The 144,179-nt window shown below is 35.4% G+C and overlaps 2 protein-coding genes across 2 annotated transcripts; both read right to left on the bottom strand.

Annotated features, from left to right (window-relative positions):
• Nucleotides 1–55,750: 55,750 nt before the first annotated feature.
• LOC123562664 (phospholipid scramblase 3-like) lies at nt 55,751–62,792 on the bottom strand. The gene is made up of 5 exons (XM_053525201.1): nt 62,647–62,792; nt 62,038–62,158; nt 59,852–59,954; nt 57,366–57,424; nt 55,751–56,525 (listed from the first exon to the last, which is right to left on the bottom strand). Exons 1-5 carry the CDS (start codon nt 62,790–62,792, stop codon nt 56,499–56,501), a joined length of 456 nt encoding a protein of 151 aa, XP_053381176.1. The 3' UTR covers nt 55,751–56,498.
• A 4,685-nt stretch (nt 62,793–67,477) lies between these two features.
• LOC128549072 (lysine-specific histone demethylase 1A-like) lies at nt 67,478–113,739 on the bottom strand. The gene is made up of 17 exons (XM_053525199.1): nt 113,721–113,739; nt 103,616–103,749; nt 102,713–102,791; nt 101,727–101,819; nt 90,719–90,825; nt 89,977–90,058; nt 89,615–89,709; nt 82,660–82,802; nt 79,200–79,290; nt 77,418–77,552; nt 76,196–76,269; nt 75,668–75,816; nt 75,014–75,109; nt 74,561–74,763; nt 68,819–69,061; nt 68,368–68,449; nt 67,478–68,048 (listed from the first exon to the last, which is right to left on the bottom strand). The coding sequence occupies exons 1-17, from the start codon at nt 113,737–113,739 to the stop codon at nt 67,837–67,839; spliced, it is 2,037 nt and encodes a 678-aa protein (XP_053381174.1). The 3' UTR covers nt 67,478–67,836.
• Nucleotides 113,740–144,179: the final 30,440 nt, after the last annotated feature.

Here is a 144,179-nt window from a genome sequence, read left to right as displayed (position 1 = left end):
GGCGGGTCTTGTTATTTCGCATGCCACTTCATCTGAATATTGGAAACTTTTGTGCCAAGTAATATTAAAATATCTTGGTGGACAGAGTTATGGCACGGTCAAGAAATAAACAACTATTGATCTTTGATTTTCAAGTGTGACATTGACCTTTAAGCTATCGTTACATAATACTCTTTTTACGATATCAAGGAAGAGCACAATTCCCATCGACGTTTAAATATTTGAAAACACTACAGAGGAAGAGTGCCAGATATATTTAAAAAAATTAAAGCTGCATTGTGTAATTTTGACTATAATATGACGTTATATTAATGATTGATATCAAAGAACGTACTTAGAGTTTTTCGCGTACTTTGAGTTTGGTAATGGACTGCTAATTATTCGAGCATTGGTAAAGAGTAAATGTAAACAATGCACTTATATTAAGGACAGTAGATCTAATTATGATAATAATTGACACCGGATGCTAGTGACTGTGTGATGCAGGGAGGTATTTAATTTGTAATTGCTTAACGATTGAAATGCCATCAAAACTTGTACAATAATTGTTTAAATTTGGACAAAGCTCGCTGTCTAATGTAAAAAAGGCGAATACAAAGTAGTTGGTATTTCACTGGTACTACCAGTTACTAACTTCATACTAGAGACATTTTCGACAGTTTTGACCGATTAGAAGTGTTGGAAAAACTAAAGTATATTTTCTGTCTAAAAGAAAATTGCCGTTGGTTAACAAAGTCATATCACCAGTAGTCCGGAGTACCTTGAACATGTTATTGTAAAAATGTTCCAGCTCTCGTTATAACGTCGGGTAGAGTATAAAGATGCATTTACACTGCCTAGCTACAGAAACTGCCGTTAAAAATCTGTGTTAGAGGAAAGGTCCTCGTTAGACATTAAATAATTTATCGGACATTTTCACTGTTCTATAATATTTGACCATTGTTTAGCAATCCAGATTACCGCTGAATGCAAAATAAGATAGACCAATATAGGAAATACGAAGTACATTATGTCCGTTTTGATGGTTTTATTCTACATGCCAAAATAAAGTTATATTTCTTTGATCACAAAATTTTCTTTTATATAAAAAATTAAATGCTCATAACTATGCATTTTTGTTTACAATATTATAAATTTATTTATTAAGAGAAATATATGAATATTTGCATGCACGTATAAGCTTTTTAACTTCACATTTAATAAATACGGTCTGTAAACTATAACTAAATAGTAAGCGGTGTATGACATTGTACACATTCAGGTTGATCTTCTTTGTTCGGAAGATAAGATTGAGTAAAACGTGTATGACCTATTCGGCAAAGAGAAAGAACAACTTCTCCTTACGAACAGATCTTTTTACCTTTCGAAATTCTGCGGGTTTTAACGGTTTTGAAACTATCGCCTGTTCGTTGACAAATTACACTACTTTCCCAGAGTATCTCGTGATTTGATCTTTACATATTTTTATTTCAAATTACTGACCACTGTAGTAATTATGCACGCTTTCATGCTTAGAGGTGAAAAGTACATGCTTTGTAGGAGATAATACAGGTACATAGATACCTAAGCCTACAATAAAGTTTCATCGGAATTGTCTCCAATTTATCCAAATACGGTACCTAAGATATTCATTTTCGGCTCACATTACTTTTTTATTTTTCCAGAAAATGATACTTCAATTGTTTTTTTTCAGACTGTACACTTTGATGCATTTAACTCCGCATACATCTGAAATAGGTAGTGCTACTTGACGTTTGTATTTTTGGTTCTATTGCCTAAATTATTTAGGTAAAGGATATAAGGCGTAAACCATCCAATATGTAAAATACTGGACTATCCGAAGCTCTTCATATTGGTAAGATTATACAGATAATTGTCTGTATAAAACTCACTATAATTCATGATGTGGCTTTTGAAATATTCAGAATTATCTATGGTAACACAACCTACGAGGGTCTTAAACCCTAACACAAGTTATATAAAAATATCTTTGTCCCAAGGCTAATTCGTCGTAATATAACTTCAAAGCAATGAAGAATATCAAATTTTGTGACAACCAAAGTAAATTATTATTTATTTCAGGCAATAAAAGATAAGATCTATAATAAGAAATCTCACATAAGTTTCGTTTTCACTATCCAAATCAACGTGATCCTAATATAAACCAATATAAGCCTAAATTGCATTCATTAGACATCAACGTCTTAAAATTCGTCATTAAATCTTACTGACATGTTGCAAAGACCGACACCCACCCTTTAAAGTTTCCTGAAGGATACAATAACATCATGATATAGCTCCCTTTGCCTAATTTCAGGGATACAACTTTCAATAACTTTTGCCTTGGTCCACACCACAGCGGGGCGGGAAAGACGCATCCACCCGAAACCACAACTCACATCAAGTACACGCACGCACGCACGAAAGAGGAATAACGAACAAATAAAAGGACACAGTTGTGCACTTTCAGTAACAGACTACCACATTTTCAGTGTTAAAAATCCTCTTGCATTCAAAACTTTAAAAATTAAAATGAACAATTTATTGAAAACTATTCTCAAACACAAAAATGTAACAACGATATTTACACCTTTAAACCAATAAAGCAATTCAGTTAGAATATGTAAAAGTACACTTGTAAAACTTCAGTTTATCACAGATTTCTCTCTTCCACTTACCATGAATGCAAGATTCACCGTTTCAAATATCATTTTTTCCTAAAAACGACCAGCTTACATTTTTGAGAAAGAAACATCAGACATTAGATCACATTAAATAAAATATTCTGCTCGCTACACTCGCAAAACATCGTGCCAATAACATTATAGTAAGCTGATGGCCAGGAGAGTGATAACAAACACATATTTGTTATAGAAGAGCCCTTTCTCTATGATTTTTTATACCTTGCAATGGGTCTAGATAGTACTAAAGCACTTATTTATAATAAGTACAGAACATTTTACAAAATCAGACGTACATTTGCGTATATGGTAGCTATTATAATTATAGTTACTTATTATAATAGTTACTTTTTGTGTACAAAGGCCCGGGCCTGCACATGGTTTTCAGAAGTTTAATTTATTAATGTATTACAATGCTAATTTCAATCGTAAAATATTTCCGAAAATCCTCTAGTGGCTTATTTATTACTTAGTTATTAATCATATTTCCTTTCCGCAACTGTAACGTAATTAAACGGATTAGCGTCTCACGGCCCTTTCACGCTTCTGTAGAATTAACATGTATAACACAATAGTAATTTTTGAAAATATCTAAAATGTTCAGGTCAGCAGCTTTGAAGTACGGAAATATCTGACACCTGAGGCATATACTGAAACTTTCAGACAACAACAAAACAGACCTTAAGAAAGATTTGAAAAGGTTCGAAAAACCTTCATAAACTCCAGTTCCACTACGGAACCATGTGGGATTTGTATTTTGAGTCCACGCACATGCTTTTAGACAGGGTGATTTATCTTAACGTTTTGTTTTTAATGATGAAAAATACATAAACATATGAAAATAAACCTTCCTGTTAAACATTGAGCAACACTGAAGTATTAAAGCAGCAAGCAGTGGTGTGTATAATGTCATCTTCATTTTTCACATGTTTCTTGCCTGTCATTGACCTGTAGCGGATGCTAACTAGCGGGCATTAGTAGAAATAAAATGATCGATTTTCCGATAAGTAAGACTTGCTACTCTTACAAATAAATCCGATTTTATTTAACCAGATTATAGAAACAGTATGGTAGTTCATAAAAGCTCATCTCCTGTCACATCTTTCGGTATTCTTGATATGTTATACTCGTATTGAATCATCATATAGACTTTGCTAGTAGCGTGTAACAAAACTAAACTTAGACGAAGGACAAAGTTGACTTTTAAACATTTTGTAGTAAAAGTAAAAGCTTTTGTTAGAAAAAAAACCCCAACGTTTTATTAATCTTTTTTGTTATTATATATTGTTCTATAAACAATACTTATAACAACAATAAAATATGTAACAACAGACAGAGACGTTTATGGAACTTATTGGCATAGCAAATAACCAAACTATTTTTTCATTTGTTCAAGGATATATATATATATATATGAAAACATCCTATCCTTTATGACTTAATTTTTGCCGACGTTGGTGGAAAGTGTTGGCCGTTTCTTCCTTTATACGGTTACAACCGTCTCCAAAGGTGGAACCATCAATCTGGCATAAGCCGGAGAAAATAGTTCTGGATGTTGATGTACCCTATAGCATCATAGGGAGGTGGCGCATCACCTTTCAAGAGGTGGGGCAAATACACCTCTTTGGCCTCTAATTCGGTGTAAAAGATTTCAGCATAGTTCACATGACAGTTTATGTTGACAATAATGTATCCTTTTTTAAACAAATAGGAATCTGTCATAAAATTTAAACATGAATATGAACTATTCTTATACATATCCTTTGCGATATTATTGTGTTTACAGCTGACTTTTAACATTATATATAGGTTTTTACATAGATGTTGTGAGATGTTGTTCAATTAGCGTTTCCAGTATAACTTCTTGTTGGCAATATACAACCTTTTGGTATCAATTTGCCGTAATAAAATCCAACTCCCTCCCTCACTCACTCAATTGCGTTTCCAAATCAAAACCATTTATTTGTCGATTTGCAGTAAAATTAAACTCGCTCATTCACTTTTTTGTCATGATGCAATTTTTTTTTCAATAATATCTGTGCCATTAAATCAAAGAACATTTCTTTGATGGGGCGTTCCTAGTAGTTTTTAAATATTAAGAAATAAATGGACCAATAATAAAATGATTGGTATATCTTTATTTAACAAACAGCGTGTCTAAATTTAATTCTAATATGACTAACAATGCTTTACTCATCACAACGATGTTATGTTGACGTCACGTCAACGTGATATTTAGCGCCATGTACGCATCAAGAAATAGCGCTTTCCAATTTCATGAAATATTTTACTTATTAACATGTTTTAAACGAAATGTCACATTGCACAAATGTTTTAACTAATTTATACACATACTGAATTAGTTATTCGCTTTGCTGAATAATTCGCAATAATTTTCGCTCGAACTGAATTCTGCCGCAAGACGTATTACCGTTTCCGGTTCTGGCGTGTTTTAACAATACCTACAATTGGCGCCATGCCTGTGCGAAGAAACAGTTCCATCACATTTGATATAAATTTTACAATAAAGAACATATTAGAATCAAAATAATTTATAGCAAAATAGTGCTTTATTCTTATTTATACACTCGGGCGATTATACGTCATCCGAATTAATTTTACTCGGGCTGCGACCTCGTGAAATTATTACGCCCGACGTTTAACCGCCCATCGTGTATAAATAGTGATAAAGCACTGTTTTGCTATAAATTATTTCTTAATTCTAATATGGCTAACAATGCTTTAATCAACACAACGATGTTATGTTGACGTCACGTCAACGTGATATTTAGCGCCATGTACGCATCAAGATTTAGCTCTTTCAAATTTCATGAAATATTTTACTTAAAAACATGTTTTAAACGAAATGTCACATTGCACAAATATTTTGATAAATTTATACACATACTAAATTAGTTATTTGCATTGCTGAATAATTCGCAATAATTTCCGCTCGAACTGAATTCTGCCGCAAGACGTATTACCGTTTCCGGTCCTGGCGTGTTTTAACAAATACCTACTATTGGCACCATGTTTGCGCGAAGAAACAGTTCCATCATATTTGATATGAATTTTACAATAAAGAACATATTAGAATCGAAATAATTTATAGCAAAACAGTGCTTTATCACTATTTATACACTCGGGCTGCGCCCTCGTGAAATTATTACGCCCGACGAATAACCGCCCATCGGGTATAAATAGTGATAAAGCACTGTTTTGCTATAAATAATTCGGCGCCGCCAGAAGGCGGTGTCGAGTATATGGGATATACTTTTATTTTGGACCCTGTAAAGATGGTAATGAATAGTTTCGGGATGATAAACTGAACACAGTGGTTAGTTTGTAAAAGGACCCACGATATTGCACAATAGATTTTAGTGAATAAACAAATGAAATGGCAAAACCTATAAGAAATGTATGTAATGCAACTTATTGTGTGATATAAAACAATGTTATCTGTCTTTTCTCTCTTTATTTGTGTGGCAGAATTTTTTTTTTATTATTTATCATTTCGTCAAAATGTTGATCCGATTTATTGATAAGGGAGGTTACTCTGTAAGTCAAATTTTCTATTTCTGACATTAGCATGACCTACTTACCTATCTAATTTTCTATAAATAGAACACAACGCAGATATACCATACTGCAACGCGTGAGGTCTATTGCGGACAAGGGAGCGTGTCGCTGTTAACTTATTTTTATTCTTTTGTCTTATTTTCTTTGTTGATAGGTACAGTGATGTAATTTCAGAATGCGCACATTTTTACAGATTCCTTTTGCAGTTGTATATTTATATAATTGTTATGGTTACCTTAACTTTGGAGCATAGAGTTTCCCATTTGTGACTACTTGTACAACTGGTCAGAATATTTCTAAATATTTTATAAACTCATCTTGATTCTAACCTTTGACATTTTTTTTGCTTATATGTCAAATACTTATTGTTTACAGATATTCACTGTCAACTAAGGTGTGCAATAAAGGGTCATCATTTGGCTGAATTTGTCAGTGACAGGTTAATACTTCTTTAAAATATTCTTAGATCGAAATATCAAAAGCGGGACCATAACTAATCAAAGCATCAGTGACTTTAAAATAGATTTCCTTGTTGAATTTCTAATTTTTCTTAATTCTACCACGACCAGCGAATAACCTACATACATGCAGAGCAAAATCTATCTCGGGTTATTCTGCAATAAACCACTCGCATGCAATGACATTATCCGATTCAGGTGCGTAGCACGGTCGTAACAAGAGCGCCGCCAAGCGGGGCAATATACACCCGAAGGTTTACATCATAGGATGGGAGCAAAATTTTAAGAACTTGACTGTTGTAGCCCAAAGGACTGGAACAACAAAAGGAAAACTTCAAAAAACAAATCTCAGTCGACAAAAAAATATTCAAAGTCTACAAAAAATCCTTATCAGGTACAGGTATATAGACCTAAAAATTGAAAGTACCATCCATATTGTACCACAGAAAAGTGGTCTCCGTTTTTCCCTACGGCCAATAATAAAACAAGTTTCAAAATAAGCTATTTATAGTAACATAAAAGGGAAGTAATTAAAAAAAAATATTGTAAGTACAAAAAAGAGATCTGCCAAATAACAACAAGAGCACTGCAATGCAGAGCAATATACACAAAGCAAAGTCATATATGACCTTTGACCCTTAAGTGTGACCTTGTCCTTGAAGGGAGTCATCCTGAACATGTGCTCTGCACATCGTCTCAGTGTGGTGAACATTTCTGCCAAGTTTCTTTGAAATCCTTCCAGCAGAACAAGAGTTACAGAGCGGACACAAAACAAACTGACATGACCTTTGACCCCTAAGTGTGACCTTGACCTTGAAGCGAGTCGTCCGGAACATGCGCTCTGCGCGTCGTCTTGGTGTGGTGAACATTTGTGTAAAGTTTCTTTGAAATCCTTCAAGGGGTTCAAGAGTTACAGAGGAGACACGAAACAAACTGATATGACCTTTGACTCCCAAGTGTGACCTTGACCTTAAATCGAGACATCCAAAACATGCACTCTGCACATCCTCTCGGTGTGGTGAACATTTGTGTCAAGTTTCCTTGAAATCCTTCAAGGAGTTCAAGAGTTACAGAGCGGACACGAAATTGCTAACGGATAGACGGACGGACAGACGGACGGACAGACGGACACCAGCGTCTTGACATAAAACGTCCCTTCGGGCGTACGAAAAGTAGTTACCATTTTTCTTACACTATTGATACTACTATGTCGCGTTAGAATCGAAATAACAAGTTCCCAAGTATGATTTATCGTAGAATAACCCTAGTTTTTCGATCTTATGCGAAACTATATATCACTCAGGCATTCGGCCTTCGTGATATATTCTTACGCATAAGAACTCAAAACACGGGTCATTCTACGATAAACCACACTTGGGAACTTATTATTTCTTAAGTCACAAAATATAATAAATGTCTCTAAACAGTTCGTTAAACATTGCAAAAGAAGAAAATGTAATATGTTTTCCATTAGGACATACAATTGGAACAACGTGTGAATTATATCTGAAAATAAATCTTCCCTTTTTATTACAATGACGTCTATTTTAATGAAAGGATAAAATAACATAGACAATACAAGCTTGTCACATTTAATTTTCCCGTTAAATCACTAAATTGATTAAAAAAAGATTTAAGATTTCTGCCTTGTATTTCGAACAGGAAATAAAACGGTTGACGAAATGCATTTATATAGTTTAAACTATTGAATCCAAGTAAAACAAGAATTTGAGTTACCAACGTCCCCAGCCTGGGGACATTTTTCACAAAACATTCTGCATGCTATTACAATATCTTCTAAGTAATAGGGCAACATACTAACAACGTATATAAATCATAACAATATACCATATATTTCATGAAGACATTATAAAGTTTGAAAATGTATGGAATTCTGTAACTGGTGAATGCGTTCAAATGCTAATATCTGTATTTTAAAAATTTAATGTCATTTTATTTTTAAACTGGTAAGGAAAACATATAATAATATGTAAAATAGAAATGTAATGGAATATTTTATCATATTAAAGGGAGGTAATTGATAAACGAATGAAATGCATAAAAAACTACTTTTTAAATTACACTGTTGGTCAATGCAAAGCTGCACTATATACACCTGCACACTTTAAAAATGCGCCACTTAATAAATACACAAATTACATTTTCTGAGTGGACCAATTTATTCATTCTTGTATTATATAGTAAATTCAATATCTCTTCCATAAGATGTGCAAAAATGAAAAAAGATCTATAAATAAAAACTACTTATTTAAGACGTTTATATCTGGTACCCCTCAGTTTCAAAATTCACAAAATAGATTTTTTCGGCGATGCCGTCTAAATTCGTTTTCGTTACCTATGCCACGTGACTTTAGTTTGCAAATCAAACTACTTGATAACGCATTATAGGCTGAACACCACTAAATCCAGCTGTTCTTTATTTCATATAAAATCCACTCACTTCATAACGGTGTTTCGACATTTTCTAGCATATCAGATTTTCAGACACTTATATTCCCATAAAGAACTAGATCGCTACTTTAGAAAAACAAAAAGAAAAGGGGGTGTTAACTTTTATATAAGAAAACTACAGTTCGTTAAATACAACCCGCTGAATTTACTACTTTTCGCTTCTTTCAATTTCTCTTTTCGTGACATTAAATTCTTACGCCGCCATTTTTATCTAGCATGCGATAGGAACATGCCGATTTCATTAGAATGCAAAGTGATACATACTGAAACGCGGTAGGATAAAAGTAAGCACGTTGCTGCCGAGAAAATGCACTAGGAAAGGAAAAAAGATTAGTACTATTTATATTTGGACTACTTGTGACTAGACCTGCGGAGGCTTACATTCTATTTGGTAGTGATCAGCCTATTATAGGCTGAACACCACTAAATCCAGCTGTTCTTTATTTCATATAAAATCCACTCACTTCATAACGGTGTTTCGACATTTTCTAGCATATCAGATTTTCAGAGACTTATATTCCCATAAAGAACTAGATCGCTACTTTAGAAAAACAAAAAGAAAAGGGGGTGTTAACTTTTATATAAGAAAACTACAGTTCGTTAAATACAACCCGCTGAATTTACTACTTTTCGCTTCTTTCAATTTCTCTTTTCGTGACATTAAATTCTTACGCCGCCATTTTTATCTAGCATGCGATAGGAACATGCCGATTTCATTAGAATGCAAAGTGATACATACTGAAACGCGGTAGGGTAAAAGTAAGCACGTTGCTGCCGAGAAAATGCACTAGGAAAGGAAAAAAGATTAGTACTATTTATATTTGGACTACTTGTGACTAGACCTGCGGAGGCTTACATTCTATTTGGTAGTGATCAGCCTTATAGATAATTTATCAAAATGGAAGATTTATGCAACACTCTGCCTGATTGGACTTGAGTGTCAATTTCTTTCACTCTGTTGATTGTGCTACGCTGAGTGAAATGTAGACAAAGCGTTTATCCTAAACGACGCTGTTCACAGTTTTAAAGCTAACTTTGGCTCAGTATATTTAGCAAGAATATTGATATATCTCAAAATGATAAGTAAGTTTAATAAATATGATAAAAACCTGTTCAAATACCAACATATATCAAATTAAAGAAAGAGCTGAATACGGTCTGCGTATCACATGAATAAGGGTGTGATAAGAGTCTTTTATGTAGAGAAGTGCTTTTTAAAAGATTTTCCTTGTTACAATTGTTGTCTGTATATGAAAAGGTTTCTTGCTTTTGTGACTTATTCAGATTGCATATTAAAATGAGTACTTGTTTGCTTTGATATAATTGTTATAAATTATTTTATTTTTTTCTCATGTATTCTAATCAAACTTGATTTGTAGCATCTTTATTAGGCCCGCAGCCAACTTTGTTCAGCTGGGACATTTAACCCCTTTTAGGGGCTGCTAGAGCTAAAACTAGAAATGCCTTTATACAGCGTCTCATGAACAGCTTGGTGGATCTTTGTCATACTTGGTCTGGAGCATCATTATAAGGTCCTCTTCCAAATTTATTTATATAGGAACTTGGGCCTTTTAGTGGCCTATTAGGGACCACTATAGCTAAAAGTAGACATGCCTTTCTTCGCATTAACCACTAAAATGTAATGGATTTTTATCAAACTCGATGTGTAACAATATCGTACGTTCTCCTGCTATTTTGTTACAAATGGGGATAGGGGCCAATTTAGCTAAAAATATAAACACGTTTAATGACCTCTTCTCATGAACCGCTTCATGAATCTTCATCAAACTACTGCTGTAATTATTCGTCTAAGGATGAACGAAACAAAATTGCAACCCTACGAAACCTTTACGAAAAATTAAAAGAGAACCATTTAAATTGTTAAAGTGCGGTGTTTAGTTTTGCAATTTGAAAAATGTTACATGAAAGATGAATGTTAGATGAAAAATTCATAAACTTCTTTCCTTATTACAATTCGCCGACCATCATTTTTAAAGATATTTCTTGTTATTACTTATTTCACGCATAAAGTCTTCCGGTATTAATTTAAATGATAACAAATGTCTTTTTCCAATACACTAGTCACTTGTCGCTTAATTAAAATTATATTTATTCAAATCACTCATCCGTGACTTATTATGCACAGGTAAGACGTTTAGCATGTGCACTGTACATGTGAGTTGTCAAATAATATAAAATTGATAAATTCGTGATCTCTAATAAAACTTGTTATTTATACAAAATGAAACAAATGTTGATCTTATAGTTACGTCTGTGAATTTTGACTTGGAGAGTGGTGTTGTTTAATAGGACGAAATGAACAGTTTTTGTTAACCGATTTTTGTTAAATTTTCCTTGTTTGTGTACCAGATAATAATTATGTAATCACATAAAAATAATGGAATTGTCATATAAAATAAAATTTTATGACCCATTTTCTGAGTGGTGCGTTTTTAAAGTGCGGAGGTGTATCAACCTAATGTGTTGCAACCATAGTAATGCTGCATTTACCATTATAAACTATTAAGTCATAACTTGTGCCTCGGTATGCATTCTACAAGTCTACAATTGTTAATAAGTGGAAAAACTAAAACACATGTATGGTACTTCATCATATAAAAGGGAGGTAATTTCATGTACAAACAAAACAAACGAAAGTTAACTTAGGTGCCTGTGATCTTGACCTTTGCACATGACACAATGTCTTGAAATGGTGAATATTTATGCCAAATAATTTGAATATACACCAATGCACAGAAAAGGTCACATTCACCTTGGAGCTAGGGGTCTGGATTTTGCACATGATACATCAACTCAATATGGGGAATATTTGTGCCAAGTAATTTTAATATCCCTTGATGAATGACAGAACAGTTATGCACCTGATAAGAAACGGACTATGCTAACCTTTAACTTTTAAGTGTGACATTGTCCTTGGAGCTAGGGGTCTTTGTCTTGCGCCTGACACGTCGTCTCATTATGGAAAACATTTGTGCCAAGTAATTACAAAATCCCTTTATAAATGGCAGTTATGGATCTGACAGGAAAAAGACCCATGTTAACGTTTAACCTCTAAGTGTAACATTGACCTTGGAGCTAGTGGTTTTGCGCATGACACGTCGTCTCATTATGGGAAACATTTGTGCCAAGTAATTTCAAAGTCCCCTGATGAATGGCAGAGTTATGGTCCGGACAAGAAACAAACCATGTTAACCTTTAACCTCTCAGTGTGACATTGACCTTGGAGCTAGGTGTCTTGGTCTTGCGCATGACACGTCGACTCATTATGAGAAACATTTGTATCAAGTAATTACAAAACCCTTGATGAATGGCAGAGTTATGCACCGGACAAAAAACAGAACATGTTAACCTTTAACCTCTAAATGTGACCTTGACCTTGGAGCTAGGGGTCTGGGTCTTGCGCATGACACATTGTCGTCTCATTATAGGGAACATTTAGGCCGAGTTATTTAAAAATCCCTTCATGGAAGGCAGATTTATGGACCGGGTGGAAGGACGGAAGGAAGAACGCAGTCTATTTGTATGTCCCCATTTGTTTCTTCGAAAAAGATGGGGGACAATAAATAGATAACCTAGAACATATCAACAACGAATAACAAATTATGGACAACGGTAAGATCTTACGGTTTTACGCCGTGTTTAATGCTCTAACATTGTAAGACGATCAATGTCTTTCTTGCAGCGTTAAATCTATTCATATGATATATCGAAGGTTTGCGTGTAAACTCCAGGAAAACGTTTTTGTTCAACGGACCATTAATCCGCGTTTATTGACCTCTTGATCAGCAGTACAAAAGATTTTCATTGACCTTTACTGCGTGGCAGAACTCTATGACTGCATGTCTATACATACACGCACGTACGCACGCACATCACACGGGTTTCACGTACTGTATTGTTGTAAGTCTTTAAAGAGTTGTGCTGTTAGATTCTTTGTTCTTAATACTGTTTGTTTACTCCCCATCAGTTTCCGTTCCAAGGCGGTGTTCCACAGTGTCGTCTTTAATTTTATAAAATATGTTGGCTCTTTTCTAAACTCTAAGTTAATAAATAAAGTGTTGCGATCGTGACGTTTTCTTCCTTATCAACAAAGAAAAAAATCTATAGAACAAGTCGTACCTTTAAAACTGACTTGTTTGCAAAGTTACCATTTTGAACTATATCTTTTGACATTTCAAAAAAGAAACGGAAGTACAATGTAATTCATTTTAAAGACAAAGCCTTAATTTAGAGTAATAGATACAAGACAGATATGTCATACGAAATATGTTGCAGGATATTAATGTTGCGTTTCTGTATGTACCGAGCATACATAAAATACAAAATCTCTGTTCCGAAAAAAAGGTTGTTAATTTCAGAAAATTCAGATATTTAGATTTGAGGTGTTCAGTAATTCTGCTATCGGCGGAGTAATAACAATTTTCTTGGATATGTTTGAAGGTTTTAAAAGTGCATAAATGGACATACTTTAGTCTGACGATTGCATACATTTTATTCAGTCCGCCATACTTTTTCAATATTTATCAAAGAATAACGAAAATTTGGTTCATTTTCTTTTTCTGAATCGAGGCTAAAGCAATTAACATACTAGTGTCCATCCCAAAAAAAAGTTGTATAGGATAGCCAATATAATTTTATGAAAATATGTGATAACTGCCTACTGAAATATCTCCTATCCTTAAGCTGACTGACTATCCTTAGTAAATTGTAACTGTGACTCGCGTACTGCAGCATTATTGTTTCTGGATTAAATCAATAACACTCACCACGACATGTCAAAAAAATATATATATTTCTTTCAATTCCATTAATCGTAAATGTTAAGTGTCTTTCTTTGAAATAATTGTACATAAGCGTCTTGCGAGAGAAAATGGAATATTTTGTTTTGGTATGTTTAAAATGTATCCTCTAAAACTAATTGAAAATGCAATACAGAGAGCATTATCAATTAATCAAGAAGAATTGAGAAACCAAACAAAAACAAGATGAAAATATAATACCTAATGTATCAACACATAATCCGAAAACTTTGGAATTTTTAAGCATTATAAGAGAAAATCTACTAATATTATATAACGATACTACAATGAAAGAAATTAGTTCACAAAATAAAATCATTTAAAGCAAGAGACAACCAGCCAACTGGAAGAAACTACTAACAAGAGCATCATTTACAGAATCAGCAAGGAAACCAGAAATAAAGCAATGTGGAAAGAAATAATGCGGACTGTGTAGATTTCTGATAGAAGGGAATAAGTACCACTTCAGAAATGGCCGACAATTCAATATTAAATTATCCGGTACGTGTGAAATACAAAATGTCATATATGCAATGAAATGTTCCGGATGTTCAAAAGACTATATTGGCGAAACGTCTAATTTACGAAATCGAGTAACTCTTCATAATCAACATATAAGGAATCCGGAAAACGCTCTTCTACCAGTCAGTCGCCACATTGCAGAATGCTCAAAGATTTACTTCCAAAATTTAAAATAATGCCAATTTTTAAATTACAAGGAACAGACAGATTTAAAAGAAGGAGAAAAGAAACTTTATTAATTAATACTTTTTGTCCAGAACTAAATGCAAAATAACACATTAATTCAAGATTTCAAGACTTATTCAAGAACTAGGCCCATATGGGCATCAGCCTTGTAAAGGCAACATTTACGTGCAAATACATATACATAAAACAAAATGTATACATGTAAAAAATACATACCAGATACTGTATCTTACTTTTGGTATTTAACGGAAGATATATGCATATCTGACGTAAATCAATAATTTCTGACTAGCACCAGATTAACAGAATGTATCTTTCACTGAGTAACATACATAACTTTTTGTGTAAATAATGCCAGCTTCAGGAGAAGGGTTTTATCACAATTTTGAAAATAACATTGAAAATTATTATCATTTGAAATCTGGTGATGAATTGGAATGTATTTCTGTCTATCCAGATTAAAAAAAGGACAATCAAAAATATAATGACACTCAATACCCAGTGCAGCATTATTACACAAGTGACATGTCCTCTCATCATGGACAATATTAAGAAATATACCCTATTCAATAGCCAACTTATTATCACGGCACCTAAAATGGCATAAAGATAATGCAAGATTTGATGGTAATAATTTCAAATAGTCTTCAAATTTAAAGACTGTTTTGAATATTTTATAACGCTCACATTTTCTTGAATTTTGAACCAGCCTAGTCCAAGTTTGTATATATTGATCCTTTAATCTAAGCCTAATAATATTACGAAAATAAAGTGGCGAAGGAACTGACTGGTTAATCCAGTATTCTGCAAATCAAAGCTGTTCTATTGTATCCTTAACATATGAAATCCAAGGGCACAATATACATCATGAATATGAAGTTTAAACATTAACTTATACAGAATATGGCTGATCTTATCAGTTTTACTTTCAATAACCTTGCACCAGTAATTAAGTACTCTGCTTTTGACAATAACATTAATGGGCAAAGCCCCAAGTTCACCAAATACCATAACATTTGGCGTGGATTTTTTAACTTTTAGTAACATCTTTAAAAATTTAAGTTGGAAAGTTTCAATTAAACTAATATCATCGCTACCCCACACCTCAGATCCATACAAAAATATAGGCAATTTCATTGTTTCAAATAGATGTAGCTGTAAATCAATACTGAGTTGAAGTTTTCTTGCTTTTCTCAACAGAGAATACATAGCTTCTGTAGCCTGATCTACTAAATGTTTTTTTTTTGTCTCGTGGAAATTACCATTATAATTAAACTTTTGCCTAGATAAGTAGTATTATAAACAATATCAAGTACTTCACCATTATAACGGAAAACTGGCTTTATTCTCACTTTACCTCGGAAAAAACAACAACTTTAGTTTTACTAGAGTTAACAGTCAGTTTCCAAATGATGTTTGTAACTCATTTGGTGTCTCAGCAAAATGTACAGTGTCATCTGCATAGAGTAATAAAAATAATTTGAAAAACACTTCAGTAGTATCATTACTTAAAAACTCATTAACATCCTTTGATAGAGTTGTTAGTCCTTTGTAAAATGTGTCATAAATGACACTAAATCATTCAGAAAAGTAGAAAAAAGTTTTGGTGATAAATTTTCACCCTGTCGAACTCCAGATGCACTAATGAAAAAATTGAGAGACCTTGACTGCTTTTAACACAAGATTTTGCTTGATCATAAATTGAGTAAATAACTTTAAAATGTTTCCATCAACATAATGTTGAAGTAACTTCCTCCATAAACAAACTCGACTAACAGAATCAAAAGCTTTCTTATAGTCTATAAAAGCACAATTAAGACGACAGTTTTTACTTAAATAGAAATCAATTAATAATTTTAGTGAAAACATATGGTCAACAGTGCCATATTTTTTTCGAACACCTGCTTGCTCTTCACAAAGTAGTCCTGCTGATTCCAAGAAATTGCTTAACCTATTATTTAGTACACTAGTAAATAACTTGCCCAGACAACTTAAGGTGGTAATTCCACGATAATTATCTGGGTCATTGATATCACCTTTCTTTTTATAAATTGGAAATATTACTCCCTTACACCATGAATCTGGGATAATTGATGTATCAAAAATAAGGTTAAACAATTTACAAAGTACTGGCAACATTACCTCTTTGGAATTTTCAAGTACTCGTTTAGAATATTATCATAAACAGAACAGGCTTTGTTATTACTTAGTTTGTTCATACATGTCAGTATCCCTGCCTCAGTAATATTGGTGTTGAGTTCCACAATATAGTTAGTTACATTATCAAGATTAAAGTTCATGTCTACATCGTCACAGCCTTCATTTAACTTGCTAAAATGTTCATAAAATGTTTCTTTAGATATGTTAGAAATTGTCTCATTCTTATCATTAGAATATTTGTTAAAAAGTGACTAATATGCCTTTGGGTCAGAGGATTTAAGATTTCTGAACTTCTTATTCAATTTTTTTGTGAAATTTATGAAATTTCATATTCAATTCTTTAATAAAAAGTCCTCTTATTACGACAGTCTGCATCAAACCATGGTTGTTGATTTTTCCTCCTGTCATTATCATTTATACGACTTTTATTATTAATATTGACATTTTTTATCATATCACACTTTCTTGCTGCTGAAGAAAAAATATCAGAAATATCAGAGACAACATTATCAATAGAGGAAGCAAACTCATTGTGATTCTCTGAAAGGTAATCAAGCTTCTGTGAGATCTGATAAATGCACTGCATATCAAAAGAATTTATATATTCTTGTTTTTTATCTGCTAACGAAATAGGTTTAGTTATATATTCTGATGAATCATTCTCTCCATGAGTATCGGAATTGACTGTATTGTCTTGAACTAGTGAGTCCTTACAGATTTTCATGGAAAAAGAAATTGCTTTGTGAACATCAGACAGTAGTGGGTCAAAGGTGCACACTTGAAATGGTTGTATTAGAGGAAATAACCCAGCTGACAACAAGACATAATCAATAACACTATTGTGAATTGTTGTATAATCACCAATATATTTATCCTGACTGCAACTTCCATTAGCGATGTGAATATCAAAAAATTTGCAAAAATTAATTAGCCTATATCCATAGTTATTACAAGATTTATAACAAGAATATCTTTGAGTTGCAATTCCCAGCAAATTCAAGTTCTGCTTGTTAATATTACACTTTGTATTAAAATCAAAATTTTCATAAAAAATTTGATCATCATACATAACAAAATCTGTTAATAATCCACATTTGGCATTAAAATCTCCAAGAAGACAAAATAGAGGATCATTTACTGAGAAATCTAACACATCATCCTCAAAAATATCAAATAATTCCATTGAACTATATACAGAACCCTCAGTAGTGACGGGCCTTGAAAATTCCAAAGAGTAACGTCCCTTATTACAATAAAACGACGTCGTTACCAAGCGACGTTACTAACGTCAACAATACAGTATTGCTCCTGATGATCCCGTAAACGGGTGAAACCGGTTGAGTTCCATTATTTTATACAAGTTACTTGGATTAGAATCATTAAATATGTAAAATATTAAAGGCATCTTGATTCATATTGAATATCCGTATTGCCAGTCAATACATTTTGGATATATATATATAGCGTTGTTATATTTTCTGGTACTTTGATGTTATATCTTGTAAGTGGATACACAGTTCATAACATGTCATATTATATTGCTTGATCATCATAGATACTTATTTTAATATTAAAATAAGAAAGTACACCAACGCTCATCTGAAACAGAGTTCCTCGAGAAGCAAAAGAAGAAACTGTTAAGCAAAAGAGAGCCATTGGCATTGAGCGTGAAGTACTGTTAGGTAGCAGGCTTTCTGCCAGTGGATATTTGTACTACAACAATAAAAGTAATTTTTTTAGTAAGTTTTTAGCTCACCAGAGCACAGAGTGCTCAGGGTGAGTTATTGTGACCTCTCACCGTCTGTCCGTCCGTCGTCCGTCCGTCCACACTTTCCTTTAAACAACATCTCCTCCTAAACCAACAGGCCAATTTTGATGAAACTTCACAGGGATGTTTCTTGGATGGTCTTCTTTAAAAATTGTTCAAAGAATTGAATTCCATGCAGAACTCTGGTTGCTATGGCAACAGAAAGGGAAAAACTTTAAAACTCTTCTTCTCAAAAACCAGAAGCCCTAGAGCTTAGATATTTGGTGTGAAGCATTGCCTAGTGGACCCCTACCAAATTTGTTCAAATCATGACCCCGGGATCAAAATTGACCCCGCCCTAGGGGTCACTTGATTTTACATAGGAAAATCTTAAAAAATCTTCTTCTCAAAAACCAGAAGCCCTAGAGCTGAGATATTTGACATGTAGCATTGCCTAGTGGACCTCTACTAAAGTTGTTCAAATCATGACCCCGGGGTCAAAATTGACCCCGCCCCAGGGGTCACTTGATTTTACATAAGAAAATCTTCAAAAATGTTCTAAAAATAAACCAGAAGGCCTAGAGCTTAGATATTTAACGTGTAGCATTGCCTAGTGGACCTCTACAAAATTTGTTAAAATCATGACCCCGATTCAAATTGACCCCGCCCAGAGGTCACTTGATTTACATAGGAAAATCTTCAAATTTTTCTAAAAAATAAACCAGAAGGTCTAATCTTAGATATTTAACGTGTAGCATTGCCTAGTAGGACTTCTACAAAATTTGTTCAAATCATGACCTCCGGGTCAAAATTGACCCTCCCAATGGGGTACTTGATTGTACATAGAAAAATCTTCAAAATTTTTTCTAAAAATAAACATAAGGCCTACAGCTTAGATATTTGACCTGTAGCATTGCCTGAGTGGACCTCTACAAATTTGTTCAAATCATGACCCCGGGGTCAAAATTGACCCCGCTCAGGGTCACTTGATTTTACATAGGAAAATCTTCAAAATTTTTCTAAAAATAAACCAAAAGGCCTTACAGACTTAGATATGTTCACAAGTTTCATTAGCAATTGCCTAGTAGACTCTTGTAATACAAATCTATTCAAATCATGGACACCGGGGTCAAAATTGACCCCGTCCCCAGGGGTCACTTGATTTTTACATAGGAAAATCTTCAAAATTTTTCTAAAAATAAACCAAAAGGCCTAGATCTTAGATATTTGACGTGTAGCATTACCTAGTAGACTTCTACAAAAAGTTTTCAAATCATGATCCCCTGGGTCAAATTGACCCCGCCCCATGGGGTCACTTGATTTTTCATAGGAAAATCTTCAAAAATTTTGTAAAATAAACCAGAAGGCCTAGTTCTTAGATATTTGACGTGTAGCATTGCCTAGTAGACTTCTACAAAAAAAATCAAATCTTGATCCCCCAGGGTCAAACTTACCAAGCCCCAGGGGTTACTTGATTGTATATAGGGAAATCTTCATAAATTTGCTAAAAATAAACCAGAAGGCCTAGATCTTAGATATTTGATATGTTACATTGCCTAGTAGACTTCTACAAACTTTGTTCCATTCATGACCCCCGGGGTAAACTTGGCCCCGCCCCAGGGGTTACTTGATTGTACATCAGAAAATCTTCCAAAAAAATTCTAAAAATCATCAGTTTGACATTTGAAACATGTAGCTCATATTACTCTGGTGAGCGATCCAGGGTCATCATGACCCTCTTGTTTTTTCTAGGACAGTACTGCTGTTTCTGATACAAGAGCCATTAATAAGTTTGTCTTACGTGGTACCACATTAACAAAGCTTTGAAAAAGATATTACAATAAAGAAAAATACTAACCGCACCACCTATCAATTGTCATTGAGCATCAGATGGAGTGATTATATCTTTGTACGATTTATTAATCTGATAGAGTTGTGGCACGGTCATGTGTCTTCGCACTTTGTTTGATATTATTATATCCAAATTATGGACCTTGGATCATATCCATTATACTTAAGTTTTTATACAATTCACTGGTTATGTATAGATAAAGTATTGAACTTTGACATTGAGAACATTTTTCCATTCTTTACAATGTACAGTTCACTTGAGATCAGCATGGTCGTTACACAATGAATGACCAGTATTTACCGAACATTTCTGTGATAATCCATTCTTCTGGTTTCACTTTCTAAAAGCCCAGTTTTATGGAGGATCGATAGTCTGAATGTTAACATTGATCTTAGGTTCTGTTCGTCCTTTAAAATGCCAACCAGTAACCAATACATTCACATATAGCGTGCCAGAGAAAACACATAGTGCTTTTCGCGCATGTCCGACACCTGGCACGCGCAGTGTCAGATCCATGCTTCGCTTTAAGCCTATTGGATTGAGAAACCTAGCGAAAGCATGGATCCGACCCGACTGCGATGCCAGCTGGTCTGATCATGCTGGTCGCAAAGCACTATATGTTTCTATGCGCGGCTCATATATGCAATCCATCAAGAATTCTAAGGCTCTGTAGTGCGAACGACCGCTGACTATAGTCATCAATTAAGAATACAACTTAAAACGTGACACCATAGAGAAAAGATTATGTCTAGGAAGACGTTAAGTTCGCTATGGCTATCTCATTTTAACGTCTGGTTTTCAGCCTAGCTGACCTATAGTATTAATGTAATTTTGTTTGAACAATAAATTTTTCAAAAAATGTACGTAGTCTTTTCGTCGCTTTGGCAACAGTTTTGACTAGAAGAGGAAGTACGCTAAAATTTCTATTTTATACTTTCGATGACATTCATACTATTAAATATTGCGTTGAACATTTTTTTAATTGTTTCACATGATTACTAATAACATTTAATGCATACAAATATAATCCGGCCGTAAATCTCATTAATAATTATGTTTAGAATTCAACAGTTTTATGTACAAATGGTCATTGCGAGGGGGAATATGCGGATGTTTAAAATTGATAATATATTATTAAAAAAATGTCCTGGGGAGTTTTAACTGGGTACCATCAAATCTCATCACCCTTCATCCCTGCCATGTTCCAAAGTTACAGGACATTGTAAATGTCAAGTAATCCGCACCATAAGAGTCCCAAACACACGTAATGATAACACAAACACGGCAGGGATAGATAAGTTCTCATGCACCATGTATGTTTAAAATGAAATAAAACAGTGTGGTTAACTGAATGTGGGAGACGTCTGGAAAATGACCAGAAGCTTAAAAATTCTGGCGAAATCCTGGATAAGTTTAAAATTGATAATTACAAGGTATCTACAGTCAGTACATACGATTTTTCTATTTGTATACCACTTAACCACATAACTTAATAAATGACAAACTAACTGCCCTAATTCAAAAGACTTTTGCCAGAGAGAATGCTACATTTCTCGCTTGCAATTTTGATCAAGCTTTTTTACTAGCAATATTATTAAACATTATACAATGTGGACAATGTGGACGAAGTTTGTAAAGCCCTTTCCTTTTTATTGAACAACATTTACATCAAGTTTGGGAATGCAGTTTTTAGACAAGTAGTTGGTATTCCAATGGGAACAAATTGTGCACCCCTTGTCGCAGATTTGTTTTTGTATTGTTATGAAAGAGACTTTATGTTGAGCCTTTCTCCAGATACGCAGGCAGATATTATAACTGCATTTAATAATACATCACGCTAACTGGATGATATTCTTAATATGGATAATCCGTTTTTTTGGTCAATTGGTGGGTACTATTTATCTATTTATATTAGGGAGCTTCAGTTAATTAAAACTAACAATTCGGATACTGATGCTTCATTTTTAGATTTACATCTCTCTATTTATGACAATATTATACATACCAAAATTTATGACAAGAGGGATGATTGTAATTTCAGGCTACATCTTATGGGGTATATATTTCTCAATTAGCGTGTAGTCATATCAAGCATTTCAATGAACGTAATCAATATATTACAAGTAAACTTCTTCAGCAAGGCTACCGTTATTACAAATTGCGTAAATATTTTGCTAAATTTTACCATCGTAATTCTGATTTAGTTTTAAAATTCAATAGTAATTTAAAGACATTTCTGCGAGAAGGTATTTCTAAACCCGTATTTTATGGGGATGTGGTTTACAAACTTCGTAAGATCTTGGGTCATGGTAATTTTCCAAATGTATTTGGTAAAATTATAAAACGTTTTATTAAAAGAGGTTACGACCCAACTGTTCTGAGACATACCGCATGTTAAGTGTTCAACCCGTTTACAGTTAGACATTACGCTTCCCTCTTTGATTGTGTCTGACGGAAGATGGGGAGGACTCTATGATAAGCAGTTTTTAAATCCTACCAGGACTGAACTGTTTTGATATCTGTCTTCTGAAATGACATTGAGTACAAACGTTTTTGGTTCTAAAGGTTTGCTTTTTATATATTTATACACGAGCATTTTTGTGTTTTACATGCCATGCCTTTTTGTTTCCATTACGTGTGTTACCTGGAGGGGATTACTTTTATTTACACTGTCCCGTGTCTTTGAAACACGGTGAGGGTAAGAGTGAGGTTGGGTGCGCACCATAAACCGGTTTAAGCTCCCCAGTGGTGCCCCACTGTTCCTTTGTTTGTTCGTTTTGTCCTAATGTGTTGGCTTTGTGTGTGTGTGCGCGTGTATGTGTATGTGTGTGTGTTTGTGGTGTACGCGTCTGCGTGCTGTGGGTTTCGTTTTGGGGAGGCTGCGTTTTTGGTACGTGGCATTCCCTGTTTGATAGTCTGTGTTTTTTTACAAACTATATACAAACAAACTAGAAAAAAAACAGGACAAAAGTCCAACAGGTAAAGCCACATTAAAAGAATGCAGTCACCCATACAACACTCCACAGAGAAAGAGGTAAATGTAATGTACACGTGTACACAGCGGCTGAGTACATTAACACAAACAAACGCAATAAAATAAAACAGCATGTAACAGATACATACATCAAACGGAATCACGTTTAAACGATTACTGTAGTGTTTCAACTAGTTACTGACACAGAACTCATACTATAACACTTTATGTTGTTGTTTTAGCAGACAGTGAAAATACTACAGTAACTACTGTTCAACAGGTGCATTCATTACACACGTAACAGTAACTATTAGAATACATTTTAAAGTATACCAATTTCAGGTTCATTTGAAGTCTTATAGAACCTCTACTTAGAAGACATTTACGTTTCTTAGGCGTTTCTGTTTCAAATAAAATGTAGACATGTTGTGACGGATACTTACCTATAATTTGTATAGGAGTCGTAACATAGTTACCTCCCCTGTTTGCTTCTACGCCATTTGTAGAACATTTAGCCGATAAAAAGAAAACTACAAACGATTGATAACGCTGTATTTTTACAGTTTTCTGAAATGTGTTTGTAAAGTATTTGTCGTTTTATATGCGAAAATCGGTCTTAGACGTTATGCGCTTATAAACGTATATTGGGTTTGAAGGCGCTCTATGAATCAAGAAGGTTGAGAATTTTAGCCAATCAGATTGTTGCGGGGCATGACTGAGAATTTTAACCAATTAAGATAGCCGAAATATTTGTTGCGGTGTATGACTGGGAATTTTAACCAATTAGAATAGCCGAAATATTTGTTACAGGGTATGACTGAGGTATAAATAGATCTGTTCAGTGCTGTAGGATCAATCTGCTGGTTGTCCATGTTGTCGGATCGGAGCAGTATTTATATTTACTGATGCATAGAAATCTCGGATATCTGGCATTAAATATATTTTGCTGTTTCGGTAAATCCTCGTGGACAAATGTTTGAAAGTATTTGGAATATATATGAATATATTTATAGTTAAAAAATAGAGGAGATCTATTTAAGATTCCTGAAATACGTATTCGAACGAAGAGTTGTTTGAGAGTTGTAAATATTTTGATAGTTTGAAACATTTTTTTATGTTATGATTTAATTTATACAAATAATTGTTTTGAGATTGAAATTCTAACTGTTTTAATAATAAATCATTTCTTGGCATATTAGTAGGCCCCTAAAAAAATAATATATTTATATTGTTGAAATCATTAGGCAAAATAGCCCAAGAAAAATTATTATTATACATATTTTAAGTTATTTAAGAAACGCTCCTGTTGCACGCTACAATGTAAAAGAGGCTTTCGAAAGAGAATGTTATGTTTGTAACAACAAATTTCGTCCTACAACTCATGTACTTCGAATGTCCACGTTCTGTTTGATAGTAAATATCCTTCTGAAAGATATTTTATCATTGTATTTATAATTATTTTGTTTCGAACATATTTAGTCATGTATTCCTAGTGTTGAAAATGTTTCAAAACATGTTCGTCTAAAAAGTTAGGCGTGCGGTTCAGCTTGCCTAAGTAACAAAGATATTTTAATATTTCAAAAATATACAATAATTTCTGGATAAGTATGCAACCTATACAAATGAAACTTATTTAGAGAAAAAGAATGAATGCAGTCGATTCACATATAATATAAGACAATATATGTTTTTATTCAAGGTAACATCTATAGTAGGTCTTTCCTACATCCTCTGAACTATTAGTTTAAGTAAACCAAAAAAAAAAAAATGAAATAATAATAATAATAGTTTTACTGACCCTACTTTTTCCTCAATGGTTGCATCACATTTCAATTTACGAGATCATTGCTTAAAGGACATTTCTTTTATGCCTATTGATGTTGTAAGAAATGACATTGATCGTCTCTGCAAAGAAACAGTGTGGATACATAAACTGAAAACGCTCTATCCAGATGGTTTAAATTCTAAAGTTTTATTTGATATTAATTGACCAATTAACTAATTGTATTGATCTACATATATAGATATGTAATGCCGAGTATATTGTTGTTTTTTCCTATTTCTGTTTTTTATATACATAAGTATAGGAAATTATGTATAAACACTATCCGACAATTTTACTCGGTATGTTTGTTAAATCCGTTTAAAGAAACGTTATTTTGAATTCATTTAACATTGTAAATAATGTAGATCTAAACTTTGTATACATTTTACTGCCTTTTTACGCGACGTTGTTTAACGACGTCACGTCCGTTGTTTTTATTGTTATTCTTCCCTGATGAAGGCTTAACGCCGAAACGTTGGAAGTTAATAATTATCTATGAACAAACGCTACACGTGTTGTTGTTGATATTTCTTGCTTATTTACATAAACCAGGGATTGTTTCAAAACAATTTGCTAGAACTTAAAATGCAAAGAAAACAAATGTACATAATTTTAAGCGGGAAATGTCAGGAAAATGTCTATATGCTCATGTTACTTCTTACAGATTTTATTAAATCAATTATCTTTTAGAAGTTTCATTGTCGCTAAGGCGACATAGGGTTATTTTATATGCATGAAATTGATTATTTTGCCTAAAGATAGAACGCCAACTACGAGTAAAGCCTTAATCAGAATTCTTAAAAAAAGACGTAAAACACACACACACACACAAACACGCACACACAGAATAGGCGGAAATGTACTTAAAGAGTACATTCATTACAAAACACCTCGCTGTGACAGATAATTAGATAATTGTTTTTCAGTATTTAGTCTAATAAGTTGTGTTAGGATACTATGTATTTGAGTTTTAGAACGGTAGAGGTATAAGTAGAAAAAAAACTGAACCAGAGGCATGAAGTGGCGTTTTGAAAACGCAGCATCTTACCATTTTCTTTCAAAACTTTCACTGATTTTAGGGGCAGCCAGATCTTAAAAAGAATAAATGATTTGTTCTCATGAACCACTTGATGGATCGTCACAAAACTTGGTCAATAGTTTCCTTCTGAAAAAAATGTACAAGCACGCTTTGCCGCTTGCAGGAGCTGTCAAAATCACAATAATAGAGAACTATTTAAATTACTTTTATTGCACTTCTTAATGGATGTTCATCAAACTTTATCAGAATAAAATCTGAAAAGTAGATCCCTCGGAAGCACCGAGAACAAGGCAAACAGTGAAAATTACAGACTCGGTTTGATTGAGTCTGTTCATGAGCAGTAATGGAAAATGCAACACTGCCCACGCCCCCTAGCACCGGCTAAAGCAGTATTCAATCTTCAAATCTAAATGAGTTGAAATCAATGCTCCCGAAGGACCAGAAAATATAACAACACTGAGATGAAGTCCTCTTAAGGCAAGCAGATTTGGTCCATTTGGGCCTCTTGTTTGCTTTCTGAAATAGAAGTGAGGTGAGTTCATTAGTATTTAGTGTATCGAACTGTTGAATTATTCATTTTCGGAAATTTCAGTTAATGTATTGTCAGATAATTTGAGCCGTAAAATCAATTTAAATGTGTTACGATGTTATGTAATGACGTAAATTTAATCATTTTCTTGTAAATTATTGGTCATTTTGTTTTTATACAGCTTATATCATTGTTTTAAGTTACAATTTAAAAGAATAACATGTTGTGATGCACCGTTATTGAAAATGTGCATATACTCAAATGTATTAAGGAAAATATTTCAAAATGCGTAAGCAAAAACATATCTTTAATTACAACAATCTGACATGATAAAATCATACAACATTCATGTCTTCGTAGCCAGTTTCTTTTCCTTCAGCTGAATCTTGTGTCATAAGACAGTCTTCTGTTACCATTGATTTACAGTAAGATATAAATTTGCAAACCACACATTGTACAGCAATTATCCGGAGAATATTACAAACTGTGATCTGTATGGTTAATTGTATTACACATCAATATCAATATAGATTTTTCTTGGACAAAAGACTTTTGAACAGTCTTATTATTTTATATTACTATAATGCAACAATATTTTCAGCCGAGGCCAAAGCTATTGATTTAGCTCTAAATTTTATATCAAAAAATAGTGCAGAAAAATTTATTATCTTTTCCGACTCGCTATCTGTTTTACAGTCAATTCATAACCGAAATATGGAAAATCCTTTCATTCAAAATATTCTTCTCAGGCTTCATGAACTATCTTTAAAAAAGTTTATCATATTTTGTTGGATTCCTAGTCATGTTGGTATTCATGGAAACGAGGATGCTGATATTGCAGCAAAGAAATCCCTTTTATTATCACAATCTAATTTGAAATTACCACATACCGATTTTAAGCCCAATATAAACAAATACATTTTATCTAAATGGCAGTCGTCATGGAACCGTGCTTCATTCAATAAACTTCATGATATCAAACCTACTCTAGGGGAATGGCACCAAGGGAACAGATCTGTTCGCAGGGAGGAAGTTGTTCTTTCTCGCTGTCGAATAGGTCATACCCGTTTGACTCACTCTTACCTTTTGAATAAAGAAGATCAACCCGAATGTGTACCATGTCAAACACAGCTAACTATTAAACACATTTTAATCGACTGTGTGGACTTTGCTACACAGCGCAGTACATATAATGACGTTCAATCTTTGAGAGAATTATTTGACACGTTTCAGTTGGAAATATTTTATCGTTTTTAAAGCAGATAGGAATATATCAAAAGATCTTACACTTCTTATTTTTATTTACATCTTGCAATATTATTATGTTTGCAGCTGATATTTTAACACACACGTACATACATTTTTACATTACTGTTTTTAGATATGCTTTACATTTTTACATGGATGCTTTTAGATATGTTTTACATTATTCATAGTGTTCTTTACATTTTTAAATGGATGTTTTTAGGTATGCTTTACATTTTTACATCAATGTTTAGGCTTTACAGTTGGCGTTTGCAATATGACTTCTTCTCGGCGATATATGACCATTTTGTGTCGATTCGCCGTAAAACCCAACTCACTCACTCACTATTATTCTTGTAGCACGTATAAATGTTTCGTTCCGGTAGCTAGCATTTCCCCTATCATCCACAAACAAGCTCATGATCAATCGAACCGAGCCTGCAAGGTGTTGGGTGATATCTGGTTTTCAATTTATTCTATTCATGCTGTTATTATTTCACATTCTGGACACCTTATTTCACATGTTCAATGTATTTGTAAAATCTTTCAGGAATCAGCTCTTGTCTAGGTCGTGTAAGGCGACCTGTGGTTTTCCACTAAGTCTATTTTTACAGTCATTGTATAACATTCTCTACATATTGATTTCACATGTTCAGTGTACTTGTAAAGTATTTCTGGAATTATCTCTAGTAGATCTATATGCATGCTCTATGATTTTGTTTCATAATAAAATTTTAGAGACATCCAGTGGCGGACGTAAGAAATGTTAACAACTTTATGATAAAATTTCATAAACCATTTTAGCCCGCCCGCTTATTATCTCAGTAGGGAGAGCGTCGGTCTACGGGTCGCGGGGTCGCGAGTTCGATCCTCGGGTGGGGCGTATGTTTCTGTGACGATTTGATAAAAGACATTTTGTCTGAAATTATTCGTCCTCCACCTCTGATAATTGATATGGCGAAGTTGGCAGTTACTTGCGGAGAACAGGTTTGTACTGGTACAGAATCCAGGAACACTGGTTAGGTTAACTGCCCGCCGTTACATGACTGAAATACTGTTGAAAAACGGTGTTAAACCCAAAACAAACAAACAAATCATAAACCATTTAAAAGCTTTCTTATGAGGTACATGTGAGTACTTTCATTTTATTCAAACAATTAAGTTGACAATTGATAACACGCGCTGTATGCATGAAACATCGCACCAGTTCGCATCACACCATAAAGAAAAATATTAGTTGCTGTCTGTAAGCAGTAACATAGCTATTTTTCCTATTAAAATTCACATGAGTTTAATTGATTTGTTGTTATATTCCCAACAGTCATCTTACTGAGACTTTCAAGCTTAATAGTCTGTGGTATTTATTAAAGCAAAGCTGTGGCCTGTATAAATATGGTTCTTTTTTACTACTAAGTTATGATTTTGTAATTTGTTTCCTTGTCACTTGCTAAAATAGAAAAGGTGGAAACTCCGCAGGTCGCTCAACACGACAAAAACGAAAATGTGCAGGCTCGGTTTGAATGAGCTGTTCATGGACGGTAGTGGAAATGCAGTTCAGTTCAACATTTTATTTAAGTCTCACCTTTGTGTACATTTATATAATACATACATAAAAGATTTAATTTAACACTGTACCACAAAGCCAATCTATACAGATTTGCAAGAGACTATAATATACATTAGATAAAATTATAATAGTTTAAAACTCATATTATCTTACATTTTAGAACTAATCTAAAATATCTGTATGCTTAAAAAAGAAGAAAAAATAAATGTTGGTTTTTCTTTTTGTAACAATAAAAACTTTAATGTTTTACAATAATCACTGTTAGACCATAAAACATTTGGTAAACCTATGGGTAATGAATATTGTTTCTCAGCTGTAACACCGAGTAACATTATACCAGTAATAAAACAACAGCTGTCCATCATACAGCATGCTCGACCTTTCCCAGTGATTGACTCCGAATCAGAGCTTTGACATCAGAAAGGGCAAAACTCTGTCAAAAAATCAGTCAAATTTCAAATCTAGAGTTATGGGGATTTCTTCTTATTGTATAACCCTTGCTAACAATCTATGTTTCAAGTCCAAAGCTTTGATAATAACAGAGACATTTGACCTGGCAAAAACTTTAACCAAAAATATTCCAATTAAAAAGGGACATAATTCTGACAAAATTCAAATCAGAGTAATGGGGACTGTAACTATTTAAATTTCAAGTCATAAGCTTTAATAATAACCAGAGGTATTTGACCCTATCAAAAACATAAAGGGACATAACTCCGTCAAACCTCAAAACAGAGTTATGGGAATTACTTCTTATTGTGTAGCTTTTGATAGTTTATAACCAATTAAATTTCCAAGTCAAAGCTTTTAAATAAGAGATATTTTACTTGACTTTTTAAAAAAAAAATAACCAACTGAGACGCCAACAAAGAGGGCGAGTGCAATAACTCAACTTTTTCCTTGAAAAGTCGAGCTAAAAAATAAATATCTATTTATTGTGTTACAATAAAATTTCAGAGTTTAACAATATTTACAATAAAACCATAAATATTGGTCAAACCTATGGGTAGAGAATATTGTTTCTCAACTGTAACACCAAGTAACAGGTTTTGGCTATACATTTTACCATATCATTATTGGAGAATAAAAACACTATTTTCTGATCATCTGTAAGACTATTAAAATTTGGTTCAACTTCTAAAACAGTAGATAAAAATTCTTGTCTTAAAACTGAATAAGTATGACAATACAACATAACATGTGCTTCATTTTCTACTGATGCTTTACAAAACGGACATAGTCTATTTTCAACTGGAAGATTTTCATACCGCCCTGTTTCAATGCGAAGTGGGGTCACACCACACCGAAATTTCGCACTTCTATGTTTCTTAGGTATAAACATCCCTATATAAGGTTCCAGTTCATAATTCTGTTTAAATAACTTGTAGGTCTTTAACTTATTGCCACCTCTACCACTTATTCCTATATCATTATTCAAAGAATTATACCAGTCAGTCTTATATTCAGACATCAATGCATTCTCAATCTTATCACAAAAATATTTAGACGACATATGATCACAATCCTTATATAAACCAGGTATTTACCTTATGTAAACATTTGTGAAAATCATGTTGCCAGTTTTTAAAATTATTAATACTTTTATTTCCACAAGCTTTGTTTTTTGTAATTGACAAAATACAATTTAGAGACATCCGCAGATGCAATACTTACTGATGATAGAGGCGGAACAAACATTTTAGCGTGTTTTGTTTTTACCATTTGTGTACGTAAAATACTTCAAGGTATACTAATGCACCGAGTCTCAACGTAAGCGTATAATTACGTGCGAGCAGGTCGCTTTTTGCGGTTGTTTTCACCAGTCAAGGTAATATTTTCCTTCGCAGTTTTTTTTCATTTTTAAAGCTTTGTTAATAAAATTTGGCCGAGGATGACCTACAATGGACGCGCTTTGATGGTGATGTATTGAATATTTCATGTCATTTGTATTTTTTTCTGACATTCAGGAACTATTCACTAAAAACACGTATTTGGATACCATACCGTAGTTTTCTCGCTTTAAATGGATAAATTACTGTTAAAATGTCCTGTAATTTAGTTATACCTGTACGATATACCCACTTTAATAGATCGGTCACCGTTATATGCAGTTTAAAAAATCACATAGCCCGGCAAAACCCGGTCGTCGGCGAAGGTGCTGTCTTACGCCCGAGTCGGTGGTACACCAAAATAAAATGCATACGTACGAGCTGGTGGAATTTAAGAAAAACGATATTTTCAAGACTTTTCAGGATCCGACAGTGGACAAAATGCATTTTTATCGATATATAGACTAGTCTACCATTTCATGTTTCTTCGTTATGCACAGTCATTTAACGCATCATTGTGCACAGTCATTTAGCGCATTTAGCAGGATTTTGCGGCCGAATATTAATGCTTCCTTCGCGATCGCCAGACTATTATTTGCTTATGTGTCTACGCTTACAGTATAGTTAAATAACAGTTGGCCCTATTAAAAGCTCAGTACATCTTGATGCGCAGTTTTTTCCGCCTCGTTTTTCTTTCAAACTTTTCTTGTACATGTACAAATATTTTGAAAAATGTTGCGTTTCTAGATGTGCTCAGTATATTAATAGGTGTAAATATTGCAAGTAACGTTTGGGAGAAAAGTAATTGTAGTGGAAGCAATTTGACCCCGGTGGTTGACCTTTGTATTATACTACATAATAAGACACAACCTATTATTGAAATGGTGTACGTAAAACACGAGTTGCACGAGAAATGGAATTAATGTATTGGAAAGTTTTAACAATCAAATGTAAGTATACATACTTTGATACAGCACTTTATACAAACTAATTCCATATAAATATACACGGCTACCCTAAGCACCCCTTATTTCTACAATGAAATAATATATATGAATAATCAACCTAAGTTCAAGCATCGCGGTCAAGTTGCGACTACTATACTATATACAACCCAGAATTAATAAATACACCGAATTCCTAAATGGAGAAATGTGTGCAGTTTAAGTATGCACATATCGTGGCCTCAACGCGAAACTAGTCTATCTGCTTCTATTTCTATATACACATAGACTAGTTTCGCGTTGAGGCCATGATATGCAGTCTTATTACAGACTCTGTGAACCATCCTGACCAATATTTGATTGTGCAATTTAAATTTCAGTTACTGTTTCATGCGGTGCTCATAGAATTATATAGTACTTTATCGATTTAAAGAAACCACTTGATTTAAATGACTTTGTTTCGATCAAAACCTTTCAATGAAGATAGTTAATAGTTAACTATCAAGCACTGACATTAGTCGAGTGGCAGCTTTTGGTCCCAGTTATACTCACTTGTTTTATATAATATATATAAATGTATACGTTTAGATGTTTTGCGATTCAATGGCACGAAAAAATCTCAAATTTTTTATTAACCAAACGCTTGATTTTGGTGAAATTGGATACAGGTTCATAATTAGGTCATACCAACTTTGAAAGTAAAATCAATTTTCATTTTCTACAATTTAGAAAATTTATTTCTTTTTTCTACATAGATTTTACCCAATAGCTATCGAATAAAATCAAACATTCCATTGATCATTTTCTATTATATATAAGGCAATACCTACCTTTATTGCACGGGAAATCGCCACCAACATTCTGTACTATTATAATTGATGATTTATCCATTTCAATTGACCTGCCGGGGTTTCGCGATGTTCCACTGCGTTATTGTGCTGGATATATAGTATATTCTGCAACCAGATTTCGTATTCAGTGGCTATCTAGAAATATATTGCTCTGCGTATTTTGCTCGTTTCATGAGTTTACCAGCATTCGCACAAATCAGAGTTTTAACTCCGCCCCGCCAGGTCGAATAACATGGACAGTAGTGCCCTATCAAGACGAAGGCCTTTTCTTTTTATGCCCCAGCATATTATATACCCCTTACTAGAATGACTTGATACTAATGCAGATGTAACCTGTGACCATTCCTCATCTCAAACATCCATGAAGAAGAATTGACCTCATGACCGATATGGCAGAAAATCGATTTCAGGGGATACAACAGCTATATGGTATTGGTAATGTGTGACCGGCATTGCGATGTCGATATCTATTGCCTCCGTGTATCATCACTTGGATGTTTATTTCAATTTCAAGAGGTTTTCCATAAGAAATGAAACAAGCATAATTAACATGCACTTTTAATTACAAACTATGTAAAAGAAGGGACTTTTCATAAGAAATTTAAAAAGTCAGTTCTACCAAAACAATACTTAATATGTAGTTTCCTAATTTTTTGTCTTTCAAGTCATAAAATATCAATAAATAAAACAAATAAATTTTAGAATTGATATTGTAAAATCATGTCAATTTATAAAAGTTAATTCTGCTCTTTCTTTTCTTTCTGTGTTATCAAATGTTTCAGACCCCAGGTTAAAATCCTGATAATGACCTTGTTAGATTTTTACTAAGACGTCCGTTTTCAAGTCACAAAAATACATTATATAAGTTGTGTTTTTTGAAAACGGTTGATTACAATTTATACTATTAAATGTGTAGATTTTATTTCATTTTATTTTTTTTTTACTCTAAAATGGTTCAACATTATACGTATATCAATTAAGTAATTCTTTATATATCGGGAAAGTAAGAAATTAAATGATTCGAAAATTATGGTACGTTTGTGGAATAAAAAAATGGAGACTTGTGTCACCCTTGGTCAAATTGACCATTTTCTCTTTCTTTTAAAAAATATTGGCAATCCGCGTGGTACAGGTATTTTGCCATTTTCAACGTGAATATAACTAAACAAATTTTACCACACAGTTGCAAAATAATAACAAAAAAAAAAAAATGATGCGAGAAAGTAAAATGGCATTACAATTATATTCAAAGCGCATATAGCCTTATCTGTGTTGTATATGTCTGTGTTGTTGTAACGCTCCTTATTGAGTGGTAATTGGGGGCCAATAAAACGGATATTCACGCGTGATGGATCAACAATTTCTATCAGCTTTCATTCATTAAGATTACAGAATAGAAATGACATTCATGTAAAATCAATTTAAATTGAACATGTACGATTAATTATGAAAGTTTCATAATGATAATTTTCATGATATTTTTAACTCAAAAAATCATGAGACCAGTTAACGAAAGTAAAATTATACTTCCACACAATGAAAACAAAATGATCATGATCTTTTTTTTCTAATTTCATAAAAAGTTAGTCGATATCATGAAAACATACGTATTGCTGATGCAGTTTAAAGCACTGACTAAAAAATACTTTTATATTTATGTTGCATTCATGGAAAATTTATCTGTTATCATGATATATTTTCAGTTTAAAACCGTCATTATTGTTGCAAAAGTTTCATGAAAGTTAAATGGTGGAAAATCAATTCCGTTTTAAAACCAGATATTTTATTTACAATAAGAAAATACATTCTTGTACATGAAAATCCTCCGGACATAATTTCCGCCTTTAATTTGACCTAGGCGGACTTTGAATCTATTATCTTTATTTTCATTCGTTTTTATTTGACATAACTGACACTGGTATTTAAATGAAAATTAAAAAAGGTAAGAACAACAATATGAGAAGAAATGCGCATCTCTTTCTTTTTAGAAGTAGGATATTAACTGCAATATTTAATTGAATTTCTCGTGTTGTAAAATTATGAAAAATAAAAAGGGAAAGATGACGAGATTATGGCATTAAATATCATGTTAGGAACGAATCAAAAATAAAAATAAAATCTAATTTAAAGTTACAGTGTGATGAATCAAATGTTGAACTTTGGTAATATTTTTGCACCTAAGGTTTTCTTATTTTTAGTAATTTTGTTATTAAGTAAAATGTGTACATGCCCTTCTTATTTCTATATAGACCACGATCGATTATTGGCCGGAGGAATATTCTTCAGTATGACCTGACCTCAGTTTGACCTTGTCCTCGTTTTGGACTTAGGTGCAAAATCTATCGACAAGGATGCCACTGGGGGCATCAAGTGTTTATTGAACGCAGCTCCTTGTTATGAACAATTATTAGGAAGTTTATGTCGAAAAGAATGACTATGTTAAATAAAATCTTTTATGGCGCTCTAGCCTGGGCCTCAAAAGGGTATAGTACTGTCAGTTGAAGGGTTAAAAACTGGTCATGTGTTTAAAAACTGGCTGTTGTATTGAACGAAGAAAACCTACGTAACTGTGTCACACAAAATGTCAATATATTACATAGAAGTTATGAATAAAACATATTTATTACGCGTCTTTTACAATTTGAAAATATCGTTTTTCTTAAATTCCACCAGCTCGTACGTGTGCATTTTTATTTTGGTGTACCACCGACTCGGACGTAAGACAGCACCTTCGCCGACGGCCGCGTTTTGCCGGGCTATGTGATTTTTTATACTGCATATAACGTTGACCGATCTATTAAAGTGGGTATATCGTACATGTATAACTAAATTACAGGACATTTTAACAGTAATTTATCCATTTAAAGCGAGAAAACTACGGTATGGTATCCAAATACATGTTTTTTAGTGAATATTTCCTGAATGTTAGAAAAAAATACAAATGACATGAAAAATTCAATACATCACCATCAAAGCGCGTCCATTGTAGGTCATCCTCGGCCAAATTTTAATAACAAAGCTTTAAAAATGAAAAAAAAAACTGCGAAGTAAAATATTACCTTGACTGGTGAAAACAACCGCAAAAAGCGACCTGCTCGCACGTAATTATACCACCGGTCAACGCTTACGTTGAGACTCGGTGTAATGACTGTCTACTGATAGAACTTCAGATTTACGACTTGTTTTGAACATTTATTTAACGGATTTGTGCATGTTGTGCATGTTGTGAATTTGCATTGTTCTGTTGGGAAAGACGTTAAGAATGTATACGGGTGTTGATTTTTCTGAATAATGCGTTTCCATTTGAGCCGCGCCATGAGAAAATCAACATAGTGGGTTTGCGACCAGCATGGATCCAGACCAGCCTGCGCATCCGCGCAGTCTGGTCAGGATCCATGCTGTTCGCTTTTAAAGCTACTGGAATTGGAGAAACTGTTAGCGAACAGCATGGATCCTGACCAGACTGCGCGGATGCGCAGGCTGGTCTGGATCCATGCTGGGCGCAAACCCACTATGTTGGTTTTCTCATGGCACGGCTCATTTATTGTAAAAATACAGATCGTATGGCAGCATAGAACGTAACCATAGAAAATAATACAAGGGGATTTTAGTAAATTTTGAGCCTGTCCATACCGGTATATAATGTAGAAAATCCTTTATTTAAGCATATTGCTAACATAAGTCCCTAAAAATAGTATCCCTTAACAGAAACGCACTTTTCCATGCGGGTTATCTATGACCTGAGAGCTGCAGAGTTAAGTCTGTCCTTGGTATATTTCTAATAATTTTCAGTGCATTTTGGTTTCACTGTTTCCCGTAGAAGTCTGCATTGTTGATAATTTTATTAGTATGCGCGTTACCTTTCTAAAATAAGCTTTAAATGTATAAGTCGCGGGGCTCGTGTTTGCATGGTAACGCATTTTCTCTAATTTTCAAACAACCGTGTATGATAATGGGTTTTCGACGGCTTCAGTCCATTCTGTTAATAACCAACATGGAGTATTAGGGTAATATTATAAGCAGAATAATCAATACTTTACATGGTACCCTATTTATCTTAACGTTTAAAGTAACCGTGGCAACAGAGATGTTAAAACTATCTTATATCTTGTTTTTTATCGTAATTTCTTTGAAAAAAAAGATTAAATCAAATCACCTTTCTCGTTTATTATAGGTTCAAAATATTTTATTTCTAAAGTAAGTAATATGTTCGTGTTATTTGCATCTATTTAAACAAATTTTAAAGCTTAAAATACTTACAGCAGTACTCCTCGTCTGACATTTTTTATGGAAAAAAATCACTGTTCTTGCAATTATTATTCTCATGACTAGTGTTAAAATACAGATAAAAAGCTGAAAATATGTTCCTTAAATAGACCAGTGTCAATGCCTTTGAATTTTACATTTAGATATAATAGGTTACGGGATTCTTTCCATGTTAACATTAATTTAATTCAAGAAGTCACTATTTTCTTCTGAAATCTGAACAAGTTTAGAGCGTAGTTTTAGTATATAAGTACCAAATTATCAATGGAAACGGAAAAAAGGTTGTACAAATCAAACAGCCCAATTTTTATTTGAAAATTGCCGTAATAAGTAACCTTTAACCAAACTATATTCCCAATATTACCAGTTATCATCATCCATTTTCTTACAGTCCTTATAACATTTCAATGTAACTATACATAAAATCTAGAAAATAGATCCCTCGGAAGCACCGAGAACAAGGCAAACAGTGAAAATATCGAGAAAGGCAAACAGTGAAAATAAGCCGCAAAATATTGATTATTATTCAGAGCGAAAACAAACAACAACAAACAAAGACAGATATCAAACAGGGAATGCCACGTACCAAAAACGCAGCCTCCTCGAAAGACTCACAAAAATATTTTGGCAAATAATGACTGCTTAAAATTAGTTCAAATAAACTTATGCTCAGAAATACGTACTTTAAAGATAAAAGCTATTAATTTTGCGTGATAACTGACACGTAACGTCATGACGTCATTTTAAGGCAACAATGTTTTGTAGCTTTTCTTCGCTATTTATCCTTTATTTCAGCATCAGATCAGAGACAGGTTAATTTTTTTTTTTTTCAGAAAAATAAATATACAAACACATTTAGTTTGTCGTAAACGCCATAAATCTTCACGTTAGTTTCCGGTCGGGCATGCTTACATACAAATATTAGGGCAACCTACCTTCTTAATTGAAATTAGTAAAAACATTAGGCGCTTGAATGATCCTTGGATGGATCTCAACCAAAGATGTTCAAATAAATTTATTCACAGCAGAACTCAATAACAACAACCACAAAAAGCTCTCAGAATCCGCTCACGTTTCATAATAATTTGACAGAAATGTTCCTTGGGTGAACCTTATTAATAATTGTTTCAAATAATTGAGATTCGCCGAACAAAATAGCCTCCAGGAGTCGCGGTCCCTTATCCTGTATGTTTATAGTTAGAATTTAAAAAAAAACGCAGGTCCAATAATTTTTAAAAATCCGTCATAATGTTTTCTGAGTGACCCGTTACCAAGATTCTTCACACAAATGGCCACCAATGCTTAAAACAACCTTCCTAAATTCATGATAGACTCGCTACCAGCGTCGTTCAAATAATTATGATTTGTACAAAGCATGATCGCCAGAAGGCGCAGTCACTTTTCCCTGTATATGAACAAATGGGTTTTTTTTGCATGTCACTCTTTCCACATTGTTTATATCATTCCGATCCATCAAAATACATTACCGTCACTTTTCATTTATATATATCTATACTAGAGAGAGCATTCGCAGATCTGGTGATTTAATGTCGCTTGATGCGGTTAATCACATCGCTATATTGTATCAATCTTTCGCAATGTTACTAGTAAAAATCCCTGCTACTGTGCCTATGCTTATATAAAGACACATTGATTTTAACATATAGGCACGGTCAAATAAAGAAGAAATATTAGATATGGTAAGTACAAAGAAAATAAAAAAAGTTGAAACTCCACAGGACGCTCAACAACGACAAAAACAAAAAAGTTGCAGGCTCGGTTTGATTAAGCCTGTTCATGGACAGAAGTGGAAATTCATGGTACTGATATCAGTCTTGCTGAACGATCTGAGAAGATTGAAATATAACAGCCCAGAAGTCATTTTTAGTAAAGATTCTCAAAGCTTTTATAACTAAATCGCCCATTATCAAAATCTACAAATATATAGATATTTCTAGAAATGTAAGTATTTCTTCGAGTCATTTTAGCAATGGTAAGACGTTGTATAATACATGAAAGATATCATTACATTATTTGATTTTGCTGAAATTTTGGTGTTATTATCAGTATACTTATATAAGTGGTAAATGTGATCAGTAAACTTATGTGTTATGGACAAACTATCGACGTGGCTTAGAATGTAGTTTATGTGTATCATATTTGTAAGTAAATGCAGAAATACTAGTAGACAAGATATAATATACCGGTAATAATATTCGCTGTTAATTGGGCTTCTTGGTGTTTGTATTTTACTGAAATACAAAGTGTACAGTTTAGAAAAAAAATTGTTCGGGCAATTTACAATTAAAATACTTTAACTGAATATAGATATTTCTAGGGAATTCTATCAGGTACATGTACATAATTGAAATCTCAAACTTTATACTAATACGAAAATTTCAGAGCTTGACATCTGAACGAAAACCGAAGACTATGGAAGCTACCAGAACACGGATGTCCAATGAGGTGTGTATAACAAGATTGTTAATTTTCTTGGTTGTTATTGTTGTTGGGTTTCACGTCGCACCGGCACAATTATATGTCATATGGCCACTTTCCAGCTTTGATGGTGGAGGAAGACCTCAGGTGCCCTTTTCGTGCATTATTTCATCACGAGCGAGTAAAACAAAACATTTAATTATCATATCATTTGTCTTCTTTTGTTTCGGTCAAGTCGACTAATTTGATTGTTGATTTTAGTTTCCTTTTCAGCTGTTTTAGAAATATTTAAGATGCCTATATTCAATTACTTTACTTTCTCCGATCTGAAGTTCAGAACTTTTCTCTCAGTAATTTTTTGTTAGTTACATATTTCAATGCCATTGTTGACATGTGCCATACGACCTTTTGCATTAGACATATTTTCTTTCGAGAATTCGCATACTCATAATACTCAAAGAACAGTGCGTTTTAACGGACAGAGATCTATTTCACAGACATTTCTTTTCAAATGAAACCAGTGTCTGAGATATTTAATCTGTTCTTCAAACTAATAGTATTTAATTGGGAAGGGTAAAAACTAAATTGAATTGTGATGCTAGATGAAATAAGCATGTTATAACTGTAAGACATATCATTTTCAGTCACTGAAAGCTTTAAGAAATCCAAAATTTCTTTAGAATGCTTCATCATTAAGTACTAACAGTATTTAACTTTGCTATACCGGTATTCTTGGACTATTCTCCACATTGTCATCTATACATGTACCAAACAAAAACAAGGACAAATATCAAACAGGGAATACCATGTTCTAAAAACGCAGCCTCCCCAAAACGAAACCCACAGCACGCAGACGTGCACACTACAAACATACACACACACACCAACACACGCATACACTTGCACACAAAGCAAATACACGAGTACAAAACAAATAAGGGAACACAGTGGCCGCTTTGGAACGGTCAGTGGCAAAAACATCATAAACCGGTTTAAGCTCCCCAGTGGTATTTTGCCACTGACCGTTCCAAGGCGGTGCCCCACTGTATTCCTTTATTTGTTTCGTTTTTGGGAAGCTGCGTTTTTGGAACGTGGCATTCCCTGTTTGATATTTATCCTTGTTGTTTGTACAATGACAGAGCTCATTGAGTATAGGTGCAATGACAAGGAATTATAACTCAAGGTGGTTAATTGTCTCCCTTCTTTGAAAACCTTGTCTATTGACTTGATACTTTACATGTAAGAGAGAGAGAGAGTGTGCAGTGACAAGGAACCATAACTAGGTGGTCCCAGTTTTTAAATATCTAACATTGTCTGGGGGCATAACTTGAATACCACGCTAGGTGTTGACTTCATACGTTACATATTGATAGAGGTCAACGAGAGAGAATGCAGTGACCAGGAGCCATAACTCTAGGCGGTCAAATTTTCAAATTATCTCCATTGTTTTACAACCTTTTCTGGTGCATAGTGCGAATACTGTGCAAGGTATTTACTTAATACTTTACATATTCATTGAGATCATTAAGAGGGACTGCAGTGATAAAGAACCACAACTCTTGCTGATCACATTTCTCCTTAACACAACCTTCGTGACTGAAAAGTCCCTTATACTACAATAATTTCCGGTAGCATCCACCGGTGTTACCGATCTCCTTGTTTAATATGCTGTCGTGGAGGGAATGAAAACTATATATAGTAAATAAAACCTTTAAAATATTAAGTAAATGACAAAGTTTTCGCTATGATAATATTAAACTGAGTTTTAAAGGCTGTATTTTAGCCGTTACCATGGAAATAGAAAGAAATTAAAAGCATTTGAATTGTTATTCTGTGCTTTTGATTCCAATTTAAGATTTAGTCTATCATATATATTTATATTTTGGGGATGAATGTAAATAAAAATACCTTTAATTAGAATCATATGCGGTGAATTGAGTTTTGGTGACCATTTTGAAATATTTTGACACATCAAATGCATCCCATGAAAAAAAAAACGTCTTATGCTTTGATAAAAATCTGGCTAAATTTTGTGTTTTCCTATTTTCTGAAATAGTTTGGCATTTCCTGTTACGAATTGGTTGGACTATATGGGAATGTGCGCAGTAAGCCGGTTTAAGCTCCACTGTGATGCTTTTGCCACTGACTGTTCCAAGGTTGTGTGTTTTTGTGTGTGTGTAGTCACGTACATACATACTGCTATACTTGTATCATAATCAGTGAATCGAGTATGACCTATGCATCAAAGCGAGACTCAATAGGTTGAAATTGTATTTTATTTTTTTCTTGTCTATTCTTTATTTTTTATGAACAGAAGGATATTCTAGTTACTTGGCAAAAGCGACGATATTGCAAAAGCAAAATCAAGATCTCTAGCTAAAACGTCATGATCACACTTTGGGGTTCAAACATTTTATGTCATTCTTGTTGAGAACTTTTTTGTATACATTAAAGGATGCAAAAATTCAGCAAAACAAACACGACTTTGACTCGATACCTTATCTATAGTAAAATAAAGACGGCAATAGAAAAACTGGAAAATAACTGGTCGCCCAACATGACAAATATAAATGCTGCAGGCTTGGTTTGATTGAACCTGTTCCTAGACTGTAACAGAAAGCATAGCTTATCTTTCCTGTTGTAAATGAATCAATTACTTTACAAAATATTACCAAAGATTTTTCTTTGAAAAGGATGGTATATGAATCCTTAAACATGTTTCCCTTGTTTCTCTGTCTTCTGTAATACCCCAGTCACACATACGGCGCGGATAGCTACGTCTAGCTACGGACAGAAACGTAGTAATCCGTATCGATCCGTACCTGAGCCGTACCTCAGAGTAGTCATTCGTATTAATCCGTACCAAAACGTGGTCAAAACGTATTCAAAACTTATTCCAAACTTGCAAGTTTCTCCAACTTTTGAACATGCACAAAAGTTTGAGCGAACCGTAGCCATTTGAGCGTGACTTTAGTCCAACTTGGCTGAAACTTATTCATCCGTAGTTAAAGGTACTTAAACGTAGTTATCCGTGCTGTTACGTACCTCGCCGTAGCAGAACGTAGTTATCCGAGGCTGCTCATACGTAAGCATAGTTCAACGTAGTTTACCGCAGACCCGTCCGTGCGCAGGGCAAGTTGCAAGGCGCAGTAAAAACGTAATTCAACGTAGTACCTCGTACCTATCCGTACTTATTCGCGTCCTGTATTGTTTTGTTTGTTTCCTGTTTCTCACCATTTTTCCCGTACTAAGACGTACTGCACCGTAGATATACAACCTCAGACCAATCCTATCCGCACCGTACCTCAACGCACGGACATATCCGTATGTGTGACTGTAGCTTTAAGGTAATGAGTACGTGCGTTTTTTCGTTCATAAGGATAGCTTTTATAAATTCATTGGAGCTTTTTTGTGATTTACATAACTTGCCTTATGTTGCCCTGGTGGTGTAAGGTAGTGGATCCGTAATGAGAATCATCAAATTACGTACTCTCTGCATGTTATTTCGGCATTTTCCGGTTTTAACGGAGAGGTACGTGCGCGTTGATCAACTTTATGTGCGAAACATGCCGAATTTTCAACCGAGAATACGTAATCAAGCGGATATTGCCGCGTGTCATTACGGGTCCACTACCTTAAGCTGCCCAGTGTAGGGAGCCCACTGTCATTGCTTAGATAGTATATGCTAGTCTGTGTGTTGGTCGTGTGTACGTCTGCGAACTTTGAGTTGCGGTTTGGGGAGGCTGTGTGTTTTTAACGTGTTTCATTCTGTTGGATATATATCCTTGTTTTCTTTATCCATTTTGAGTTAGTAAAGTCGTGGACAAATTTAGAGTATTATGCAATTACATATAAGGTCTGTTTATGACAATTGACCCGATTAATTTCATCTGCATTTTTTGTCTTTTATCTAGGGAATGTAATAAAAACAAATTACGCAGTAATGGCGTCATTAATGACCTTTTCTGGTCTTGATGCTGTTTTATTCGATTTTTGTTTCTGTTGTAGTAATTTCTGTTTGACAGTTAACATACGTCAAGCAAAGGTACTGCGTAACTACTATCGAAGTAGCATAAACATGCTGATGTGTTTTTTTTTTTGGTCTATATAGGCGTAAAAGCAGTTTCTACTAACTCCTTGATATAACAAAGCCAAAAATGGTCTCGTAAAATATTGAAATATATAAATTTTATTGAATGTAGGGATAACGCATGTTTTTGTGTTATAAAATCTGCAGAATCTCGAGGAATTGGTTGGTGCCCGAGATCGGTAGGGCGAGGGTACCAAGGATTCCCGAGGGATTCTGATGATGTTTACGCTTTGCCACGGAATGCGCATATATAAAAATGCGTTTTAACAGCACGTTTTCTCTTCTGTTAAAACACCCTACAAAATGACAAGAATAGCAGTTTTATGCTAGAATATGTTGTCCCGTTTCTCGCCATTATAAGGAAAATAAAAATATGGTAATTACGAGAATTTTTCCCGTTATTACGAGAACAGATCTCATTATTTCGAGCAAAAATCTCGTAATTACGAAACAATAAATGGTCCCTCAATATCCAAAGGGTCTACAGCAAATAGTTCCAAAGTTATTTAGCAGAAACCAAGTCCAGGCCCCTATGTCCTTGGTCTTTAACCCCAAAATCTTTAGGAGTCATCTACTCTGTAGTACAATTATCCTATAAAGTTTGAAAGTCAAATGGTATTGATGTAATAAAGTATGAACAATTTTGAATTTTAAGGGTCCCGTTATCTTGCCTCTCTGAGCTAATAGCCCTTAAAAAAGGGATCCTGATCTTACCAAGACTAGTGTGCAAATGAAGTCTGACGGCTTTTTATCAAACAGTTTTTAATATTTAGGCCCCTATGACCTTAAACCTGGACTTATATATGATAGCGGTGGAATGAGTTTTAGTACAGTAATGCATTAAAATTTTTATTTAAAATGTTCGTAAATTTTTCTTCTTAACTACGCACTCTAGATATCGATCTGATTAAATGAGAAATATAGATCCCATAAGATATTGCGCGGGGTATATTCCAATGTAGATAAGGGAAGTTAATTGAAATCACAGGTACTAAGCGGCTGGACATATAACCGCCGTGTTGACTACCCGCCGTGATTTGACATATTCCTCCTCTGAAATTCGTTACAAATATAGTCACAAAATAACCGACATCTTTCGATTTAAATGCTTCATTGTGATAAAGTTAGTGGAACTGTTATAACGGCAGAAGCGACCATGGATCTGTTGCAGACATACTGAAAATCAAACTAAACTTTTATACCTGGCCTTGTCTGCTTCATTAGAGAAAGTGTAAAAAGGTATAAAGAAAAGGCAATATGTAAAAACATTTATTATCAAATACAACTAAAAATATATCACAATAACATTGCAAAGAGCACTAGATTAACAAGTTGTTATCATTTCTCTTGAATTCTAAAATGTCAAATGTATAACTTGATTAAGGAAAAGTTTATTTATTCTTAATATTTAAGACGAAAATTCTGGTTAAGAGAAGAGAAGTTGTTGAATGTGTAAAGTTTAAACTATGTCATTAGAAGGGAATACAACTGACTAAACATTTAAGCAAAAGACAAATATGTTTATTCAGCCCATAATACTTCGACGGTCAACATTTCTTTATACAATTATCAGGACCTGTTTGCTTGAGCAGCAATATTGTAAATGATTAATTTGACTACAAGTCAGTTTCCAATGCATGCTACCGACCATACGAAGGTCAACATTTATACACGTTACTAGTACCAAAATACAATTTAGAGACATCAAAAGATGTGTTCATATGTCAGTGAACATGGAACATTCAGTGCAGTTTCATGAAAAGCAGCGTTTTGAGGTAAAAATGTACTATATCGGCTGAAGTAGTGGTTACAAATATGTGTTTTAACCTTTAGCCTGCTGGCGGTAAGTGACTGTGCAGACCAAGATCAGCCTGTACATGGTCTGCACTGTTCGCTGTTCAGTCAGTAAATTTTCAGTAAACATTCCCTCGAATAATAAATGGTACTGCCGCCATCGAATAATAAACCAGTCCATTTTAGAAATTTAGTAGGGTAAAGTTAAATGCCTTATTAAAGGTGTATCCATTATATAAGGGACGTTTATTAAAAGGACAACACACACGTAATTATACGAGGAAATCATCTTCGAATCGAACGAGCGTGAGTTGAAAACACATCATCTTTAAAAATAATTTGTTTTTGGAAAAGTTAACCTATGTCTGTTTACCCAAAGCGACAATTTCAGGCTTGACTTCCGCTCATGAAGCTTGTCTGTCCATCATTTACAAATAGTCATTGATGCGCCTGGTAGTTGAAGTTAGTGTTTAGAATTAATTTAAAGTAAACATTCAATTATATTGTACATTGTTTAAATTTTAGTAGTACAAGGCATACAACTGTTTGTTTGCTTGTTTCGGGTTTAACGCCATACTTCAGTTATGTTACAGCTCACAGTTATCCTAACCAGTGTTCCATGATTCTGCATCGGTACAAACCTGTTCTCCTCAAGTAATTGCTATCTTACCACACGAATCAGAGGTGGGGGACAAATAATTTCCAACGTGTATTTTATCAAATTGAACAAACGCCCACCCGAGGATCGAACTCAGGACCCCGCGATCCGTAGATCTGCACTCTCCCTATTGAGCTAAGCAAGCGGATTCATATAAATGACTTGCAGAGGCCATGTATCTAGAACAATTTGTCTCCGACCACACCATCAGTCATAACTGAAATATTTAACATATAACTGCACAAGCTGTTAAAAAAATAACAACAATATCAAGACTATCTGCAGTCTACACTTTGAACCAGCCTTTGATTAAGATTTATTTTAATAGATGTCCTGTTACACCTCATTCTGGTTTTGTCAGGGGTATGCTGAAAAAGCAGTAGGTGGAGTTTCCACTGTTTCTATTTTATACAGTCTTTGAAACAGTCCGTTTTCTGTCGACTTAAAATGTATAACAACTGATTAAATTAGTTTTAAATAATTCACAATATATATTTTAAATTATCTGTGGGACTTTGCTGTGGACTATTTGAACAGACGCAGACGTCTATCGTATTTCTTTCATTCAAATCCAGTACTGATCGAAATACTTATTGTCTTACTACAGAATTCAGTTATACTTTGTTGCGCCACATTTCATAGATATTTTGAATAATATTTATAGTTTCATAAAACAAAAAAACTGTACCAGCGAAAGTAACTCTCTAAACATTTTTGTTAAATGAATTTTCTCGCTATCAAACCTATAACAAATATACAAAAAGGTTATCACAGAAAACAAACAACATTATGTATATACACAACCACATAAGTTTCTCATGTTCAAGGTAATTCTTAAACAAGAGGGTCATGATAACCCTGGGTCGCTCACTTGAGTAATATGAGCTACATAGAAAAGTGTAAAAGTCAAATATAGATAAGCATTGAAATCTTCTCCCAGTTCTGTGAACATGTTTCAAATGTCAAACTGATGCTAAACTATTAAGAAAGTAAGTCAGTAGGTCACAGTTATGGTCACTGAAAGTCAGACTGTATATGTCATCCAAATTTTAAGGTTGTATCTTAAAAAAGCAAGAAAGTAGATCAGTAAATCAAGGTCACAGTCAAGTGACCCTAATTACTTGGGGTCATCGGCTAATTATAATTGAACAGTCTAGGAACTATGATCAGATAATTTTTGAAGTATTTTTTCCTATGTAACTCATATAAAAACTAAATGACCCCGGGGCGGGGCATTAAATGGACCCTAGGTCACGATTTGAACAGTCTTAGCAAAGGACCACTAAACAATGTCATATGCACAATATCTAAGCTCTGTGCCTCTCGGTTTCAGAGAAGAACATTCATTTTTTATGTTTTTTTCCTATAGAACTCTATATAAATTCAAGGGACGGGGCGGAAAGAATATTGACCCTGGGAACTTGAACAATCTTGGTAAAAGTCCACTAGATAATGCCACATACTAAATATCTAAGCTCTACGTCTTCAGGTTTCACAGAAGAAGATTTTTGAAATTTACAATATAGTCATATAAGGAAAATAAGCCCCGTCCCCTGGTTGCTATGTTTTTAACGAAATAAAATGTCTTAATTAAACAATTTTAGTAGAAAGTCATGTAGGGATCATTTCCACAAAATATTTTTGAAATCCGGCTAACAGTTTCTGAGAAGATTTTTAAAGATTCTTCTTTTGGTTGCCATGGCAATCACAGTTCTGAATGGATTTTAATTCTTTGGGAAATTTTGAAAGGGGGCCACCCAAGGATCATTTCTGTGAAGTTTAGTGTGAATCTACCCAGTGGCTTTGGTGAAGAAGATGTGTTAAATTCACAATATAGTCATAAAGGGGAAATAAGCCCCGCCTTCTGGCGGCCTTGTTTTTTTACCGAAATAGAACGGCTTAAGTAATTTTGGCAGAAGGTCACCTAAAGATCATTTCTATAAATTATTTTTGAAATCCGGCTAACAGTTTCTGAGTAGAAGATTTTTAAAGATTTTCAGTTTGCTTGCGATGGCAACCACAGTTCTGAATGAATTTTAATTATTTGAGCAAATTTTGAAAGAGTGGGGGGAGTGGGGGGGGGGGGGCATCCAAGTATCATTCCTGTGACGGTTGGTATAAATCTGCTCAGTCATTTTGAAAAAAAATATTTTTTAGAAAATGTTGACGGACGCACGAGGACGACGGACATTAAGCGGTCACAAAAGCTCACCTTGAGCCTTTGTCTCAGGTGAGCAAAAATAGATATACTGTTCCCTGTAATTGCGATTTTTAAACAAAACTGTTTAATAGACCGAGGTACGTGGCCGCAAAATGTTCACATCATATAAACGATCTACTGGATATATTTTATAAATCGTCTTGCTTTCATAATCATGTTTCGCATCTCATAACCTTCTATGAATTTTGCAACAGGTACTTTTATAAAGTATTTTCAGAAACACTGTTAGTATTTGTCGTTATGGAACAATGGACTTTCAACATATTGTCACAGGTTGAGAAAAATGTGCAGCCAGACCGGGCACCATTTTGTGCACACATTAATTCTTAAAGATGAACATAATGAGCCGCGCCATGAGAAAACCAACATAGTGGGTATGCGACCAGCAAGGATCCAGACCAGCCTGCGCATCCGCGCAGTCTGGTCAGGCTCCATGCTGTTCGCTTTCAAAGCCTATTACAATTAGAGAACCCGTTAGCGAACAGCATGGATCCTGACCAGACTGCGCGGATGCGTAGGCTGGTCTGGATCCTTGCTGGTCGCATACCCACTATGTTGGTTTTCTCATGGCACGGCTCATATACGTATAAGTATTCATTTCAGAAAGTATAATTCCAGTTAATCCGTTTTTCGCGACCGTATTACATATCGCTGAATGGAATAGTGTGTATTTTGGGTTCTGTGGTAGTAGTATTTCTTCGCCAACTAGTTGTACACCATACATCTCGCAAGCCTGCAATAAGATGAAGAGAATAATTGTTTATTTTGAACTATAGTTTCCTTCAAAGGCAGTTTACTGAGCACACCTGAAATGATTTGTTTTAAATACACTCATTGCTATGTGTGCTTGCAGCTGTTTTGCAGCTATTCTTGACTAAAGGACAACATTATTTAACAGAATATGTAAATATAAACATCTTCATTGAACCATGCTTACCATGCAGCTTTGACTACAACACATAAAAAAGAGCATTAAGGTAGTTCTGCACATTTCATAAACCGGAAGTGATGGCGTAACGTCACTTATCCGGGAAACGGAGACTTAAGCCTGGATTCGGCGTATGGAAATGAAAATCATTTTCTGAATTAATGGCAACTAGTGTTTTTGTTGTTGTTGTTGTTTTTTTTTTTTTGTTGGGTTTAACGTCACATCGACACAATTATAGGTTATATGGCGCATTTCTAGCTTTGATGGTGGAGGAGGCACCCCAGGTGCCCCTTTGTGCATTATTTCATCACGAGCGGGTACCTGGGTAGAACCACCGACCTTCCGCAAACCAGCTGGATGGCTTCCTCACATGAAGAATTCAACGCCCCGAGTGAGGCTCGAACCCACATCGGTGAGGGGCAAGTGACTGGAAGTCAGCGACCTTAACCACTTGGCCACGGACGCCCCCGGCAATTATTGAGTTAATTTATTGCAATGCACTGTTACTATCTTTCTAAAGTTTAAATATGATAATAAAACATCTGTCACGTTAAATGATTCAAAATAATGTCTTAAAATTAGCATTAAATGTGTGGTTCACTTTAATCAAAAATAAGCACACGGACCTATACATTTTATTTCACAACATTTTAGGCCATATGTTTATTTACAACTGTGAGAAGTTTCATTAAATTCTACATTTAAAAAAATCTATTCGAGAAAATGTTATGAAAGTTATGATTTTTCCATAAGCTCCCATTATGAAAAATTGCGTGAGGCCCAAATTTTTCAAATCAGTCTAGCAAAATATCAAGCACACGACCCTATCTTTTTTATTTGCTGAGTTACCAAAGTATATTCTGAAGTTTTGAAAATCAGGGTTTTATCAAATTCTTCATTAGAAAAAAATCGATCCGAACGTGCAGAACTACCTTAAATAAAAAAAAATGAAAACAAAAATTGAAAATAACTATGACGTCTTGCATTCTCATATTTTAGGAAAATTATACTGCTCTATATTGGATCATTATACATGTACATAATGTTAAAGTTTCAATATGAGAAAGTTGGGAACTTTACTGATCTACCATGAACTGAAAGTTGCGGTTTTACAATCATTAATTTTCGAAACATAACGTGGTCTTTTTTGAGTTGCTTTCCAACTCAAAATGAATACTTAACAACAATTATTATAAACTCGTATAATAAATTGTGAAATGACATATTGTTATAGTTACTTATAAATTCCATATGTAAAACAATGCACTATACATTCTAAAAACTAGAACATACATACTTTACTCAACAACTTTTCTAACTCCACACCTGTTTTTTTCTTTGATCGCCAACTTTTGACAGATTTGGATGAATGTTCTACACAATTTTAATGATTATTTTATAATAATAAAACATAAAAACGGTCATAGCCTGAATTATATACATTTAACCGTAACCCTTAAATTAAATGTCACATAATTAGTAAATCATCACAGCAGAAATTCAAAGTATCATATTCTGAATGTTCAACTATTATTAGTTTGAACATCCGTCAATATTTTCAATATGAACATGTTAATTTTATATCAGATTTTTGACGTCATTAATGACACCAATTAATGACAGAATTGTTTAATACTGCAGATGGCAGTACTTGCCACATAGAGACCAGCACCAAGTTGCATCCTTTCTGTGACGTTTACTTTTTAGGTTACCTTATTTGAACTGTCATGGCTCAGTGAATGTACGCACAGTTGATATCGCTATTATGTTTATCTAATTGAACTGGTCATTAAACAATGTGTCCAATTTTCATTCAAATCTGTCAAAAATTGGCAGAGATAAAAACAAAAGAAACGTAGCAATAAAATTTGAATTTAAGCTTTGAACTGATACTACGGTGCCCCTAAAGTGACATGTTACACACTTTTTTCCAATTAGGTAATGTGAGACTTTTTTTATTTCGTTTAAACGAAATGATTTCGTTTAAACGAAATGATTTCGTTTAAACGAAATAAGTTTAATGACAGAATTGGAATCGGAAATAAGTTATTTCGTTTAAACGAAATGATTTCGTTTAAAAGAAATGATTTCGTTTAAACGAAATAAAAAAAAGTCTCACATTACCTAATTGGAAAAAATGTGTGTAACATGTCACTTTAGGGGCACCGTATGATACTGACTATCAAAAGATTATTTACATATTGTACACCTTTTGATAAACGTGTGCGAAAGAGAAAATATTGTTGGTTTTAAGGAGGAAGACTACAATGAAAATGAATTACATATAAATTCTCACATAAACAGTTAAAATCACTTTACTGTCATGTATACAACGAAGTATTTAGCTCAATAAATAGAGCGCAGATCTAAGGATCGCGGGATCGTGAGTTCGATCCCCGGGAGAGGTGTATGTTCTCCATGATGAGTTGATAACAGACATTTTCAGGAGTAATTTCGTCCTCCACTTCTGAATCCTTTGGAGAAGTTGGCAGTTACTTGTGGGAAAAGGCTAATACTTGTAGAGACTCCAGAAACACTGAATAGGTTAATTGACCGCCGTTACATGACTGATATACTGTTAAAACATTTACATATATGGAATGTTTCTCCAGCTCCTAAAGAAATGATTTCAATACTGGTCATAATTCATTATATTATATAGATTTATGCTAATTTGCCCACGTGGTGATGGTTAAATAGGACCATTTTAGATGAATAACTGAAATATTGGTCACACTATAGGTGTACACAGTACATTTACGGTAATAAACAAAACAGAACAGAACTGTAGGAATTCAACTATAAGTACTCTATACACCATGTCTTTGATTTGCTGTAATTTCTTTCCTTTTTTCTACTATCGGTCAGACATTTATCATCATATTTTATGCATTTGTAATTAAGTAGAACATTTCAAGAACTATCACCGAAGCTCTTAATGCGATATTTGCACTATTTTATTTGGTTTCAGATAGGATGTCCTTGATTACATTGTGAAAAGAAAGCTAGTATCTTGGAACTGAAACATTAGTCATTCAGATGTTTTACAAATTAAAATGCAAAAATAAAGATATAAAAACATCAGAAAGGTTGCTTTAGATTTTTTATAATAGTAACATTAAGGTACATTCAGTAAAATATTGAAATATACCTTTTGATATCTTCACGATTACTGACAGATCAAAATGATGAAATATGGTGTTTCGATTTTATACAAGGGTAAGACGTTATTTTTATAAAAGGGTAGTTCATTCTAGCATTCCGCACTGAATTTAATTAACAATATATCTAATTTTACACATTTAAAGCTAAAATAGCATTAGCTCAAATTTGTTTCATTTTTTAACATTATATTCCTTCGTGATAAATTGGTACGTTTGCTCTACCCGGTCCTATCACCAACCAATTACTCGGAAATCTAAAGGCGTTGTAACAGGAAAACAAACATGCTTACCCATATATTCACAGTCATAAAGATACTACTAATAATATTCGATATACTTTCAAATTCACTGACAATTATTAAGCCTTTTTGAAGTTATGACATGTATAGAACCAATATAAACAAATACCGGCAGTTACAAAATTGTAGATATTGAAAACACTTGAAAAGCAGTTACCAGTCCTTATAATAGCATAACGTTAATGTGCAAAGTCCTTGAGTTCTATGCTTCCGAAAGAATCTTTAGATCTGTCATCAGTTATTACAGTCAAACTATGTTCACTAGAGCTCGACGGGACAAGCAAAATGTGTTCGAGATATCAGTAGGACAAGCCAACGTGAAGTACACATTATATAGACCTGACGATGAGTTCGAGACAGCAGTAAGCGAATAATCCGAATTCGAGCAAACGAAGTTTAACTGTTCCAGTCTTATAATACGCGCCATAGACTTTTTTCTACCTGTACTGTTCATACAGACAATCATACAGGCAATCGTACTAGCCTTTGTAAAAAGTGTTAGCCTGAATAAAACGGAAGTTTTAGAATATATCAAACATGAAAAAGATAGCTTTTATGAATAAACAGATTATCAGAGCGTACGAAAAATTAAGCTCATTCTATAGAAATAACTCTAGTCGTTTTGAATTTTGCCAGTCTCAAATACAATAAATATACACGAAGTAATTTATTTTATCTCTCAAATTCATAATTATCACCGAAAAATTACAAGTTTATATTAATAGGTAGCAAATTGGCGAAAATCTGACGTTTATAACAAAATGCACTTATTGACCTTTGACCTTGTGCTGTGCCCTTACTATGACCCTTAGAAGGCGACAGCCCCCACTGAAACTTTTCCAATTCTTATAAAGTTAACAATGAATACGGCTGTCGGGCATTAACAAAAAATGCCATCAAAAGCAATTTCTAGGCCACTTTTCTGGATATATAGGCAGACTAATACATATTCAGCAGAAATAGCATTATCGATTACATTTTCGACGATACACCTGTGGTATCTTGGTTTTCTATGATAATCACAAATATATGAGAATTTAGAATGACAACGCAAAAAGTTGAAATATATATGAAACATGCGTAATATGCAACTATTTTGAATTATGAATTGAATAATTTTACTTTACGAGGTTTACACAAAAATCATGTTGCAATAGGGAAAGCAGTCCTATTTAATTGGATTGTCGACTACAACCGTACAACTATTTTTTATAGATTTATATTTACTATATAGGTGATGAGTAAGTTTTTTTTTTCAGAGTGAAGTCTTTTTCGAAATTTTTACACATGTAGCATCACGTGGGAATCAGCTGTGGCATTATTTTTCAAATTTAGTTTTAGCAAATGTTTCGGTGTTCCGTCTGTACTATCGAGATTTTTATTTCCGAACCTATATCTCGAAAGTCGAAATCAAGAAACTACAATGATGAACACGAAAACACGACGGCGAAAGCCGAAAGTACGATGATGAACGTAAAAACACGATGGCAATAGCTGAAAATTCGATGATGAAATTATACTGCGTTTTCATTATTGCAGTTTCGTGATTTCCACTTCCATCATCGTGTTTTGTGTACTTTACTTTCAAGATACGGGATGCAGAAATATAAATCTCGAAGGTCCAAACGAAACACCATAAAATGTGTATTGTCTTGTCTTAACGATGTTGGTGTGTTTGTGTAATTTTACTGACCGGAAACTATTCGTGGAACATTTACAGTTTTGCCTTAAATCGTTGGTCACATGCACTTATAACAAATATTCATGATTTAAAATTTATTCAATGACGCTTAACATTTAACAATCAAATAGTACGTCAGGGACACATAATGTGGCAGCGGGAAGAACGTAGGGATAGTGTCAGGGACACATGATAGGACAGCGGGAAGAACGTAGTGATAGTGTCAGGGACACCTGATGTGACAGCGGGAAGAACGTAGGGATAGTGTCAGGAAAACATGATGTGACAGCGGGAAGAACGTAGGGATAGTGTCAGGGACACATGATGTGACAGTGGGAAGAACGTAGGGATAGTGTTAGGGACACTTGATGTGACAGCGGGAAGAACGACACATGATGTGATAGCGGGAAGAACGTAGGATAGTGTCAGGGTCACATGATGTGAGAGCGGGAAGAACGCAGCGATAGTGTCAGGGAAACATGATGTGACAGCGGGAAGAACGCAGGGATAGTGTCAGGGAAACATGATGTGACAGCGGGAAGAACGCAGGGATAGTGTCAGCGACGCATGATGTGACAGCGGGAAGAACGTAGGGATAGTGTCAGGGACGCATGATGTGACAGCGGGAAGAACGTAGGGACAGTGTCAGGGACGCTTGATGTGACAGCGGGAAGAACGTAGGGACAGTGTCAGGGACGCATGATGTGACAGCGGGAAGAACGTAGGGACAGTGTCAGGGACGCATGATGTGACAGCGGGAAGAACGTAGGGACAGTGTCAGGGACGCATGATGTGACAGCGGGAAGAACGCAGGGACAGTGTCAGGGACGCTTGATGTGACAGCGGGAAGAACGCAGGGACAGTGTCAGGGACGCATGATGTGACAGCGGGAAGAACGTAGGGACAGTGTCAGGGACGCATGATGTGACAGCGGGAAGAACGTAGGGACAGTGTCAGGGACGCATGATGTGACAGCGGGAAGAACGCAGGGACAGTGTCAGGGACACATGATGTGACAGCGGGAAGAACGCAGGGATAGTGTCAGGGACAAATGATGTGACAGGCAATGCCGTGGTTGAGGGAAATAGGAAGTGTTAGTGTTAGGGACACGTGATGACAGGAGATACGATGGTGTATGGAAGTAGTGAGTGGTAGGGTCGGAGTGACACGTGATGTGACAGGGGATGCTGTGGTTGAGGGAATTAGGCAGTGGTAATTCTATATTCAACATTTCGTTGTAGTATATTTATCATTAATTTGAAAACAACAGCAAAACAAAAAACAAAAAAAGCAAACAAAAAAACAACAGGCAAGCAAGAAATTTTGACTGGTGTCAGTATTCAAGTATAGGATATGGCACAAAGGAACAACAGTGCATAACAAGATAACGCAATAATGTGATGTGATAATAATTATATCAAACAAACGAAACAGAAAATAAATAATAAAACTGTCATAAAATCTATGTACATGTCATTGTGAATAAAAAATATTAAAATCGTTAGCCATCTGCGCAATACAGTTTCTTGCATTTCAAAGCCATTGGTGTGTAAAGAATTTTCACATCAATGCAGAGATTTAAGTCCTCCAAAAACGTTTGTGTGCTAGACCGAGTATGAACTGAGGTTTGTGCGACTTCTGTAAAGGTACACTGAAGTATGCGTGCACTATAATCTAGCTAATTCGCTTCAAAACGGAGATAATCCTGTACACAAAAAAATAAAACAACATGCATTTTATCGACAGCAAATAAATCACCAATCAATATATATTAAGTATACTGCATTAAACAAATACTGTTTCAATTTTGATTTTGATCTATTTCTAGAACTGGAACATTTAAGATACGAATTCACAAAGCGTTTAACTGCTAAAAGAAAAGTTCGACTCGGCTTGATATTTTTTATACAATCGCCTGAAAGTGATTACGCATCACGGCTTGGTCCTTACTCTGCTAAATATCTAAAATGAATTTGTTAATGTTTCAGTTTGGACAATGCCATTAACCTTTAAAAGGGACATTTACCAAAAATATATTGCCTAAAAGACGTACAGTGCAGATGTTCATCAAACTTATCTACACTAGTCTCAGTTGCAGAATAACTCGTGTCTAGCATGCTAATTTAAAGTAGTTTCAAAGTAATAGTTTAACACATAGCTGAATTAGAAAAAAAATGACCGAAAATGAATGTAAACGGAGACGCTGCAATTTCATACTTTTACGTTACGCTTTTTTTTCAGTATTTCAACGAGAGCCATTTAGGACATGGCCATCCCAGAGAGTCCCTTAGCAGATTTGGAATTATAATTCGGACAAAAGTATTACGGAAGCACTGACTAACAGACGCACAGACGGTTCGACAAAGGTCTTTACAATTTCACCTTCGTTATTTGGCATTGGGCATAATAAGCCTCCAAGGTGTCAAATTAAGAAAATTGAAAGCTCAATTCAATTAAAATGTGGAATAATTCAGCAGACCCTTCATGTCATGTATGAACACATATGAAGTCACAATCTCTCAAATGTCTGTTTCATCATACTTACAACCATGAAGAGTGCACCCATCAGAAGTATCTTTGTGTTTAACGCCATGTCAAGAGGGACTGAAATACAAACAACAAACAAGAGGACCATGATGGTCCTGAATCGCTCACCTCTTCCCACATGACCCAGTTTTGAGTATGACGTTGTTTTTTTCTATTATTTGACATAGTGACCTAGTTTTTGAGCTCATGTGACCCAGTTTTGAACTTGACCTAGATATTATCAAGATAAAAATTCTGACCAATTTTCATGAAGATCCATTGAAAAATATGGTCTCTAGAGAGGTCACAAGGTTTTTCTATTATTTGACCTATTGACCTAGTTTTCGAAGGTACGCGACCCTGTTTTGAATTTGACCTAGATATTACCAAGGTGAACATTCTCACTAATTTTCATGAAGATCTCATGAAAAATATGGCCTCTAGAGAGGTCACAAGGTTTTTCTATTTTTATACCTACTGGCCTAGTTTTTGACTGCACGTAACCCAGTTTCGATCTTGACCTAGATATCATCAAGGTGAACATTCAGATCAATTTTCATGAAGATCCATTGAAAAATATGGCCTCTAGAGAGGTCAAAAGATTTTTCTAATTTTAGACCTACTGACCTAGTTTTTGACCACAGTTGACTCAGTTTCAAACTTGACCTAGATATCATCAAGATGAACATTCAGACCAACTTTCATACAGATCCCATGAAAAGTATGGCCTCTAGAGAGGTCAAAAGGTTTTTTTATTATTTGACCTACTGACCTAGTTTTTTAGGGCACGTAATCCAGTTTCAAACTTGATCTAGATATCATCAAGATGAACATTCTGACCAATTTTCATGAAGTTCCATTCAAGGGTATGGCCTCTAGAGAGGTCACAAGGCTTTTCTATTTCAAGACCTGCTGACCTAGTTTTTGATCGCAGTTGACCCAGTTTCAAACGTGACCTATATATCATCAAGATAAACATTCAGACCAACTTTCATACAGATCCCATGAAAAATATGGCCTCTAGAGAGGTCACAACGTTTTTACATTATTTGACCTACTGACCTACTTTTTGAAGGCATGTGACCCAATTTCAAACTTGATCTAGATATCATCAAGATAAAAATTCTGACCAATTTTTATGGAGATCCATTCACAAGTATGGCCTCTAGAGAGGTCACAAGGTTTTTCTATTTTTAGACCTACTGACCTAGTTTTTCATTGCACATGACCCTGTTTCGAACTTGACCTAGATATCATTAAGATGAACATTCAGACCAACTTTCATACAGATCCCATGAAAAATATGGCCTTTAGAGAGGTCACAAGGTTTTTCTATTATTTGACCTACTGACCTAGTTTTTGAAGGCACGTGACCCACTTTCGAACTTGATCTAGATATCATCAAGGTGAACATTCTAGCCAATTTTCATGAAGATCTCTTAAAATATATGGCCTCTAGAGAGGTCACAAGGTTTTTCTATTTTTAGACCTACTTACCTAGTTTTTGATGGCACGTAACCCAGTTTCAAACCTGACCTAGATATCATCAAGATGAACATTCAGACCAACTTTCATACAGATCCCATGAAAAATATGGCCTTTAGACAGGTCACAAGGTTTTTCTATTATTTGACCTACTGACCTAGTTTTTGACGGCACGTAACCCAGTTTCAAAACTTTTTTTAGATATCATCAAGGTGAACGTTCTGACCAATTTTCATGAAGATCTTTTGAAATATATGGCCTCTAGAGAGGTCACAATTTTTTTTCTATTTTTAGACCTACTGACCTAGTTTTTGAAGGCACGTGACCCAGTTTTGAACCTGATCTAGATATCATCAAGGTAAACATTCTGACCAATTTTCATGAAGATTTTTTGAAATATATGGCTTCTAGAGACTTCACAAGGTTTTTCTATTTTTAGACTTACTGACCTAGTTTTGGACGGCACGTGACCCAGTTTCGAACTTGACCTAGATATCATCAAGATAAACATTTTGACCAACTTTCATAAAGATCCCACAAAAAATGTGACCTCTAGAGTGGTCACAAGCAAAAGTTTACGGACGGACGGACGGACGACGGACGCCGCGCGATCACAAAAGCTCACCTTGTCACTTTGTGACAGGTGAGCTAAAAACTATAAAAAACTAGACTTGTTGGAAAACAAGAGCTGTCCGTAAGACAGCCAAGCTCGACTATTCGAAATATTGTCCCAGAAGCAGCAAAATATTACCCAGAAAGGTTAAATATCAAAAGAGTTTTACGTTCAAAAGGGGACATAAATTGACCAAATTTTCTGTTGGTGCGGCTCATATGTATAATTTTGAAAGTCGCGCGGGTGACACTCACTTTGCAGAGGCAAAATACTAATGCTCTCTTTAAAATAAACATGATAAAACTGAACTAAACCTTTAACTTTTGGTTGCACAAAAACAGCTTATATGATCAAAAGTAGCTGAAGGTTTTAAATTCACACGTCAAATAAGAAAGGACTATAATTACATTCCAAACGAAAAGTGTCTGCATCGACGATGGCTTCCACACAACATCCGCGCCATACCTTGGATATTTTCCCTATCTGTTGCGTAAGTGTCGGGTCTGTTATCTAAATATTCATATAATGTTTCAGGTTAGAATTAAGTCTAGCATATATCCATACGACAAAAGTCCATTGTTTTACACGTCTTGCTGAATATTATATGCTTGTTACAAGTAAGTTCTTTTTAGATTTTGCCATTAAACAGTCTATACCCTATAGTTAAACGCAGGTTTTCAGAATTCAAGTCCGAATTTTCAGAAAATTTAGATGCCCATGAGCATCATGTCCAGCCCTTTGACCCCTAAATGTAACTTTTACCTTTGAGACAGAGTCGGTCTCAGGGACTTCAACCTTTATGCTAAATATAAACAAGATTTCTCAATGCGTGTCATATTACGGATGGGACAAGACTGATATGACATTTGACTTCCAACTGTGACCTTGGCCTTTGTGATAGGAACCTGGGGTTTGTGCATGACACTCCGTCTCACTGAGGTTAGCAATCATGCCGAAAATAATTAAGATTGCTCAATGCATGCCAAATTTATGATCCGGACAATCAAATTCGGACGGACTCACGCACTAACACGCACGAAAGCACACACACCGAACAGTCAGTTGGACAACTATGTCTTCACTTTCCCAAGATGGCTCAACAATAAAATCCTCTCATATAATTAGACACTTAATGACCCGTTAAGTGTATATTTTTGTACCCTTCTGTTTTGTGAAGACATTTCTGCAGCAGAAATTGTATTTAAATAATTATTAAGTTTAGGTGGAGGGATTCATATTTGCGGATTATATAAATTGGTTTATCTTCTTATTGACAACGCAGTCCAAGGCAACTCCAGTCATAAATTGACACCGATACCTACAAGTACATTTTAGGCAAGATGTACTGTTTACAGCGTGTTGCAAAACAATGTACATGTATATACATCGTCAAAAAAGTGAAGGATTTAGGAATAATTTTAAACAGAAATAACTAAGTAAATACGTATAAAATTCAATGCATCTTCATTTGAGAATATTAAAGACAGAGCGTGCAGATGACAAACGAAACAAAATACACTTAGATAATTATGGTATTATCCCAATAAAAACCACATCTGTCCTTTTAAAGCATCCGTGATCTTTTAAACATTTAAGTAACATAATTATGTTTATTTTGTGTTGCCTCCTGTTATTGTTGTTTTTGTGTATTGTACCTAACAAATCTGATAAAGACTGAAGAGTAACAGGTTAGCAATTTACATGACCTGTAATTTAAGAAATTTCAATATTCACTGCTGCATGTAACAAAATTTGTAAAACTGAAAAAAAGCACGGATATTTGTCTAAATGGACAATAAGCGTCTTATTCAGAGCCTGTCATATTCTTTGCATGATCTATACAAATGTAAGATAAGAAATATATGAAATAACTTTGGTTCAGGAAGACAGTGTTGCCATGGAATCTGGTTTACGTTTTAAATATATCGGTATTTTTCTCTAGGTATGCCGTTGACATATTTGTTTATATATCAATTTATCTTATATAACAAGTACACTAGAACAGGATGTGCACCTACTTCGATATTAAAGGCGGAAGATGTCAGGCATTTTACCAAAGCTATCTCTGTTACTAAAACAGATGCAACTGCTGCGTATGTTGAATAGAAAGAACTATAGATAATATACCTTTCAGTACAACGGATGCTGTGATTAAGTAACACTCCTAGAGCGTTTGCTTTGAGTCACACCGCGACACAACACCGCGACACAACGGCAGAACAGAAGAGCAGACGACTTTCTGCCTGTTTAATTTCAAGTTTATTCTATTTCAGGGCTTGGTAAAAGCATGTGATTATCAAATAATCAAGGCCTCCTGATTTATCACGGTTCAGAGTTCACATTCGCATGAACTAAAGCCCAGAGGGCATTAGTCAGAGTGGTTCAGTATGTAAGAATCTCAGCGATGAATTGTAGTAAACTAGATGAATAATAAGCCTCAAAAAGGCACTGACTGTTTTTATTCTTGCTTCGAACTATTTTGATAAAACCATGCTGAACTTTATTTATCCGAATATAAATAAACAGGACGTCAGTTTGTCGTATAAATCAACGTTTTAACAAACTGTACAAGAAGCATTGCTCACTGACTCACCGGAATTACGATGTCATCCGGACAACAGACGTCCTGGCAAACGCAACATGGAATCCAGATGGTAAACACGTGCTTATCAGTTTCGTCCAGAATCTTTATATGAGTGGCCCACTTGGAATTACTGTAAAAAATTTGTTATCTTCTAACATGAAATACATCTTAGCTATATAACTTAAAGCATACTTTCTTTGTCTAGACATTTAACTTAATGCAAAAGTAACACTCGAATGGTCAATGACTTCGAATGGTTAAAACAGACTACAGTTCAAAACATTCCTTTTGGAAACAGAAATTCCGTTTACTGGAGGTGCTTTCATAAAAGAATTAGTTGAACTCAATTTCTCTTCATATACTCCGTTTATGTGAGTCTTAAGTACAATATATAAGTCACGTGTTATAAAAAGCATTACTTTTATTTCAACTTCACATAACGTTGATAAGCTCACTTTTGCCCAGACAGCGACTAACACAAAACAATGTTTCCAGACAGCAATAAAGGAACTTATATTACCTGGTCTTAATTATGCCCAGGATGGCGGTCATGTGAAGACACAACTTATCCCCAGTGTAATTTTGACAAGAAGGTATTCATATAGAAACTCATATTACACCATCATAATTTTCCCTAATAGCGACCAAATGGAAACACCTCTTAATCCCCCGTGTAATGCTGTCTTGATAGCTCTCAGAAAACGGCTTCTGTTAAAATCACATTTAAGAGAGGAATTGAAGAAATTAATTGTCAAGTTTACCATTTTAGCCGGTAATATGAATGCATTATACATACCAACCTTTCAGACAGATACACTACAAGACTGTCCAATATTTGAGTTTGTCAAAATAGTTACTTTTAGTTATTAATTAGACATTTATGGCGCATCAACCTTTAAAACAGTTGCGCTACACAAGCTGTACAACGTAAGTCTTTAAAACGAATAAAGCTCAACTAAAAATGTCGATTTCCAGTTGAAATAAAGCCATCTGGAACATATCTGAAACAGTACATAATCGCTTGTGTGGAACCAAAATGACACCGGATCAGAACAAATGATAAACTTTCCAACCAGGGGAAATAACACTCTAGACCTTTTTATTACAAACAGACCCTCACTTGTAATGAAGACCAAGCTTATCCCTGGTGTGAGTGATCACGATATAGTCTTTGTTGAAGCCAGTACTCAAGCTGCCAGAAAGAAATTACCTCAGCGGAAAATTCTTCTTTGGAGGAATGCCAATATTGATGATATGAGATCAGAAATTCATAAATTCTCAATAGACTTTATCCAAAAACACGATTCTACTACAAACATAAACAACCTCTGGGAAGCGTTCAGGAACTTCTGCACATCACTTACCGAAGATAAGGTGCCTTCTAAGCTGACATCAAGTCGATTTAACCAGCCGTGGGTTAATCGCAAGCTTAAACGTCTGTCACGTCGAAAGAAGAGAGCATACAAGAGGATGAAGCAGAACCCTACTCAGACCACTGCAGATACCTACAAGAAGCTCCAGAAAGATACACAGAGAGAGTGTAGGAAGGCATACAACATGTACGTCAACGACATCGTTACTAGTGACAAGAATCCCAAGAAACTTTACACCCTCATCAATGGGAAGCGATGTGAGAGCAGTGGCGTGCCACTCCTGAAGAAAGATGGTATCGGATACAGTGATCAGCCACCAAGGCCAGGATTATGAACGATCAGTTCAGCAGCGTCTTTACTCGGGAGGATATTTCCTACACTCCAGAAATGGACACTGACCCTTCCCATCAATGGATTCTTTCCACATTGATGAACAGGGTGTGAAAAAGCTATTGCTTGACCTAGATCAACACAAAGCTCAGGGGCCTGACAACATCCCAACCAGACTGTTGAAGGAATTTGCCACAGAGATAGCACCTGCACTGACTCTGGTCTTTGAAGCCTCTCTTCAGCAGGGAGTTGTGCCAACTGATTGGACGACTGCTTTCGTCACCCCGGTTTCAAGAAAGGGGATCGGACAGTACAGCCAACTACAGGCCTATCTCCCTGACGTCAGTCTGTTGCAAATTATTTGAACACATCTTGCACAGCCAAGTAATGAAGCACCTTGAGCATACAATATCCTGACAGACCAACAGCATGGTTTCCGAAGAAGCGCTCGTGTGAAAGCCAGTTAGTCTTGACCATCCAGGACCTAGCTGAGGCCATCGAAGACGAGGAACAAATAGACGCTATCCTGCTGGATTTTAGTAAGGCTTTTGACAAGGTCCCCCACGGCAGATTGTCTGCTAAACTTTGGCATTACGGCATCAGGGGTAACTTACTACAGTGGATTGAAAGTTTCCTATCCAGCAGAAGCCAACAAGTTGTAGTCGAGGGTCACATGTCTCCGTCAGCACCCGTCACATCTGGTGTGCCACAGGGCTCGGTCTTAGGCCCCCTGCTCTTCCTCCTCTACATTAATGACATGCCAGGGAAGGTCAGCTCTACAAATCGGCTCTTTGCTGACGACTCACTTCTTTATAGGAAGATCAAGAGCCAACAAGATGCAAACATATTGCAACAAGACCTCCACAGATTAGAGCAGTGGGAAACAGACTGGCAAATGCAGTTTAACCCCTCCAAGTGCGAGACCATCAGGATCACACGAAAGCGAAATCCAATCAAGACAGTCTATCACATTCATGGCCACCAACTTGCCTGTGTACCAAACGGGAAGTAAACTTGGCACTACCATCCATGAGAAGCTCATGTGGAACGACCATGTAGACGCCAAACCAAGAAGGCTAAAAACAGTCTTGCATTTCTCAGGAGGAACATTACCAACTGTCCTTCAAGTATCAAAGCAAAAGTGCTACATGACGCTGGTTAGACCGATCATGGAATATGCATCTCCGGCCTGGGACCCTCATACCAGTAGAAACATCAATAAGCTGGAAGCGGTTCAGCGACGTGCGGCACGCTTCGTTACTGGGGATTATAGGATGACAAGCAGCACATCACAGATGATTGCCACTTTAGGATGGCCCACGCTGCAACAGCGCAGAGCTGATGCAAAGCTGATACTTGTGTACAGAATTACACACAGTCTTATTGATATCCCTGCGCCCATGTACCTACACCCAGCCGCACTGTCTACTAGAGGTCACACATACAGATACCTGGTGCCTTATTGCCGGACAGACACATACAGGAACTCCTTCTTCCGTCTGCTATCAGACTCTGGAACCAGCTGCCAGAAGCCATTGCCACCTCCCAGACCTTGGACAGCTTCAAGGCGGGACTGGGCACTCTTCACTAGACGCACTTCATGGTTTTATCTTCTTTTATCCTGCACATTTGTTTCTGCGCCTCACTTTTACCTTGTACAGTTTTCAAGTACGTCTATGCTCCAGAGAGGGCCCTGTACTTTAATGGGAAGAAGAAGAAGAAAAGTATTAGGTGCACATACACACACACGCACGCACACACACAACACCCTTTCTATTCGTTATCAACCTCTAAGGCAGGTCTGTCTCGTATGTTTAAACGTTTGGTCTACTTGTAGTCACACATAATTATGCCTTACCTTTCAAATCATTTGAGACTTCAAGTCTGTGGAGTGAATTTGAAGAAAATTGATATTTGATGTTTTAAATTGTAAGACAAATGTATTTAATAAAAAATAAATATTTTAATCTAATACAGTTGCAAATGTTTTGTTTTCATTATCAGATCCTTTATCAAATCATAAAAAAAATATGTTTACAATTTTTTTAACAATGTACCGCAGAATGACATGATGGGCCGAAATATACCTCCGTCCTCATACACTATAAGGCGGAGCTTAAATGTACCACATGACGTGCTACCTTACAAGTTGATACTGTTATCTTCCGTATAAGTTGATACAAAGCGATATCCGCGCCCTATGTGTGATGTACGCGAAGCCAGCAAACTGAGGAAAAAATGTGCCATTTTCTTGATGGGGTTACTAAGCCCGCTGAAAAGCAAGTACAAACGGCGGCCGAAAAGCGAAAATATTATCAAGATTATGAAAAAAACAAAAGGTCCAGGAACTTTAACAAAAAATGGGAAGAAAACAGGCTCTGGTTGCAAAATACTGATAAAGGTCTCATTTGCAGTTTTTGCTGTTGGGGGACATGAGAAACATTTAAAGTTGAAAAGTTTAACACTGTCACATGTGGAATGTATTTTGAATATGTTTATTTTAACCTGTTGAGTTTTGAAAGGTTTAAATTTAATTTCCATTAAATACAATTGTACAATTACATAAAACAAGCATTAGCTTGTATCAATTAATCCCCTGTACATGTTGATAATCAACTGAACATACATGTACCCGGTTTGTATGAGAGCGACCTGAAATGCAATATTTCACTACAGATACCTGACCGTATTAACTGGGCCCCTAACTTTTGGTCTGGGCCCCTAGTTTTTAAAAGTTAGGGGCCCAGGTGGCCCCTGGCTGAAAAAAGTTAATATTTTCCCCTGTATTCATGCTGCATCAGTTTCTTTAAAGAGCTGAATTAATGCTTTCCCTAGCATGTGAAGTTCAGTGTTAACTTACAAGTGCCCTATAATAAAATTCTATGACAAAATTTATAAAGGTCAAGAAAAAAATCATTTCCTTAATCAAAGCAAGATGAGGGTTTTAAGATTTGTGCTACAAGGTGATGACTGCACTTTATGAATTATGAACTGAGAAAATAATTGCATGAACAAGAAAACAATGATGGCATTATATCGCTTACCTGAATTTTACAGCTCAAACAGGTAACATCTACAGGATTTCAACTGTATGTTTCAGACAAACTGAATATTCTTAGTAGCAAGTGGCCGGGAAATGTTATTTTGAAATTAGGTCAGCAGTTTCTGATATGATTATTTTCTAGTTTCCACTATACAATTATTTAGAAAAGTGACCATGTCTACCAGCAGCAATGTTTTTTAAGAATCAGAATAATTTGAATAGTATTGACAGATGGTCACAAAAGGACTTTTTGTGAGAAATTCTTGTGAAAAAAATCTTTTACTTCTACTAGTGCATTGTATACGCATATTCACAAAGATTGCCATATCCCTCCTGGTGGCAATTTTTTTTTAAATATTTGAATAATCTAATTTGTTTGTTTTGGGTTTAAAGCCATTTTTCAACAGTATTTCAGTTATGTAATGGCAGGCAGTTAACCTAACCAGCCAACTTCCCAACATGAATCAGGGGTGAAGGGAGGAATGATTTCAGACACAATGTCGTTTATCAAATCGTCACGGGGAACATAAGCTTCGTCCGCAGATCAAGCTAAAAATCTATTGCAAAGTAAAGAAGCAATTTGGATGATTTGTGGGAAATGAGCTTGTAGAAATTCTATGTGTATATAATATGTAACAATGTGAAACTTTGTATGTGAATTGTATGAGCACACTGTATATCAGGTCATTGTAAACATTCATCCAGGTGTTAATACATTCCGCAATTTATTCTGAAAATGACATAGCACTGACAAATCAAGACTTCTGTCTAGGAGAATGAAGTGAACATAGATACAGATCTTCTCAGCTAGTGAACACATTTTTGGCAGTCAATAACCACCTACTACAATCACCAACACAAGATAAATAAATCTTTAAACAGATCTCCTGATGTTCTTTGAAGTATCTCGTTGTCCTACTAAATACTTGCAAATTACTGCAGTAAACTGCCTCAGCAAAGCTGGAGAGAATAATTCAACATCTCAATGCAATACCTTTGCTAACAGTCTGTAACATCCTGAACATAACTTTCACTTTTTCTCAAAGCCAAAACTGTTTTGCTTCATACAGTTTGAGAAGGTTGTCTATTTGGTAGAGCATAGGGAGCTCCGAGGAACTGGTCAGCGATCCTGCCGGCTTCTCTCAACCCGCTCAACATGGCACCATGTACTGTTGCTGGGTAGTTCCTTATTGTATGTTCTCCAGCAAAGAACAGGCGGGGCATGGCGCCTTGCTGAGGGGATATAGGTGTGGCCATCAAATCATAGTCATTGCCTGAAACACAAGAATACAATTAGTTTATACAATTTGTAATGAAGAGATACAGATTATTAAGTATAACCATTGTAAAAGTTTCAGCAGAGCCAAACAAGGTCTTTGTACACCTTTATTCTGGAAAAATGTTTCTATAGTCATGAAGACTTCTACAAGCCAGCAACATGGCCTAATATGCAAGAATTCAACACAGGCTAAGTTAAAGAAACACCTTGGAAATTGACCAAGTTATAACCATTAAAACGTCAGTTATTTGTCGTGAAAGGATACTTGTTGAAAGGAGTTTAAATTCTCAAGTAAATACAGAAAGTCAATATACCTGAAGATCCTGCAGCTACAAAGGAGTAAGATCCTCGGGCGAATGGGTCAGCTCTCCATCTTGTTACCAATGTCTCCTTGGGCTGAAATATTCAGGTTTCAGAATAGTGATGATATTTTACAATAAAATCTGTTCTGTTTACTGTAACTAAAACATAACTAAATATTCTACATCATTTTGTGATCCAAATGATATAACACCTGTAGTGCAGCACTATTGCCAAAGATTCCTTTCAAGTACAGCATGATAGCCAAAGATTCCATTCAGCTTAGCTATGAATCTGTCTACCATATATTACCTGTGGATCAGCATAATTGCCACAGATTCAAAAACAGCATTATTGCCAAAGATTAATTTTAAGTACAGCATATTGCCAAAGATTCACTTGAAGGACAGCATTATTGCCAACGATTCCTTTTAGTACATGTATAAATCCCCTTCAATGTATTACCTGTGGTACAGCATTATTGCCAAAGATTCCTTTCAGTACAGCTATAGATCTGCCTACAATCACATCATCACTGACATTCTCCATGATGGCTGCTGCCTCTCCTGCCACCAAGGCTAGCAATACTGGTGCTTTGTATAGGTTCCAGAACAGGAATAACTCCCCACGACTTGCTGTGGTACTCCCAACATGACCAAATAAGTTGGCATTTGGGTCCCAGAATATTCGGTCAAAACACAGCACAACCTGAAAGTAATAAGGTCATTTAAAAGCTTTCTTATCTTTTTCAGGATTTGTCTTCAATTATGGAATACTTTGCAATCAGCGCTTTTCGAGAGGGCCTAACTATTGTGGAAATTGTGGTTTCATTTAATCCTCCAAATCTCATTTCAACTTTGTCCACATGAAATGAAATGATTTCACAGTATATAGTATATTTTGCCCGACATCTAAACAGATGTCTGTTACAAAGTTTTTAAACATTCACACAAATGAGGAGAATACCAGTACATCTTCATTTCAATTTCAGAAATACTAATACTGCTTGCTCTAAATTTGATAGTCTTCCACAGCACAATGAATCAGCAAAACTTAGGCTATCAGTTCAATCAAGGTGTCAGGAGACTTATTCATTGACATCTAAACAGATGTCTGTTACAAAGTTTTTAAACATTCACACAAATGAGGAGAATACCAGTACATCTTCATTTCAGTTTCAGAAATACTAATACTGCTTGCTCTAAATTTGATAGTCTTCCACAGCACAATGAATCAGCAAAACTTAGGCTATCAGTTCAATCAAGGTGTCAGGAGACTTATTCATTGCCAAGCCAATGCTCTACATGACAGTCTGACTAAACATACTGTCCCGAGAGAAAATCAGGCTCCACTTAGGTCTCATGGAGTGCAACTGGCAATATCTCAGAAAAGAGGTACTAAAAACACATTAAATCCTATTCAAAAACAAGCAAATTTGATGAATTGGTATCCCCCGCCGAAAGGGTTTGTGGTGAGGAATGGCAAAAAGATATATTCGGCAAAAAGTTAAGGATGTTAATAAGAAGCAAATAATTTCATTAGACAAAATCAATTTAACTGAAAACAAACGTTTAATTAAAGAGTACATAATAAATGTATGATACTTTGATCCTGACTAAAGAATTTATTTTGATTGGGATATGCTTACTGTAATAAGCTTAGCTTTTAAAATTAAATGCAGTTAATTGAAATATGAGCTTGAAGTTTAACTGGAATGAAATATTGTCTTTGAGTGGTTTGGCACCAGGTGTTGCTGTTTTACATGTACATTTGAACTTAAAAGATCAGATGTCCTTAAGAGAACACAGGTAAGATATCTTGAACATGGCTGAGGGCAAGGTTTGTGCAGTCACAACTTAACATGTTGAAGGTTTGAACATTTTAAAAAAAAAAAAAAAGGAATGGAAATATATATATATATTTCTATATATAGATATATGTATATATTTATTTTTTTAGGGGGTAGGGGTGCAGGGGAACGGGAGAGGAAACAAAATTTCACATGCTGATTATAAATATTGATTGAAAATTAAAAATGAAACAAGAGCTGTCTCCAAAGGATGACACATGCCCCCGATGGCACTTTGAATGAATAGTTATGGCCAATGTTAGAGTTTAGGACCTTTGACCTATGGACCTGGGTCTTGCGCGCAACACGTCGTCTTACTGTGGTACACATCCATGCCCAATATTTTTAAAATCCAAGCATGAATGACAAAGATATGGACCGGACACGCCCATCAATGCACTATGTTGAAATATGACCTTTAACGTCTAAGTGTGACCTTGACCTTTGAGCTACGGACCTGGGTCTTGTGCACGACACGTCGTCTTACTGTGGTACACATTTATGCCAAGTTATTTGAAAATCCATCCATGGATGACAAAGATATGGACCGGACACGAATGCACTATCATGAAAAATGACCTTTAACGTCTAAGTGTGACCTTGACCTTTGAGCTACGGACCTGGGTCTTTCACGCGACACGTCGTTTTACTGTGGTACACATTCATGCCAAGTTATTTGAAAATCCAACCATGGATGACAAAGATATGGACCGGACACGCCCAACTATCATGAAAAATGACCTTTAACGTCTAAGTGTGACCTTGACCTTTGAGCTACGGACCTGGGTCTTTCACGCGACACGTCGTCTTACTGTGGTACACATTCATGCCAAGTTATTTGAAAATCCATCCATGGATGACAAAGATATGGACCGGACACGAAAATTGCGGACAGACTGACAGACCGACAGACTGACAGACGGTTCAAAAACTATATGCCTCCCTTCGGGGGCATAAAAAAAGAAAAAAGGTAAAAGGGGGAAGTTGGAGGGGGGAGGGGGGGGAGGCAGAGGATGCATGATCAGTGGTGGGCATGACTGGGTGGAGAAGTGAGGTGGGGGAATGGTACAACTTGGAAGGTTTAAAAAAAAATCTAAAAAAAGAAATGAAAAAAAAAAAAATTTTTGGGAGGGGGGTGGGGAGGGGGGTTGGGAGGGGAAGGGGGTGTGACCAAGGCAAGTGGGTGACCAGGTGTGGGTGCGCAACTTCACATGTTTATAATAAATGTAAGAAAAGAATGAAAGAAATTTAATGAAATTCTGCCAAATGGTAAGTTTGTTATGTACAAATATGTGGATTTTTAGACGATTAAGGGCAATAACTCTGAAGTTACAAAAGAAATCCATACAAAATTGTCTGTGCACAACCACATTATAGTGCTCTAAATTCTGTTAAAGTTTCATAGTTCTAGGTCAAATATATCAAAAGTTATGATGCAGAAATTGGCATATCTATAGATCTATAGTACCCTATATAGTTAACACTAGAAACTTCTAAGGGCCATAACTCTGGTGTTACATTGGGAAATCTGTCTGAAACTTGATGGGTCCCATAACCTCATAGTGGTGAACATGTATATGAAGTCTGTTTGGAAAAAATCTAAAATAAGGAATGAATTTTTTTTTTTTTTTTTTTTTTTTTTTTTTTTGTGGGGGGGGGGGGGGGGGGGGGGGGGGGGGGGGATGGGGTGATCAAGCTAAGGGGGTGACCAGCTGTGGGTACACAACTTCACTTGTTTACAATAAATGTTCATGGAAAAGATTGAAATAAGTTGAATGAAATTCTACCAAATGGTAAGTTTGTTATGTACAAATATGTGGATTTTTATACAATTAAAGGGCAATAACTCTTAATTTACATATAAATCCAAATGAAATTGTGTGTACACAACCACATTATGGTGATCTAAATTCTGTTTAAGTTTCACAGTTCTAGGTCAAATATATCAAAAGTTATGATGCAGAAATTGCCATATTTATAGTACCCTATATAGTTAACACTAGAAACTTCTAAGGGCCATCACTCTGGTGTTACTTGGGCAATCTGACTGAAAATTGACGGGCCGCTAGAACTCATTGTGGTGAACATGTATATGAAGTTTTAAATAAATATTCCCAACCATTTCCTAAATATGGCTCCGGACGGACGGACGGACGGACGGACAACGCCAAAACTATATCCCTCCGACTTTCGTCGGGGGATAACAAGAGACCTAGGTCGCTCACCTGAGAAACACACCATAATACAACATAACAGTGTGAACATAGACCTAGTGATTGCATGGAAAAAAATATTCTGACCAAGTATCATTAAAATTGGAGCAAACACAAGTATTTCTTTTATTTGACCTAGTGACCTAGTTTTTGACCCCAGATGACCCATATTCAAACTTGACCTAGATTTCATCAAGGAAATCATTCTGACCAAATTTCATAAAGATCAAATGAAAAATACAGCCTCTATTGCATAAACAAGGTTTTTCTTTGATTTGATCTAGTGACCTAATTTTTGACCACAGATGACCAATAACCAAACTCTACCTGAATTTTATCAAGGCAATAATTCTGACCAAATTTCATAAAGATCAATTGAAAAATACAGCCTCTATTGCATATACAAGGTTTTTCTTTGATTTGACCTAGTGACCTAATTTTTGACCCAAGATGACCCATATTCAAACTTGACCAAGATTTTATCAAGGCAATCATTCTGACTGAATTTCATGAAGATCAACTGAAAAATATAGCCTCTACCGCATACACAAGGTTTTTCTTTGATTTGACCTAATGACCTACTTTTTGACCCCAGATGATCCATATTCGAAGTTAACCTAGATTTCATCAAGGCAATCATTCCGACAAAAATTCATGAAAATTAATTGAAAAATACAGCCTCTATCGCATACACAAGGTTTTTCTTTAATTTGACCTAGTGACCTAGTTTTTGACCCCAGATGACCCATTTTCGAATTCGGCCTAGATTTCATCAAGGTTATCATTCTGACCAAAATTCATGAAGATTACTTGAAAAATACAGCCTCTATCGCATACACAAGGTTTTTCTTTGATTTGACCTAGTGACCTAGTTTTTGACCCCTGATGACCCATTTTCGAATTCAGCCTAGATTTCATCAGGGTAATCATTCTGACCAAAATTAATGAAGATTAATTGAAAAATACAGCCTCTATCGCATACACAAGGTTTTTCTTTGATTTGACCTAGTGACCTAGTTTTTGACCCCAAATGACCCATTTTCGAACTCGGCCTAGATTTCGTCAAGCTAATCATTCTGACCAAATTTCATGAAGATCAGTTGAAAAATACAGCCTCTATCGCATACACAAGCTAAATGTCGACGGACAGACAGACGCCGAACATCGAGTGATCAGAAAAACTCACCTGAGCATTGCTCAGGTGAGCTAACAAGAGCAGCGCACTCGACTTTTCTTAGTGCTTGACTCTGAATTTGAGCTTTGCCAGTAAAAACAGATTCCAAGTTAAAAAGGGGCATAACTCTGTTAAAATTCAAATTATAGTTATGAGAATTGTGTCTCCTGGTGTAGATTTCAATAGTAAATAATTATTTTGAGTTTCAAGTCAAAAGCTTTAATAGTAACAGAGATATTTGACTTTATCAAAAATTTTAACAAATTTTCTAAGTTAAAAAGGGGCATAATTCTGTCAAAATTCAATTCAGTGTTATGGGGATTGTTTCTCTTCTGGTGTAGACTTTGATAGTAAATAAGTATTTTAAGTTTCAAGTCAATAGCTTTGATAGTAACAGAGATATTTGACTTTATAAAAAACTTTAACCAAAAATTCTAAGTTAAAAAGGGGCATAATTCTGTCAAAATTCAGATCAGAGTTATGGGGATTGTTTCTCCTGATGTAGACTTTGATAGTAAATAACTATTTTAAGTTTCAAGTCAATGGCTTTGATAGTAACAGAGATATTTGACTTATTCAAAAACTTTAACCAAAAATTCTAAGTTAAAAAGGGGCATAATTCTGTCAAAATTCAAATCAGAGTTATGGGGATTGTTTCTCCTGGTGTAGACTTTGATAGTAAATTACTATTTTAAGTTTCAAGTCAATAGCTTTGATAGTAACAGAGATATTTGACTTTATCAAAAACTTTAACCAACGGCGACGCCGACGCCGGGACAAGTGCAATAGCTTATAGCTTTGATAGTAACAGAGATATTTGACTTTATCAAAAACTTTAACCAACGGCGACGCCGACGCTGGGACGAGTGCAATAGCTCTACATTTTCTTCGAAAAGTCAAGCTAATGACCAAAAAGACATACAAATTGCTTCATACTAAAACATTAATTGAGAATACAGAAATGAATATACTTTATTTAGATTGCCGAAGCCCATCCTCTGTATTGCAGCAGCCTTCCAGTCTGGAAGAGGGGGCATAAACTGTACACTGTTTGTACCTCCACCCCGTACACTCTCCTTCATCACACCAAGAGGTAATGTACACATCACTGCATCACCCTTCAATGTCTGCTGATTGCTATTATTCTTTGCATTACTGGTTAATATTTCAACACCTAGGCAAACAGATAAACATGTATTACTAATCAATATAAAATTATTCTAAACTTTTGTTATCAAATTGCAAAACAGGTGTTTAAATCAATCTAAATGGCCTTGACATATCATATGAAAGAATGCTATTTACATTACTTTGACAAATAAATAGGTAAATGGAGCATTTACTGACTTTAACAAGTGTATGACCTAAGTCAACAAATCTGACAGTACATAGAACAGACATTCTCTGACAGACAAAAAGTTTACCTGTTGTAGTACACCTGATCTGACGGACAGCTGTGTTCAACTTTATATCAAGACCTTCAGATAATGCTACAGGTACACAGGAGTAACCGTTCCGAACTGAAACAAGAGACAAGTTATATAGACCTGTTGGAAATAATGACAGGAAACACTACCCAAGTGTCTATACAGGTGGGGAGAAAGTTACTCATGTGCAGGCAGTAAGTTTTGTCAGTATCGATACAAAAGTCTTTCCCTCTTCAATTTGCACATTAATCAAAATTAAATCATAAAATACCCCAAAGCATAAACAAGGACCTTTTATTCTACTATTATTTTTGCCATGAGATTTCTTCGAAATACACATATTACTGATTTATAAACCTTACATGCGACTGACACTCAGAGCATAAAAATCCACTGTAATGAAAAATAATATCAAATACATCAATCTATAACTAACATACAGACATTACACAAAGCTTGAACATACAAAACAGTATTTTTCCAAGTAATACATACACCAATTATATATGAAAATACAATATTGTTTTATACTTCCTGTCACAAATGGTAATATCTGATTACTTCTAACATATACTGGAGACAGTTAGCCAGCAGGTAAACTTCCATAAAAAAAAACTAATTATTCTTGACAGAATGAACAAAACACCTTACCTGTGAGGTGACTGCCTGAAAATTCAAAATCATCATCCTGATCCCAGTGTTTCAATGAGAGAAGAGACAGGGGTGTGGCATTAGCAAACTCCAGGTTGGCGAAGTGCCAGTCGAGGATCTGCCGATCTCTTGATGACAGGTAAACATCACTGAAAGGGACAGAAAGTTCACAAAAAAACAGAACTAGTACAAGGTGTAACAGAATCATTCAATCAAGCTGAATCAAAATTCTGAATTAAATACCTTGAGATGAGACAAACTGAATCAAAGTCAACTATACAGAACTGAAATTAATATATTGCTTCTTTATGAACACTGGAAAAAATGTTTCTTGCAGTAGAAAACATTAATTTGCCGAAAAATTCTTACCATGGCTGGTAATGCTAAATACATTTCATGCAATGCTAAAGATTAAAAGTAATAATGCATTCAGGTGAGTGAGTTCTTACATGTGAACACCAAACCTGTCGGCTGATAACCCTCCTATCTAACACAACAATATAATAGGGTAAACAATGAGATTCTTACCTGGGAGGGTTGGCTTCAAGGTCTGATATTTTTTCCTCTATCTCTTTTTGTTGTTCTATTAACTGATCATACTCCTGAAATCATTTATTAAAATGATATTGCCACTGTAACAAACCAACAGTTTCCAAGTTACTTTACATTACAGCTTAATCTCAGTATCTCAATTTCCAAGGGAATTTCACTTCAAAAACAACCAGAATTCAACATTAAAATTAAACTTGTATCAGGTGTTTTTCACTGTTTTGCCATAATTTCATAAACATGTCCATGCTATCATGGCATATAAAGTTTATACATTTTTCTGAAAGTACCGTCCTAAGGAACTTGAAATAAATACTTTTTTAATATTTGCAAGGCATGATCATGTTTTGATGTAGGCAATAACTTTTTCACTGCAGCAGAGACATAAATTTCATTGCTTATTCACTTAAACATAGCTTGACACAGCAAATCGGACTTAATTTAAACACAGTGAAAATGCAAACAGGATTTGACAGACCTGAAAAATTCTTCAAGAGGGACGGAATTTCGAGAAAAGTATGATCGAGACACAAAGTTTCAACTTCATATTTACATTTTCCTTATTTCTTTTTTTAAGATTCAGAGACACACAATAAACATTCAACTATAGTAAAGTTCTGCTATTAAGACCACTTCGTGGACTGATTAAAATGGTCTTACTATAGAGGGAGTCTTTCTATCAACTATATTAATATCCAGGCTCAAAAAATGGCATGTGGTTTACCCAAGGTGCTTATCACAGAAATGACAGAACAATCAACTCTTTCAAAATATGTAGTAAAACACAACATAAAATTTAATGTAAACCATGTAAGATGCACAAAGGCCAAAAATCTTAGTAAAATTCGTTCTTGATTAATCCAATTACAATTTGCCAAAAACAGTTACATATTATACGTATCCAACAATCATTAACCGCTATCAGTTATAAAACATGAAATTGTACATATGCCAATTCAATACATCAAACAGTTTTGACCCACACTTCCTCACTGTATAAAATCAGTAATTGCTTTAATAAACACATAAAAACACTATCTATCATCCAAAATGTTTTTACATTTTGCTTCAAGGTATCATACTCTGTACTCTCTCCATCACTAATATTAGGTTTATCTGTTAATATCCACTTACTGGATGACACACAAGGGGTCTAACACAAATATACAATCCGACTGACCATGTTCGAAGCCTCCCCTACCTTGCCAGCTACTTTGAGATCCCGGAGTTTACTCTTGATGAGGAATTCTGCAGTGATATCTCTCGGTGGTTTAACTTCAGATGCTTCCTTCCACTGTTTATGTAACTCCTCAATCCTGTCCTTCAATACCAGACACTGAAAACAGAAACACACCACTCATCATACACATTAAAAAACATAATTTCTCTTTTCTTGCATTTCATTGATTTTACCCATGCCGGCAAAACCCATCTGGCACCCCCCATGCAGGATAAATCTTGTGCTGTTATGACAACTAGCGATTCATGCATTGAATATGTAAGATACGAAAAAAATCAGGTACCTTGATAGTTTCTCTCCATTCCTTATAGCATATTTCTCTATTCAAAATACGTTATTTTACGGTAAGAACATACCGTTATGCTACAAACAATAAAACTAAAGGGAAACTTTGTTATTGTGCGTCACTGAAACGTCATGCATCACCTGCTTATGGACATTAATTTCCCGCGCTTTGTGTACATACTCTACTACAAGAAAGAGTGCACTTCTATTTGTTTTATTTTATTCTTTTTGTAAAATACAGTACGCGAAAAATATGTCAGAATAAAATGCTTTTATGTATACGATATGCAAAAAAAAATTAATCATGTGTTTACGAATCGGACAGAAATATCCGTCCCTTGGCCACCTGCACATGGGCGGTAACCCGGCCAGCCTTGTTACTGTCCAATGCGCAATGCCCTCGGGACGGAGATTATCCGATTCGTAAACACATGACAGATATTATTATTCTTGATCTCCAAAGTACACTGGAACACTTTAAAACTAGAGCTTGTTTTTCACCAAACAGATATTTGACCATGATTATAAATGAAAAGCAAGACAATTAGCTCTGTTGCCGGTAATATGGCTCACCTAAGAATTAACTTAAATCTATTACACAAAATATGCAAACAGTAATTAGAATACATCTCTTACAACAAAGAGCATCCTTTACTTCATATGTCTGCACATTTGCAATGAAAAATATGTTCAAATTTACTTGTAAAAACGTCTGGGAACACACCACACTCCAATCTGCATCTATGTTTACTTTGCCTGTAATATGGCGCATATGACATCACTGTGTGAAGTAATCAGCTGATTCTGCTATTGACGCGTGTACCGGTATTTTAAGTTTCCACATGCAATAGTGGGACTCCGTTATGCTGTGATGAGTCAATTGAATTAACATTTATACATACTGAATATTGTGTATATGTAAAAATTACATCTAACTTTTGGAAAAGAAAATTAAAATTATAATTACTCCACCACTATATGTCTAGGCCTATTGCTTTTATACGCAGTTCAAAAAAAACAATTCGAGTATCGATAGTTTGACATGTATGACGTAAAAACATTTCATCATTTGTTGTGTACATGCATAAACATGGCCGATATCTGAGAAAGGTTCTCGATTTCTGCAGTTTAAATGACGGATAGTGCAACAAATACTTACCAGAAATATTGTTTACAGTTAATATCTTTTCCAAAATTGTTATACACGTTGTGAAAGGTTAGTTGATTTTTTTCATGACTTCTCGCCTGCGCAGTTAGACTTGTTTACATGCTGAACGTGTTTTTGTTCAGCAGGTGCGTTGAAAATAACAACGTCCCGCGTATTTTACATGTATTTTTAACGGCGACGTCATTTGCGCCATATTACCGGCTTTCACGATATCTGAAATCCATGTGTTAAACATTTCTTACAACACCGCTGTTTCTCAATCAGCAAGATCAAATGCATTTTACACAAACCTGGTGTAAATTTTTCTTGAGTTTTTCCTGTAGTTCTATGATATTTTTCTGATGTTCAATCTGCTTCTCCTTCACATGTTTCTCCTGCAACCTGGAAATACAACTTGTAAACTTAGAAGCTACTGAGGTTCACTGTAGATGTCTTATGTATAATCTCTAAAGTGTCTGCTTTTAAAGCTGGAACCTCCAGGAATGGGTAGCAGTAATAATAGCATTGTGCATCAATTGTGCTCATCCCCAATAAAAATGGATTATCTATTATTCTTCTTTGCTGGAGGTGAAAAAGGTATATAGAATACATAATGGGGAAAATCATTTATTTTAAGTGTACTTCCTGAATTCTGAACAAGAGTGCCAGAATGTCACAATATACGCCTGTCACAGCAAATTTCTTTTCACTAGCACCTGTATTTGCAAATGGAATTTTACTTTTGTGGTTGTTTCGTAATTATTGTAATTCTTTTGTTCACAAGTCCACAAAAAACTCCTTACCAGGTAGGGATCCTTATAATACACCTAAAAATTGAAAGTAACATCTATGCTGTACCACAGAAATGTGGTCTTGGTTTTTTCCCTACGATCAATTTTAAAAAAGTTACAATATAAGTTATTTATAGCAACAACTAAGGGAAGTTAATCTTAAACAAGAGCACCGCCTTGCGGGTGCTGACGCTCATCTGATTTTTTTTGTGTAATAGAAATATTGTCCTACCCATGATTTTCTAAGTCTAAAAAGGGCCATCATTCTTGCAAAAAGCAGGATAGAGTTATGTTTCTTGATGTACAGTGTCCACTTATGATGGTGAAAAACTGTTGCAAGTTTTAAAGCAATAGCTTTGATAGTTTATGAGAAAAGTTGACTTAAACATAATACTCAACCAAGAAAATGATTTTCTAAGTCCAAAAGGGGCAATAATTATTGCAAAAATCAGGATGGAGTTACGCTGCTTGCTGTACTGGGTCAGCTTATGATGGTGAACAAGTGTTGCAAGTTTCAAAGCAATAGCTTTGATAGTTTAAGAGAAAAAGTTGACCTAAACATAAAACTTAACCAAGAAATCTGATATTTTCTAAGTCCAAAAGGGGCCATAAATCTTGCAAAAAGCAGGATGGAGTTATGTTTCTTGCTGTACAGGGTCAACTTATGATGGTGAACAAGTGTTGCAAGTTTTAAAGCAATAGCTTTGATAGTTTAGGATAAAAGCTGACCTAAACATAAAACTTAACCAAGAAAACTGATTTTCTAAGTCCAAAAGGGGCAATAAATCTTGCAAAAAGCAAGATGGAGTTATGTTTCTTGCTGTACAGGGTCAGCTTATGATGGTGAACAAGTATTCCAAGTTTCAAAGCAATAGCTTTGACAGTTTGGGAGAAAAGTTGACCTAAACATAAAACTTAACCAAGAAATCTGATATTTTCTAAGTACAAAAGGGGCCATAAATCTTGCAAAAAGCAAGATGGAGTTATGTTTCTTGCTATACAGGGTCAGCTTATGATGGTGAACAAGTATTCCAAGTTTCAAAGCAATAGCTTTGATAGTTTAGGAGAAAAACTGACCTAAACATAAAACTTAACCAGGCAACGCCGACGCAGACGCCGACGCCGACGCCGACGCCGACAACCGCTCAAGTGATGACAATAACTCATCATTTTTTTTCAAAAAATCAGATGAGCTAAAAAAAATGTTTAAAAAAAATCCCCCCCACCAACCCAAAAAATTGTAAGTCCACAAAAAAATCTTAACCAGATAGAGATAGGTCAAAATACACCTCAAAATTGGATGTAAAATGCATGTTGTACTACAGAAAAGTGGTCTCGATTTTTCCCTACGACTAGTAATAAAAAAGTTACAATAATAGCTATTTATAGTAACAACAAAGGGAAGTAATTCTAAAGAAGGGACCTGTGCATGACACTCTGTCTCATGATGGTGTACAATTGTGCCAGGTTACATCAAAATCCCTCCATGCATGAAGAAGAAATTTTAGACCTAGGGACCTGGTTCTTGCGCATGACACGTCTCATGATGGTGAACAATTGTGCCAAGTTTCATCAAAATCCCTTCATGCATGAAGAAGATATGCTCCGGACTAAGTCTGTGGAATTCCGCCTGCCCGCCAGCCTGCCCATCCGCCTGCCAGGGGCGTTCCCATAATACATCCCATTTTTCAAATGGGCATTTAAAAATGATTTCTGCATTTTTTTCTGCCTAGAATGACTCAAATTATCATGCCTTATGTGTGTTAAAATTCAAGAAACTGTAGAAAGTAGTTCATTCAAAAGGGTGCTTACTAATAAAACAAGAGCACCGCCTTGCGGGTGCTGACGCTCATCTGACTTTTTTTTGTGCAATAGAAATATTGTCCTACCCATGATTTTCTAAGTCTAAAAAGGGCCATCATTCTTGCAAAAAGCAGGATAGAGTTATGTTTCTTGATGTACAGTGTCCACTTATGATGGTGAAAAACTGTTGCAAGTTTTAAAGCAATAGCTTTGATAGTTTATGAGAAAAGTTGACTTAAACATAATACTCAACCAAGAAAATGATTTTCTAAGTCCAAAAGGGGCAATAATTATTGCAAAAAGCAGGATGGAGTTATGTTGCTTGCTGTACAGGGTCAGCTTATGATGGTGAACAAGTGTTGCAAGTTTCAAAGCAATAGCTTTGATAGTTTAAGAGAAAAAGTTCACCTAAACATAAAACTTAACCAAGAAATCTGATATTTTCTAAGTCCAAAAAGGGCCATAAATCTTGCAAAAAGCAGGACAGAGTTATGTTTCTTGCTGTACAGGGTCAACTTATGATGGTGAACAAGTGTTGCAAGTTTCAAAGCAATAGCTTTGATAGTTTAGGATAAAAGCTGACCTAAACATAAAACTTAACCAAGAAAACTGATTTTCTAAGTCCAAAAGGGGCAATAAATCCTGCAAAAAGCAAGATGGAGTTATGTTTCTTGATGTACAGGGTCAGCTTATGATGGTGAACAAGTATTCCAAGTTTCAAAGCAATAGCTTTGATAGTTTAAGAGAAAAGTTGACCTAAACATAAAACTTAACCAAGAAATCTGATATTTTCTAAGTACAAAAGGGGCCATAAATCTTGCAAAAAGCAAGATGGAGTTATGTTTCTTGCTATACAGGGTCAGCTTATGATGGTGAACAAGTATTCCAAGTTTCAAAGCAATAGCTTTGATAGTTTAGGAGAAAAGCTGACCTAAACATAAAACTTAACCAGGCAACGCCGACGCCGACAACCGCTCAAGTGATGACAATAACTCATCATTTTTTTTCAAAAAATCAGATGAGCTAAAAATAATTCAAAAGTGTGAAAATAATGTTATAAATATTACAAAGGCCATCTGTATAGTCTGCGATTTTCTTAAACTTCAAACTTCCGTATCTAATCCCTTTCAAATGTTGTATAATTTTTAGATTTATTTCACAGAAGTAAGAAACTTACTTTATGACAGCTTCTAGAGCACAGCCCAGTGATGCAGGTTTACCATTAACATAGTTAAAGTCCATCTGATGTGACAGGTATGACGTAGCCTCCAATAATCTGTTAAATTCTCTCTCTACCATCTCATCCTTCTCTTTAGGTACCTGTGGCATAAATAGTGTATAGTGTTTCATACTTAAATTATACCATAAACCAGCAAACCTAAGAAACAGATTAGTAAGATCATCCGATCCTAACAACAACACGCCAAAACCAGGATCATACACATGTGGAAAAAACTGCATAGCTTGCAAACTCATAAAACCAAAAGACATGGTAAATATCTTCTCAACAGGAAAAACTTTCAAAATTAAAGGCTCAACAAGCAGCATAATATACTTAATTTCATGCCAAAAATGTGGCATTCAATATGTGGGACAATCAGGGAACACAGTAAGAGAACGCCTATATGGCCACTGTAATGACATACGGACACGAAATAACGTCAAACCGGTATCACAACATTTTTCCACAAATGGACACGACATAAACAACGTGGACGTCACGGTTCTAATGACAACACCAAAGAATACAAATACTCGCCTTAGAACTGAAGAAACAATAATAGAAATTTTTTTAAAACAAAATCACCAAAAGGACTTAATTTAATTCAATGATGGAAAAAGAATCTAAGATGAAAAGAACCTACACTAAACAAACGCCAGCACCACCAGAATCCTAAATAGAATTTTCCAAAGATCTCCACCAATGCAAGACATGCAAACAGTTCATAAAAGGGTCTCTATCTAATATGAGCAGACATTACAGAACCAATGAAACAAGAGGACCATGATGGTCCTGAATTGCTCACCTGTCCCCACATGACCCAGTTTTGAACTGAGTATGACGTCGTTTTTTCTATTATCTGACATAGTGACCTAGTTTTTAAGCTCATGTGACCCAGTTTTGAACGTGACCTAGATATCAAGATAAAAATTCTGACCAATTTTCATGAAGTTCCATTAAAAAATATGGCCTCTAGAGAGGTCACAACGTTTTTCTATTATTTGACCTAATGACCAAGTTTTTGAAGGCACATGACCCAGTTTTGAACCTGACCTAGATATCATCAAGGTGAACATTCTCACCAATTTTCATGAAGATCTCATGAAAAATATGGCCTCTATAGAGAGGTCACAAGGTTTTTCTATTTTTATACCTACTGACCTAGATTTTGACTGCAAGTGACCCAGTTTCGAATTTTAACTAGATATCATCAAGGTAAACACTCAGACCAATTTTCATGAAGATCCATTGAAAAATTATGGCCTCTAGAGAGGTCAAAAGGTTGTTCTATTTTTAGATCTACTGACCTAGTTTCTGATCACAGTTGACCCAGTTTCAAGCTTGACCTAGATATCATCAAGATGAACATTCTCACCAATTTTCATACAGATCCCATGAAAGATATGGCCTCTAGAGAGGTCACAAGGTTCTTATATTATTTGACCTAATGACCTAGTTATTGAAGGCACGTGACCCAGTTTCAAACTTGAACTAGATATCATCAAGGTGAACATTCTGACCAATTTTCATGAAGATCCATTCAAAAGTATGGCCTCTACAGAGGTCACAAGGTTTTTCTATTTTTAGACCTACTGACCTAGTTTTTGACCCTAGTTGACCCAGTTTCGAACTTGACCTAGATATCATCAAGATGAACATTCAGACCAACTTTCATACAGATCCCATAAAAAAATATGGCCTCTAGAGAGGTCACAAGGTTTTTCTATTTTTAGACCTACTGACCTAGTTTTGGACCTCACGTGACCCAGTTTCGAACTTGACCTAGATATCAACAAAATGAACATTCTGACCAACTTTCATAAAGATCCCACGAAAAATATGACCTCTAGAGTGGTCACAAGCGAAAGTTTACGGACGGACGTACGCACAGACGGACGACGGATGCTGCGCGATCACAAAAGCTCACCTTGTCACTTTGTGACATGTGAGCTAAAAACAATTACTTTATACGTGTGCTACTACTGCCAGCTGAAATATACGGCACTCTACGATCTAAGAACTTAGAAGACACTGCAGAAATACACATGGCATTGAAATGAAATGTTTTCAGACAACTATTAATTAAAACAAGAGTGATTGAAAAAGACGATGCTCAACCTATCTTACCATGGGTTCCTCCTTTTGAAAATAAACCAACGAAGATTCCGAAATTTCGAGTAGTAGAGGGACAGAAAAAGTGGATGGCAAACAAATTCAAACCGTTAATTGACTGCGATTAAATCTATAAAAAGATGACAGTGGGTGCACCTTTGTCCCCATTACCATTATCACCCTACAGATCCCATAGCAACTCACCTACACAACAATTTGCCAGGATGAAAGAGACAGTCTCATATACACATGAGAAACAGACATTTACATTTATTCAGTCTATGGCATTTTTCAAACAAACAAATAAGTAAGACAGATTTATAACTTAATTCTTATATTTCTAAAAAAGTACATGTTTATATACAATGTAATCATCACTAAGACTCTGACTATATTTCTATAAATAGAACAAGTCACGTGACACTAAAAAACCACAGAAATCATACTTCAGTTAACATGTCTTTAATTCTGTACCCTGATAAAGTCTATTGAATAGTCGAAATGTCGGTATTATAATAAAATTATTGAAACCTGACCCGTCTTGTCTGTGTGTTCCACTTACCTTATTCTTTGTATATTAAATTATGCCATTATGATGTAACAGGAATAAAGAAGCCTATAATGGTCATTTTAGTTTTATTTCTTATATAAACAACTCAAGATTATTATTATCATTATGGTAATATTATTGTCTTCTTCCGCAGCATTGCAAACATAAAGATGCATACCAAATAGTCAAATAATAGTGACATTTGGAAAAAAGTAGTACACTCAGTAAAATTTCTATAAAAGCTGATCTACTGATGACTGTCTGAGTAAAACGAAATTTACTAGCTTGATTTACTGTTTTATGTCACTTTTACAGAACTAAATTTACGTCTTACACTTTCAGTTATGTTTTCTCCTTCTTTTACTTCATTCAAACTGATCTAATGCTACATACATATGAAATTAGGCCATACCAAATTGATATGTCGTTCGTCGGAACTACCGCATCAATAATTTCATTCCCGAGAAAAAAAAATAAAAATCACCCGCCCGCACGTACATAAAAATCTCCGAAAAAAAAGTTTTTTTTTCCGATTACGCGGTCCGGAATAATAACGGCAAAACAGGTTTTACCGCCGTTTTAATGCGTCAAAGTGATATTGATCGGATTTCATACGTCCGTAATACATGTAGCTGATGTCCCAAACTCAAAAAGTCAGGAATTATGGTGTTGTTCATCATTTGTTTTAAATCTGGAGTGTCTGTGCTAGTGCCACACATGGCCTTCGATGTGCCGGTAGGTAATGAAGTAGGCACATAATAAAAAACAAGAGGACCATGATGGTCCTGAATCGCTCACCTATCCCCACATGACCAAGTGTTGAACTGAGTATGACGTCGTTATTTCTATTATTTGACATAGTGACCTAGTTTTTGAGCACATGTGACCTAGATATCATCAAGATAAAAAATTCTGACCAATTTTCATGAAGATCCATTGAAAAATATGGCCTCTAGAGAGGTCACAAGGTTTTTCTATTATTTGACCTAATGACCTAGTTTTTGAAGGCACGTGACCCACTTTTAAATTTGACCTAGATATCATCAAGGTGAACATTCTCACCAATTTTCATGAAGATCTCGTGAAAAATATGGCCTCTAGAGAGGTCACAAGGTTTTCTATTTTTCGACCTACTGACCTAGTTTTTGACCGCACATGACCCAGTTACGAACCTGACCTAGATATCATCAAGCTGAACATTCTCACCAATTTTCATGAAGATCCATTGAGAAATATGGCCTCTAGAGAGGTCACAAGGTTTTTCTATTTTTAGACCTACTGACCTAGTTTTTGACCCCACGTGACCCAGTTTCGAACCTGACCTAGATATCATCAAGGTGAACATTCTGACCAATATTCATGAAGATCTCATGAAAAATATGGCCTCTAGAGAGGTCACAAGGTTTTTCTATTTTTAAATCTACTGACCTAGTTTTTAACCCCACGTGACCCAGTTTCGAATTTGATCTAGATATTATCAAGGTAAACATTCTGACCAATTTTCATGAAGATCCATTGAAAAATATGGCCTCTAGAGAGGTCACAAGGTTTTTTGACCTACTGACCTAGTTTTTGACCGCACGTGACCCAGTTTCGAACTTGACCTAGATATCATCAAGGTGAACATTCTAACGAATTTTCATGAAGATCCATTGAGAAATATGGCCTCTAGAGAGGTCACAAGGTTTTTCTATTTTTAGACCTACTGACCTAGTTTTTGATCCCACATGACCCAGTATCGAATTTGACCTAGATATCATCAAGGTGAACATTCTGACCAACATTCATGAAGATCTCATGAAAAATATGGCCTCTAGAGAGGTCACAAGGTTTTTCTATTTTTAGATCTACTGACCTAGTTTTTACCCCCACGTGACCCAGTTTCGAACTTGACCTAGATATCATCAAGCTGAACATTCTGACCAATTTTCATGAAGATCCATTGAGAAATATGGCCTCTAGAGAGGTCACAAGCTTTTTCTATTTTTAGACCTAATGACCTAGTTTTTGACCCCACGTGACCCAGTTTCGAACTTGACCTAGATATCATCAAGGTGAACATTCTGACCAATATTCATGAAGATCTCATGAAAAATATGGCCTCTAGAGAGGTCACAAGGTTTTTCTATTTTTAGACCTACTGACCTAGTTTTTGACCCCACGTGACCCAGTTTCGAACTTGACCTAGATATCATCAAGATGAACATTCTGACCAATTTTCATGAAGATCTTGTGAAATATATGGCTTCTAGAGAGGTCACAAGGTTTTTCTATTTTTAGACCTACTGACCTAGATTTTGATGGCACGTGACCCAGTTTCGAACTTGACCTAGATACCATCTAGGTGAACATTCTGACCAACTTTCATAAAGATCCCATGAAAAATGTGACCTCTAGAGTGGTCACAAGCAAAAGTTTACGGACGCACGGACGCACGCACGCACATACGCACGGACGCACGGACGGACGACGGACGACGGACGCCGCGCGATCACAATAGCTCACCTTGTCACTTTGTGACAGGTGAGCTAAAAATTCTACTTTTGTTCAATACAGTGAAAAGAACGAAGCCCGACTTGTAAGACGTGCACGGGGATGCAGTTAAAAGTATTTGGAAGTATTGTTCAGATATAAAGTTTTCAAACCATTTGTTATCAGTTGTTTAGTTCAGCATGTTATATCTAGAGCCCAAAGCTGAGGCCAACTACTATCTTAAAAAAATATTTGTTCACAGATCCTAACCGACCTATCACATTGTCTCGGCCCAAATCTTTTTGAACGTAACTTTTTTAGTAAAGCAGTCAGATATTCTATCAAAACGCATTTTGTCAATTTAAAAATTGTTTAGCTTTTCAAATAAGTAGTGTTGATATGAAAATAATTTCTAACAAAATCTGTCCTTTTGTATCCCCAATTTTGCCTGTTTGTACACATGACGCCAGGATATATTAATTGGCTGTAAATTGATTGAACGAAAGAAACTGAAAAAAACAGACCTCCCCAACTCTTGATTTCTAGTTCAGTCAAAGCACAACAAACCACTTTTAAGGGTGGCCATATTGGGATCATTCTTTGACCGTCTGTTATCATTTTTGCCTGAAATGAATCTCTACCACAAAAACTTAAGCTAGCCTGATCTGTTAAGAAATTATTCCAAAGGGATTTGAGCAATGTCAAAGCATCTGTCTGCCCAACTCCCTTTGGTCTCACTGGTCAAGTGGTTTATTACTTCCCCTCACCTCTATGGGTTGGAGTTCCACTAGGGGCACAAATTTGTTCATGTGTCAAAGCCATCTAACTGTGTTTCAGAAGAAATGTTATTCCACACATGTGCCTGTTTTGTCTTAAATATTCCTCATCATGTTCCGTTAAATAGGCACGCCTTCAGATTAATGTAGAAAAATCAAAATTAAAAATAAGACACTCATCCCTTAGTAATTATAATTACAAAATAAAAAAAAAGTGATTCAGTGAGTTTTGGCAAGAATTTATTTGCAAAATCATTCATGTAGTCTTTAAAACATATAGAAAAGCTATATACTGTGATACCCACACTGTAAATGTTTGATTTCTGTGTTATTTCTAAAGAAATGTTAACTTTATGTATAATCATAACCGCCTCCTCAAAGGTCCAAGCTGGGGAAAAAAAATAAAAAAAGCCCGCTCGCTCAATGTAAAATCTACCCGCCTCTGAAAAAATCAAAATTGAGAAAAAAAAAATAAAATAAAAATTTCGCTCGCCCGCTCCTATTTTTTTTGAAAATTTTCCGAAAAACTATTAATCAATTTGGTATGGCCTTATGAATCGCTGAAACAGCAAAAGTATCAGTTGATGATGGCTGTTGGTATAGTAAAAGTTCTATTGACACAATGCACTTTCCAGGGGCAACGTCTAGTGAAATGCATGTATCTTGTATGACAATGTAACAATTACTATTGTAGCTAATAAAACTGATAAATTTTCTTTTGTAAATGTATTAATAAACCCAAACATAAACTAAATGTACCGTGCCATGAGAAAACCAACAGTGGGTTTGCAACCAGCATGGATCCAGACCAGCCTGCGCATCTGCGCAGTCTGGTCAGGCTCCATGCTGTTCGCTAACAGTTTCTCCAATTCCAATAGGCTTTAAAAGCGAACAGCATGGAGCCTGACCAGACTGCGCGGATGCACAGGCTGGTCTGGATCCATGCTGGTCGCAAACCCACTATGTTGGTTTTCTCATGGCACGGCTCATATGTACTTACAGTGGAGCCATTACTCTCAAAGAGAGGACATTTCTGTTTGATTTTATGCAGTTCCATATTCACCTGTCTACTGATTATTGTCATTGGATTTCCACCTGTAATAACCAAGTACATGTACAATGTAGTTGTACATGTTTGAATAAAAACATTTTCTAAATGCAAAATTTGTTTAAACCCTTATTTTTCAAAACTTTATGACATATATCAACACAATTTGGTCAACAAAGAGCTATGACTGATTTTTTGCTATTTAAAACTGGTTTAATTAATTTAGACCCTTAATATACAAGTGGAAACTTTCTCAAGAACATAATATTTATATAAACCATCAGCAACCACTGACACTAAACCAATAATCATACCTAAACCAGTGACAACCATTGCTCCCAAATCTGCAACATAATTCCCTTTCCTGAATGTAGCAATTCTACCCCCAACTCTGTCCTGCAAACACACATATAATATAATATATATTCATATAAAATACCATGTCAAAATGAATCACTGGATAATCTATTATTATTGTATAATGTATAGCCAAATTCATCTTCAATGTTGTAGTTTTTTTTTTTATCTTGCAACATCAGGAAATTACAGTGTCTCGGAAAGTAAAACAAAGAAAAAATCTATTGACAACCATGAACTAAAAGTTTACTCATTTTGTTGATTGTAATGGCACTGTTTTAATAGTAATAATGTTACAGGTGGTCAATAATAGAACCAGAGTTACAGATGGCCATTTTATTTCTGAAATCTTAATGGAAACAGCATACAGTCTCAAAAGCAGAAACTAGTGTAACACTGCTGGCTCAAGTATCCATGATTTGAGCACAAGCCTACACTTTGTAATTCAAGTGGTCCCCATCTGTTTCCTTAAATATGTATTCTTTGTTTGAATGCTTGAAACTGGGGTGACGAACATTTTGGTAATCAACCTTGAGCAAATAGTGCTTTACTTTGCTTTCCTTAGTTTTTCTATGTTTGATAAAGGAAACCTGGGATGACTATCTCCTTGTATCTCTGAGCAATCAGTGTATTACTGTAGTTACTTGACAAAAATCTACCATCTACATTGATTGTGCATAAAATTTTAGTTTTATTTACCCGAGCCTCCACAATAACACAGTCCATACCAAACTGCATAAGCTGTCTTGCTGCAAACAGACCTGCAATACCTGCACCAATAATAATCACACGCCCGTGCTTCTTTGCTGAAAGTAACAACAACAAAATGTTCAAAACCCACCAACAACACACAAGCAGTACAAGTTTGTAAAGGAGAGAACAGACTCCCAAGTTTTCTTCAAAAACAAGTTGAACTATATGTTTTTTCTACCTAATTTCCATAAAATATTCACACCAAAAATAATCATTTATAACTTTTGCCATTTCATAGACATTTCATAGACAGTTCATCTGTTTTAAAAAAGGTTGATATTGCAGTGTCCATGTGAAGGCATCATCCCTTTATTGGTGGCCAAAAATATACCTAATATTTAAATAACTCTAAATGTCAATTTTACATCTAAAATTTTCATATAAACATTATATTTTCAGTATAATTTTCTGTCAACAGAATGAAAATAATTCTTAAAAGAAAAATAACTTAATAAAATCAATCCTTGAATATAAATATATGAATAAATATGTGTAATTTTTCCCTTTCTTACTCAAATCAAATATTGTGTTTTTATAATTTTCATGTTTATTCTTTTAATCATATATAGTACAAAATTTTCTTAAATGTAAAACACAAATTTAACAAAAAAAAATAAATAAAAGGAATCACACACTGAGCAAACAAATTTCTTCAAAGAAATCATCCAAGCATAACAACCCAAAAAAGCTTTTCTCTCCTACCCAAGCTGTGTCAGGTGATTTATTAACTCAAATGTCAAGATCCATGGCTTAATGTGTGATACTGGCTATTGCATTAGAGGTGTCAATATTCACTCTGAAATATTATTTCTTTATTGTATTGTGTGAGTGAAATCATATGTCACTGAATTATATCTATATAAATCTACATCAAATAAATGATTTTCAATACACATTAAATTCAGGACAAGAGCAGGCAACTTTTGATAACATAAAAAAAAAGACAAATTATTCCTAAAAAAAAATTTGATTAACATAGTAAAACCAGCAACATGCAAATTATATTTACAACTTCTATCATGGAAATTTTTCTCTTAACAACTAGCACTAGCCTGTGCTTAGGACAAGAAGCTGGGTGCAACAATAACATGGAAACTCTAAGCAGATGACAGCTTTTAATTCCTGGTACAAGTTATGTGCTGGTTTTCACTAACTACTAGCACTAGCCTGTGCTTGGGACAAGGAGCTGGATGCAACAATAACATGAAAACTCTAAACAGATGACAGCTTTTAATTCCAGGTACAAGTTATGTACTAGTTTTCACAAATTACTAGCACTAGCCTGTGCTTGGGACAAGGATCTGGATGCAACAATAACATGGAAACTCTAAACAGATGACAGCTTTTAATTCCTGGTACAAGTTATGGCCTGGTTTTCACAAATTACTAGCACTAGCCTGTGCTTGGGACAACGAGCTGGATGCAACAATAACATGGAAACTCTAAACAGATGACAGCCTTTAATTCCTGGTACAAGTTATGTGCTCGTTTTCACAAATTACTAGCACTAGCCTGTGCTTGGGACAAGGAGCTGGATGCAACAATAACATGGAAACTCTAAACAGATGACAGCTTTTAATTCCTGGTACAAGTTATGTGCTGGTTTTCTTTAACTACTAGCACTAGCCTGTGCTTGGGACAACAAACTGGATGCAACAATAACATGGAAACTCTAAACAGATGACAGCTTTTAATTCCTGGTACAAGTTATGTGCTGGTTTTCACAAACTACTAGCACTAGCCTGTGCTTGGGACAAGGAGCTGGATGCAACAATAACACAGACCCTCTAAACAGATGATAGCTTTTAATTCCTGGTACAAGTTATGTGCTAGTTTTCACTAACTACTAGCACTAGCCTGTGCTTGGGACAAGGAGCTGGATGCAACAATAACATGGAAACTCTAAACAGATGACAGCTTTTAATTCCTGGTACAAGTGTGCTGGTTTTCACTAACTACTAGCACTAGCCTGTGCTTGGGACAACAAACTGGATGCAACAATAACATGGAAACTCTAAACAGATGATAGCTTTTAATTCCTGGTACAAGTTATGTGCTGGTTTTCACTAATTACTAGCACTAGCCTGTGCTTGGGACAAGGAGCTGGATGCAACAATAACATGGAAACTCTAAACAGATGACAGCCTTTAATTCCTGGTACAAGTTATGTGCTCGTTTTGACGTTTTCACAAATTACTAGCACTAGCCTGTGCTTGGGACAAGGAGCTGGATGCAACAATAACATGGAAACTCTAAACAGATGACAGCTTTTAATTACTGGTACAAGTTATGTGCTGGTTTTCTTTAACTACTAGCACTAGCCTGTGCTTGGGACAACAAACTGGATGCAACAATAACATGGAAACTCTAAACAGATGACAGCTTTTAATTCCTGGTACAAGTTATGTGCTGGTTTTCACAAACTACTAGCACTAGCCTGTGCTTGGGACAAGGAGCTGGATGCAACAATAACACAGACGCTCTAAACAGATGATAGCTTTTAATTCCTGGTACAAGTTATGTACTGGTTTTCACTAACTACTAGCACTAGCCTGTGCTTGGGACAACAAACTGGATGCAACAATAACATGGAAACTCTAAACAGATGATAGCTTTTAATTCCTGGTACAAGTTATGTGCTGGTTTTCACTAATTACTAGCACTAGCCTGTGCTTGGGACAAGGAGCTGGATGCAACAATAACACGAAAACTTTAAACACATGACAGCTTTTAATTCCAGGTCCAAGTAATGTCCTGGTTTTCGCTAACTACTGGCACTAGCCTGTGCTTGGGACAACAAACTGGATGCAACAATAACATGGAAACCCTATTCAAATGACAGTTTTAATTCCAGGTACAAGTAATGTGCTGGTTTTCACTAACTACTAGCACTAGCCTGTGCTTGGGACAAGGAGCTGGATGCAAAAATAACATGAAAACTAAACAGATGACAGCTTTTAATTCCAGGTACAAGTAATGTGCTGGTTTTCGCTAACTGCTAGCACTAGCCTGTGCTTGGGACAAGGAGCTGGATGCAACCATAACATGGAAACCCTATCCAGATGACAGTTTTTAATTCCTGGTACAAGTTATGTGCTGGTTTACATTATCTACTAGCACTAGCCTGTGCTTGGGACAACAAACTGGATGCAACAATAACATTGGAAACTCTTTAAAAAGATGGTAGCTTTTTATTTCCAGGTACAAGTTATGTGCTGGTTTTCACTAACTATAAGCACTAACCTGTGCTTGGGACAAGGAGCTGGATGCAACAATAACTTGGAAACTCTAAACAGATGACAGATTTTAATTCCTGATACAAGTTATGTGCTGGTTTTCACAAACTACTAGCACTAGCCTGTGCTTGGGACAAGGTGCTGGACGCAACAATAACAGGGAAACTCTAAACAGATGCCAGCTTTTAATTCCTGGTTCACGTTATGTGCTGGTTTTCACTAACAACTAGCACTAGCCTGTGCTCGGGACAACAAAAATGGATGCAACAATAACATGAAACTCTAAACAGATGACAGCCTTTAATTCCTGGTACATGTTATGTGCTGGTTTTCACTAACTACTAGCACTAGCCTGTGCTTGGGACAAGGAGCTGGATGCAACAATAACATGGAAACTCTTAAACAAATGACAGCCTTTAATTCCTAGTACACGTTATGTGCTGGTTTTCACTAACTACTAGCACTAGCCTGTGCTTGGGACAAGGAGCTGGCTGCAACAATAACATGGAAACTCTAAACAGATGATAGCTTTTAATTCCTGGTACAAGTAATGTGCTGGTTTTCACTAATTACTAGCACTAGCCTGTGCTTGGGACAACAAACTGGATGCAACAATAACATTGAAACTCTAAACACATGATAGCTTTTAATTCCTGGTACAAGTTATGTGCTGGTTTTCACAAACTACTAGCACTAGCCTTTGCTTGGAACAAGGAGCTGAATGCAACAATAACATGGAAACTCTAAACAGATGACAGCTTTTAATTCCTGGTACAAGTTATGTGCTGGTTTTCACAAACTACTAGCACTAGCCTGTGATTGGGACAAGGTGCTGGACGCAACAATAACATGGAAACTCTAAACAGATGACAGCTTTTAATTCCTGGTTCACCTTAAGTGCTGGTTTTCTTTAACAACTAGCACTAGCCTGTGCTCGGGACAACAAACTGGATGCAACAATAACATGTAAACTCTAAACAGATGACAGCCTTTAATTCCTGGTACACGTTATGTGCTGGTTTTCACTAACTTCTAGCACTAGCCTGTGCTTAGGACAAGGAGCTGCATGCAACAATAACATGGAAACTCTCAAACAGATGACAGCCTTTAATTCCTGGTACACGTTATGTGCTGGTTTTCATTAAGTACTAGCACTAGCCTGTGCTTGGGACAAGGAGCTGGCTGCAACAATAACATGGAAACTCTAAACAGATGATAGCTTTTAATTCCTGGTACAAGTAATGTGCTGGTTTTCACTAATTACTAGCACTAACCTGTGCTTGGGACAACAAACTGGATGCAACAATAACATGGAAACTCTAAACAGATGATAGCTTTTAATTCCTGGTACAAGTTATGTGCTGGTTTTCACTAATTACTAGCACTAGCCTGTGCTTGGGACAAGGAGCTGGATGCAACAATAACATGGAAACTCTAAACAGATGACAGCTTTTAATTCCTGGTACAAGTTATGTGCTGGTTTTCACAAACTACTAGCACTAGCCTGTGCTTGAGACAAGGAGCTGGGTGCAACAATAACATTGAAACTCTAAACAGATGACAACTTTTAATTCCTGGTACACGTTATGTGCTGGTTTTCACTAACTACTAGCACTAGCCTGTGCTTGGGACAATGAGCTGAATGCAACAATAACATGGAAACTCTAAACAGATGACAGCTTTTAATGCCTGGTATACATAATGTGCTGGTTTACACTAACTACTAGCACTAGCCTGTGCTTGGGACAACAAACTGGATGCAACAATAACATGGAAACTCTAAACAGATGATAGCTTTTAATTTCTGGTACAAGTTATGTGCTGGTTTTCACTAATTACTAGCACTAGCCTGTGCTTGGGACAACAAACTGGATGCAACAATATCATGAAAACTTTAAACACATGACAGCTTTTAATTCCAGGTCCAAGTAATGTGCTGGTTTTCGCTAACTACTAGCGCTAGCCTGTGCTTGGGACAAGGAGCTGCAACAATAACATGGAAACCCTATTCAAATGACAGTTTTAATTCCAGGTACAAGTAATGTGCTGGTTTTCACTAACTACTAGCACTAGCCTGTGCTTGGGACAAGGAGCTGGATGCAAAATAACATGAAAACTCTAAACAGATGATAGCTTTTAATTCCAGGTACAAGTAATGTGCTGGTTTTCGCTAACTACTAGCACTAGCCTGTGCTTGGGACAAGGAGCTGGATGCAACAATAACATGGAAACTCTAAACAGATGACAGCTTTTAATTCCTGGTACAAGTTATGGCCTGGTTTTCACAAATTACTAGCACTAGCCTGTGCTTGGGACAAGGAGCTGGATGCAACAATAACATGGAAACTCTAAACAGATGACAGCCTTTAATTCCTGGTACAAGTTATGTGCTCGTTTTCACAAATTACTAGCACTAGCCTGTGCTTGGGACAAGGAGCTGGATGCAACAATAACATGGAAACTCTAAACAGATGACAGCTTTTAATTCCTGGTACAAGTTATGTGCTGGTTTTCTTTAACTACTAGCACTAGCCTGTGCTTGGGACAACAAACTGGATGCAACAATAACATGGAAACTCTAAACAGGTGACAGCTTTTAATTCCTGGTACAAGTTATGTGCTGGTTTTCACAAACTACTAGCACTAGCCTGTGCTTGGGACAAGGAGCTGGATGCAACAATAACACAGACGCTCTAAACAGATGATAGCTTTTAATTCCTGGTACAAGTTATGTGCTAGTTTTCACTAACTACTAGCACTAGCCTGTGCTTGGGACAAGGAGCTGGATGCAACAATAACGTGGAAACTCTAAACAGATGACAGCTTTTAATTCCTGGTACAAGTGTGCTGGTTTTCACTAACTACTAGCACTAGCCTGTGCTTGGGACAACAAACTGGATGCAACAATAACATGGAAACTCTAAACAGATGATAGCTTTTAATTCCTGGTACAAGTTATGTGCTGGTTTTCACTAATTACTAGCACTAGCCTGTGCTTGGGACAAGGAGCTGGATGCAACAATAACATGGAAACTCTAAACAGGTGACAGCTTTTAATTCCTGGTACAAGTTATGGCCTGGTTTTCACAAACTACTAGCACTAGCCTGTGCTTGGGACAAGGAGCTGGATGCAACAATAACATGGAAACTCTAAACAGATGACAGCCTTTAATTCCTGGTACAAGTTATGTGCTCGTTTTCACAAATTACTAGCACTAGCCTGTGCTTGGGACAAGGAGCTGGATGCAACAATAACATGGAAACTCTAAACAGATGACAGCTTTTAATTCCTGGTACAAGTTATGTGCTGGTTTTCTTTAACTACTAGCACTAGCCTGTGCTTGGGACAACAAACTGGATGCAACAATAACATGGAAACTCTAAACAGATGACAGTTTTTAATTCCTGGTACAAGTTATGTGCTGGTTTTCACAAACTACTAGCACTAGCCTGTGCTTGGGACAAGGAGCTGGATGCAACAATAACACAGACGCTCTAAACAGATGATAGCTTTTAATTCCTGGTACAACTTATGTGCTAGTTTTCACTAACTACTAGCACTAGCCTGTGCTTGGGACAAGGAGCTGGATGCAACAATAACGTGGAAACTCTAAACAGATGACAGCTTTTAATTCCTGGTACAAGTTATGTGCTGGTTTTCACTAACTACTAGCACTAGCCTGTGCTTGGGACAACAAACTGGATGCAACAATAACATGGAAACTCTAAACAGATGATAGCTTTTAATTCCTGGTACAAGTTATGTGCTGGTTTTCACTAATTACTAGCACTAGCCTGTGCTTGGGACAACAAACTGGATGCAACAATAACATGAAAACTTTAAACACATGACAGCTTTTAATTCCAGGTCCAAGTAATGTGCTGGTTTTCGCTAACTACTAGCACTAGCCTGTGCTTAGGACAACAAACTGGATGCAACAATAACATGGAAACCCTATTCAAATGACAGTTTTAATTCCAGGTACAAGTAATGTGCTGGTTTTCACTAACTACTAGCACTAGCCTGTGCTTGGGACAAGGAGCTGGATGCAAAAATAACATGAAAACTAAACAGATGACAGCTTTTAATTCCAGGTACAAGTAATGTGCTGGTTTTCGCTAACTACTAGCACTAGCCTGTGCTTGGGACAAGGAGCTGGATGCAACAATAACATGGAAACCCTATCCAGATGACAGTTTTTAATTCCTGGTACAAGTTATGTGCTGGTTTACATTATCTACTAGCACTAGCCTGTGCTTGGGACAACAAACTGGATGCAACAATAACATGGAAACTCTAAACAGATGGTAGCTTTTTATTTCCAGGTACAAGTTATGTGCTGGTTTTCACTAACTATAAGCACTAACTTGTGCTTGGGACAAGGAGCTGGATGCAACAATAACTTGGACACTCTAAACAGATGACAGCTTTTAATTCCTGATACAAGTTATGTGCTGGTTTTCACAAACTACTAGCACTAGCCTGTGCTTGGGACAAGGTGCTGGACGCAACAATAACATGGAAACTCTAAACAGATGACAGCTTTTAATTCCTGGTTCACGTTATGTGCTGGTTTTCACTAACAACTAGCACTAGCCTGTGCTCGGGACAACAAACTGGATGCAACAATAACATGGAAACTCTAAACAGATGACAGCCTTTAATTCCTGGTACATGTTATGTGCTGGTTTTCACTAACTACTAGCACTAGCCTGTGCTTGGGACAAGGAGCTGGATGCAACAATAACATGGAAACTCTTAAACAGATGACAGCCTTTAATTCCTGGTACACGTTATGTGCTGGTTTTCACTAACTACTAGCACTAGCCTGTGCTTGGGACAAGGAGCTGGCTGCAACAATAACATGGAAACTCTAAACAGATGATAGCTTTTAATTCCTGGTACAAGTAATGTGCTGGTTTTCACTAATTACTAGCACTAGCCTGTGCTTGGGACAACAAACTGGATGCAACAATAACATGGAAACTCTAAACACATGATAGCTTTTAATTCCTGGTACAAGTTATGTGCTGGTTTTCACAAACTACTAGCACTAGCCTGTGCTTGGGACAAGGAGCTGAATGCAACAATAACATGGAAACTCTAAACAGATGACAGCTTTTAATTCCTGGTTCACGTTATGTGCTGGTTTTCACTAACAACTAGCACTAGCCTGTGCTCGGGACAACAAACTGGATGCAACATTAACATGGAAACTCTAAACAGATGACAGCCTTTAATTCCTGGTACACGTTATGTGCTGGTTTTCACTAACTTCTAGCACTAGCCTGTGCTTAGGACAAGGAGCTGCATGCAACAATAACATGGAAACTCTTAAACAGATGACAGCTTTTAATTCCTGGTACACGTTATGTGCTGGTTTTCACTAACTACTAGCACTAGCCTGTGCTTGGGACAAGGAGCTGGCTGCAACAATAACATGGAAACTCTAAACAGATGATAGCTTTTAATTCCTGGTACAAGTAATGTGCTGGTTTTCACTAATTACTAGCACTAACCTGTGCTTGGGACAACAAACTGGATGCAACAATAACATGGAAACTCTAAACACATGATAGCTTTTAATTCCTGGTACAAGTTATGTGCTGGTTTTCACAAACTACTAGCACTAGCCTGTGCCTGAGACAAGGAGCTGGGTGCAACAATAACATGGAAACTCTAAAAAGATGACAACTTTTAATTCCTGGTACACGTTATGTGCTGGTTTTCACTAACTACTAGCACTAGCCTGTGCTTGGGACAATGAGCTGAATGCAACAATAACATGGAAACTCTAAACAGATGACAGCTTTTAATGCCTGGTATACATAATGTGCTGGTTTACACTAACTACTAGCACTAGCCTGTGCTTGGGACAACAAACTGGATGCAACAATAACATGGAAACTCTAAACAGATGATAGCTTTTAATTTCTGGTACAAGTTATGTGCTGGTTTTCACTAATTACTAGCACTAGCCTGTGCTTGGGACAACAAACTGGATGCAACAATATCATGAAAACTTTAAACACATGACAGCTTTTAATTCCAGGTCCAAGTAATGTGCTGGTTTTCGCTAACTACTAGCACTAGCCTGTGCTTGGGACAAGGAGCTGCAACAATAACATGGAAACCCTATTCAAATGAATGAATATTTTAATTCCTGGTACAAGTAATGTGCTGGTTTTCACTAACTACTAGCACTAGCCTGTGCTTGGGACAAGGAGCTGGATGCAAAATAACATGAAAACTCCAAACAGATGACAGCTTTTAATTCCAGGTACAAGTAATGTGCTGGTTTTCGCTAACTACTAGCACTAGCCTGTGCTTGGGACAAGGAGCTGGATGCAACAATAACATGGAAACCCTATCTAGATGACAGCTTTTAATTCCTGGTACAAGTTATGTGCTGATTTACATTATCTACTAGCACTAGCCTGTGCTTGGGACAACAAACTGGATACAACAATAACATGGAAACTCTAAACAGATGGTAGCTTTTTATTTCCAGGTACAAGTTATGTGCTGGTTTTCACCAACTATTAGCACTAGCCTGTGCTTGGGACAAGGAGCTGCATGCAACAATAACATGGACACTCTAAACAGATGACAGCTTTTAATTCCTGATACAAGTTATGTGCTGGTTTTCACAAACTACTAGCACTAGCCTGTGCTTGGGACAAGGTGCTGGATGCAACAATAACATGGAAAGTCTAAACAGTTGACAGCTTTAATTCCTGGTACAAGTTATGTGCTGGTTTTCACTAACTACTAGCACTAGCCTGTGCTTTGGACAACAAACTGGATGCAACAATAACATGGAAACTCTAAACAGATGACAGCCTTTAATTCCTGGTACACATTATGTGCTGGTTTTCACTACATACTAGCACTAGCCTGTGCTAGGGACAAGGAGCTGCATGCAACAATAACATGGAAACTCTAAATAGATAACAGCTTTTAATTCCTGGTACAAGTTATGTGCTGGTTTTCACTAACTGCTAGCACTAGCCTGTGCTTGGGACAAGGAGCTGCATGCAACAATAACATGGAAACTCTAAACAGATGACAGCTTTTAATTCCTGGTACAAGTTATGTGCTGGTTGTCATTAACTACTAGCACTAGCCTGTGCTTGGGACAAGGAGCTGGATGCAACAATAACATGGAAACTCTAAACAGATGACAAATTTTAATTCCTGGTACAACTACTAGCACTAGCCTATGCTTTGGACAAGAAGCTGGATGCAACAATAACATGGAAACTTGCTTTGAACTCCTACTAAAAAGTAAAAATTTGTCAAGATTCGACATAATGTCACCATCACCTGAAAATTGCTAATGCCAGTCTTTTCTAGAATTTTTTGCTATTCATTATCCACGATCCAAGACAAGATACTTAAGTCTGAACAGTCAGTTTTTTTTTATTTCATTTGATAATTTTTTTATCCTTAGGCACAATTTTACCTGTTAAATAGGTCCTGTTACTGTACTTTATGATACAACAATCTTATGAAGTATGTTATCATAACACTTTCACATTAGTTCAAAAATTGTGATAAGAACTTCAACACCTTGTGAAAACATCTTGTGCTCCCTACTTAACTGTTTACACAGACAGATGGCTGTGTGGTCATACACATTTTATTTTGGAGGGACAATATTAAACAAATGTTACCTGGTTATGTTACGTAAGGTATAATTTGAAATTCATTTTACCTGGAAAAGGTTTCAACCTCTTGAAAACTCCAAAGTTAATGAAACCAAATCTTTCAAGGTATGAATGGATCCTCATTACCAATGGCCCATCACCTGCAAATAGAATAGTATATTTTTGTTAGCATTATAATGAAGCCTTGACTTTTGACATACTTAGCTCCAAAACAATAGGGGACATCTACTAACCACAAGCTATGACCCTGTGTTGTCTGAAAGCTGTAGGTCAAGACTTTCTCTAGTCACTTATCAGAAACCATTTCTCAAAATTACAGTAACACTGCCCTTTGTCTTAAAAACCACAGACATTCTTCAAATGAAGACTGGTCAGATACTGCTCAGAAACAAGATTGTCTACAAACAGACAGACCAAAATAAGAAAAACAATATTCACATAGTAAATATCTTATTCATGTCATAAATATCTATCATTTTTGTAGGCACAAATTTAGCAAACCATTCACACATCACAAAACATCTTCTCTTGTGTTTATTATCAAATATTATCAGAACTATAAATGCGTAACTTACTGCTGAAAGGGGCCTCTATCTGTGGCGATGCGTTCTCAAATGTGACCTGTATAAATACGTAACTTACTGTTGAAAGGGGCCTCTATCTGTGGCAATGCGTTCTCAAACGTGACCTGTATAAATGCGTTACTTACTGCTGAAAGGGGCCGCTATATGTGACAATGCGTTCTAAACGTGACCTGTATAAATATGTAACTTACTGTTGAAAGGGGCCTCTATCTGTGGCAATGTATTCCCAAACGTGACCTGTATAAATACATAACAAGGGGCCTCTATCTGTGTCAATGCGCTCTCAAACGTGACCTGTATAAATACGAAACTTTCTGTTGAAAGGGGCCTCTATCTGTGGCAATGCATTCTCAAACGTGACCTGTATAAATACATAACTTACTGTTGAAAGGGGCCCCTATCTGTGGCAATGTATTCTCAAACGTGGCCTGTATAAATACATAACTTACTGTTGAAAGGGGCCTCTATCTGTGGCAATGCGTTCTCAAACGTGACCTGCTGTTTAGGATTGTCAAGCCAGATTTGTAACTGAAATCATAAAAGTTTTCATTTCCAATTCATCACAGCTTTGCCTATGCATTATTTATGACGGAAAGTTTAGCATACTGTGTCTTTATCATAAATAAATTAAAATTTTGATGTCATTTTCAAATTTGGTTATGGGTAGATCTTACCTGTGGTCTAATAATTCTTCATTTTTATTGGAGTATAGGTGGAAACACCAAAATGCTGTCAATTCATATATAGAAACTGTCTGATTGACTAACAGACTGTGTACTGTTGGGCTATGCAGAGGGCAAACTTTAATCACTACTACAAAATGCTGCAAGAAGAGCCTAGGTAATGAACTTGAAAATCTATTTAATGTTAATGATATACAGTAAACCTAGGATTGTTTTCGTGCTTTTTAAATTAGCGCCTTTCGCAGGGTAGTATATTTCCATGAAAAACTCTGATCTAACAAAAACGCGAAAGATTCTAACTTTAGCTTATATAGATCGCTATTAATAATTGACATTCTAGTACCATAATTGTATAACATGAGTGCACAAATCCACATTATTTCAATTGATTTACAATTTAGTTATTTATGAAGCAACAGCATTTTCAATATCGATCCATCAGGCAAACAGGGGATAAATACAAAAACAATATGCAATTTTATGCATCTATCAATGACATATACATGCAGTTTGCAGTCAGCAGCCAATACAATATATTATTTGTAAGTAAAGTATTGTATCTATTTCTGCTAAGTGTGGATTAATCGCCTATCTAAATGGCAAACAAATGACAGTGTAATAACAGCAATTTACTGACTGTCAATAATTTAGCTTATAAAATTTGTATACCAGTCTATTCCTGATATAGAGAAACACTTTCTGTGCCTGTGGTGGTCCCTGTAAGATATCTGGGAAGCATGCAGCCTCCTGTGATGTCATCTTGTCAAATGGCATTCGGCTCTGAAATGCTGCTCCCTCCAAACCTTGTTCACAGATAAAAAAAATTTCAAGAAGACTTCTATCTAAAGAAATAAGATCGGATGAGAAATGTTTGACTTAGAGCGCGGACAAGATTTGTGACAGAATGACGGACGGACACACACACACACACAGACAGGAGTAAATCAATATGTCTCCCACCACAGTGGTGTGGGAGACATAATTATCCCCTACCAGACTGAAATAATACTGTTTAGTGAAATTTGTTACTTCTTAATGAAGTATCTAGTTCAATACAGATTTAGACCTGAAGCCAGAGCATGCAGTACGTAAGTGACTAATAGTTAACAGTGTCGGCCGTCAATCCGAACTGGATTTCAGTCAGTGGACATTTGACGTGATTTCTGAAGACTTGTATGTGCTTCATATTGCATATGCTACACACAACACCATGTCGGAAGACAATGTAACAATTATTGTAGCTGAAATGATCAATGCTGATTTTACGAATGAGCTTAGATTTGACATAGATGTATTATTCAGTGATAAAACTGACTACGAAACAAATCGATATTTGCAGTATAACCCAACGCAAAGATACATCAATTGCATAGTTCAGGAAATGCGCAGTTACTAATACTGTCAGCCACAACATTAATACGTGTACACTTTTACTTTTTTATTTCAAAGCTCTTTGATCACTAGCCCAAATAACATGATAACCGAAGACGTCTACCGCAATTACTGAGACAGAAAAGCCACAAGTAATATAGCACAATTCATGGATATCAGATATCTGTTGATGTAAGAAAATTGATTGCAAAAAAGAAAATAAGAACACTGAAAGACTTTCAGATGTAACAGATATTTAACGATTCTTAGCCACCAAAGGCGAAATATGAGAACATTACATAAATTGAAATTGCATGAATATTTCGCACGAAAATCCAGTAGTGAGGAATATAGCCCATGTACTATTCTCAACACGGTTTAAAGTATTGATAGAAAGCTAGAGCGACAAAAATACCCCCAACAGAACCATTTCCAAGCAGACAAATGCATTCCAGTCGAGCAGAAATGCACCGTATGTAAAATAGAAATCATTAATGCGTCTTCGGAAAGGAAACAAGTAGATAAAATCAAGGCAATATCTTACCACGACATTGGTCTGATACGCAGAAAAGAGATCCTTAGTGAGAAAATACAGAAGCACCTCTCAACAGAGCTGCATCTTGTTTTACTTAAGAGGAACCCATGAAAACTGATTTTAACCATAAAATTAGTCTCCCCGTACTTCAGTGTTGTTATATTTTCTGGTCTTTCGGGATCATAAGAGTCCAGTTTGTTTAGTTCTGCTCATTGTTTTCCCGTTTGGGGCAAACTCATTATTTTAAATGGGGACCATACGCCGCTTTTCATGGAATTACACACTGGTGTGCATTGAAGGTTCCATGTGCACCGCCGTATGAACACATCTTCGGATGTCTCTAAATTGTTTCTTGTACTTTTAACATGTGTAAATGTTGAGTTCTGCTCAACCCGGGGCTAGAGGGCGTGGACGGTAGCATGCATTTCCACTACCGTCCATGAACAGGCTCATTCAAACCGAGCCTGCAACATTTTCGTTTTTATTGTGTTGAGCGATCTGTGGAGTTTCCACTTTATCTATGTAACAGAGTTCCGCTTAAGCCGGTGCTAGGGGGGCGTGAGGGGGTGTTGAATTTTCAATTACCTCTCATGAACAAACGCGATCAAACCGAGTCTGGCATTATTTTACTTGGCTGCATTCGATGTTTCCCAAGGATTTTCATATAGATTTTATTCATTAATTTGCAATTTTAGTTACAAGACAGAGCTTTGTGGATCAATGGTGAAAATCTTCCACTAGGATTCGACTCAGAATTACTCTCTCCAGCACATAAAACGTAACAACAGGCGTTTTACTAACCACAGGAGTATTTTGTTTAAACGGCACATGCATTTTCAGACATTTCATAATGTAACAATTAAAACAAGCATTTTCAATGTTAATACAAATATAAAAATCTACGGAATCTTGTTCGTGCCAATGTTCGTGCCACTTTAATTCTCGCCTCACTAACACGCGACAATTATCGCATTACCGCCTTGTCCAAAAACATATATACATGCGAGATTTTACTATCCTCGCGAGGTTTTTGAGTCGAATAATTATCGTCTCAATTTTTCGCATGTCTTTCTTAATTCTCGCATTGGAAATTGGAAAATTCGCCGAAAAAAAATTCACAATGCGAGATTTAGTAAACACTTGCATTGTCGCACTGCCGCTTGGGATAAAATTTCTGGACAAATTGATCGATATACTTCTTTGTGCGTATTATGTATCAATACATCGAAACAAATTTCTAATGACAGTCTCTGCTTTTGTCATTTTCCTTTTTTAACAGAAAATTGTATCCACGATGCTCTAGTAAGAAATAATTCCTAACACCGGGCGACAATGCGACAGTGCGAGGTTTTACTAATACTCGCTACTATGTATCATTATTTAAGCTGGATTTCAATTTCCCGATGCGGATCTGCCGTATGGGAAAGTCAACGTTCTGAATTTAATAATACCCCTATATACAAACTATCACTATAGATTTAGTGTATCCTCGAGATCGAGTCAACTTTCAGAGAGAGAGAGAAAATAGTTTCTCTGGTTCCAATCTGTTAAAACGACCAAAATGTCACTGCTGATTTGTGAGAAATGAAAACAGAGATTTGGGTATATATATGAAAATATTGGATCAGAACTAATATGTAGTACAATTCGGGTGTGTATATAAAGCAGCATCGAAACTTATCTTACGAACTTGTATCCTAGCGGATCTCACGTATGGGAAAGTCAGCTGTTATGAATTTAATTATATCCCTTAATGCAAATCTCTATATATTCAGTGTATCCTCGAGATCCAGTTAACTTTGTACTATCTATATATATTTCGTAATTATATAGGTATATGTAGTAACTGTTCACGTTTTCCAACCAGGAACAAAAACTGTATTTAAGGAAAACTATTTTCTTGGAGAAATAAAAATCATACAAAGGTTCCATTGCTAAGGGGTTTAAAAGCTGTATGTTATGTCCTGTAGGAAACTGTATTTCAGCTTTCAAGAACTCAGACATTTTTAAAGTTACGAAACATTGGAATTACTCGAATTGCCTATATGCTCAGAAATAACAGAAATAACCCAAATGATGTTATTGGCAATTGGGGATTGTACACACTGCTATTCGCCAGCCGATAAATCATTTACCAAGAAGCGCAAACATGTTTACATTTAATTAGCTATAATGTCTAAAGTAAATATTTGCTCTTGTATAACCTTAAAGTGATGGCATTTTGCTAACATACAAGTCGAAAAAATGGGTTTCGTTTTGAGGAAGCTGCGTTTTTGGTGCGTGGCATTCCCTGTTTGATATTTGTCTTTGTTTTTTTTCAGTTCTGTCAAAAGTTTGTGGATTGTAATTAAAATCGAATTTGGTCTACATTTTATGTACAAAAAGCTGTGCACTTAAAATGAACTCAGTTTATTTTTTCCTTCAAGAAAAATTGAACAGACAACACTTTTAAGTAAATACTTATAAGGGACCATAATTCCCCCACCCCCACCCCTTCAACATAAGTTGATCATAACTGAAATTTAAGTTAAGTTAATTTTATAATCATGTACATCTGTACCAAAAATGAATCGATGTTGCTCAATGCAGAGCTGAAGCGATCTTCTGCGCATGTCCGGAAGTGATTATCATTTGGAGCGCACGGCAAAAATATGCAAATTATTGCATATCCGTACGCATTTAGTGTATAATATGTATACTATACTGACTAAAGGTTAAACATGGTGGGGGTAAGAGTGAGGTTGGGTGCGCACCATAAACCGGTTTATGCTCCCCAGTGGTGTTTTTGCCACTGACCGTTCCAAGACGATGCCCCACTGTGTTCCTTTGTTTGTTCGTTCGTTTTGTCCTCTTGTGTTGGCTTTGTGTGTGTGTGTGTGTGTGTGTGTGTGTGTGCGTGCGTGCGTGCGTGCGTGCGTGCGTGTGTTTGTGTTTGTGGTGTGCACGTCTGCGTGCTGTGGGTTTCTTTTTGGGGAGGCTGTGTTTTTGGTACGTGGCATTCCCTGTTTGATATTTGTCTTTGTTTTTTAATATTACCATAGTTACAAAATATATACATTTAAGATATATTTCGTTCAAACTGATTGAATCCGGTATATACCGGAGTCTGTAATTATACAGGCACTCCAGGTCTACATTGAGTCACAGTCGAAATGAATTCAATCAATCCATTCTTTCAATAAGTTATAGAATGGACGTCTTTATTTTGTAAAATTTTAAATTGAAAGAGGCAAAAACTCCGCCCAAAATTAATGGACGTAGCTTGCATTTTACAATAATGTACCTGTCTACCAAAAATAAATTCAACCATTCATCTCTTCAAGAGTTATCGCAAAGACATCGACATGTTGCTGAGGAACCCGAATTCTGCCAAAAAATGATGGATTATACCTTTAACTGAAGTTGGCCTGTATTTTATAATCAAACACCTACTGTGTATCAAAAATGAGTATAATCTGTTCATTCGTACAAAAGTTATCGAACGGACATCAGAATTTTTTACAAAATCTTAACTCGAAAAGGGGCCATACTTCTGCCAAAATTGGTGGAATGTAACAAAATCGAACTTAGTGAGGTTGGGTGCGCACCATAAACCGGTTTAAGCTCCCCAGTGGTGTTTTTGCCACTGACCGTTCCAAGGCGGTGCCCCACTGTGTTCCTTTGTTTGTTCGTTTTGTCCTTGTGTGTTGACTTTTGTGCGCGCGTGTGTGTATGCTTATTGTTCGTCTTGTCCTTATGTGTTGGCTTTGAGTGTGTGTGTGTGTGTGTTGTTCGTTTTGTCCTGATGTGTAAGCTTTGAGTGTGTGTGTGTGTGTGTGGTGCACGCGTTTGCGTGCTGGGTGTTCGTTTTGAGGAGGCTGCGCTTTTGGTGCGTGGCATTCCGTTTGATATTTTTCTTTGTTTTTAGCCTGCATTTTATAATCATGTAGCTGTCTAACCAACTTTCATCAATCCAGGATTTATCGAACGGATATCGACATTTTTCGGAAAGTGGAAAAGGGATTAAAAAAAAAAGGATTGTTAATCACCATCGACATTTACCTTTTGATTATATCTCCCGATACAATGATCAACAATTAGGTAAAATTTGCCGTCTTATCGGTAAAATTATCCCCCTTGAAATCACCTGGCTATGCGATATCGATTTTTATCTGGTTGATATTTTCCAATAGAAACAAAGAAGGAAACAAGAAATCTCTTTAAAAAAGATGGTCGGCGAATTGTATTAAGACAAGAAGTTTATGAGATTTTCATATCATTTGTGTTATTCTATCATCTATCTAACATTTTGAAAATAGCAAAACTAAACACAACACTTAAACAATATAAATGGTTCTCTTTGAATTTTTCACAAGGTCTCGTAACGGTGCAATATTATTTCATTTTTTTTTCTATGTCGAATAATTACAGCAGTGGTCTTGAAGTCACTTCTCTACCTAGAAGACATTAATCGATCGGCTAATCACACCCTCATTCATGTGATACGCAGATCGTATTCAGCTCTCCCTGTAAATTGATACATATTGGTATTTGAACAGGTTTCTATTATATTTATTAAACTTACTTCTCATTTTAGATATATCAATATTCTTGCTAAATATACTGAGCGAAGCGTAGCTTTAAAACTGTAAACAGCGTCATTAAACACTGTTTGTCTGACATTCCACTCAGCGTTGCACAATCAGGAGAGTGAAAAACAAGAACAATCTTTAAAACAGATTGTCAGCTAACTGTAGTAAGACAAGAAGTATATGAGGTTTACAAATCATGTCATTCTATCATCATATCTAACATTTTGCAAATAGCAAAACCAAACACCACACTTAACAACAATTTAAATGGTTCTCTTTAAAATGTTCACAAAGGTTTCCTAGATGTGCAATTTTGTTTCGTTTATTCTACGACAAATAATTACAGCAGCGGTCTAGAAGGCACTTCTCTACAATGGAGACTCTAATCACACCCTTATTCATGTGATACGCAGACCGTATTCAGCTCTTTCTGTAAATTGATATGTGTTGGTCATATTTTTATTAAACTTACTTATCATTTTTAGATATATCAATATTATTGCTAAATAAACTGAGCGAAACTTAGCTTTAAAACTGTGAACAGCGTCATTTAGCATAAATGCTTTGTCTACATTTCACCCAGCGTAGCACAATCAGCAGAGTGAAACAAATAGACACTCCCGTCCAATCAGGCAGAGTGTTGCATAAATCGTTCATTTTGGTAAATTATCTATAATGCGTTATCGAGTAGTCTGATTTGCAAACTGAAATCACGTGGCATGGTAACGAATTCGTTCTTAATACGGCATTCGCCGAAAAAAGTTTGAACAAATATTGTTTTAATTAGAATGAACACACAATATTTATTATCCTACTGAAGTGTTCGTCATTCTTTTCTCTTTACAAAGATATAAAAATTATTTATCTAAAATGAAGAATTAATGCTTCCCTTGGCGATTAAAAAACATCACTATCAGTTTCTGTTTACGGCATATAGTTACTGAAGAAATAAGCAAAAACATGTGATACGTATCTTATTCTATCCCCTGTAGCCACTTTATTCATAATTTGAGAATATTTATTATAGTTAGAATGACCTCAATCAACCTATCGGTTTAAGAGTTATCTCAGGAGCATGAACGGACGGACGGACGAAATGGAGCCTCCAGTATACCCTCTCCTAAACTTTGTTTACGTGGGCATAATCAGTCATAACACAAACTCCAAGTGTTATTACCTTTTATGCACCAAGGCTGTTTGTCTGATTGCATCATATACATTCTAAGGATATTATAGATTTCATTACTTACATTTGCAAAAAAAGTTGTCGTTTTGAAACAATCCGTCAGCTAGATTCTGTCAAGTACAGCTTTTCTTCGTGACTAGCCTAGTTTGCGGTGGCTCTAGCTGTATTCAGTGCTTCCTGGGAGTCTTCGCTTACCGTTCATTGTTTTAGGTCGGATATATACCTCTACCCCTGCTTTTGTTTTCCCTACTTACTCTATTCTCTCCTTTACTACTCTCCTGTTTCTGCTGTACATCTGTAGCTGTCCGTAATGTCCGAGTGCCCAAGGTAGAAGTACAACATCAACTATAATAACCTAAGACACTAAAACAATTGTGAGGAAATACTAGAACACGCTAGTTTTAAAGTAGGGGTCTCCAGTTTGCAACTGAAGCAAAAAGAAATGCTATACTCAACGTATATACTACACAATCGGCCTCACTAAAAGTCGCACAACAATACTATATGTCAATCAACTCAAGGTTGTTTAGGCAACAGTAAAAGATGTACAGTGAGAATACACTGTAAAAAAATTGATTAACTTTAATACAGAAAAATGCTAAAACAAACAGACACAAACGCAATGTGTCATGTTATAAATACGTCCAACTTTTACATATGTATACTGATATAATTGTTACACGCAGGAAGTCATACAGATACTACAGATACTAAACCGCCTCGGTAGCCTAGTGGTAGAGCGCCCGCTTCGAGTGCGGGAGGTCGTCGGTTCGAACCCCGGCCGCGTCATACCAAAGACGAAAAAAAATGGTACAAGTAGCTTCCTCGCTTGGCGCTCAGCATTAAGAGGATAGTGCTAGGACTGGTCAGCCCGGTCAGTATAATTTGACTTGGTGGGGTATCATGCCACGTGTCTACGGCGTGATATTCCAGTGAAGCAGCACTATAAAGTTGGACATTGTGCTCACTGCTACAAGTAGACACCGTCGTTTATATGACTGAAAAATTGTTGAAAAAGACGTTATACCCGAACACACACACAGATACTAAAGTTTTAAATGGGAAAGAGATACTGTAAAGCCATGTTTTTGCCAAGGTCACTTTTCATGGAATTGCACTATGTGCATCATTGAAGGTTCCATGTGCTTTGCCGTAAGAATACATCTGCGGATGTCTCTAAATTAAATTGTTGGTTTTCCCCTTTTATATCTTAGTTTCCCTATATTCGCTATATATTTGTATTTCAAACTACTGCATGACCAGTGTAAAACAGATAACTATGCACTTCATCTGTCTTCATGTGGGTAGCATGAAGTAGAGACAGTACTGATTTTTTTTTCAAATCATAGGTATGAAGTTAAAAAGGTTTGAAATGAAGACAAATGTACATATATTTCTCAAAAATAAATATATTGACAATATGTTAACCAGAAGCGCAGAGTTATGAGCATTTAATATTTTCATATAAAAGAAACTTTTGTGATCAAGGAAATGTAACTCTTCTTGAACATGGAGAGCAGAAACATCAAAGGGACATAATATATTGAATATTATCTATTTGGGTGCATTTGATTTAACATTCAGCTGTGACCTGGATTGCTAAATAATGATTCATGATACTTATATTATGATACATAACCGATGAACTTGTAAAAACCCATATATTTTGAAAAATCGAAGTACGCGAAGAGTTCTGGTACGGTCTCTACATTAAGTGAGACGTATGGTTTTGAGATATGTCTCTGAATGATAGCTGATTTATGGTCAATATTCGTCTCGACTTAGCTTAGAAACTCGCTTTTCAATTTACATCTCCTACGTATAACGTAAAAATCGATCTGAGCTTTATTTACAAAAGGTTACATATTGGCTGGCTTCAAGGAGTGAAATATCATTTCCATGTACACTTGGTCACATATTGTTGGGAAGGTGCTAATAAACCCGTCATGTAATTACTACTCTTTACAATACTGTTTGTTGTTTTATTATTTCACTTGCTTGAATTGCTTTATAACCTGTATGTTTTGTGTATCATATAAGTTTTGAAACTGAAATATTGTAAGGATACCGCCCGCATAGGTCAATAGGGAGAGCGCCGATCTACAGATCGCGGGATTGTGACTTCGATCCTCGGGCGGGCCGTATATTCTCCGTGACGATTTGATAAAAGACATTGTGTTTAAAATAATTCGTCCTCCACCTCTGATTCATGTGGGGAAGTTGGCAGTTACTTGCGAAGAACGGGTGTGTATTGGTACAAAATCCAGGAACACTGGTTAGGTTAACTGCCCGCTGTTACATAACTGAAATACTGGTGAAAAACGGCGTTAAACCAACAAATACAAATAATGAACAGTTTCCTTTTAAAAGGAAAGGCCTGTCTGGTTTTGCAATCTAGGAACTAAATCAAAGATTGCAGGTACTAATAAGCTTTGATAATGTGGCAGTTGAGTCCAATAAGTCCAGGGGTGTTCAAAGATAATCCGTCACATATCTATTGTAAAGCAATTATTGGATTTACCTGTATTGGAAAATAAACAGTGTCGGTTGTATTGAGGTCAACTGCCACATTATCAAAGTTTATTAGTACAGCAGCTTATGATCAAAACAAAAACAGTTCGCATTAAACAGAAAAGCATCCGTCCGTCCGCTTGTTCTATTTATAATCCAAATGAGGGTTTTCCTTTGTTACTATTTGAATCCGACGAAACCGGAAGTAGTCGACTTCTCTGTCTTTTTCGCATGACTAAGCGGTGAAAACATGCGCAGAAGCAGTCTAAAACCAGATAACCCTTTAAAAACTAATGGATTCGGCCACAACGTAAGCGCAGAAACTGGCGGCAAAACCCATTTATTTCAGGGATGTGCTTACTATGACAGGTATAAATGTCCATAAATCCTTTACAATAGTTACTAAAATAACTGAAATATGTAAAGTCAGAAATGAAACGATTTTCGTTTTCAATAAAATCTTATTTCATGTAATTGATTCACATTTTGTTATCATATTATTGTTCGTGAAACACCCTCGAATTAATAATAGACTTTCATAAAACGCAAACACCCGTTGAACCGAAGCATGTAGGTGTGACCAATCGATAGATTCCTTACATCCTGCCGCTTTCTGCATCCCGGCTTCTTGTAGTAGACACGACTACATTTGGGGAGGCAAACTAACCGAACCTTATAGCTGTATCTCCAATAAACACCATATAGAAATTTAACACTTAATGCTACTACTTAAAAAAACAGAATCTAATGATAAACAAATGCGTCAGAATAAAGCCACAAGTAAGAGTATTACAGCGGACTCGTATTGCTCGTACAAAGTCAGTAGAGTTGAAAGGCTAGTGTATGAAGGGAGAGGTCGCGTGTTTGGTGCATAGCCCCATTGTTTTCCTTTGTTAGCTTTGTGCAGGTTTGCTTGATTGTACGTGTGTGTGTGCGTATGTTTGTGTATGTGTGCTAGCCTTGTGCACGTCCGCATCTGCTCTTTTGTGCCCCCTCCCCCTTTTAGCTCGACTTTTCGAAGAAAAAGTAGACCATATTTGACCTAGGTAAATGAAACGTCTCAGGATTGTCATTAAGGATTTGAATGTGCACCTAGTGTTTTGTTTGTGATTTCACTTACCCAGGAAATTTTTTTATGTTCCTTCACCTAGTGAAAAATACACATTATGTTCTCAAAAGTTTTTGTTGCATATATTTTAAAGATATTTAACATAGAGTCATGAAACCATGTAGGATATTTTTTCAGCATGTGAGTTTGTGCATCTGAGTTTTGGTTTGGATTTTACTCTGCAAGACCAGAGTTATGGCCCTCGACTTAGTCAAATTATGCATTAAGGGCATAAGTTTGTGTCACACATATCTCAAAAGGTATTTTATCTAGAGTCAATAAACATTAGACGATTGTTATAAAACATGTTTTGTACACCTGATGTTCTGTTTGGATTTCACTCAGCCAGACAAGAGTTATGGTCCTTGACTTAGTTAAAATACACGATTTGCTAAAAAGTTGATATTGCAGTTTAAGTTAAAAATTTTAACCTAGAATAATCAAAGCGCTCAAAGCGCTGATGGTGGCTGCTAATCAATGTGTAAAATATTCTTAAGAAAGCGACATCTGAGGAATTGTTAATATAAACCGGAAGCACTCTTTTTTTCAAAATGGCCTTGGTTATAAAATTAATCCTTTTTCACTGCCAGTCATTGTTTATATACACACTGATTCAGTCTTTAACGAATAATTTTGATCCTTTTTGATTATTTGTGACGAAAACTACAACATAAATTACATCGACGATGTTTTACTATAAATAAATAATATAAGCTTTTTCTCCAAATCATTCAGCTTTTAAGATTTATTTCTAAAGCTTTTGGACAGTGCCTGTCATGAATTATATACACACTGATTTGGTCCTTATTAGATATCTGTGAAATGTTTGTGAATGAAAACATATACCACAAATGCACCTCAGAATGTCAGTTCGCAACCAGAGTATTTTAGAGGTGCATCAATTATCACTCCATCCGTTATACTAAAAAAATCCGCTCTACATAACAGCAGCCTTCGCAAAAATGCTGGACATTAATTCAGACAAACTTACAACTTTAGTCAGACCGAGAAAAAATCGAAAAATATGTAAATGGCGAAACGAAACCGTTTTAATTTTTATACATATATTTGTATCAAATCAGATATATTGAACCGCACCAACATAGTGCGTTTGCGATCAGCATGGATCAAGACCAGCTTGTGTATCCACGTAGTCTGGTCAGGATCCATGCTGTTAGCTTTCAAAGCCTATTGCAACTTGAGAAACCGTTAGCGAACAGCACTGATCCTGACCAGACTGTGCGGATCCTCAGCTTGATCTGGGTCCATGCTGGTCACAAATGCACTATGTTGGTTTTCTCATGGTGCGACTCAAATGAATTTAGCTGAAGTGAACAGAATCTGTGTTAAAACTTTAATTTTTAAGGTGGTCAAATCTGTTATCCGACGACTTGCTATAGACTGCCGTTTCAAAATATCATCGTTAATTGGCAGTATCAACGCTTTGGGAAATCCATATCACTGCTGATTATCGATTTTCTATAAATAGCCTAATTAACATTTGGTCATATTTTCGCGTGTTTGAAACGAAAACGAGACAATGCTGACATTCTTAGATCACTAGGGTTGAATTAATATATCTTACAAGTTAATAGCTATGACGAACATTTAAGTTTATTCTGACATATTTAAAAATTGTTACAACTTGCTGGAAAACCTATGGGAGGTACAAACTGGTATTGTCTATGGACCGGAAATGTTCGGAAACTTTTCCGTTGAAATTCCTTTTCTATTTTTAGCCGTGGATTATTGTTAGCAGAAGTCATCGTTCTTTATCAAATACAGCCTTATATTTCGGGAGTTATACATGTGACACTGCGGTTAGGAAACATGTTTGAATTTTCAGTCTAGATTCCCAGGCTAGGTTTCTACCTTTTCTACGTTATAAGATACGTGAACTTTAGGGCAGTACTATGCAATAGCTAATCAATATCATCGCTCCAGTTCACATGACATGAGATCATCGTTTATTCATGTGACCATAAATTTGCATATTTGTATTCATACATGTGGTTGTTTTAATTAAAACGTTGACTTCATTTTGTATTGATTTTAGTCGCCGAATTTACATTAAAAATGATATTAATTTCCGTCCAGATGGGGTAGTTGACAATGTAAAAGTTGAAGTCGTTTCTCTTATCTTAATTTAGTTCCTAAATTACTACAAAATATCTATATATAAGTCAAGACGCTTAAAAGTTTTTAAGTGGTATTTTTTTGGATAAATGTGTTTCGTCATTTCTGATAAAATATATGTTGACCCATGTTTTAAATATGTCTTAGTGGACAAGCAAATCATATCATCTCGTTCAACAACGGCATATAGTTTTCTTTGGGATATCTGTGTTTTATTGATACGAAACAGACACAACGCTTCACGTAAACAAAATGTATATCTGAACACAGTATCTTTGAACAAAAACTGTCGAAATACGGATAATAGATGAGTTTAAACTGGACGCGTTCCTTAGCAACGGAAGAAGCACATACGAATCGTCAGCAAATTATAATATAGTTTAATATTATATCATCAATCATAGTGATGACCTTACTTTCCGAGTTTGAAAAATCAAAGAAAATACTCGACAAAAAATCATTTAAAGGGGTCACAGTTTTGTATTTGAGGTTAACATTCCCAATCAAAGGCCGCTTATTAAAGGAGAAGAAACTTCACAAAGATAGGCAACATTTCACACATTAAGTTCAGCTTAAACAAATGTGAATCAGTCATAAAAATATGTTTCCCGTCTAAATGTCTTATAACTAAATCCAAATATTATGAGGTTTTAACCCTTATCATGCTGGACACGATTGGTTCTGCCTTTGCGACCAGTGTAGATCATGGTCAGCCTGCACATCCGTTCAGTCTGATCATGATCTATACTGTTCGCCATTCAGTCAGTATCTTCTTGGTTTGCACCCCTTTTTAATAGTTATTGGTACTGTCCAAATTGAAAGATGGACAAGTTCATTATAGAAATTTAGCAGGAAAAGGGTTAACAATAGGTTGAAAGATGTAATGACATCAAACATAGTTAAGCGCACATATGGTAATATGTGAGCGAAACGTACACCTAATGTTATTACAAAAAATATTTTCCTGCAAAATTAGAATATAATATAACATCTGCAAAATCAAAATAATTTATATTGCAGTTTCAAGTTCTGGTCCCTTATTTCTATAAGTGGAAAGAAACCGACACATTAAACGTTCATTTATATTCCTTGTTGATTTATTGTAGAAACTAATCTGTTTGCTATCTTTTAATTAAATTTCCTGTATGTAACAGAAAAACATCAGGTCTGATATTAGATGGTTTCTACATTCAGATGTAACATGTCATATTCATACACATCAATATTCATGACATATTATGTTCAAACTCCCAGCAGCGATTGTCTCCCTTAGCACTGTATCAAATACCATGTGAACACGAAAATCACACGACTGTTGAGAATAAATTCAAACATTATCTTCATATTTTCCTTTTTCTTTTTTTTTTTATTTTATCACCCACAGCTTCTTCTTAAATCTCTGAAAAATACGCAAAATGAAAAAAAATAGTATTAACTTAAATCTAATAATCAAATGATGAAAAGAAAAACAAAAACAAAAAAGACTTTTCAAAATCTTAATAAAAACAAGGATTAATATCCAAAAGGGAAAGCCACGTCCTAAAAACGCAGCCTCCCCAAACGTAAACATTTGTGATGGCAGAGTTTTCTTTACTGTTAAGAGATTGATATCGTGTTGAGAAAAATCGGCTTCTATTCCATTTTGGACAATACCATTCGAAAATTAACCCGTTAACTAACTTCGCACTATAGGTTTACGCACAGGAATATTTATACAATCTTTGTTAGTCAACCTTAATGTTCTTCTTAACATTGTTATTCATCTCCGTTATTATTTACTGTTCTCTTTTAGATAACTGCCTAGGATGTATCCTTCAGCAAGATCAATAATTTGCAGTGTATGTTTTCGATTGTATTTTAATGTTTTACGACAGTATGAAAAAGGCATCGTACGAAAGAAAAAGATGAATAAATCACGGGTTAAGTATTCTGTTTTTTATATCGCATATCGTTCTGTTTTTCACATTACCTTGAGTAAAGGATAATCTTGTAACGAAGATACCAGCCTGCCACACAAACAAATTTAACTTTCTTTTGATGTTGTATTACTCTTTTTGAAATTTCAGATACTGACATAGAATTTCTACGTTAGAAATTCGCAGATAATATACCAATTTCTATTTCAGATGTTATCAATGTCATGTAAAGCCACAAACACAAGATTTGTCATTTGTTGCAAATGACACATCAGAATGTAACTCATAATTGCGTATTGACCAAACAACCCGAAAAACGAAGACAACACACGTCTGTTACATAACAAAAATGATTTTTGTGAGATTTCGATGGTTATTAACATTTTTGACAGATACTATTAGATTTCTGTCACATTTCTGAATAGTAGAGGCATACTTATTGTTAAAGAACAATTAAATTACAAAAGCGAAAATTAATTTTATCTCGACTATTCCAAGAAGCTATTCTACTCACCCTGGCGTCGGCGTTGGCGTCACACCTTTGTTCAAGTTTTGCATGCAAGTACATATAGCTATTATTTAAAGGCATATAGCTTTGAAACTTTTTTTTTCTTTTTTTTAGGTCAATAACCAACCTCACAGGACCAAGTCTCGTAACTCTGACAGTTATTTTGCGAATTATGCCCACTTTTGGACTTAGAAAATCCTGGTTAGATTTTTGCATGTAAATTAAAAACCAATGCCAGTATTGAATTGAAACTGCACACGGTTCTTCGGGTTTATAACTTGGTCATAGCATCAAGTCCCATAAATCTGACATGTATTTTGCAAAATTATTTCCCCTTTTGAACTGAAAAACTTCTGGTTGAAGTTTTGCATGCAAGTTACTGTTCTCAAAACTAATACAGATATTTTAACATTTAGGGTAATATTCTTGCTTTTTGGACAACAATTCGAATAGTCGAGTATTGACTGTCTTACGGACAGCTCTTGTTATTAATATATACGTTAATTATCGAAACATTCTGAAGCGTGATTTGTTAACAAATGTTACGGAAAAAAAATCTATTTATGTCTTTAGTAATATTTCAATTTTTATGTAAAGTGTTTTGAAACTTGTGCTTTGACCAGATACTATACTTTTGGTGAAAACTAACGCTTTATTTCGGATTTAAATCTGTTTAGGTAGAATAAATGAAGCATTGACAATGACACGACAAAGTGTTACATATATCTGTTTGATCTGAACAGCGGGTACAATTGTCACAACACAACAGATGGTTGTATTATTAAATAGGCGTTGAAAACTAAACTTATTCTAAAATTTTGTGATAAATAGTGATTTGTCATTGAAAAAAAAACAAACAACAACAACAACATTATTTATGCGAAGGAATTACACCACGAGGGCGCAGTCCGAGTGATACAATGATACACATCTAAACGACAAATACTGATTGTATTCAAGAGAAAATCAGTTTGCGATATATTATTTCTAACTATTATCTTCTTCCTTAAAGATTTACACCAAATATTTGCTTCTTTTCCAGTGTGCGCTATGACTTTTGAAGCTATGACGTAATAAGTGTAACGTACATATAGTGATTCTTTCGTTGATATGGAAATGAATCTAAATTTACTATTATATTCGGTACTTACAAAACGGCTGAGCATGCAACAGACCCTAAATAAACTTTTATCAGCAACATAATTATTTAGAATGATGTACCGTAATGAACGCTAGAACAAATGATACCTGATTCATTAATTCATTTCAAGATAATATAGAGTTCGGCAAATGCAATATATTTTATGAAACAATATAATATCATTTAAAATTAACACAGTCTTACATCGTTTTGTATGATGTATCCGTTTAATTTCCATATATCATGCCATACATATCTGGTCTTTAAAAAAGATGTTTATTAAACATAACTATATTTGTAAAGACGTTTATTAAACATAACATTATTTGTACATTGATGGTTTTGACCACCATTTATACTGCGATATCTATTTGCAGAAAATTTTGTTCAGAAAGCCTAAGGTACGTTGTTGTCATTAAGGAAAAGGTTCGATAAACATGAATTTCTAAAACTGTAGTCGTCACAGATTTTTATCCCTTTATATATGTTTTATAACACTGACTGTTGTAATACTACAAAGTAACATACAGTTGGCGTGCTCATAGTTAACAAGATATATCAGGATATGAAAACCTATCTCACTAACTAGATTTCAAAGTACTCCAGACGTTCCTGCAGCTACTACTAGTAGAGATACAAATAGTAGTAGTAGCAGTAGCAACAGCAGCAAAGTGAGTGTAATAGCAAACTCATTTTTTCCCAGTTACTGTGAAATCATTAATATTCGTGGGGGACTAATTTTCGTGGATTTCGTGGTTGAGTTAATCCACGAAATTTAATCCCAACGAACAAGTAAAATTCCCATTCATTTTATGTTCAAAAGTTGCTATCCACGAATTCATATCCCCACGAAATTGCTGTTTTGACCAAAACCACGAAATTTCATGCCCATGAAATTTAATGATTTTACAGTATTCTTGTTATATAGTGAAACATCTGTTTAGTAAAGTAACATCGCTAATCATTTCTTATGCGTCTGTTGTAATAAATATAATTCAAAAACGTTGTTATCATCTCCCGCTAAAAGCGGAGGGAACAGTATTCACGGAGTATGTTCGTCCGCTAAAAGCGGAGAGATTAGTATTCACGGAGTATCTCCGTCCTTTCATCTGTTTTTCTGTAGTCATATCTTAATAACATTATGTCACATCAGGACGATATTTGACGAATGTGTTTACGGGCGCTACCCTGAAAATATTGTGCAAGTCAGATAAGCACAAACAGAAATATTGCCCGTCTAATTAAAACAAAACTGCAATATGTGTCCTTCCACAGATATAGCTTGGTAATGGTAACAAGAAATATCTTTAAAAATGATGGTCGGCGAATTGTAATAAGGAAAGAAATTTATGAATTTTTCATCTAACATTCATCTTTCATCTAACATTTTTCAAATTGCAAAACTAAACACCGCACTTTAACAATTTAAATGGTTCTCTTTTAATTTTTCGCAAAGGTTTCGTTGGGTTGCAATTTTGTTTCGTTTATCCTTAGACGAATAATTACAGCAGTAGTTTGATGAAGATTCATGAAGCGGTTCATGAGAAGAGGTCATTAAACGTGTTTATAGTTTTAGCTAAATTGGTCCCTATCCCCCTTGTAACAAAATAGCAGGAGACCTTACGATATTGTTACACATCGAGTTTGATAAAATCCATTACATTTTAGTGGTTAATGCGAAGAAAGGCATATCTACTTTTAGCTATAATAGTGGTCCCTAATATGGCCCAAGTTCCTATATAAATAAATTTGGAAGAGGACCTTATAATGATGCTGCAGACCAAGTATGACAAAGCTCCACCAAGCTGTTCATGAGACGCTGTATAAAGGCATTTCTAGTTTTAGCTCTGGCAGCCCCTAAAAGGGGTAAAATGTCCCAGCTGAACAAAGTTGGCTGCGGGCCTTATAAAGATCAAGTTTGATTAGAATACATGAGAAAAAATCAATTAAAGGATTTTTTTTTTATTATTTTTACTTATTTTTTCTAAAATAGGCCAACTGATCCCGCTTTAACAAATGCATATTCGCTATTCATGAATCTTTGGACAATGACGTCACACCTATAGAAAAGTGAAGGTCAAAGCAAAAACATACAATTGTAATTATTTCAATATTTCTGTTTCATAAGCAAAGTTTGACCGTAGTTATACCACATAGATAAACTGTATGCAGCGTATATTCACTTCAGTGTAATGAGATTCAGACATTATATAGCATATATATAATGAAACAGATTTCAACTGAGTTCAATATTTGCATACCATACTAAAGAAAAATATTCATATAAAATAAATCAGTTAAGTAATAGAAAGAGCATTGAAACTCGAGGGTAAACGATTTATACGAGGGGGCGTAGCCCCCGAGTATAAATCGTTTACCCGAGAGTTTTAATGTTCTTTCTGTTTTGTATCATAGCCATCCATATATGGTAGTTGTAGGCGTTCCACATTGCCATATACAGCAGTTAAGTGAGTACTTAAAGTCCTTGCTTTACAAATGTGTAAAGCCCAGGTAAAATAAACCAATGCTAGAGCAGAAAATCAATAAAATACACTTCGCTGTCTACTGTTCCAGACACGCTGGCATACTTTCCTATCCAACAGTGCGGTATCTAGCGTGCGGGTATTAAATACCTGCACACTTTTAGTTACCGCACCCTGTATTCAGTGTATACGAATTACCTGCACCAAATTTGTTAAGAAAAAACACCGAGGTATGATACAAATAATTTATAACAAATATATCAAAGTAAACAAGTACTCATTTTAATATGCAATTTGAATAAGTCACAAAAGCAACAAACCTTTTAATATACAGACGACAATTGTAACAAGGAAAATCTTTTAAAAAAGCACTTCTCTACATAAAAAACTCTTACCACACCCTTATTCATTTGATACGCAGACCGTATTCAGCTCTTTCTTTAATTTGATATATGTTGGTATTTGAACAGGTTTTTATCATATTTATTAAACTTACTTATCATTTCGAGATATATCAATATTCTTGCTAAATATACTGAGCCAAAGTTAGCTTTAAAACTGTGAACAGCGTCGTTTAGGATAAACGCTTTGTCTACATTTCACTCAGCGTAGCACAGTCAACAGAGTGAAAGAAATTGACACTCTCGTCCAATCAGGCAGAGCGTTGCATAAATCTTCCATTTTGATAAATTATCGATAATGCGTTATCAAGTAGTTTGATTTGCAAACTGAAGTCACGTGGCATAGGTAACGAAAACGAATTTAGACGGCGTCGCCGAAAAACAAGAAAGAATATCCAACAGGGAAAGCCACGTTTAAAAAACACAAAGACACACACGAACAACAGTTGCACACCATACACAAACATGAAAACAAAAGGACAAAACAAACAAATACAGGAACACAGTGGGGCACCGCCTTTGAACGGTCACATTCGCATTCAGCTGGCGTTTAGTGCGGCTGTTTACATTTACTCTTATCTACTTCTTTGCACGTTTTGGAACACCGATGAAGTTTGACCAGAGATACTGCCGATTAATTACTTTAAAAAATGTAATGTTTGCCCTTTCGCAGCCATATTTTGTAATGATTAAACAAACCGAGTTGATATTAGGTGTGTTAGTTTATAGTTACTCCAGAGATTTGAATGGACGTAAGATAATTGCTGCCCCTACTTTTTCAAACCCAAGAAAAATATTACGCACATATAAACTTAGTTAAAGCGATTATATGTGTGATGTTTTACTGGAATCCATTGAAAAGTGTGGAATGTGGAGGTAGTTCCTATGTAAAAGAAATGCCAGTGTACGCGTTTTCTTTTCTAAACCAAAAGTGACAGCTCTGCAATCCTTTATCCGACATATTTTGCCGATTTCTTAATGAGCTTAAGTGGATATAGTCGTTAATGTTGTATTAACTGAAGGATGCTTTCCAGAAAATCAAACTGGCCACTTCACATTTATACCAGAGCTATTTTCCTTAAATTAAGTTGAAACTGCGATTTCTGTCCATCTAGTGCCAATCTGCTTGAGTTCTATGTTTCCAAAGGATCCTCTTACAGGTTTTATTATGTGAACGGTATTTTCCACTTGCAATTACACTTCTCGCTTGTCCCATTAATATGAAATGAAACTGCAGCCCAATGGTTATAAAAGACATATGGTTACCTACAAGTCTGTACATAAATATCTAACCATCTTATTTATGCGACGACGATAGTTTTTAAATTGGGAGTAGACGTAACTTTCATGGAGAATAATAGTTCCTTTAACTTTCTTGATTTTGGGCTTTGTGCCGTTTGAAAACCGTAATGTAAAGGCGTGGAATTACAGTGCATTTTGAACCAGTACTAACTTTCTCCATTCGTAACTTCCGACTTCTCCACATAAATCAGAGGATACGGACAACTGATTTCAGGCACAATATCTTCTATCAAGTCGTCAAGAATAACATACGCCTCGCCCGGGATTAAACTCGCGACCCACGATCCGTTAATCTGCGCATACCCTTCTAAGCTAAGCGGGTAGGCTAATGCCGAGTTCAAATACGGGGAAATGCACAAACGTTAAAGCTAGTGTAACTGATAATAAAACAATATCTAAAGAGCCATTTACGCTTTGCATATGGAAAAGCAACAAGAGAATAACAATTATGGGCCCAATGAAACAGGCCAGAAAATCCTTCAGAAGCTCAGAACATAGTCAACCTAAATAACAGCAGACTATTTGATTACGTTCATCAAAAGTAATGGATTGTGTAACACCTTTCACATCCTCTAGATTCGACTTAGCGGAATTCTGTTAAACATTGAAGGGTGTGACTATAAATAGAACAACAACTGAGCCTGCGGTTTGAGAAATACACATCAGGAATAAAATGTCATAACGAGTAACTGAATGAATTAAATTGTTCTAGTGAATCAATTTAGCAAGAGACAAGTTGACAATATCATTAATATTCAGTGTTTATTGCGTATTTCCAGATGCAAAATCATCTCGTTGGAGACGAAAAACAATTTTTATATTACCTCATTTAAGGAAATTAGATTTTCTTTCAATGTTCGGAGTGGCTTTCGCCTACACATGTCTTTAAATAGCCTCTTTTCCAGAGATTATATCATTGCTGACACTCGATAATAAATGGTCAGTGCCACAGTGCTAATATGTCTAACACATCTGCGGATGTCTCTAAATAGTTTTTTTGTACTTTTAGCATGTGTAAATGTTGAGTTCTGCTCAACCCAGGGCTAGAGGGCGTGGACGGTAGCAGGCATTTCCACTACCGTCCATGAACAGGCTCAATCAAACCGAGTCTGCAACATTTTCGTTTTTGTTGTGTTGAGCGACCTGTGGAGTTTCCACATTTTCTATTTTTTTCTTAAGATTACCGACTATATTTTTGCTTTTTTTTCAAGTTACAACTATACTTCGAAACATTTCTGTACCAGAGCAACTGCAAACAAATTGCAAATGTCTAAAAACATTTGTAATTTACAGATATTGATAACCAATGCACTTTTTATACTTTGTATGGACAAACTTTTATCAGGTAAGCCGAAAGTTTTCCAGGCAGTGTTAACATATCTTGTGTAAGCAGATAAGCTGTGTAAGTACCATATTGTTGCGAAGCAGATTGTAAACCTTCAAAATTGATTAAAGTATTCAATGTATTAATTGCCCAAAAATCATTGTCAGCATTTATATTTATGAAAAACTGCATAGCTCAAAAAAGCTTTATTTAGTTTCACCTATTTCTGGTATATGACCGTTTTGTTTTTATGACAATTCAAAGGTATTATAGCCACTGCACAGTTACCAGTCTCATATATCCTGCAAATGAATAAAAGGAAAACTGTTCAACAGGAAAAGCCACATTCAAAGAACGCAGCCGCCAATACAGCATTCCATCTGGAAATATGGGCCTGTGAAACTTACACGTACACAGTGGCTGACACAAATGAATGCAATAATAACAAAAAAAAAATCATGCCCAAATAATGATAATGGATATTGATAAAATCGCCAATACGTTCTGATTCGAATATACATGAGAATTAGTAGCAATCAGATAGCATGACTAGTGAGTCCGTCCGTTAATAACTGCCGATAATAACACTAAGTCTGTATTTGTCAGTGCCTGCAGTAACTATTCTGTGTACGTCAAACCCTTTGATAAAATAGTACTTAATGCAATTAAGTTAAATGAAAGACAGATTTGTCTGATGCGGGACTGGAACCCACGCTTAATAAATTGATCACCTTTTAAACATATACCCCCGAGCTACTTTTCCGATATGAACTTCAGATATTCCTATGTACGTAAAAGTATATCTTTTCTAAACAATTCCGAGGCTATCTAAAAGATTCTTCCCCTATGAAATGGATTAAGCTGATCTTAGATCCGTCAAAGCTACTTGTTTTACTAAGTGACAATATGCCGCTATTTTGCCAACTGTGAGAACAATCCTCAGATGACGCCGCAGTTGCTGAATGCGTAAGAAACTGATTCTAATATGACAAGTAGATATGTTCTATGTATAATAAAATCTGTAAAAAGATCATTTGGAAGCAAAGAATGCAACCAAGAATTATAATAGGAGACTCGGTTTGACTGAGTCTGTTCATGAGAGGTAATGAAATGTGCAACACCTCCCACGCCCACTAGCACCGGCTTAATCGGAATTCTATTACACATATGTTGAATGGACTCCATGATCCCAAAGGACCAGAAAATATATAACAACACTGAATTCAAGTACGGGGAGACCTTTTTACAGCCGCCACACGGCACTTAAAGATTGCTGTTGTGATAGTTAATAAAATCTGTAAATAGATCCTTTGGAAGCAAAGAATGCACACTTTGCTAACAAATGTTAATGTTGCGCAGTTCATGATTGCCAGTTATTTCTGTTGTTCATTGCGCTCCAAAAACTAATTAGCCAGAAGATTATCAATGTATGACACATGCCACATGAAATGCTTAATAGAATTATAGATAAAATAGATATGATACTTTTACATTATCTGACATTTTAAGTGATTAAACTCCTTGTGCAAATCACTTCCCTTAAAATTTAATGAGAACTTCCTGAACATAACTAAAATGTGTAGTGAGATAGCCTACCCCACGTTTGTGTCTTGACTAGGATGAAAGATTGTTCATCATAATCTGTCTGTCATTTTCGATTTAGAAAAGTTTATGATACTACATGGAACAAGAGCTCGTAGAACACGAAATGCCCCCTTTGATGCTTTCAGTAACTGCACAAGGAACAGAAATTATTTGGTCACTGTGCACTTGACATTTGACGTACTGACCTCAAATCAATAATTATGGGTCATTTACCAGTCATTAGTGACCTCTGTATCAAATGTGATCTTAAACCAAAGCATTCTCTAGTTACATGTATTTGGCAAAAACAGTTCTACTGTCCTGCGTCAATGTGACCTTGACCTTTGACCTACTGACCTCTACTAGTCATATTCACCCAAGGGTTCTCAAGTTATCGTCGGAAACGGTTTTACTGTTTCGGGTCACTGTGTCCTTGGCCTTTGACCTACTGACATGAAAATCAATAGGGGTCATCTGCTGGTCATGACAAACATCCATATCAATTTTTATCAGGAAACCGTTTAACTGTTCCGGGTCACTCTGACTTTGACTTACTGACCTCAAAATCAATAGGGGTCATCGGCTGGTCATGACCAACCTCCCTATGAACTTTCGTGATCCTAGACCCAAGTAGTCTTTAGTTATCATCCGGAAAGGAACAGGGAGATCCACAAGGTTTTATCTGTTACACATTTAAGCATTAAAATCAATGATATTGTGAAATGTTTATTACCAGGGACGGATTGTTCATTTCATGTCGATGATTTTTTTATGTTATCGTTCGAAAAATATGCGTACACAGCAGTGTTTGTATCAAGTTCTAACTTGGACCATAAAACTCGGCGATGTATGACCTTTTGGTGTCGGGTCGCCGTAAAACCCAACTCATTCATTGGACCATAAAATAGATTTAAATTTTCCAAATCAAAAACTCAGTGTGCCCACTTTTGTCAATTACGGAAACAACACAGTGACCCTGAGCTTTTTCTTCATGGTACAAAAATACCCATTGTTGATGAAGCAAAATTTCTTGGTATTATTTTTGATAAAAGCTTTCTTTTATACCACATATAAAATATCTGAAAGCCAAATGTTTGAAGTCACTGAATCTTTTAAGGGTAATTTCAAATACTACTTAGGGAGTTGATAGTACGGTCTTATTACGTTTTGGGTTTTTTTTTCCGATCTAATCATATTTTATTGCTAATATAAATCTAGAACATGCAATACATTGTACATATAACTCATTAAAACAAACACACATATGATGAAAATGATTAAAGTAAAAAGCAAATGGGTTGGACCACAAGTTTTTCCAACATTAATGACGGCCCTCCCCTGAAATAAGTAATGTAACAAAATGATCAGAGTTGTGTTCAAGATAAAAACATACTAAGTAAAGGTTTTATATGCAATATTTTACTTTTGGGAAAAAAACAAGAAAAAAAAACAATAAAATAAGCTATGAAATGAAATATCAAATTTAATTAATAAAAAAAAAGGAAGTGTATGTTTTGTTCGCTCTCCACGCCCCCGATGCAACAATGTTGATATATAATATAAATATATTTGCTTTTATCCCATTAACACTTGTAAACGACAGCTACTTATGACATTGCTAAATCGTTCCGTTTGCTTTATACAATTATGTGCTTGACGGAAAATTATAGCGTTGACTTCATCTGTTAAATTAATCCTAGCCAAAAAGTAATTCTTTGGTACTTAGGGGGTGATACTCTCGCGTGTTAAGAAACAATTGTCGAGGTTGAAACGCAAAATTTTGACATTTAAAGAAATAATGTTCTGCATCTTCCTTAATATATCCGCATTCACAGACTGAGTTATCTCGTAAGTGGTTTGTGAATGTCTGCATTAAGATTGCTGCATTTATTTCTTATTCGTGCATGATGAATCTGTGGGAATCTCTCTCCAGAAATGAAAACTGAAGGTACTAAATGTGGTTTGAATTTTTCTTTTAACTTGTATTTGAAGACTGATTTGGAGTTGCGTATCTGCCGATCAAGGTTATTCCAAAGAGTGACAGATGAAGGTTTAACAGAATATGCATAAATTTGTAGCCGAGGTGCCACAGTAGCGTAATCTGCATTGTTTCTTAATGAATAAGTGTTAGTTTCAAATACAGTATCTGGAAATTGTTCTATTAAATAATTTGTTAACTCTCCACGGCTATATTTATAGATACGGATCGAGTAAGACCTGTTTCAATTCGCGCTGCGTCGTATTGAATTCTAGCTAATAAATCTTTTTCGTAAATTGTACAACTGTCCCAGACTATCGATGCATATTCGATAACAGGTCTTAAGTAAGAAATATATATTTGATTCAATGTTTTTGCTTAAGTTTGAATTTCAACATTCTCATTGTTCCTAGAACTTTGGCTGCCGATGCAGATATATTGGCAATATGATCATGTCATGATCCATCATTGCTAAAAGTAACCACTTAATGTTTATGGCTATCAACAAAAGATAAAAGTGTGTCTTGAAAATAAAGTGTCGGTAAACTGCGATTTTGTTTGGCTAGTGAAAGATACATAACTTCAATTTTTGCTGGATTAAACTTAATTAGCCATTGTTTTGCCCAACTATACACCAAACAATTAAACGTAAAACTTAAACCAGAAATAAAATCAGAAAAGAAATGGGGATCTACTGTTGAAAACAATAACATCAAATGGAACAAAATTATGGACAAATTTTTAAAGCAACGATAGACACAAAAATTAGAAACTTCCAGTATAAATTTTTAATGCGAATAGTTCCAACAAATAAGTACTTGTACAAAATGAAATTGTCTAGAACAAATTTATGTGATTTTTGTAACATGCAAGTGGAAAGTATAAAACATCTATTTTGGGAATGTAATCATGTTCAAATTTTGTGGAATAGACTTAGTAACTTTCTTGCAGAAAAGGGAATATCGTGCCTGTTCAATCTAGAATGTATAAGTTTTGGCATTGTGCAAACGGGGTTAAAAAGCAATATCATAAATTTCATGATTTTTTTTATGAAATATTTTATTTTTCAAATGAAAAATAGACAAAAGGTTCCCGTATTCAACCAGTTTTTATCCTATTTAAATATCCGAATTTGACTAGAAAAAGAAATAGCAATCATGCAAAATAAAATTGATTATCATTTAAAGAAATGGTCTTTCTTAAATCTTTAGTATGCATCCTTACCACGTACATCACTGAGACACATGAAAAAAATATTTGAAATAATCTATTTAAAGGTAATCAAGAGCGCACATGGGTATACTCTATTTTTTTTCCTCTCTTTTCTTATATCTTATATAGTGTTAACTTTCTTCTCAATTTAAGCGTCTTGTCATGCAAAGTGGATACATTTATTTATCTTTTTTTGACATACAAAACGATTTTATAAACAAAGCTGAACGGGAAATTATTGCAATTGTTTTATGTATCTCAAAGATATTATTTCTGTTTTATTATTATTTAATAGGTCTGCAGAATTGTACAAAAACAAGTGTAACGTGTTTGTATGATGTATGTCATAAAAGAGAAAAAATAAATTATCAAAAAAACAATAGTTATAGACTAACTGAACAATTCATGATTTATATTATACATTTGCATATCATTATGTAGTCATTATTATAATATAAAAAGAGCGATAAATATAGAAATATCAGTGAGTGAACTAGAATTTGCCGTTAAATAAAAAGAATCTTGTACGTTGTTAAGTTTTTCAATAAGGCCTATCATGGAAAGAAACCCAACGTTTTTCATTAGTTCTAAAGAAAGAAGGAAACTTTCCTTCGAAGGATTTTCCTACAATAAGGATAAGAGTGATCCCAAGAGTGGGAAAATTTATTGAAGATGCGAGAATCGTTCATGTAAAGGTAAATGATTTACTTATATTCTTAGAAAAGTTAAATTGTAGCATTGATGATTCGACTCAAAATTTGTTTACGATTTTTTTTATTTTCAAAAGTATATTTTTCGGCTTTAAATATTTTTCAGGACGCTTAGTCACTGGCGCCGACGACAGGATTTTGAAAGAGAAGCCGCATGATGTCCACGGTCCCGATGTGCCAGCCACCGAGGTCGCTCGAAGCCTTGCTCGGGTCCGAGAAGCAGCAACCAAGAGCCGAGATTCGCCGTCAGAAATTGTGAACGTTGTCACAATTACTCAGTGTAATTACTCATGTATCGAATCTTTAACGACTTAATTATTGTTTGATCATTAAAACGACCTAATTACTCAATAAAATTTCTCAATAAATCACTCAGTTTAAGTATTACTCGGTTGTATCACATCAGGTACTCAAACATCAATGGCGAGAGTCGACCAATCCTGCTGGACTTTGGAACGTGCATGAGCGTACACTGGCAGGTGAACCAAGGACAAACAACCAGCTCGAAGGCTGGCACCAGAGGTTTAAGACCATTGTGGACAAGCACCACCCCAATATTTTCTTGTTTATAGACAAGCTTAGGTAGGAGCATTCAAGAACAGAGACACAGGTGGAGAAGTTGATCGGTGGACAAAATCCGGCTCAAAGCCGGCAAAAGGTATATTATAGAGTAGCAGCAATTTAAATTCAGTTTAATTGCCATGCGTTCTCTGCAATTACATGTGTTTTCTGCAAAATGTATGTTATGAATTTATATATCTTGCTTCAATTCAAAATTGTTACATATAAATCCTGGAATATTGGTGCAAGGATTATGGCCCTTGAGTCATATTGTAAGCATGATGATGTTGAACAACTATTTTAAGTTTGAATCAAATCCATTTGGTAATATTAGTGTAAGAGTGAAATTGATGAAAACTTTAACTTCATTAAATATTTATGCCAGAGTTGTAAACTTTGTGTCAAATGATTTGGGTGATGATGTGGAACAACTATTTTAAAAAACAAGGAAGAATATCCAACAGGGAAAGCCACGTTCAAAAAACGCAGCCTACCCAAAGACACACACGAACAACTCTTGCACACCATACACAAACATGAACACAAAGGACAAAACAAACAAATACAGGAACACAGTGGGGCACCGCCTTGGAACGGTCAGTGGCAAAACCACCACAGGGGAGCTTAAACCGGTTTATGGTGCACCTAACCTCACTCTTACCCCCACCATGTTCCAAAGTCACAAGACAGTGTAAATAAAAGTAATCCCCGCCAGGTGAAACCCTAACATACGTAAAGGCAACAGAAGGTATGTAATGTAAAACACAATGATGCTCTTGTAGATATAATATAAAAAATGCAATCCTTAAGAACCTAAAACGCATGTACTCAATGCCTTTGCAGAAGACAGAGCAACCAGGGAAACACCCTTAAGGGCCCGAAGGAACAGGCCAGAAGACGGAAATCAAAATAGCTCAGTCCTGGTGGGATTTAAGAACTACTGATCATAGTAAGCCTGAATCATATCCATTAAGTAATAACTGAGATAGGGTGAAAGTACATCAAAATATTAACCCAAAATTCTAAGTAAAAAGGGGGGATAATTCATGAAATATTGGTGCAAGGTTATGACCCTTCTGTCATATGACTTGAGTGATGATTTGGAACAATTATTTTAAGTTTGAATCAAATCCTTTCTGTAATAACAAAGATTCAGTGAAAATGCATAAAAATCAATCTTAAACTCTAAGTAAAAAGGGAGTAAAATGCATGAAAAATTGGTTCCAGAGTTACTTATGGGCCTTGTGTCATATGATGTGTGTGATGATGTGAAACAAATCTTTCAAATTTCAGGAATAACTGAGATAAGAGTGAAAGTGCATCAAAACTTTAACCTGAAATTCTAAGTAAAAAGGGGGATAATTCATGAAATATTTGTGTGAGAGTTATGGTCATTGTGCCATATGATGTGGGTGATGACGATGAATAACTATTTTAAGTTTGAAATTAATCAATCAAGTAATTACAGAGATAAAGAGAAAGTGCATTAAAACTCTAACCAAGGTACGGACGCAGAAGGACGCCGACGCCGACGCCAGGTTGAGCAGGACAGCTATCCATACTTTGTATAGACGAGCTAGAAATCGTAAAAATAGAATTCAGAATTTAAGGACTTGGTATGTGAATTTGTTTTACGATCTTTACAACATTTAATGAAGTCTGTATACAATACATTCGTATGTTTCAGAGATGTTCAAAAAGCAGCCATTTTGCTACATTTTCCAAGTCAAAAAGGGGAGTTGTTCTGTAAAAATGTCATGAAAATAATACTGTGAGCTATGGAAATTTATGTAAAATGATCTTAGAATTAAATACATGACTAAGTTTCAGATATATCTTAGTAATATTTCATTTTTCTTAATGAAAAGGGGAATACTTTTGTGTGAACACAGGTGTTAGAGTTATGGACCTGGAATGTTAACTTGTCTTTGAGCTTAAAACTGATGAAAGTTTAAAAATGATGTCATAATGGGTTCTAAATACATAAAAAGAAAACTGAGACGGACGGGACAGGACGAAGTGATTCCTTTATAGAAACTTGGTGAGGGTATAAGATTAAATAGTATACAACTGTGCTATTGTGAAACAATATCAATTGACGTATTTCCGTATAAAGAAAGTTTCAAAAGAGTTGGTGTCTTGTCAGGGTGTGAACTGCTGCCAATTATTCTTTGATTTCATTCCTTAAGAGAGTATCGATGTTTTCTGAATGCATCCTTGTTCATCAACTGTAAATGACAAGCTTATTTCCTGTCTTTGCATAATAAACTGTCTAGCAGTGAGCATAATATGCAGATTGCTTGTCAAATTACAAGACGATTCAACGATACGTCCCACACAGGTTTCGTGAATAACAATAGTTTTAGAGATTACATATTAATAAAAAACAGTTCTAGACCTTTTGAAATAGATCTTACTGAAATCGTTACATCGGTGACATTTGAATACGGGCCATGGCATGATCTGTTCGTATCGTGTGGCATTATAAAGAGGCAATATAATGAGATTGGTTCAAAGCTGTTATATAGCATAATAATGTGTTGAACGTTAAACAAGTGGCTCATTTTACCAGGGAAAAGTAACTTTGGTTCTAGATGAAAATGAGGGTATTACAAAAGAAGCAGTTAATCTAGATCTTCTGATGGATAAGTATCATCGAAAAGCAATTTCATCTCGTCGTCGTCGGCCTCCGTCCGTCTAAGAAGACGATGGGTTGCGCCAGGAAGAACTTGAGCTGGAGCATTTGATAAATACAGATGGTCTCAGGGGCGTGCACTTATATATTGATAAATATATTATCGTTGAAAGTGAAGGAAAAAGCTAGAAGAAGTAGAATGAGAAACAATTGTCAAATTGAACAAGTTATGAGTAAAATTGAAACAGATAGATAATTCTAAACAAAAGACATGTTATTACTGTAATGAGAACAATTATCTATTGTTAAATTATCTCTTTAAAAGTCTGATCACTTCCTCTCACAACCTTAAATTATGACACAATTCTGTATGTTCCCTTCAGCAGTTGAAACGTTCGTTTTAGCCAAAACGATTAACTACAAAAAGCGATATAACCTGAAAACTATTCTGAACAGGGTTGTTGTTCTTGCAGGTTATTTTCTCTGATACGTACATATTTTCCGAGTGTCATAGTAATATTTTCAGTACTTTAAGACTTATGTTCCAGACAAGGGGAAATTGTGTACAAAATTCGGGATATGAGTACATTCTAGACGTCTGTACATGTGTATATTATTACTTTGTAAGAACATAGGTACTTAAAATGGATGTTATTACAATGTACTATAATTCCGTATTTTAGTTATCATGCTGTTTTTCACAAAACGTTTAAACAAATATTGTAAATAAAATTATGATAAATTGATGGTTACTATACCTATGCGTGCATTGAAAAAAGTAGACAATAGAAAATCGGCCTGTTAACGTCAAACGCTTGCAGAATTTAATCATTATAGATGTGATAATATGTGACGGCACGCAAACCTGTCAGTTTTTATGTAAACATTCTCTGTTTTCCTAGTCTTGAAATGTTTTCTCGAGAAATTGCAAATGATGATGTCTGTATAGATTAAATGAACGCACTGCTTTATCTAAGCAAAATAGACATGAAGTGAAACGATATGTCTATTTTGCTTAGAACTATTTGACTTAGAACGCGGAAACCCTAACAAAAATGTTATTATAATAAAAGCAGAAATTTGTGCATTAACAGTTATTAATTTATGGATTGACAGGTTGATAATAATAGGTTTAATTTGCTGGGTAAATCTTGCTTGTTAAATTATATACAGTCAAAGTTGTCATTCGTTAATTCTGTTAATACAAACATGATGCGAAAGCATTTTCAACATGGCCTTGTTCTCATGAATATTTCTACGTTTCCGCACCGCCTTAACCAGATGTTCCAGATAAACTGTTGTGCTAAGCCTTTGTCGGTCGTCTTGAATTAGTTGGCTTTAAGCAACTTCTTCTCATGAATTGCTAAATGTATCATCATCAACCGTTGTCTGTAGCATCCTTGTAAAGATCTCTATCAAATTTGTTCAAATGGTTCCACTTAACTGATTTTAGGGGTAGCCAGAGCTAAAAATAGAAAATGACATTTAAACGACTTTTTATCATAAAAGCGTTTGATGGATAATCACTAAATTAAACTTGGTCTGTAGCATCAGTATAAGGTCTTCTGTTGCATTCGTCAATTAATTTGCTTGACTGATTTTAGGGGTTACCAGTGTTGAATATAGAAAAACCCTTTCAACGACTTCTCATTTTTGGTGCCACAAGAGCTAAAAAACACACATTAAATGGCATCTTCTTATGAACTACTTTAAGTAACGTCTCGAAGCATTGTCTGAAACATCACCTTAAGGACCTCTCCTATATTTTTATAGTTCCGCTTGACTTATTTTATGGGCAGTGTGAAATACATTTAAACAACTTGTTTTCATAAACCGCTTGATGGATCATCACAAAATTTGGTCTGTATCATCCTTGTCTTTTTTCAAGTTTGTTCAAATGGTTCTGCTTGATTGATTTTAGGGATCATCAGAGATTATAAATAAAAAGAAAACATAAAGCAACTGCTTTTTATTGAACATTTTTATGGAATATCTCCAAACTTGGCGTGTATCATCTTTGTAAGGTCTTCTTTCAAATCTGCCCAAATTGTTCCACTTGGCTGATTTTAGGGGTCGGAATAGCTTTAAAATATCATTAAATGACTTCTTCTCATGAACTGCTATACGGAACGTCTCAAAACATTTTCTGTAATATTCTTCTAAGGGCCTATATTTTTAATAATTCCGTTTGACTCATTTTACGGACAGTGTGAGCTAAAAATAGTAAAAACATTCACTTCTTACGAACCGCTTGATGGAGCATCAAAATGTTGGTCCGTAGCATTCTTGTGCTTGATTGATTTAAGAGGCCACCAGATCTGAAAATATGAAAAAATAGGTTTATTGTCGAGCCCGCTTGCGGTGAGCTCGACTTAGTCGTCACTTTTGGCGGGTCGGTAGATGTGCGTGCGTCCGTCCGTCCGATTTTGTCCGGACCATAACTTTGACATACATGGACCAATCTTGTTTATATTTAGCATGAATGTTTACCTCAATGAGAAGGAGTGTCATGCAAACCCCATGTTCCTATCTCAAAGGTCAAGGACTATTTTCTCTTCATGCATGGTGGGATTTTAATGTAACTTGGCATAAATGTTCATCATTGAGAGACGGAGTGTCAAGCGCATGAACCAGGTCTCTAGGTCTAAAGTCAAGGTCACACTTGACAGCTGGTGTGCCCGTGGGCATACTTGTTTGATTTTTTGTTTGTTTTGGGTTTAAAGCCGTTTTTAACAGTATTTCAATTATGTAACGGCGGGCTGTTAACCCAAGAAGAGTTCTTCCCAACATAAACCTGTTCTCCGCAAGTAAGCGCCAACTTCACCACATGACTCAGATGAGTTAAGATATATTAGACATATCTGTAATCATTAACAGTTATTATACTGACGTGATAAAGAAACGCCTCATCAAAAGTTACATAGTTTAAATTTGTTGGACAATGTCAAAAATGTACATGTTCTCAGACCGACAAACACACCAACTGAAACTCGTACGATTCTATTCACACCAGTGTTAAATTCATGTACCTGCTCAAGATTTCCTGATTACCTGCGTGCAGCCTTTGTGTGTCAACCATGTGGTCTACCCTTACCTATTATCTTTTATTGAGCGAATGTTTACACAGGTACATGTGCTACTCGGCATAAGACCATATTGTCAGAGATTTTCTGACAATTGATCAGTTTCTTTTAATAACGCGGAAGCTAAATGTCCAAGACAGGGCCCAAGTTGGTTATGCTCAAATGTGGGGGAACGCAAGAACAAGTCCCTTGTCTTCTGTTGATAATAGTCTCTTTCAGTAAAAAAAAGTAAAATAACGAAAACGGTCGAGACAATGATTGCCAGATAATACGGAGGTAGTTACTTGTACTGTGAACATGTGTTTTTAAGGTAGTTCTGCACGTTTGGATCGAAATTTTTTTACAATGTAGAATTTGATTAAACTCTAATTTTTCATAACTTCAGAATATACCTAGAAAATTCAGCAAATAAAAAGATATGGTCGTGTGCTTGATTTTCTGCTAGACCGATTTGAAAAATTTGGACCTCGCGCAATATTTCATAATGGGAGTCTATGGAGAAATCATAACTTTCATTACATTTTCTCGAATTGAATTTTTCTACAATGTAGATTTTGATGAAACTTCTCACAGTTGTAAATAATCACATGGCCTATAATTTGGTGAAATAAAATGTATAGGTCCGTGCGCTTATTTTTGAGATATTTGACCATGATTAAAGGGGACCGGACATTTCACGTTAATTTTAAGACATTATTTTGAATTTATTAACGTCCAATATGTTTTAATATCATATTTTGACTTTAGAAATGTAGAAACATTGCCATTGTAATAAATTTACTCACAGGTTTCGATTAATTCATAAACTGATTTTCATTTCCGTACGCCGAATCCAGGCTTTATTCTACGTTTTCCGGATAAATGACGTTACGCCATCACTTCCGGTTTTTCAAACGTGCAGAACTACCTTAAAGTAAAATGAACAGATGTAATGCTCAGGTGAAAGCTAGGGCATAAATTATTTGTGAGCTTCCACGTTAAAAAGAGAACTTGCTTAAAGCAGTTTGTAATTTGGTGTTTGCTATAATTCTTACAATGTAAATTATACCCACTTTTAATTTGATTTTGTCAAAAAAGTTATTGCTATTCGTATTAAATCACATTAAACATCATCATATGAACAAACCATCCTAGGTGCAAAATTGTTTTTATCTGAGTTGAAAGCATTCCGAGAATTCTCGGTTCAGAAAGCGGAAATGCATGTTTTGAAGTGACATTATTATCAAGTCTTTTTAGCCTGAGATTTCAATATGCACTCGTGTACGAAAATGTACCAAATTAGAAAAAGTGGAAACTCCACAGGTCGCCCAACACGACAAAAAATGCAAATGTTGCAGGCTCGGTTTGATTAAGTCAAAGACAATTTAGAGACATCTGCAGAGGTATTCATACGACGCTGCACATGGAACCTTCAATGATACACTAGCGTGTAATTCCATGAAAAGCGGCGTATGGTCCCCAGTTAAAATAATGGGTTTGCCCTAAACAAAAACGATACGGGCAGAACTAAACAAACTGAAATTTAGAAAAGGGATCTGAGGTTATAGAGCCTGCATGTCACAGGAACTGGCAACAGACAAAATTAAAAATCAGGCAGCATATCCTAGGGGTGATTATACAACACCCAAAGCTATGAAAGCGGGAGTAATGGAACCACCCAGGTCGAAATGTTAAAGCTGATAAACTAAACAGTACCAATAACACGACATACATAAAAGTCTTGCTGAACGATCTGAGAAGAACGAAATAAAACAGCCCTGACTGAATGTGCGGGAGATCTTTTTACGGCCGCCACATGGCACAAACAACGCTGCTGTGATAATAAAAATGTTAATTTAATATATGTTTTTCAGAACTCAAAATCTACTTTTACTGACAAATTTAATTTCAAATGGACACCTTAAGCAAGTATATAAAAATGACACATGAGCTTATGCAAAAATGATCCCAATTACGCTAACATGAAACGCGAAAAAAATGTAATAAAAATGACAAGTATATTAGCATTTCAACCATTCTTCAACGTCGATGTTTGGAAGCTATTCTCCGCTTTAATTTCAGTTTTATTTCAAATTCTTCAAGTTTCAGGTTTTTTATAATTGCTTTTTGAAAGAAAATATTTGCCAATGCACAATCGGTAACTAGAAAAAGTTAATTCGTTGCCGTTACTCCAGAGATAAAGGAGTATTAGCCTTTGTGGCATTGCAAGTTGACAGCCTTATTAGTATCGTTTATTATCGTTAATGATAATAAAACGTCAAGAATGCAATAAACCCGAAATATAAAACTATTTAGAGTCGTTCTCAATCTTCTAGGAAATACATTTGCATGAAAAAGTTAGCATGAAAGCATGCAGTCCAAATGAGTTTATTAATAGTACTTTTGCACTTTTTCTCTCTAAACATGAATACAGATGACAACACAAAATTTTATATCATTAATCTAGCATACTATTATTTCAACATTGTGACCAGAAGAAACGACAAAAACAGTGGTCAAACCAACGTCTAACTGAAATAAGTATAAACTAACCCTTTGCAATTGTAATTTTTACAAAACAAGGTTAATAGAATTTCCGGCGAATTTACGCAAAAAAATAGTGCAAGACATGGAAAATATTATATACATATCAAAATTCCTGCATATCACGTACTAACCAAATTTCCTGTATGCAGGACAGTCACTAGCAACATTATATCATGCTGCTTCACATTCTAACTTTCATTTCTACTTACATAACAGATACTGCTGTCTTTGCAACAATGAAATTATGTTATTTTCGGGACTGTAGCCAGTTTACTTTTTATTCATTATGTTTTCTTCTTCTTTTTATAAATAAAATGAAACGTATTACAAAACGTTAAAAAGGATCATATTTTCTTATTCTTCTGGACAGTTGTTTCTCTAATACATGCAAATAGCAGATAGTGCCCCTTTGTATAACAATAAAACTTTAAATGATGTTTCGCTATTCTTGTCGCTTGTTTTACGTGTTAAAAAACTCCATAGGTCGCCCAACACAACAAAAACTATAAGATGGCACCTTGTGCAAAAATGCTGCGTGGATAATAGCCTGTGGCAATTGCTTGTAAAGTTCATTGCTAGTAACCCCACACTAATGAATGACTTGGCATCAAAAAGTACATTAAATTCAATTTTTCAAATTTATTCCGCGAAACAAATAAAACTTAGTGCAGAACTTGTTCTTATTTCTCGATACATATCTGAAATATCTGAAATTCTAATCAGGCTCACTGGCCGAAAATAGCATCAGATGTCAGAATAAGAGCATATTCTGTCCTTTGAAGTGTGAAAATTTGGCAGCAAAGCTGTTTAATCCTGCAGACAACACTGTTTGCCGCGCAGCGACCAGAACTAATATGCACTATGTTTGCGATGTTTTACTCTTAGGTAATCATATTGTAACTGCCAAAGCTCAAAGAATTCAAAGACAACTGATGTTGTTATATTTCTTTCAACGTAACATCATTTATCAAATTAACAACAAGAAACATTTTTTAGAAAGTGCATATCCCCTTTACTGCTTCATATTTGTTTGTTTTGTCCTAGTATGTTTACTTTGTGTGTTTGTGTATGTCGGTTGGACGTGTGCGCGTCCGCGTGCTGGGTTAACGTTTGGGGAGGCTGCGTTTTAAGAGCGTGGTTTTCGCTGTCGGATATTCATCCTAGAAGTGGTAACTGATATGTAATATCTGGGTAATTGTTCGGTCATTTTTATAACCTATATGTTATTCAAATGACAGGGAAAACCCCTATTGACCTTTGCCTTCAAAGGTGTGATCTTGATCTCTGAGCTAGGGGTCTGGGTGTTGTACTTGATAGTTGTCTTGTTTTTGGGAAACATTTGTGCAACAAAAAATCCCTTGATGGATGGCATAGTTATGCACTGCACTGGGAAAAACACATTGAACTTTGACCCAGAGTGTGACCTTAACATTTGAGTTAGAGATCTGGATGATTCGCATTACAAACTGTCTCATTATGCAAGTAATTTAAAAATTCAGTTATATAACCTTTATTTGATGAATTTTCAGGATAAACAGTTAACATTTGATATGTCTTTGCAAAAACACTTTTCTAAAAAAGACTAGCTAGGCTATAACTTTAATCACGGTATTCCTGGACCATCAGCTCAGCATTTTATTTCCTAAATCTGGTCATCAAATGCTCCAGAGAAACAGGAATTATAAGGCCGATATTGTGAAGGTAAATACAATGGATTTTGACTGTCTCTTTTGGTCGAGAGGCCTAATAATTTGTAAATAAGTTAAAAGATAAAGTTCAAACTGCTGACCTGTCAATAAATGGAATTGAAAAATGAAGTAGACTGATTTGTTGTCAGAAAAAATAATATTCAGTCTTTGATGAAGGAGAAGCCTCAGGATAAAGTTCATGTAATACATTTTTGTCTTTTTCTCAGAAACTTTCTCAGAAAATGTTTGAAAAATTCAATTCCTTTATTTATAAAGGGAATTGCAAAAAAAAGACAGTCTGCTTCTTCGAAGAGTGATATATAAAATATTCACAGATTAGCCACTTATTGCATCATATCACTTTTTATTTAGTGAGGCAAAATCGGAGATCTAAAATAACTTATTTTTTTTTGTGTAATTCTTTTGGAAGTTTTTAAGACACTTTAGTAGTATATGGAACTCCCACAAAACACGCAACATTTTCGCTCATTTGAGATACTGATAGAAAAGTTGACTCTGTTTGAAGATAAGAATGGCGTTTTACATATTTTGTATTTTATCTGAAACTTGATGTATAGAATGTTATTAAAATAGTACCATGCTATAGCTTAATTATTCGCCTTCAATCTTGTATGCTACATAACATGCTTTCTCTTTGGAATTGTGGATGAAAACCATGTTAAAGCAAGGCATCTCTCCACTCCTTAAAATCCTTTTACGGATGACAGTTGTTTGCCGGACATGAAAAAAAACTATTATTTTTTACCTCTGAGGTTATATTATCTAAAGTATAATTATCCACATCCTAGTATTTCTGTTCACTCATTGTTTCCGTCATTTGGAAAACAGTGAAGGTTTAAGAATGCACAACTATTATATTTAGCAGCATGCATGTTCAAAATATTCAATGTCTGCTTACAACGTACCTCTTGTGTTTAAATATTAAGGTCAGTATTCAACACACATCTAAAGCTGTCAGCAGGTTCCTTCATAAGAAGTTACCAGCAGCATGTCCAAGGTCTCTAGAGCCTCACCAGTATACCAACAGTCCTTATATTATGTTACAAATTCATTCTACAAATAGACCAACAACATTTGTTAACATATTTCTTCTTTAAATAAAAAAGTAGGAATACTAGGAGTTTTGTTAAAAAAGTAGGGAAAAAAGTAGGAACAGACCTAAAAAGTAGGAACAGTAGGAAAAAATAGGACTACTTGAAAGCCTGAGTGTGACCTTGACCTTTGGGCTAGGGATCTGGCTGTCGCGATACCTCATCTCAGTATGGGATACATGTGACAGGTAATATTAGAATCCCATCAAGAATGAACTATGGACCGGACAGGGGAAAAAAACACTACTTCCAAGTGTGGCCTTGACCTTTGAGCAAGGGGTCTTGGTGTTGCATTAGACATGTTTTCTCATTATGGTAATATTAAAATCGCTCCAAAAATGACAGTTATAAACCGGACAGGAAAGGCACTATTTCCTTTGACCTCCAAGTGTGACTGGTGATGGGGTCATGCAAAGCTAAGTGTGAAGTAAGAAAGACAAAATATCTAGTATATAATCATAGGATGTTTTTTTTTTTGTATTTTAGGGTTTAACGACACATAGTTATAGAATAGAAAACGTGGAAACTCCACAGGTCGTTCAACACAACAAAAACGAAAATATTGCAGGCTCGGTTTGACTGAGCCTGTTCATGGACGGTAGTGTAAATGCATGCTACCGTCCACGCCCTCTAGCCAGTCATGTGGCGATTTTTTAGCCTTTCGTGGTGGAGGAAGACCCCAGACATCAGTTCACCATAGGCGTGCCCCTGGATAAAACCACCGAACTTCAATAAACCAGCTTGCTGCCTTCCTTGGAAGTGTATTTTCAATAATTATTCAGACAGAAAGAATGGGTCAGACAGGTACATATAGCAGAACTCCTCCCCTTTCACTTCCCTGCTGACAGATAGAAGGCGACAGTAGGTTTCAACTAGACATTGTTCCGTGACGAATTCCATTTTGGCGAAACATATTCATATCATCATTAAAATCAATCAATTTGTTTCTTGTATTTTTCTGTAGCGTATCCGTCTCCTTTCATGCTGTTGAATATTACAGATTCGAAACAAATATTTCGTTTGGACCTAGTTAATAAAGATGAAAAACAAGAATTTGACTTGTTACTTAGGATGTAATATCATGCGTAAACGCTATCACGAAAAACAGAGGAAAGAAACGAAAGTAACAATTCGATTATTTGATTTTATTGACACCTGACTGTTTACAAAGTTCTCATTGTTTATACAACAAAGTTAAAACATGTCGTTGTTAATATCCACCTACATGTACAATCATAAGTATAACATATATCAATCTTAAAGTAACACAGCTTCCTGAATGTCATCTTTTCGCTGAAAATTACATAAACAAGTTCGTTTCAAACATGTTTTTGTTGATAACTTGTTCTTTTATACAAGCAAATGTACTTTTGCATTACATCATTCTTATTCAACGCCTAGACATTCATGTGGTAATTTAATATAAATGGTATTAGCCGTCGATCTGATATATAAATGTTGTCTTAGGTCGCCAGCATCAAAACACCTTAACCAGATATATCTAATAACCGTATTTGCTGATGCTCTACTCGCGATTCTTAAGTTATTATCACAATAGAATTAAGTCTGGAAGATTATGATCTAACCAGTCGATTTCCATTTTAGTGAATACTGTGTCGTCATTGGGCGTTGTTGCTGGTTCAATAGGTTT

The sequence above is a fragment of the Mercenaria mercenaria genome, chromosome 2, assembly GCF_021730395.1.
Source record: "Mercenaria mercenaria strain notata chromosome 2, MADL_Memer_1, whole genome shotgun sequence".
Lineage (NCBI taxonomy): Eukaryota > Metazoa > Mollusca > Bivalvia > Venerida > Veneridae > Mercenaria > Mercenaria mercenaria.
The sequence above is the reverse complement of the archived record's forward strand: the minus strand, read 5'-3'. Positions and strand labels throughout refer to the sequence as shown.

What these genes read in the sequence shown, in the direction of transcription:
- LOC128549072 (XM_053525199.1), bottom strand. An exon ending in TCTATATCAGGAATAGACTG is followed by an intron (nt 102,792 to 103,615) that starts GTATACAAATTT and finishes TTATGATTTCAG; the next exon opens with TTACAAATCTGGCTTGACAA. An exon ending in GCAATAATGCTGTACCACAG is followed by an intron (nt 68,450 to 68,818) that starts GTAATACATTGA and finishes TGAATATTTCAG; the next exon opens with CCCAAGGAGACATTGGTAAC.
- LOC123562664 (XM_053525201.1), bottom strand. Translation starts at nt 62,792, where the DNA reads ATGGTAAACTTGACAATTAATTTCTTCAATTCCTCTCTTAAATGTGAT. An exon ending in TTAGGGAAAATTATGATGGT is followed by an intron (nt 62,159 to 62,646) that starts GTAATATGAGTT and finishes AATTTTTTACAG; the next exon opens with TAATTCCAAGTGGGCCACTC. An exon ending in CGGATGACATCGTAATTCCG is followed by an intron (nt 59,955 to 62,037) that starts GTGAGTCAGTGA and finishes ATGAATATTTAG; the next exon opens with ATAACAGACCCGACACTTAC.